This window comes from Pipistrellus kuhlii, unplaced genomic scaffold (assembly GCF_014108245.1).
Source record: "Pipistrellus kuhlii isolate mPipKuh1 unplaced genomic scaffold, mPipKuh1.p scaffold_m20_p_9, whole genome shotgun sequence".
NCBI classification, from domain to species: domain Eukaryota; kingdom Metazoa; phylum Chordata; class Mammalia; order Chiroptera; family Vespertilionidae; genus Pipistrellus; species Pipistrellus kuhlii.
Genome location: NW_023425595.1, coordinates 49,702,046 through 49,805,407, shown reverse-complemented (window position 1 = coordinate 49,805,407; position 103,362 = coordinate 49,702,046). Strand labels below are relative to the sequence as shown.

Sequence of the window (103,362 nt, the reverse complement as noted above, 5' to 3'; positions counted from 1 at the left end):
GAGCCACACTCAGGGGGCCAAAGAGCCGCATGTGGCTTGTGAGCCGCAGTTTGCCGACCATGGTCCCGTACAATAAAAACTATACATTATTTTTTTAAATTTCAAGTTTAGTTGAACATCCTGTTTTGTTTTTTAACCCAATGCTACTCATGTTGCTTATATCAAAATAATGGGAGGGAAGGGAGGATGAGATCAAACGTGGAGGTTGTGCAGTAGCCAAAGAGATGGAGAATATGTCCCTGTGTCAGGGCTGGGCTGGACTGCAGGTGAGACACGGTCTGAAGAAAGAATGAGCAGAACATGCACCCCACGTGGAGATGTGACCAAAAGCAGAGAAGTAGCCCAGGAGTCACAGAAACACAACTCACTCTATAGCTCGCCACTTAATCACCTAAGATACTCCCGGACTGTTTCCCCGTCACCAACTAGTAGAGTGTCCTGAGGAGTGAAGAGATTATGGAGATGCCCTGCAAATGCTACACAAACATGAGTTGTGACAGAAGGGCCCCGGACCTGTCCTTTTCCATATATTCCACCGCTGAAGCCAGTCCTCTTCCAAGACGACTTTGCCCAATTATTTGGGACACAAGGGTGAAATGTCACCTTGTTCCATCCCCCCCATACCGCTTGGATTTGTACAATTCCTCACTCTCTCGCATGGGCACTTTGAACTACTCAGTGTCCAACCTTTGGCAATCTCGGTGACCTTTCCTCTGCTTTTTAAACGAGCCATGGCTAAAAACGTTTGGGAGGGCAGAGCTGGGGACAGAGCCCCACAAGCCAGAAGCTTCGACTCTCCTGGCCATCAGTCCATGGGCCTCTGGGTTCCATCTAACTTACCTGGACCTACACCTGATTGCTCTGTGCTCTACCGGCAGGTGGAGACCTGCTCTGCAAGTGACATGAGGCAATGGGCTCTGGGTCAGCCTTCCTCCCCAGCTCTGCCACTTTCTAACTCTGTGGCTTGAGACAGATTGTTTGGCTTTTCCATCCAAAAATAAGCTTTCACTTTGCTAGTTGATGTCCTTTTTATTTTACTTGCTTTTCCTTTTCTTTGCTGCAGCTTTATGATGTGTTTACTGAAAGGAGAAACAATTCCTCTCTGGGTCACAATGATGGAGGCATGAGACGTTTCTCCCTTACCTGAATTATTTTTTTGTCACCGTGCCCCTGCCCTCAGGGAGCTCTGCCTTCCTACACACACACCCAGACAGCGGCTCCCACCCCGAAGCTGCACCTTTTCTAGGCCTCTGTTGCCACCTGCAGGATCATTTGGGCGAGTTCAAGGGCCCTGGGTGGCAGCTAATAGCAGTGACAAGTCCTTGCATTTCACAGGTTGTCAAGAGACTTCATGAGGCAGGACCTCATCACCTCCCTGGAGCCCAGACTCCAATATTTAATTGGCTGAGTGGCTTTGGGAGAGTCACTTCTTGGAGTTTGTTTCCTCATCTCTAAAACGGTACTCATACCCATAAGAGTGCCTTGATAGCGATGATGGATGGGCCATTCATTCATTTAGACGTTCATGAAGCACACCCCGTGTCTCATACAAAGACATGAAAACAATAAGAAGCTCTCCCAGCCGAAACCGGTTTGGCTCAGTGGATAGAGCATTGGCCTGCAGACTGAAGGGTCCCGGGTTCGATTCCGGTCAAGGGCATGTACCTGGGTTGCGGGCACGTCCCCGGTAGGGGGCGTGCAAGAGGCAGCTGATCGATGACTCTCATCGATGTTTCTAACTCTCTAGCTCTCTCTCCCTTCCTCTCTGTAAAAAATCAATAAAATATATTTTTAAAAAAGAAGAAGAAGAAGCAGCAGCAGCAGCAGCTCTCCCAGAGGAAATCACAACCTTACAGCGGGGCCACTCACATCCATAGGAAACTGTCAATTTTTTGTGACACTTGCTGCAACAGAGGGGTGAACAGAGTGTTATGTGAACTGAGTGGTGACTAACTCTGGTGCAAGCACAGAAGGCTTCCCAATAGAAGTGACATATTGGCTGAATTTAGAAAAAATGCACTGTAGTTCACCAGAATGAGGAAAGACACCCAGGAGTTGTTCACTGTATAGACAGGAGGGAAAGAACATTCCAGAGAGAGAAAGCAATGAGTCAAGTGCTCTGATCTAGCTCCGTGGTCGGCAAACTCCGGCTCATGAGCCACATGTAGTTCTTTGGCCACTTGAGCATGTCTTTTCCACAAAATACCACAGCCTGGGAGAGTCTATTTTGAAGAGAAGGCATTAGAAGTTTAAGTTTAAAAATCTAGCTCTCAAATTTCAATCGTTGTACTGTTGATATTTGACTAATGAGTTTGCTGACCACTGATCCAGCTGGCTCTATACAGTTCTCAAGAAGGGGCTGAACTTCCAGATCCTAAGGCATGCTTGGGAGGAGGGGAGTGTGAGAAGAGAATTTTGCCAACATCAAAGCAAGTGAGCAGCCACTCACTTTACTTACAGGAAGGCCCAGCCCTGGCAGCAGTGATTGGGAAAGAGGAGCTACAAGGTTGGAAAAAGAACATTCAAGTCAGGGTTAGGATGGCGGCTTCATGACCCAGGCTCTGCTACCCGCTCACCCTGTGACCTTGGCTCAGTTGATCACCCTCTCTAAGCTCCAGGTTCCTCATTTGCAGATGAGGAAAATAATACCCACCTCCGAGTGTTGCAAGATACAAGCAAAATCATCAATACAGTGCCTGACAGGCGTGCTCAGATATGTCAGCCACTGGTATTGCTATGAGATGGGCGCCATCAGGAAGTTACCTGACCTCACCAAGCCTGCTTTCCTCACCTGCAAAAATGAGAATGCTGCAGCAGTGTTTGCCCTGCGCGCACCAGGAATTAACTGTGAAGAGATCCTTGTTATGTAAGCTATAAAGTTCTTTTAAACCTGAGCTATAAATAAGAGAATGAGATCATCCCATCTACAGTTTTAAAAAATACTGAGTGTCTATTTCCTGACAACAAAGTTAGCTTAATAGATGTTCTCTGAGTAGGTTCTGTGCATGGGGCCATAAGCAAGAGAGGATCATGGGAGTTATGACTGAGCAGAGGGAACAGATGTGATGTGCATGTTGGGAGCCCCAGGCTCTGTCCCATTCACTCTCTCCAGGCTCATACGTATCCTGACAACCCCACATCTCTTACCGCCAGCTGAGCCCTCTCTAGACACAGGGTCACCCTGGTCTACCTCTCTCCTAGTTCTTCTCATAGAAGCCTCAGGTCCAAAGCTAAGCTCTCCTCTCCCTCTGCCCCACAGCCTTCCAGTCTTCGTCAGCAGCAGCTCCATCCTTCCATCCCACTTTCTCTCAGACCTCACAACTGAACAGGAATCTTTTTTATTCTCCTTGGGGAAAAAAAAAAAAATCCAGGATCTGACCGCTTCTCTCCACCTCCAGCACGGCGCCCGCCTGACAGCACACCCCCTCTCACCCGGATCACTACCCGGGCCTCCATTTCCCTCACCTCCCCAGCAGCAGCCGGTGTGGCCCCCAAGAAAGGCCATGCGCTGCCCACAACCCACCAATGGCTTCCCGCTTCTTTCACGTGAAGACCGAAGCCCATAAACGTCTGCAAAGCCCTGTACCATTGGTCCCCTTCCAACAGATATGATTTATTCTATCGCTTGATTATTGTCTGTCTGACTACAAGCTTGGCAAGGGGTCATTTACTGGCACATAGTGGGCACTTTATAAATATGTATTCAATGCCTAAAATGATAATACAATTGTTTAGCTGCATAGTGATAAGTGCTATGGACAAGATGTGCTACTGTTAACAGTAAATCCATAGAAAGAGAACTCTAGCTGGATCTTATAGCTTCAAACACAGAGCTTGTTCCAGTAAGATGGTGTGCAATGGAGTGCCTGGCACAGAGTAGGCGCTTTCATGTACTAACTGAACTGGGAACTGAGATGATATCAGAAAACTGGGAAAGCCTCCCTCATTCTTTCAGAGACTGCCCAGCGCTCCTGCGCTCTCGCTCTCTCTCTCTCTCTCTCTCTCTCTCTCTCTCTCTCTCTCTCTCTCTCTCTCTCTTTCTTTCTCTCTCTCTCTCTCTCCTTCACCTACCTCCACCCCCCACCAGCCTTGGGCCCTTGCACATATCCATCCCACACCCTGCTTCCAGGGCCTAAAGAATAAAAAGACAAGTCACCTGGACACAGCCAGTTCAAACTGGCTCTGCTAGAGGCAAGATGGGCTGGGACCCTCTCCCTTAAACCTCACTGCGGGACGGAGAGGCCAGACCCACTGTGTCCACTGGAGGACGCCAGCGTGGAGGAGGAAAAGGCAGCCTGGGAGGAAGGGGCTGTGAGCAGGGCAGTACCAGTCCCACCTCCCAGGTAGGCCGGCAGAGGAGACCAGCTAGGAGAACTTGGAAAGAGGTTGCCCTCTGCCGGTGAACCTGTAAAACTAGCTCACGGTGGAAGAGCGCGGGGATATTTGCGCAAAGAATTGTAACATCTTAGAGGCGGGGCATCCCAAAAAGAGGGGGGCGCGGGTCAAGGTAAGGTTGGGCCCCATTGGGCTCACGGAAGAGTCTCGGCACACTGAGCTGGGTCTGCAGACTGAGCCTGCCGCCGCCGCACGGCGCATTCACCCGCCTCCCCGCTCCGAGTTCACGGCCTCCCGGCACCTTCTCCTGCTCCGGCCCCCCACCCCCCCGGCCGGACTCCGGGCACAGGACGCACCCCCAGGCGGACGCCCAGGTGTGACCCCGGCAGCCTTTTCTCGGTGTGAATTATAAGTGACCCTCCCTGGCTAGCACCGCCCAGCCCTTCCCAGGCGGCCGGGGCAGACCCCGGGGTCTGCGGGGCGGACTGCGATCTTAGTGAAGAAAGACCCTTTCACACCCGCATCCTCTCCTTCTCCGAACCCGAGCCCCGAGAAGGGGCGCAGAGGCAGCAGACAGCCCCAAGCAGAGCCCTCGCGCACCAGCGCCCCGCTCCCACTGAGAGTCTCCCCGCAGCCCCCTCGCGGGGCTGGGCGTTGTCGAAGGAGCTGCGGGATAAATAGAATTATTTTCCTGCAACCGGAGCTGCAGGATCGCCAGCTTTCAGGACTGAGCCCCAGCTCAGGCTCCAGGGTCTGAAGAGGGTAGGAAGGGAGTCAAGTTTATCATTGGCGGGGGCCTGTGCGTCCCGGCTGGGGGTTTGGGGGTCCTGGCTGGGGCCTATGAGTTGAAGGCATCAGCATCTCCTTTCTGCGCCAGAGGAATCAGGCTGAGCACAGCCGCGGAGACCCCAGGGATGGTGTACTCGCCTGGCCGCCTCCCTGGGGACCTCGGGACTGGTTGCAACCACCCCACAGGCAGGGCAGGCGCAATCCAGTCCCAGAGGAGGAGCGGCTTTCTCCTCTACCGACCCCAGGGGAATGCAAACGGCCCCTGGTCATGTTCCCGCATTCCTGCCTGACTTTTAACAAAACTGTTGTTGGAGGTTGGCCATGGTGGGCTGGGCTGGAGTTCCCCTCAGGGGAGCAGACTGCCCACTCCCAGGCCAGCAGCCCAGGCAGCGCCTGGCCGGCCAGCCCTTCCCAAACAAAGCCCCTTTGTCCCCCAACCCTCCTCCCCCTGCACACACACACACACACACACACACACACACACACACACACCATACCATACCATGGGCCTTGTGCTGTCCCTCCATGCTCAGGGCTCCCTAGAGCCAAGGACAGCCTGGAGCCTCGCTGGCTGGAGGTCCGCCTGGAAGGAGACAGAGCGCCATTCCCAATCGCTGGGGAAGGGAACTTTCCTGGCCCTGAGCAGGTGCCGGCCCTTGAGCCTGCCTGACAGCTGGTTCAGAACAATCATTACCCGCAGGGAGGTGTGTGCCTTGTTAAGATTCCATGATTGGTAAATGGCAGAGGGGGACTCAAACCCAGCGCTGTTTCAGAGAAATGACAGATGCGTACGTACATAACATAGACACGTGAATATGTATATTCTCTCCATTGCCCGGGGTTGAGGATTACTGACCCTTTGACACGGTTCCTTTTCTAGACTATCCAAAACTCAGCTGGCATTTGCTTGACTCCAGTTTTTCCACATGCCCCAGTAAATCACATTTTCCCACACCCTCCGCCCACATCCTTGACTGCATGGTAACACTTAGGGCCACGGTATGACTGTTTAGGAGAGGGGCGGGGGGCTGACTTATGGGCCTTGCCTCATCTTTTGATTCAGAGTGGGCAGTGCCTTCTACTTGGGTGTGCCTCCAGAATATATCTCTCTCTCTTCCTCTCTCTCTCTCTCTCTCTCTCTCCCTTCCTTCCCCCCTCCCCCCCCCCCCCACACACATACACACACCAGGCTGGGCTCTGGCTTGCCAGCCCTCCCTCAATGCACTGCCAGGACCTGGAGGACATGTGCCCTCCCATCCGCTCTGCAGAAAGGCAGGGCCTCAGGGTGCAGTGGATAATGGTCACTCAGTCTCCTCCCTCCCTTTGGGAACTATTGGCAGCATCCATAGTTGTCCACACAGGCTAGAGCCAGTCCCAGACCAAGGATGATTGCCAAGTGCACAGTGTGGGGTCACTATGGGACCACAGACAGAAGTACAGACTGAATGACTCCTTGGGGGTACTGGTTATTTAGGGGATGGGGAGACAAAAGAGGTGCTTGCACTCACAGCTCCATACATTACAAAATTCTCTCACCCCTCCCCTTTCCTGCACTCCTCCTCTATTTGCATCGGCTGTGGCCAATTCTTCCTGCCAAAGACTCAATACAGGTGGGAAGTTTAATTTAATTGAGGGAGGCCTGTATGCTATTTAGGTATCAAGAATCATCAAATAAATGGAATTAATTAAACAAAAATAAAATGCCCAGGACTAGGGTAACTGATTCATGCAAAATTTACAATCTCTGATGGACCCTTAATATTTGGATCAACATATGACTCTCAGACCTGAGTGACCTTGAGGCAGGAAGGTCAGGTGAAAAGGGCAGGTTCCAGCCTGGCTTAGAATCCTGGTTCTTACACCAGCTGTTACTCAACCTCTCTGAACTTCAGATTCACCTTCCATAAACAGAAAAATAGTCACTATATCTTGACAGGGTTGTGTGAAGAGTAAATGAAATAACATATTTGAAAGTTCCTGGTGCATAAGAAGTATACTTAGTTTATTTCTTGCTGAAAATTGTATTAGAAATAAAGTGAAAAGTGATTCCTGTCATCACATGTCAATACCCCTGGAAAGACAGTCCATCAATGGTCCATGGGCACCTCCAGCAGAATCAGGAGATATTTAGACAGGAGAAAGGGAGATAGAATGAGGACTAAGCGTTCAGGGACTGGTATGCCTTTTGGTTTCTCAGTTTGGGTGCAGATGGAGGAAGCGCAGTGCTCTGGCCACATGAATATGTTTTAGTGACATTTAAAAAATTGTCCCCTAGGCCCTGACCAGGTAGATCAGTTGGCCAGAGGATCATTCTGTTACACCAAGGTTATAAGTTCCATCCCCAGTCAGGACACACACAAGGAGCAACCGATGAATGCATAAGTGGAACAACAAATCAATGCTTCTCTGTTTCTCTCTTTCTCTCTCATCCCTCTCTCTCATCTCTCTTTTCCTCTCATCTCTTTCTCCTGCTCCCTCTCAAAGTCAATTTTTAAAATGTCCCCTTTTCTAATAAATTTATCCAATTCTAGTCTCCTCCTTTCTCCCTTCACCCCTTCTTCTTCCCTCCCCTATGGGTTTCTTCCCATAGTTGTTATATCTCAATTAGTCCTTTTGAATCTCAAATTCATCATCTGAAAAGCTTATAATTGGAGTAATGTATAGGGTTGTGATAAGGATTAAGTGAGATAAACATATTCAATACATTAGTCCTATTTTCCTTACGTCATCTCATGTTTTCCTCTTCCCTGTTGACTTCCAATTCTCCCTGCTTCCCCTCCCTCCCGTTCTCCACGGAGACTGAAGGCGAGGCTGGATCAGGCCCAGACGTGTGGAACGGGTGTGGGAAATGGGCGGTTCCTCGATTCATTCCTCCCTCTTTGGACGCCACCCTTTGAAGATGACTGCCGTGATGATTGGCTCTTAACATCTTTCGGCTAATAATATCCTGCCACTGGCCTCTGTGAGTGACCAGCTCTTGAATTACTTACTTTAAGGAACTCCTCACTGGGTGTGTGATCACACTTTGGAATCCTACAGCAAATAAACTCAATACTGTAAGCTGATTCTATTTGAGGCCATGCCTATACTCAGCAACATTAAAAATGTACCAGCCTGAGCTGAGGGCTCCTTGGGCAGGTCATAGAGTGGACTCACAGTGTTCATCTGGCTCTTGGTTCGAGCTTAGAGATCTGGCTTCTCCTGAGGACTGCCTGGGAGTCAGGGCCCCACATAGTCTAGGATTCTATGGGAAAACCCCTCCTGGGCCAGAGCTAGGCTGGCTGCCTTGACACAGAAGCGATCCTTCTGGCTGCAATGCTGCCTCCCTTAACACTGACATCTGGATTGATTGCTTGATCCACTTGTTTATATGGCAACTATTTACTGTGATGCCTGCTGGGGCACAGGGTTTTGATAATAAAAGTCTAGACCCCTCCCCCCACTCAGGACAACTCTGAAGGGTTACTCCAGTTTCAAAGCTCTCATGCGCCTGCTGAGCTCTTTGTTCTGACTGTATCACAGCCCAGCCTCTGCTCTGCCTAGTGCTGTGTCTTTCACTTCCCCCACAGGTGCTGCCCCTGAGCCCTCCTTATTAATGTCCTTCATGTCAATCTCATCCCAGAGTCTGCTTCCTGAGCCTGTTCTACAGCATGGGACATAGACTGAGACATACATGTTGTAAAATCCTGGCTCTAGCAGGTAGTGGTTGAGTGAATTTGAGCAAGTTATTTAACCTAAGTTTCACTTTTCATGAAGGGAGGGGGGGGGAGACACGAAACAAAACATTATTGTGAGGATTAAATGGGTCTGTATACAATATAATGTATAACTACCTGGACCACTGAAACAGCTCAGCAAATGATAGTCATGCAGCAACAGAAACCAAAAACACTGCTTCCTGGGGTCATTGTGAACATTAAATCAGAGAGTGCATGCAAATTGATTGACATAGTGCTAGGTAAATATTACTACCTTTACAGAAAAGAATGAGCTAATTACTTGGGGAGATAAAACCTGGGTACAAATAACCCCAATACTACACAGGCATCACATGTCAGGCTCTTGTTACCTGTCAGGCTCTCTATAGGATCATAAAATCTCCAAGTAGAAAAGAATCTTGGAATTCTCCCAGTTCAACTTTTTACCCAGCGAGGACATTCCTTCTTGAATGTTTGTTTAACCCAACAATTATTTATTAACCCTGCTCTGTGCCAAGAAGTGTAGTGAATGGAAATGCTGACAGAGATGATTACAATGCAGTCCAGTGCCAGGGCAAACGCAGGGACAGTTTCTGCACAGCGTGATATCTTCAGAGGAGAGGGACACCTTTCCCCTGCATCGAATGAGGTGAGTTATTTCACTGCCGGCCAACTCTGGTGTGTATTTTCTGTGCACAGACTTGTATTTTAAGTAGCAGTCCTTGGGTTCTTTTCCTTCTTGTTCTATATTCTGCAGTCAGCTATCTACACATCCACTTACCCATCTCTGCTCAAGCTGCCTCTGCTCCAGAAAGGTGGGCTTCCCCTGGCACTTGAACCCCAGCCTGCAGGCTCTTTGAGGGCGACAGCCGGGTCTTATTCATCACCGGGCCCCCAGCAAACTAAAGAAGAAAACAACAACCCAAATATGCACCCCATTATGTGTGGGTTCAAAAAAAAAAAAAAGACAAACATGCCTTTAATTCAAATTTGTTGCAAACAATGGCAGCAGAGAAAATGACCAGCTTAAGCTTCCTCAAGCTTCACAAGCAACCCTGTGTTTTTAATAGGCTGGGTTTTTAATAAGTGGGTGAAACCAGTTTTTGAAAACCCCAGAAGAGTTCACTTTGAGTTCACTACAGCCCAGTAGTTCAGGAGCCAATGTATGAGCCATCCCTGTTTCTACACATAGCCATGTTGTGGCTTCTGGAGATTATCTTTAGAGATGGTTTGTATACCATGAGCTTCACACAAAGCTGGGGGTGGGGGGGAGAATTTTTATTTTAAATGGTAAGCGTAAGTTCTGTGTCACATTTGAGAAAGCACTTGGACTTCTACTCTTGAGAAACAGAAGGACAGGATGACCCACCAGAGACAGCACCGGCTTCCTGAGTGGGGCCCTTTTCTCCCAGCCTCACTCTCCTGCGGAGGAGCCAGGGCCATTCCCCACAGGTGTTGGGGGCAGGAGCAATTTGCACAAAGAAACCGAAGTTTGGTTCATTGCCGTATGTTTGCCTTTATTTTTTTTTCACTTTTTATTAAGGTATTATATATGTACATATCTTACCATTGCCCCCACCCACCCACCCATATATGCCCTCCCTCCCCAGAGTTTTGCCTCCATTAGTTACACTTATCTGCATGCATACAAGTCCTTCAACAAGTCCTCTTAGCTCCCCTATATCTCCCTATTATGTTTGCCTTTAACCATAAGTCAGATCCTTCTTCCTCATTCTCTTTCTCCTTATTTGAAAATGTTATCACTTATTCATCTGTATTGTTTCTCTGCATGACTGCAATTGTAGTTTCTATAAAACACAGTTAAGGTATCTTTTATTTAGCAATTTATCGTGTTTGTTGCTATAAGATATTCATACAGTGGGAAAGGGGAGGGACTCTGTTTAATCAGCTGTAAGGAGAGGGCTATGCAAATTCACCCAGGCTTTCCTCTGGAGGAAAATACAGGAAGTCAGAAGACAAAGAAAAATTGATGAGGAAAGGCAGAGCTTTACAACTGGCAAAGGGAGGAATGGTTCCAGGAACTTCAGAGGCAATGGGGACCTCTTCTTGGGGAAGTTGGGGAGCACTTGTCTACTCTTGGGACAGAGGGATAAGCTCTTTAGGATACTCACTCAAGAGAAAGAATATTTGTTTGATGAATGGTGGGAATAAAATAGTTTTCAGTGATAAGATCTGCTTACATTTTTCAGAATTTAAATAAATCAGCCCAGCCAGTGTGGCTCAGTCATTGAGCATCAATCCGTCAACTAAGAGGTCAGGGCACATGCCCAGATTGCTGGCTAAATCACTAGTAGGGAGCGTTTTGGAGGTATACGATCTATGTTCCTCTCTCATTGATGTTTCTATTGTATCTTTCTATTCCTTTCTCTTCCTCTTGCTTAAATAAGTAAATAAATACATACATACATACATACATAAATACATACATACCTAAATAAATAAATAAATACATAAATACCTACATACATAAATAAGTAAATAAATAAATAACATACTTTAAAAAAAATTGAAATAGATCCTGGAGTTTCTTTATTGACTGGCTGCATTTTTGTTATACTCAAAACACTTCCTCCCCCAGTAGGGATGGATGGATATAGTTTCATTATTGAACAGTTGATTTCTTTTTCTTTTTTTTTTCTCTTTTCATTGACTTGGTTAAAATCAACCACCTAACATTGATTTTTAGTCATCCTTCTTAAAAAAAAAAAAAAAAAAAAAAAGGCAATATCATGCCCTTACATAATGTTAGCATTTGGAGAAATGTCTACACCATGTCTAACTTCTCACAGTGAGTAATTCTGAGACTCGTTCCTCAGTTAAATGTGCTGGAGACAGATGTGTGTGAATGATCACATCACCTCCCCTACCTTCTTTGTCCAGCCCCACAGCTTGGAGGTGAAGCCCTGGGTAGAGCAGTGCCAACACTTCTCTGGGCAGGAACATGGCTCCAGGGGCTGTGGCATGTGAGCATTTGCAACAGCATCACACACACCCTCCTCCCAACAGCCCGCCAGGGGAGTCAGGAAGCAGGCAGGATGGCTCACAACACAGCTGCATAACAAAGGCGATTTTGGAAGCACGTCCTCTGTACCCGGCCATGGGCCACACGCTGTTCACCCATCTCCTTGTTCTTCACAACACAACAGTAACTGGTAATAAATGAAGAATTCTCCGGGGTCACATTGTTCTGGGACCGTGTAAGCTAACAAGCTAAGAGGCAAGGACACCTGATGAGCTGATGGATCAGAGAGTCAACTTGACCGTGAGTTCCTTGAGATTAGATTCTTCAGCTGAGTCAATTTTACCTCTGCAGGCCGATGCACTAGAAAACTAAATAGATAGTTTCTAGTCTGTGGCAAAATGGGCCTCAAGGTTGAAGGGAGCAAGAGAGATTGGGTTACTTATAGAGCAAGGAAAACTGCAAGGCACAAAATCACCCTTAAACAGTTGTGGTCATCAAGTTGCTGCTGACAGCATGATATCAGGTCTGAGGACAGAGGAGCTGATATCTAAGGGAGTTCGGATATTCAGACGCATTTGAGGCCTCCCCAGTGTGATAAGGCCTCCACATCAGGGCTCATCTGGCCTGAGCCCTTCTACATGCAATGTTCCCCCAGGCCTGTCACTGAGTGTCTCTGCAAAAGCTTACTGCTGGGCTCTTCCTGTCCTCAGCCTCCAACACAGGTCAGTCCATCACGGCCCAAGCTGGTATGGCTCGGGTGCCACTGTAGTCCCCGACTGGTGGTCTCAGGAACACCAGGCCTTCCCAGTGTGCAAACACATCTTCTTTTGCTCAGAAGCAGGAATAATTGTAGATAAAGAGAAGGGCCAGTGCTGTAAGCTTCAAGTGAAGCTGTTTTTTTCTCATGACTATAGATGGACTTGACAAACTTCAAAGGAAGCAGCCAGTTTAGCTCCAAGCTCCTCGCTGACTTGAATCCTCTTCCCTGGGTGTCATGCCAGCAGCCGGACAGCAGGTGCGGTGAGTTTGGGGCTGGTGTCTGCGATGCCCAGTGACCATCTGCACACTGATCACTACTCTTTTGCTGATCTGGATGAAGTTGCTCTCAAACATGGGAATGCACTTGAACTGATCACTCCCTGAACTATGAATATTTCCAATTCTAAAGGCTATATCACCTTCCCTGTAAAATGATTGAATCAGATTATTTTTAAGCTCAATGCTAATAAACCTCAGTTTACCTACCAACTCTTTTCCCAATCCCATTCTTCTATCCGGAGCTGCCTTCCTGTGTTGGTTTACCTCTATCTCGAGAGTACACGGAACATATAAATTTCAAACCTGCTTGACAATGCTTTATCACAGCAATTTATTTATTTTTTTTTTACCACCCTTGGCCTCGCCTCCCAGCTGGCCAATTGGCTCCGATCACAGTCGCCCAGCTGGACCCCACCCATGCAAGAATTCATGCACCAGACCTCTAGTGAAAGCATAAAATGGTATCAGTAGAGCCCAGAAGCAGCAAATTCTATTTTTTATATCTTTGCTTAATCCTCATATAAAGATATTTTTTCCATTGATTTTGTTTAAATGACAGTAACTAGATTTTTTTTTTTAAATGTTTTTATTTTATAGAGAGAGGACAGGAGAGGGAGAGAGGGATAGAAGCATCAATGAGAAAGAAACATCTACATTGCTTATTTGGCTCCTTCCAGCACACTGCCCCCCTACTGTGCACTGAGACTGCAACCTGGTCATGTGCCCTAACAGGAAATTGATCCAGTGACCTCTCCACATTGAACCACTGAACAACACCAGCTGGATCTTTTAGAGAGAGTGGAAGGGAGGGAGGGACATTGCAGGAAGGGGGATTGAGAAGGAGGGAAGAAATAGAGAGAGAGAGAAAGAGTGAGAGAGAGAGAGAGAGAGAGAACATCAAGATGAAAGAGACACATAAATTGGATGCCTTCCTCATGCACCCAGACCAGGGCCAGGGATTGAAATCGCAACCCAGGTACATGTCCTTGACTGGGAATTGAACCTGCAACCCTTTGGTGCACAGGCCAATGCTTTAACCACCAGCCAGGACAAGTTCCAATTTTAAAGAAACTGTCACCAGTGTATATAAAAGCTGCACACAAAGATACAGATATATACTTTAATCGGTTGTTAGCAATGGGACAAATTTTTCTTTTGGCAGTCTGAAAAAAAAAAAAAAAAAAAGGAGACTGCCTTTTGAAGGCAAACATTTTGGATTCATTTTGAGGACAATGTGAATGGGAATAAATGAAAGGAAAACAAACAGCAGAAATAGGACACTAGTGGGTGCAGCAGGTGATGAGACAGCAAAGGACAACTACGGTGTAACCTTCAGCAAGTGACTTAGTTTAAGTTTCATTATCACTGAAATACATTCATTCATTGAAGGCCTAATACCAACTCTTCTAGGTAATAAAGATAAAGCACTGAACATGGAGAACATGGAGTGGGAGCAGAGGCCCAGCAAATACAAGGATCTGAAGCAAAATAAATTTGTTTGAGGAATATTAGAAGGCCAGTAAAAATGCCAAGTAGTGAATGGGGGAAGGGAGTTGTTGTAGTAGATGAATGAGAGAACTAGGCAGAGACCAGATCATATGGGAACTTGCGGGCAATATGAAGAACTTTGACTTTTCTCCTAAGTCAAATGGACTTGATTGAAGAATTTCAAGCAGGTGAATGGCATGATCTAATTTACATTTTTGCAAGATTTCCCTGACTTCTGTGAGAACAAAAAATTGGTGGTGGAGAGTGACAACGGGGCAAACTGTTAGGAAGAATAACAGCAGTCCAGGCAATAAATACTGGTGATTTGGAATAAGATGGTAGTAGCACAGATGGTCAGATACAGGCTATGTATACATATATATGTATGTATGTTTGTTATCACAGCAAATTTTAACGAAGTAACTTGCTATTGTGTTTTGGTTTCCCATGTAGCTTAAGAACATAATGTATTAAGATACTAATAAGTGTTCAATATATACATCATTTTTATTTCTTAGTGTAAATTAATTAAACATCACTACGGTGTCACCCTTAACCGCTTAGGTGTCCTCGAGTAAATTCTTTTTTTTTTTTTCTAGATCGCATAACTTCTAGAAGCTTATCGGAGCCCATATCCATGCTTTCAAATCTGAGAAAATATCTCAGATTGTAGTGTCAAATCAACACAGAGAATTCTGCACATTCGTGGCTAACTTCCCCTGAAACACCACGGCCAAGTTTCTCTTCTCTCAAGACTCACCTCTTAGCTATGTAACCTCTGTGAATAAAAGTTGCCAAGCCTTCCTCTCTCCTGGGTGGGACTCATATGGCATGGTCAGTGTCTGCCTCACTGATTTTTCTTCCTCTGCCATACTATGGCTGATCACCCACCTCCTTTTCTGCTGGAAATATGTGTGTGTTTTTATATATAAATCTTACTGCATTCCAAGGGATTAGGAGGTTGTGTGATTAGAGGCACAAATTGTGTGCAGTGATGTCACACTGGCAGCTTAAAATCTGCCGTGGTGGGAGTATTTATACTAGAGAAATTGGCAAACACTACAAATCTGACCAAAGCTGGTTATTCAGTAACTAGCACACTGCTGGTTATGAGGGCAGCAGGCCCAACAGCCTTGTTACTTCTTGCAGGTGTGTATTTCTGCTTTGATCCATTACAGGCTGATCTATGGACACAGAGAGAGCAACATTTGGTGTTATTTCTTAAAGGGCACCTTGCTTTCTCTCCAGCCCTCACATTAAAGGGCTGGCCTGGCCAAGGCTCTGGCCCTCTGGGAAGCTCTGGTCTACTGCGGATACCCCTGGCCCTCAGCACGTTGCTTCCCACCAGGCCTCTCACCTGCCAAAGGTACTTACTATGTGTTCCAGCTCCCGGGAAGGATTTCGTAAGACCATTCATTCTAAGTTAATATTGACACAATGTGTAACTTGCCAATGTGTATTTGCATTTTCATAGGAAAGAGACACTTTAAAGGAAGAGAGCCCATGGATAAAAGTTCTAGCAACACTACAGACCTCTGGGGGAGTTATAATATTTGGGAGCAAGGAGCATTCGGATATTTCCTCAGTGTTCTTGGGTTACCTAAGGAAAGAGACACTTAAAGGAAGAGAGCCCATGGATAAGAGTTCTAGCAACACTACAGACCTCTGGGGGAGTTATAATATTTGGGAGCAAGGAGCATTCGGATATTTCCTCAATGTTCTCGGGTTACCTAAGGGTAACCCCACTAATTAATTTCGCAAGTCTGGGAAGGAGTGCTGATAATAATGATAATGATGATGATGATGATGATGGTTCACTGTCCTTCCTGATAGTATCCCAGAGGATGTCTCTGACTTTTGATAACCTTGCTCCTCAATGATAGAAAAGTATTTGTCCAAAAGCAACTATGTATTACCTGCAATTTGGCAAGATGCTAACAATGGTCCTGTTTTGCCAATATGCCAATGACGACATCCAGAAAAGGTGCAGTAACTCAAAGGAAGTAGACTCGTGTGTTCCGTGTCCCAGGTGCACCCTCCCCTTTGACCAGCCTGCTCATTCCTCACCTCTGAATGTCTACAGCCCTAGAAGTCTGATTCTAGATGCAGTGAACGGGATACACATGGATTTGCCCAATCAATAAATATCTTGAGGAAACACACACTCGAGAGAACATAATCTTAGGGGTTGCTGCCTGGTGTCCTTGGAGAAGGATGGCTCAGTGGCAGGTATGGGCTGGCTTCAGTTTGCAGGCTGCCAGGAGAGGTCTGGGGAACTTCTGCCAGTGCTGAGACATTCCCACCCCCCGTGACTTTTCACTTTCTGTCACCTGCTTCGTTTTTAGCTCTTATTCTTTTATGATTCATCTGGTGTCTCTTTTCAATGCCTAATATTTTAGGGATTTAGCCGACTCATACAGGAGGAAAACAAATGGGCATGAGGTGTTGCAGAGCAGTCTACTGAAGATACGATTTATTAAGTCTAAGAAAATAGGACTTGGGTGTGCTCTCCCTCTGGAGAGAACACGCACATTTCCTTCCCTCTCTTCTTCCCCACAGGCATGCATCTCCTAAACGCTAAGGGTCCCCATGAGACTTGCACCTAGGGGAGCAATGGGCAGCAGCAGCGCATCCCAGGCCAACCCCCTGAACCTATCTCCAAAGCACCCTTCCCTGACTTCCCAATGAGCTAAAGCAGCCCCACTTTGGCTCATTTCTTTCCTAAAACATTAAAAAATATATTTGTATTGATTTCAGAGAAGAAGGGAGAGGGAGAGAGAGAAACATCAATGATGAGAAAGAATCACCAAACGGCTGCCTCTAGAACATGCCCCGTCCCCTCCCCTCCCCCTTCCCCTACTGGGAATTGAGACTGCATCCTGAGCATGTGCCCTTGACTGGAATCGAACCTGGGATCCTTCAGTTTGCAGGCTGATGCTCTATCCACTGAGCCAAATCCGCTAGGGCTTTCCTATAACATTTTTAAAGAGACAAAGCAGACCAGCCTAGGCTCCCCTGTTATTTCTTCTATACTAAACCCTTTCTTGTTTCACTGTCCTCAGCTTTAAACGTTTTGTTTGCTTGCTTGCTTGTGTGTGTGTGGTTTTTTGTTTGTTTGTTTGTTTGTTTGTGTTGTTTTGTCTTACTGATTTTAGAGAGAAAGGAAGGGAGAGGGAGAGATTGAAATATGGATGAGAGAGAAACATCAACAGGCTACCTCCTGCATGCCCCTCTCTGGGAACTGAATCCACAAACCAGGCATGTGCCCTGATTGGGAATAGAACTGGTAACCTTTCCGTGCATGGGTCAACGCTCAATCATTGAGCCATATCAGCAGGGCCAGCAAGACTCTTTTAATGTTTTAATCGGGGTGATCCATTAAGTGGGTCAAGTCAGGACACATAGAATAGGTAGACCTCTTATTTCTTAATCATCAAAACCATCTTTCAATTCATCTGATTAGTATGGGTTCTTCATTGTAAAAGTAATCCCTTATTTTTTTAAAAAAAAAGTATTATGCAGCCTTCAGAGATAGCAGGCAGTTTTATATTATACTCACGTCTGTAAAGGCAAAATGTGTTGTCAGCATCTGCTTCGGATGTAGGTATTCCAGATCTGATGAGCTCATCCACAGATGGCACCGAGGACAGCAGGCAAGGCCTCTTGGAGACAGAACCTCGTGAGCATGTGGCAGGTGGCTCATCAGTCTAGTTCAGGGCCTAGGGGTCAACTATGGGTTCCAACAATTCTACCTGTCAACACTCAGAATCATTTGTCTTTGGGCACTAATCCGTATGCCTTAATTCATTAAAGGATGGAGAAAAAAGAAAAATGACTGTTTACAGCAGGGCCCATAATTCTTTTTCAGCAGCTAAAATGCATATACTTTATCTAGTTCACTCTTCCCAAGTAATAGGATTGTTGGGGAGCTGGATCTGTTATAAGGCTCTGAACTCAGCAAGGAAGAAACCTGGAGGGGAAAAGCTTCTCTATTTGAGAGGCTGGAAATGCTCATGCCTTCCTCCCTGAATGGTGCTGGAAAGGTTGAGGTCCTGTTCCCAGAGCCTCATTCTAGAGTCTAGGTCCAAACCCTCATCTGTTTCTTCAGTATGTTGACACCACTGATGGGGCGGTAGATTCCTTCATTTTCATTCATGACCTCAACACCCAGACTCTACCTTAACCCTGACCCTTCCAGATCTAATCTAGAAACATCCTGAGGTCCAAGGATGGCCAATTTCATCCAAGGTGTGTGGATATTATTACCAACAACAGCTACAGCAACAATAATTAACATTCACTGAACACTTACCATGTGACAAGCATGGCACTAAATGCTTTATCTTCATTAACTCATTGAATTCATATAACAGCCTTCTGAAGAAGGTGCCCATCATTAGTCCCATTTTACAAAGGAAGAAGTCAAGGCTTTGGGTGGTAACTTGCCCAAGTTAATAAGTTGCCCACTTGCCACACAGTTGTAACAGGGAAAGCCAGGATTCGAGCCTAAGTGCTTCAGGCTCCAGAGCCTGGGTCTTGAGCATTAAGCGATACTGCCTCCAGGAGATACTTTAACCCACCTCCTGAGAGCATCTCACTGTGGACTCAACACAAAAAACAATGACAAGTGGCCATGAGCACTCTGTTGAAATTTAAGCTTAAAAATACAGTTGACTCTTGAATAATGTGGGGGTTAAAGGCACTGACACCCTACCCCCCAAGCACTTGAAAATCTATATGTAACTTTTGACTCCCCCAAAACTTAAGTTGTCCCTTGGTATCCATAGGAGATTGATTCCAGAATTCCCTGCAAGTACTAAAATCTGCAGAAGTTCAAGTCCGCTGTATAAAACGATGTAGTCCTCCTCATCCTCGGATTCCTGACTGTGGACCATACACAGTACAGGTATTTATTGAAATAAATGGGCCCCCACAGTTCAAACCTGTGTTGTTCAAGGATCAACTGTCATTGGTTTGGACATAGTTGTTAGAAATCAAGCCATTACCTGGGGGGGAAATATCTACCCGTGTTTCCCCAAAAATAAGACATCCTCCGAAAATAAGACCTAGCGCATGGCAAAATAAGACATCCCCTGAAAATAAGATCTAGCGCATCTTTGGGAGCAAAAATTAATATAAGACACTGTCTTATTTTCGGGGAAACAGGGTACAAAAAGAAATCATGTGAAATCTGAGAACCCATTGTGACAGTCAAGGAGCCCACACTGTATTGCTCATCATGTAACTCTAAAAGCTGCCTGTTGTGTGGGGAGCTTGGGGGAAATACCGAACAGGACAGAAAAGCCTGCCCCATCACTGGAAAGGCAGCCAAAGAACTTCTGCCACCTCCACCCAGAGCAGGGCCTACCGAAGGCCACAGAGGGGACAGTGCCCCCTGCAGAGACTGTCCGTTATTTCTGACGCTGTGCGAGTTTCCTAATGAATAAACAAATAATTGTGTGTTTCTATCATGCCCCTTGTGATTCAGATCAGTGAAGCACTGCTTATTTATGAAGGAAGAATCACAAACACTCCATATCCCAAATAGCTTTCAGAAAAACAACACTGAAAAGCAGTTCTAAGCCTATTTCACTGATCTAACTAACCTTCTCTCTGTTTCCCCCTGTAGAATTGAAAAGAGGGGGCTGGGGGTGGGGTATGCAAAGCCAAATGTAAGTGGAAACTGCTTGAGTGGATCAAGAAATAAAAAAATAAAAATAAAAAAAAGTCGCAGATAATCCCCAAACCTCATTTCAACCATTAGAATTCTCCCCCTTCAGACATTTCACAAAATAGCTAATGAGTTATCAACAATTACTTTATTGAGCATTGCAAGGTACACAGCATTGCACATAGCTTGAAAATGTCAAATTGATGTCATTTGTCACACCCTCTCTAAAGGTGTCACGGATTTCCACGGTTCTATGGTTTTTTCTCCGGGGCTCCAGGGAGTGGCTGCCAGTACCTTTGCTGTAGCACTCCCGGTGGCCTCCCTACTCGATTTTTTATCTCCTCAAAGATGTGATCCATGTAGTGTTGATCTCTGCAACCTTGATGTTCTAATATATATTGGATCAATGGATAACTGGATGAATGATCAGTGCTTCACTCTAAATCCTCCTCCAAACTCCCTAGCCTGCATCTAGGTGGAAGTGTTAATGCCAATGAGAAGCCAACATTCAAAAGGCACAGTGAAAACGGAGTGTGGCTAGTCCACATGCTAGAAAATCAGCTCCCTCAGAACGAACAGGTGGCTGACTTCCCCAAGAGCCTGAGAACGTAACAGAGCCACGGAAAAACCTCCAAGCCAAAGGTGGGGGTGTATCAACCCCAACTCCCACCTCAAAACCCGAAGTAGCTGGTTGGATGCAGACCAGCAGTCCAGCCACGTGCTGGGTCCCTGTGCCCGTGAGCCAGAGGCACAGTCATCGCTTGTGTTCCAGTGCAAAGTCTCAGCCACCCAAACTTAAGAATATTTTTGCTTTGTTATTCCTTCACAAATTAAAAAAAACACAACAAAGCCCATGCAAGAATCAATAAATAAGACATTAAAGAAGCCATGAAACAAAAGACACTTCCAAATGGTTCTCAAGAAGCAGTTTGGATGCCCTGCTCCTTGCATGGGGCCAAGGGGCTCCAGCTGCCATGGATGCCCCCCGTGGGCCTTTCAGTGTGCAGATATGTACATATATATGTATATGTAATGTAACTCATTACACTCATGTTTCTCATCCACCAACACAGAACCTGTGGGAGGCAGTAAGCATGATGCTGCGTATGGATGGCCAATAGTGTCACCACATAGGCATGTCCAACTGGTTAGTCTGTTTGATGAATGATGGAGAAAACTCTGCCATAGTCCAGGGAGGCATCTGAAGAGTACCACACACACCACATAGCTGACATCCTAGCAGTGAAGGGACGTGTGCAAAAGATCATGGTTCCCGATATGCCACCAGGCAGGCATGAAACGGAAGTCAAGCCTTTTACCTCCCTGTGCCTCAGGCTCCTCGTCAAATCAAGGTTTAGCCAGACTATCTGGTCACGTCTAACATTCTCTTTCTTTCACGCGGCAGGATTCTTGACCCATCAGTATCCTCACCCTTCCCTGTGCCTTCACACTGCTGAGATGAAGAGCAGCACAATCATGGGTGCCAATGCTCACAAACAGACGTGTTGGTGAAGTACTGCTTAAGATTCTTAAGTGGAGCTCCTAGCTCCCTATCATGGACCAGACTGAGGTCATGCTCCCCAACCTTGGCATCACAGATTGATCAGGATGCCAGCTTGCTGGCTGCTCTTCTACTTTAGGTCCAATTCAATGATTTTTCTGCAAAATGTAACTCACTACACTCATGTTTCTCATCCACCAATCCGATACAAATAGTTGACCCATCCTTTTCTCCTTGTTGTCTTTCTGGACTCCAGGTTTTTGTATCTGACTTTCAGATGAATGGTGGCCCCCAAGACCAGTACATTACACTTGCCTTTTTTTTTTTTTTTACCTCACAACAATTCTTTAGAACACTTATAAAAATCCGGGCCATTCATTCTGAGCTGTGAAAGGCAGAGCAAAGTTTGGGGGATTCTGCTTCCTCTTCTTATCATTTTCAGTGCAATATTTAAAATAAGTGTTTGATCAAAACACTGGAGATTAGCGCTCAAATCAATTTACATTAATAGGAGAGTAATGTTTTCTAGCCTCAAACACACTATAAAAATAATTGTCTACGAGATAATTCTTAATCAGGTTTATACATATGTAAACTTTCCAGACGGCTAGAATAGATTTTGTTCAGTGGCTCTTTTCTATACATTTATACCAAAACAATCATATTAAGGATAGAAGTCAATGTGTTTTACTGTATTGGGTATTTGCTTGATGCATAAGAAAGACTGATCTGGTATGTTGCAGAATTTGAATTTTCATTTTAGCTTAACATGTAGGTCCTTGAGCTCCATCCTGTCAACCAGATATTGAATATATTTCAAATTAGTCCAAGCTTGGCTAGGAATGTCCTGGGACCTACAGCACTTACTCAGAGCTGGGGTCTGACTGATGTGCCCTCTTCTTTCTACCCAAGAAGACTGTCCTACAGTGTTCAAGGGGCAAATCATCTTTGCCCTTGCATTCAAAATTTATTATGCCGCTTTTGGCATAAAATGTTTATCATTACATAAAAGAAAAATTCAGCAAAATTCAACTCTGGAGGAAAAAAACATCTGAAAGGCCCTTGGAAGCCACAGAAAGCTAAGGGATATAACAGACTCTCTACCCTAAGGAAGCTATTTCACCAGGGAAGCATGTCTGCACCTCACCAAGATCAGCTGAGTTGAGGAGAAAGAGAAGTGAAAGACACATTGGCCAAGAATATTTATGCCAGTTTTGCCTTGAGTCTCAGAGAGTAATAGGAGGAACAAGATTTCTTTCTCATCGTCTCGGAAACTCTTTGGTTGAAAGTTGTCCTTTTTTTCACTTTCCCCTCCTGTAGAATTTTAATGAACACCAGAATGTCTCAGCTGGTTATCTGCATCAGAGTAAATAACTAAAGGTCATGGTTTAGAAGTTTGCTCATTTCATATCAGATGACCTATACATAGTCCTACCGTGACCATTTCTCTAGGGTCAAGTCTAAATTGCACCATCTTCCTTTGCAAAAACATACATTCATCCCCATGAAAGGCCAAAATTAATGATAGTGGATAGTGAACAAAGACTCATTGTACAAAGTATTCCAGCCTTTTCTATTAAAAAAAAAATCAAATTTACTGTGACTGGCCACTATTAGTTTTTTGAATTCTATAACTCCCCAGAATTTTCAAAAGTAACCTTATAGCCAATCCGCTTGAAAACACTAAAGACAACCTGAAATAGGCCACCCATGGTACCAAAAGCAGTGTCAAAGAGCAGAGAGATGGCGCCACCGAGGCCCACTGCGATGTCCTTGCACACGATAGGAATGGCGCCCATGGTGTACACAGGGAAAGAGGCCACATCCACGAGGACTCGGACAGGGATGCCCAGAATGCGGCAAACAACCTTCAGCAGACAACAGAGGATCCGGAGAATGGCCCTGATGATTTTGAGTATGACTTTGAGTACCTTCCAGGGAATGCTTGCCAACTCTTCCCCAATGGCCAAGAAGTAGGAGATAGTGGCTGAACCCAGGTGGTAAAGGCAACTTTCGATGCCATTAATCACCTGCTTGGCGGCATACCACAGGACGTACACAGTGTTCTTCAGGATGCCCACCACAAGGCAGCAAATTAGTTGGGAAAGCTTGATGAACGGGGTGGCGATGAAGCCTATGAGATTCCCCAGAAGGCTACTCCTTTCCTCGGGGGCCTCTGGAGGCTGCAGAGCAGACCTCTTGCTCCTTGTGCTGGGGACGGCGCTGGTGGTTTCTTTAGATTGCACCATCCGCTCTTCATCCTGGACTTGGTTCACCATTTCCAGGATTTTTTTCATTTTCTCCGTGTCCTGTTCTGTTTCGCCACAGTTGTTCTGGAACAACTGAGGGTTCGACGGAAGCAGTTTCTCCAGTTCTTTCACCATCACATCTTCTATGACATCACCGCCCGTGGTGTGCTTGACAAAGCCCATGGCCCAGCCTCCTCCGGGGACAGCACAGCAGGCTGCCAGCCAAACAAACTTAGGAATGGTCACCCTGTCTTTGACTTTGACGTCTGAGGGCACGGCGCCTGTGATGATATATAGGTGGTTCCCACCTCCACACTGTGGGGTCAGGGCCCGGTCCATGAGGCTGTTCAGATTCATGTACCACCGTTCCTGGAAGGTCTGGGTCATCGGAACTGCATTTGTGAGAGCGAATGTGGCCATGTGCAAGTCATTGCTGAGGGAGAACGGGTACAGCTGTCCTCTCTGATAATCAGAATCCAGGTAATCTGTAGTCAAGGCCTGCTTGCTTCCCAGACTGTCCACAGTGGTGATGGCGTCAGCCTCATTAATCACCTCCTCAAGGTTGCTGTTGGGATCATCGATCTGAAAGAGGAGAGGGTGTGTTCAGATGCATCAGTGGCCTTGAATCATTCTGCCAAGAACCTAACACAGGGGTGGGGAACCTTTATTCTGCCAAGGGCCATTTGGATATTTATAACATCACTAGAGGCCCGGTGCACAAATTTGTGCACAGGTGGAGTCCCTTGGCCTGGCCAGTGATCAGGGCTGATCAGGGTCTGGCCCAGTCTTAATTAGGTTGATCAGGGCCGGGGGGTGGGGGTAAGGGGTGGGGGGGGGTGGGGAAAGAGGTGGATCGTGGAAGGTTGACTGTGGGAGCGCACTGACCACCAGGGGGCAGCTCCTGCATTGATTTTCTACCCCCAGGTGATCAGTGTGCATCATAGCAACTACACTTCCTACATTTGGGTTTGGGAGGGCTTGGCTTCTGGTGCATGTACCCTTCATTCATTCTAACATCCCCTAATCCTGATCACCTTTAAAAGATGGTTTCCTATATTACTCTCTGTGTATCCTCCACTCCTACTCTGCAATAATACCCTCTCTCTCTCAATCTCTCTCTCTCTCTCTCTCTCTCTCTCTCTCTCTCTCTCTCTCTCTCTCTCTCACACACACACACACACACACACACACTCACACACACATACCCCATCATGATATGCTTTTTTAATCTGCTGTGGTTTGATGAATTTCATAGCTCTTTTCTGGAATATTTTTCCATGAGATTCAACTTGATTGTGAAAATGAAAGCAAGGGGAAAGTAGATTTTAATCAGCCCATAAAAATCAGAACTGCACTTCAGATAATCAGCCACCAATGTTGTCTGCAATGTAATGAACACCTCCTTAATGAATGTTTATATAGTTTGGGATATATAAAAAAAAAAAAATCAACTTTAATTACAGCATCTAAATCAAATGAACAAAAATATATAGCTTATCATCAGTTATTAGATATTTAGGCTAACCTAAAATTACAATTTGAATAACTGCTGTTTCAATTTAATCTCCCCATGACATTTACTGTTAACAATTACTTTTCAGTCTAGGTCAATCTAGATATGTACCAATAATCCTACTTTTGCCCCACACTGTGTGTGTGTGTGTGTGTGTGTGTGTGTGTGTAATCTTGGTTTTGTTTTTCTTTTTAAATTCAGCAGTATAATGTATGCTTTCACTTTACCAATCTACAAGGACAAAGGAAAGAGCTCAGGATTGACCCATGACTCCATTTTTACCTCTCAAACCGAATTGTCAATTCCTTGATGTCAGGGACCCTGTATATTCCCCATAGGATCCAAACAAGGACTGACACACATTAGAATCTCAAGGTACTAATTCTTCTCTGTGCCCTGAGATAGTCATCATGGCAGACAGGTATAATAGGAAGTTGAACAACCCACATTTTCAAAAAACAAAAAAGGTTAAGTAAACAATGTTATATCAGAGAAATATCTCAAAGCCTTTCAAAAGCATCTATAATTATGATGAATTTGTAATGATGGGGAAATATATGCTATAATATTGAAAGAAAAAGAATACAAAGTTTAATAAATGCAAAATTTTAAGTTTAAAAATAGGCGAGGAATACTGGAAGGAAACACAGGAAAATGTCCACAATGGTAATTTTCTTGTCTTTCTCCCTATACCTCTCCCACTGACATCAATCCACAAATTATTTATAGTACTAGAGGCCCGGTGCACAAGATTTGTGCATGGGAGGTGGGGTCCCTCAGCCCAACCTGCAGCCTCTCCAATCTGGGACCCCTAGGGGGGTGTCTGACAGCCTGCAGGGATGGGGTCTAAACTAACAGTCAGACATCTGTCTTGCAATCTGAGACTGCTGGCTCCTAACCTCTCGCCTGCTTGCCTGCCTGATCACCCCTAACCAATTTGCCTGCCTGACTGTTCCTCTGCCAGCCTGGTCCCCCCCTAACTGCCCCCCTGCCAGCCTGGTCCCCTCTTAACTGCTCCTCTGTTGACATGGTCCTCCCTTAACTACCCCCTGATGGCCTGGTCACCTCCTAACTGCCTCCTGCTGGCCTAGTTCCCCTCTGATTCTTCCTCTGCTGGCCTGGTCCCCCTCTAACTGCCCCCCTGCCGGCCTGGTCCCCCCAGCTGTCCCCTTCCTGGCCTAGTCACCCCCTAACTGTCAAGAAGGAAGTCAGATGTCTGGAAGATGTCCAGTCGACCGGGTCTAATCAGCAATATTACCCTTTTATTAGTATAGATGTGTTACTTTTGAAAGGAAGCAAACAAGAAATGAATTTAAATAAGTAAATTCTTGACCAGCTGGTGTGGCTCTGTGGTTGACTGTCGACCTATGAACCAGGAAGTCACAGTTCTATTTCTAGTCAGAGCACATGCTCGGGGTTTCAGGCTTGATCCTGGGTGGGGGCATGCAGAAGGCAGTTGAAGATTCTCTCTCATCACTGATGTTTCTCTCTCTCTCTCTCTCCCTCTCCCTTCCTCCCCAAAATCAATGAACATATATGTATTTTTAAAATAAGTAAATTCTTAATAACTGATTTCCTAGAGTTTGTGCTACTAAACCCATCACTATCCCAAGGGAATCAAGGCTATGTGAATTGTGTTGTACCTCTTGTCAGGAGGAAAACCAAACATGCATTTCTTCAATTCTACAATGGCAAATGTGGGCATATTCATGGGAGTATGTGTAGGGTTAGCAAGGGCAATGGATGAGCAAATTGATGTAAAAGCAGCAATATTCACTGACATCTAATAGATTACGCCACAGCCTCAGTCTTCCCCCAGTCCTAGAATCAGCAATGCTCCCCACTCCTACCAGACCCCCAGCGGACAGAGATAAACAGCTCATTCATTTGCACAGCTTCTGCTGCTGCTCTACTAGAGCTGAAAGATGTACCACTTGGACATATCAGCCTCATTCCTAAGTCATGAGATCAAGTTATGGCAGAGCCAAGATTGTGGAGTCTTGGGTGTAAGGTCAGGGATTTCCAGATGCATGTGTTGCCATGGTTACTAGGCATTCTGTCTGCATTTAGCCTACAACTTCTTGATCCTCTCAAGGGAAAGACTGGAGCTGGTTTTTTAATTGCTCCTGTGACAGAGCAGAGGCAGCGTGCAGATGTGTTGTCAGTCCAGGAGCCATCCAGGGATGAAACAGTGCCTGCAGGGTGGATGGCAGGCCTGGAACAGGAGCAGAGGAGAGAGGCTCTTGGATGAGAAAGGAGAGGGAACAAGAGAGAGAGAGAGAAAAGGGGAGGAATAAAAGGTAGGGGAAGTTAAGGAGGGAGGGAGGAAGGGAGGAAGGGAGAAAGATAACACAATATCCTCTTTTAGGCAGAAAAAGACTGTGGATTTTGACTTATTCCAAATGAGTTTAGAACATGGCCTTATAGCTTTAGAACAAGGTCAAAGAAGATTTAGCTGGTTGCTTCTGCATTCTCTCAGGCCAGTTGGGTTCATGGGGCTTCAAATTTCTGCTATGGTTGTGCACCTGGCAACCAGGTTAAGCCTTTTCTACTCTAACTTCATAGGGACAAAAGAAATGGGCCAGGATGGCACCAAGGTTGCTGAGAAGGCCAGGGCCTAATTAATGATACAATGGGCTCTGTGCACCTCCCTGCCCTGGGTCACCTAAGGCCAAGGAGTAACTAGATGCTGTGGATACACATACAGAAGAGAGCACATCTTTCCTCCCCCTTTCCTTGCTTTTGCAGAATCCCATATCTATGGTCACTATATTCTTATGATCTCCAAATTCGGTTTTATGGCTTGGTGACAAAATACAATATAATGTTTGAAATCAAGATAGAAGGCCTATATACTATACCTATATGGTGATGGGATGTGAGGGTCAGGGACTTATATGGTTTAGACTACTAAATAATTGTTTTCTTCATAGCACTATATGAAAGGCATTTTAAAAAATATATTTTTACTAGAGGCCCGATGCACAAAATTCATGCACTCGTGGGCAGGGATGAGGGGTGGGAGTGGGATCCCTCAGCCGAGATTGCGAGAGGGCACAGGCCAGGCCAAGGGACTCCACTGGTACATAATCGAGTCCGGGGAGGAACGTGGGAGGTTGGCCAGCCAGGGAGGGACCATGAGAGGTCTCCAGGGTGTGTCTGTCCCATCCCTATAGGCCAGACCTTAGCAGCAAGCTAATCTAACAGTTAGAGCGTCTTCCCCCCTGGTGGTCAGTGCACATCATAGCTACTGGTCGAGCAGCAAACCATCTGCCCCCTGGTGGTCAGTGCACATCATAGCAAGCAGTTGAGCGGCAGTAGCATATCACACTTTGATTGGTTGAGTGGCCGACCAGACACTTAGCATATTGGGCTTTTATAATATAGGATTGATTTTAGAGAGAAAAGGAGAGGGAAAGAGAGATATAAACCTCAATGATGAGCGAGAATCATTGATTGGCTGCCTCCTGCACACTGCCTTCCGAGGATTGAGCCCAAAATCCCAGCATGTGTCGTGAGCGGAAATTGAACTGTGACCTCCTAGTTCATAGGTTGATGCTCAAACAGTGAGCCACATGGGCCTGACTGGATGGTATTTTTACCTTATTTTATGGATGGGGAAATGAAAACACAGAAAGATGATGTAACGTTTCACAAAGTCACCCAATAATTAGCAGAAACAGGACTTGAATTGAGATCAGTAATTTTATACCTAAAGCTTATGTCCTTTATTACTAAATCATACTTTCCCCATCTTCATGGACATTGTTATCACAGTTTTCTCTGTCACCGAGTAGGAAAAAGTGCCACACTGTTTGCAATCTACTTTTCTCTCTGTGCCATAAAATAATTGAAGCTCCTCAAGGTTGCAGGGAAAGAAGCTGATATCTGAGCTCCCGGTGCTGCAGTCCTAGACTGAAGAGAGAATGGTAAGGGGAAGGTAAGAGGGCACATCTCCAGGCTGGCTTTCATGCCACCTTGTTGCCTTTGCCCACAGTCTAGTGTGGCAGCACAGGCAGAGGGCAGCTGGCCAGAGCAGTTTCCAGACTCCTATTACCCTTAGAAACTGGTCATTGGTCTGGCCCTCTATATTCCTATCAGCTCGTCATTTGGCCACTCCCCCGCCCAGCCTCACCCTCACTCTACACCAGTAAGGGTAGCCGAGAAACAGCAAGCATAGCAAACCTTCTTGGAGAAAAACTATAAAATCAGTCCCTCACCATAATCTCTTCTGCTCCCACTGCACAGAAAGAAGTTCAACAGTTAGGAAAGGGACTCTGTATAGCAAGCATGTCAAACCCGCGGCCCACAGACCACATACGGCCTACAACCAATATTTTTGCCACCCAGCCAAAATAATGGTATGTAAGAAACATCTTAAAAATTTCGTGACTTAATTTTTATAATATCCTGTTAGACATAATTATTAATAACGCACTACAACATTCACTAGTGACTGGTTATTATAACCATGTTGCATTCATTTCCCTTATGTGCCTTACACTCAGTCGCACCATTTCTCTCCACTAATACTAACAGCAAATATTTTAGCAGCCGACTGCCACATCATCAGTCTTGTACTGACTTGTTTTGGTGTGCACAACAGGAAATATTTCGTTTTCAGAGAACAAGGAAAAATAGGTTTATTTGTGTTACTCTTATTAATTTGTGCAGTTATCAGTGTCTGGTAAGTTAACATTCAAGAAAAAATATTAATTTTTATTAAAATGTTTTATTGTTTTATGTTAACGATGACTCATTTATTTTAGCCCTTTGTATTCAGCATGTCTCTATCAAAATAAACTACATTTCTATGAAAATCGAAGCTTTTGTTTTTTGATGCCCACATAAGCTTAAACCTTGTTTATTTGGCCTGTGTTAGCCTTTGAGTTTGACATGCTTGGGCTACAGTCACTGTCACCTGGGTAAACTGTATGGCTTAACTGAATCTGGACTATGTTTCTTAAGACTTTCTGTTTCCAATGAACAAAGACTTGTTTGTGTTGCCTCCTATACAGATGGTTCACTGGAAGGATAAAAATAATCTAGAAACCAAAAGAAGTTGAACCAACAGGCTCCGAAAGATCCAGAGTTGTGGCATAGCTTGGCCATGCTGGAACCAGAAATGGGTTCCAGACAGCTCTAGGGAATTGTGGCAGCAAGCGTCTGTAGCTGAGACTAATTCGGCGTTTTAATATTTGCCATCAATCAGCCACATTTGACCTATCAGACTTTTTCTATCTCCCCCTCCTGGCTTCTTCGTCTACTTCTTTCTGCATAGCTTTTTCTATACCGTGGCCCCTCCTAACGTATGGTCTCTGTTCAACTATCACTTGAGTTTGCACATGGATCATCACAGCCTCCCTGATGACGAAATATTTCCTGTTGCGCATACCAAACAAATCAGTACAAGACTAATGATGTGGCAATCGGCTGCTAAAATATTCGCTACTAGTATTAGTGGAGAGAAATGGTGCGACTGAGTGGAAGGCGCATAAGGGAAATGAATGCAACACGGTTATAATAATCAGTCATTAGTGAACATTGTAGTGCATTATTAATAATAAGATTTACCTTCAATCTTAGCTACTTCTGTTACTTAATCAGTTCCTACTTCAAAGGCTCAAGAGATAGAATCTGAGTGATTCAGCTCAATGTTTCCTATCAGGCCATGTCACGACAAGCCTCTAGAATAGCCATCCTTGAGTGAAATGCTCACCCCTGCCCAATCAGCTGTGGCCGGGTGCTGGAGAAGGACACCCTGGAAGTGTCAGGCATTCTAGGTGTGGCTTGTCTAGTCATAACTTTAGTTTGACACACTAATGTAGATAAATGAGTGTGAATAATACTAAACAAAATTAAAACAAGAAATAAGAAATAGATAAATGTCCCAAGGTTTACCTCATCCAGTATTAATCTCTGACAAAAATAACAAAGGGTGTCTTATAAGATGACATATGGACCTTCCATAAACCCTTTATTCTCTCCTTTGAGGATCTAACTAGATACGCCTCAAATCTTTGCGACTTACATCCTTTCTCACATTTTATGTCTCATTAACTCTCCATATTTTATTCTAGGTGAGTTCCTCTGATATATCTCCCAATTCACTAATTCTCTCTTTAGCTATATTTAGTCTACTTGTTTGTTAAGGTGTTTTTCTTTTTGCATCTTAATGACTCTGTTTTTCTTTTCTAACATTTCTATTTCAAATTTTTCTTGATTATTTTCTCTTGTAAAATTCTTTCTTATCTGTCAATAATTTGGACATACATATCTAAAATTCACAGTTTGATTCCTGGTCAGGACACATGCCCAGGTTGCGAGCTCCATACCCAGAGTGGGGCACACAGGAGGCAGCCGATCAATGATTCTCTCTCATCATTGATGTTTCTATCTCTTTCTCCCTCGCCCTTCCTCTCTGAAATCAATTTTTAAAAATTAAGATAAAAAGGCATATTCTAGGGTGAAGATCTTTTTAAAATTAGATATTACATTATGAAGTCACTTCACCATATCATTTGTAAATATATTAATTCCCAGGGCCTAATAATAGTCTGTTAACTGACTTCCACTGAGAGAAATGCCCCTTATAATTCCTACTTCTTATCTTAAAACTTTTTAACCTATGATGAGACTTTCTTCAGATCCCAAGATGTTTTATTACCATTTGTTAAAGAATTATCTGAAAATCTAAAAAAAAAATTCTCTATACCAGCTTCCTGTCACCACCATGCTTATTTACTCCACAACTGAGTGCATCTGGGTAGGCTCTCACTGTCTGAAGGAATGACAAAGTGTGTGTGTAACAAAATACCTAATGCATGTATGGGAAATTGTATGAAAGGTAGCACAAGTATGTGTTTTTTAAAATCTAAAATATTATTTGCTACAGTGTCATGTAAAGGACAGGTGTATTTTCCATGCTCTCTGCAGACATAGTTTAATGATCTGGTTATTGCAATTACAATAAATTACTGACAGCACCACTTCCTAAAGACAAAAATGCACCTATGATGTAAGAGGTAATTTCAGACTTCAGTTTCTGGGCTACACTGGTCCTTCTGTGTGCACCACCAATCTTACTCTTTGGTTTCCCAACAGAGTCTCTGAAGTAGGGGCAGGTACAAAGATCTCACTGTGTAATCCTCCTCCCTGCTGACCTAGTCCCCCTGGGCTGCCAGGGTAATTTGATACCGTTCCTGTGTTTCATGGAAACTTTTTCTTCCTAATCACAACATGTTAAGTAGGTTTTAGAAGAATGAGCTCCCCCCTCCACCAGCATCCTGCCCCATAAATAATCTTATAATAAATTCCTTTCAAATTTAGTAACAAGGAAAAATAGTTTCTCTCAACGTCTTGGTCAATTTCTTCCATTTGACATTAAAAGCTATTTCAACCATGGGACTTCTTTTTTGCTTTGGGTTTAAATAAAAGGATACTTTCAAATTTCCTGCTAGTATGCATGTAAAAAAACACACACAAAAAAAACAGACTAGTAGAAAATTGAAAAAGAGTACTGGAGGGGAAATATTCACCCATCAACAATATTTATTACTTTATTATAATTTATAACATTTATAAGCATAAAATTTTGTGACTAGTGATGGGAGGAAGCATCAGGATTAGTAATAATAATACCTAATAAAAGTGTAATATGCAAATTGACTGTCACTCCAACACACAAGATGGCTGCTCCCATGTGAACACAAATGGCCACAACAAGATGGCCAGCAGGGGAGGGCAGTTTGGAGAGACAAGGCCTGCAAGGGAGGGCAGTTGGGGGTGATCAATCCTGCAAGGGAGCGCAGTTAGGGATGACCAGGCCGGCAGAGAAGGGAAGTTGGGGGTGACTGAGCCTGTAGGTTAAGGGTAGTTGGGAGGACCCAGGCCTGTAGGGGAGAGCAGTTGGGGGGACCAGGACTGCAAGGGAGGGCAGTTAGGGGCAAACAGGCTGGCAAGGGAACAGTTAGGCATCAATCAGGCTGGCATGGGAATGGTTTAGGCCGCAGGCATCCTCAAACTTTTTAAAGTGGGGGCCAGATCACGGTCCCTCAGAGAGCTGGAGGGCCGGACTATATGAACTACTAATTCCTACTGTAACACCTCGGCTGTGCTCACTGCCCAAAAAACCTGGCGGGCCGGATCAGACTCCTCTGCGGGCTACATGTGGCCCGCGGGCCGTAGTTTGAAGACGCCTGGTTTAGGGAGTGATCAGGCTGGCAGGCAGAGGCAGTTAGGGACAATCAGGAAGGCAGACAGGCAAGCAGTTGGGAGCCAGCAGTCCTGGATTGTGAGAGGGATGTCTGACTGCCCATTTAGGGCAGTCGTACATCCTTTGAGGGGTCACAAGTGCAGACTGGGCTGAGAGACTCACATTCCCTTGCATGAATTTCATGCACTGGGCTTCTAGTCCTATATAATGAAGAGCTAATATGCTAATTAGACCGAAGAGCAGAATGACCATCTGGATGACCTTCTGGATGACCGTCTGAATGAAATTGGGGCTGTGAGGACCAAGCCCCTTGCATGAATTTTGTGCACTGGGCCTCTAGTAATATCAATAACAACAACATTTATTGAATACTTTATGCCAGGCATTCTGAGAACTTTATTTTTGTTGTTGTTGTTATTGTTAGTCCTCACCAGAGGATATTTTCCCAAAAATTTTTAGAGAGTGGAAAGGAGGAGGAGAGACAAATATCGATGTGAGAGAGACACACATTGATTAATTGCCTCCTGCACACACCTGACGAGGGCTAGGGACTGAGCCTGTTACCCAAGTACGTGCCCTTGACCAGAAACAAATTATTCAGTCGGCAGGTGATGCTCTATTCACTGAGCCAAACCGGCTAGGACCTGAGAATTTTATTGTACATGCATTCAATCAGTTAAGTGGCTGTGGTGTGTATTGACTCATTTAAACCCACACAACTAGGTACTATTCTTCTCACCTGTTGACAGATAAAGAAACTGAGTCACATCAAGATTAAGTAACTTGCTAAGGTCACACGGTTCGTGAGTAATAGTATCAGGGCATGAACTGAAGAGATCCAGCCCACAGCTACTGTCTTACATGCTTTGCAGGCCTCCAAATAGGCCTTCACATCAAGAAACTCACCATCTATTTAGGAAAACAAGATATAGATACAGAGTCATATTGGAAATCGAGGGAAAAAGAACAGTGTAATGCAGTTTATGTTAAATGGTGTAAAGAAAAAAGAAAAATCAAATTTTAGAGGAAGGAAGGGCAGCATGAGTGCAGCTGAGGAAGAATTCTTACAGAAGCTGAGATGGGATTAGGAGGATGTGCAAGACTTCGATAAATTTAGAGAAATGGAAGCTCAGTAAGGCTTAACAACACTTCTCTACAAAGGCTTGAGGCAGAGACAAGCAGCCTGTGAAGACAGGACTGAGTAAGGAAAGAGCAAGGTTTCCCTGGAAAGGATAGTAGGGGGCCGGCTTAAAGATGACCTGATATGCAGAGGACTAATCGTAGACTAATCATAACTACCACTTAGTGAGGACTCACTATGTTCCAGGATAACTGCTTTACATAAAGTATCTTCTTTAATCCTAACAGGGTCTCTACTACTTTCCTTTACAGAAGGAAAAACGAAGGCTCAGACACCGAGCAGGGTGCCCCGTGTGACACTGTTAGTGAGGGCCGGTGAGGTCACAAACCCACGTAGTCTGACTTCAGCAGCTATAACGCACTCCGCTCGCTGTACAGAGTGGAAACTCCCTGACGGTTTCTAAGAACCACTAGGGGTGTGTCCTTCGGTATCACTGGGGATGTGTCCTTCCAGGGGGCATTCACCCGGCTGATCTGGGCAGGAAAGCCTGGACCACAAAGGCAGGCGAGAGGATGGAAAAGGAAGGACACGTGCAAGATTCCGGAAGGAAGAAGCGCAAGCTGTGAGCGCTGATGTGGGAAGGTCCGGGGAAACTAAAAGACAATGTCAAGGGCCAGAGCTCAGGTCATTGGGAAATGAGGGGCAAGGGAGGAAAAGCAAACAGGCCGACCTTTCAATGAGACTAAACTGACAGGCAGAAATATCTTATAGAGGCCCGAGATCCAGAACTGGAGCTTGGGAGCAGAAATGAGGTTGGAACTACAGACGAGCAGTTAGCCAAGGAGGCATAGTAACATCAAAGAGTCAGCTTGTTCTCATACTTTCTGTGGTCAGGCACGGTGGGGGAGACTTACATAAGAGATGCGCACTCCAGTGCAGGTAGCCCTGTGGTACCCAGAATTATCGGAAGGATATAATACAGATGAGTGTTTTTATTTTAATTGTTGTCAATTTGTGTTTAATGGGCCCTAGGGAAATATGACCAGCATTTCATATACATGATTTTGTGGATATGATTATTTAGGACAAGACTAAATTGGTTTCCCAGGAAGTTGATTTAAAAACAGTAGAAAGGCCAATTTCAAATAAACAGCGATAAACGTGTACTCAGATACAGCAAAAGCCTGACAGAGCAGGTTTGCAAATGACTACAACAGCATTGCTGACTCCCACCTAACCCTACCAGGTATGCATTGTTCTCACCTTACACACAGGAAAATGAAAACTCAGACAAGTGACATGTGCAAGGTCATCTGATAAATGAGTGTCAGAGCCACAGCTTATGCTCAGCTTCTTAGACTTCAAAGCTCCCCACATGAGCCATCAGCAGCCCCTGCCCTGGATGAAAGAGGCCCGGAGCCACTCTGGAGGATGGGAGGAGGAGGAGAGAAGCTGGAAGACCAGGCGGAGCTGTGGGAGAATCAATAGTCTGGGGTCACATCAAAAAAGAGGAGAGAATGAGCCCAGCTGGCATGGCTCAGCATTTGAATGTTGGCCTACAAACCAAGAAGTCATGGTTCAATTCCTGGTCAGGGCACATGCCCAGATTGTGGGGTCGATCCCGGGGGATGGGTGAGGGGGCATGCAGGAGGCAGCTAATCGATGAGTCTCTTTCACCTTTGATGTTTCCATGGCTCCCTCTCCATTCCTCTCTGAAATCAAGAGAGAGAGAGAGAGAGAGAGAGAGCGCACGCAAGCTTTGGCTAGAGGAGAATCACCAGTGTGGCACCTGCCTCAAGAGAAAAGGAAAGATGCAGACAAAGACCAAGGCCTTCCATGATTAAAAAATCCTCAGTGAGACCTCAAAGGGCCATTTCCACTGTGGCCCAGTGAATTGTCACTGAGGAGGGAGGAGGAGCTGCTTGTTGGAGGTGACAATGATCTGTGGGACACAAGCATGGGGCTACAGCACCCGTCAGCTGTCTCCTGCCCACCCCGAACTCTCTCCTCTGCTCTACTTCTGACGGCCTCCCTCTCCCCTCTCAAATCCTCCAGGGACAGTCCCACTAAGGCACAAGCTTTCTGTGAACCAGATCAGAGGCATGGCAGGTGTGGGCGAGTCTCCTTAACTCCCTTCCCAGCACCAAGCCTGCACAAGTGTTTCCAGGTTACCCCCCACAGGCCCAGAAGAGTAGGAACTCAGTGAGGGTCCCCGCTAAGACCTCCAAGGCCAGTCAGGGGCCTGCACAGGGAGCCAGGGAGTGGGGCAGCCTTGAGCATGGGTGGAGGGTCACAGAATGTTCCAGAACACACGGGAGCAGAGGAGGCTTTACAGAGGGCTGGGATGACTGGGTGGGAAGGACAGTACCAGAAGCCAATTCCAGCATGTCAGCAGGGCTGAATCATTTAGAAATGGCTGAGGGCATTCCCTCAAACCTGAAAAGGATGCATAAATGATTGCTTGCTGCCAGACAGCTGAGGGCATTTCAATCTACATGTTATTGCCTCCTACTGGCCAAACACCTGAACAGCCATAGCAGTTTCTCCCAAATCCAACAATGCCTCTGTATACTAAACCTGGCCTTCGATGTGTATATCGTATTTACCTCACCTTAGGACAATTTGTGTTAATAAAAAGCAAGGAGTCCTGACAGACAGGAGAACATGGTTCCTTTAACTAAGTCTTCTCTGGCTCCCCAAAATGCCTTCCAAAATTATGTTTTGTCTCTGGACTCTTGATTAATCTACACGCAGCCACTTCTCCAGATTCCTGAACCCCTTCAAGATGCCAAGAAACACACACTGGCAGATAGGAATAGGGAGAAGCTTACCATTTGTTACCAAAGAGCAGTAACAGTGGACCCAACAGGGTTTAAAAGTCAAGAATAAAGAGTTACCAGGGGAACCTGTGTGTCAGAGAGTGGGTTCCTGTGCATTTGCTCCTTCCATTTTACAGACTGTGTGTTCCTCAAGCATTGGGATCATCTCTCTCTTTCTTTTTAATGTTCTTATTGATTTTAGAGAGAGAGAGAGAAAGGGAGAGGAAGAGGGAGAGAGAGAAACATCAATGATGAGAGAGAATCATTGATTGGCTGCCTCCTGCACGCCCCACACTAGGATGGAGCCACAACCCGGGCCTGTGCCCTGAGTGGGAATCAAACCATGACCTCCTTGTTCATAGGGTGAGGCTCAACTACTGGCTGGATCGCCTCTTGTACTTCTGTTTGCCTAAATCACATGTGGTAGGTTTTTGGTAGGTGTTTGCTGATTGCTAAGCGGTGACTGCAGTAGTAACAAAGGGGAGGGGGACCAGAAAAAGGAATGACACTGGGAGCATGTGGAGGAGAGTGGGCCTCTTCGGAGAAGGTCAGAGAGGGTGCATGGGGGACTCAGGGCAGCTTTGAGTCCTCAGGGACAGCGGTGGTCGGCTTCTCTGCCATAAGCGGGGACATAGTGGGCAGAGCATACGAAGAACAGGGACGGTGTGCCAGGGAATTCACAAGAAGAAAGAAAGGCCCCACAAAGGCCCAGCAGGACTAATGGGGAGGCCAGCTCTGCTGAGACCAGGGTTGCAGTTTGGTACTTAATTTACCCACAACAATGACCATTAGTCCCGGGACAGGTGCAAAGGACAAACTGACGTGCCTGACCTCAGCATCCAGCTGGGCAAGGGAAAGTGTTGCAGGTGACAGCTAATGGCACTGCTAGAGCAAAGAGACTGAGTGGATGCAAGTGCAGGTGAGAGGCGGGACAGGCTCAGGGGATGTGGGGAGGAGGAGGCTGAAGAGGAGTGGCAGGTCAGCAGCTGGCAGGTGGAGGGGCCAGCTGTGACCCTGTTGCTGATGGGGGGCTGAGTGTGGGACACCAAAGGCAGGCTGACCACCAAAGTGGGGAGAAGTCTGCCAGGCAGAGAAACTACATTTGTCCATCTGTCTGTCCCACAGAGTTGAAGGGTCGGATCGGGGCCAGTACCTATTATCTCTGCTCCCTACACCTGTTATGATGGCCTTCAACCAGGAGGTATTCGTTGAATAATCCCATTGGATGCCCACAACAATCTTCTGATGCGCATCTCATTTCCTCTGGTGTGCAGATGTGCACAGGCTCCAGAGAGAACGGGCTGGGCTGTCCTCGAGGCCTGCTCCAGGACCTGCCCCGGGAAAAGGTGGTCATCGAGGGAAACCATCGAAACGCTTCTGACACTGCGATGACTCAGGAAGGGCGGCATTTCCTTTCCCTGGGGAATCTCAGGCCGAGGCTAGACAGCCTATGCAGGATGATTCAGACCAGATCCTGAGATCAGGAGACACAACCTAGCGAGCTCCTGTAACCCTGTGGGAGAGAGAAGCTATGTCTTTTGGGGTCTGTTTTATTTTCAACAAAAGTTAAATAATCAGATGAGCTGAACAGTGGATGTTCCAATTTCGTTCCTGTTCACAGTTTTCCAAATGATCATCCACACGGGAACATTCCAGAGATGCTACCACCCACTGCCCATCAGCAAGTGGGTGGGAGGGACCCTCCTTACAAGAAACGGGGAGAGTAGCTGATAATCAGATCATCAGATCATCTTATCAGGGCTGGAGCTGGACAGTGCAAACAGGCTCCCTGCACAGATGCACACATTAGCATGCACTAGATCCGAGGCCTTGGGTGAGTCCTAAGAGAATCCACTCGCTACAGAAAACACCCCGCACCCAGGAAGAGCCGGAGGCCGCTGGGGCCACAGAGCGGGCGAAGGACGTTGAGAGGAATAAGCCAGGAGACCTTCCGGGGCTCTCAGAAAAGGAATAAGCAGAGTTCTGACCCACCCATTTAAGAAAAAAAATAATAAATCCTCCCTGCTTGGCATCCAAAATATTCCTTATCCTCTTGGGGATAGAAATGGCTTTAGAAGAATTAGAAGGATTTTTTTTTTTCTTTTTCTTTTTCTTTTCTTTTTTTTTTAAGGAGAGAAATGAAGGCTGTTTTCCTTTCCTGACCAGCTCTTCAGCACTCAGGGGGACTCCCCCGCTTCTCCCTGCCACCTTCACCCGGTGAATCAGCTTCCCTCCGAGGCCACTCGCATCTCCTGCCTTTGGGGGAACAGGCACTGCAGCTCTCCTTGGGATGTGCATGCCTTAAGTCACATGTGTCAAACACAAGGCCCGCGGGCCAAATCCGTCCCGCCAGGCCTTGCAATGTGGCCCACACCGCGCTGTCATCACTGCACTCCGCTGCGTTTCCATCACAATGACAGTTTATGACTGTTCAGTAAACCATTCGGCCCGCGATTTAGGCTGGATTTTAGATTTTGGCCCCTTCTCTGATTGAGTTCGACACCCCTACCTTAGGTCCTCAGCGAGTGCTGGGGGAATGGCAGAGATGCAAGGATGAATGGCTGAGTCCTAAGTTGGAAGATGATGGAACAGGAGAGAGAATGAAAGCCCATTTATTCCATTTCCATTTCAGACTGTTTTTTCTTAAAAAGTAAAAAATATATAAATAAAAGGTGGAGGGGTTTTTTAAAATGCACCAAACCTACACTAGCAATACACGCAGGCAAGGGAGGCCTGGGGGGAGGCGGGCAGGCGGCCTGAAGGCCAACACACTCCCATGGGACTCCTCAGACTGCTCCTCTCACACAAAGCTCCAAAGTTTCCAACTCCTGGGAGCCTTGGAGAGAGTGTGGACTCCTTTAAGACCTTTCCAGAACTGCGGTACCTTCTCAGGTTACATCATCCTTGGTCTTCTCTGGTTTCCTTCCTCATTACTCACTGAGGCCTCCACTTTCTTTTTCCACACTGGACGCTACTTTCTTTTCCAGAGCAATTATTCTCAGCCTTGAACTGCGTGGGGCAGAACTCAGAAAAGCCGGTTCAATGGAGCTGTCTCCATTTCTCATTTTTCCCCCTTCAGAGTTCAAGCTTAGAGGTTCTTCGACCTGGCTGGCCATCAGGACCACCTGGAATTAAAACAAAAATACCTCCAGGCCTTACCTCAGACCAGTTAAATCAGAACCTCTCAGGTAGGAGCAGGGCTGGGAATCAGGATGTTTTTAAAGTTCTCTAGATGATTCTAAATTAAGAACCGGCTGGGCTAGATCTTCATCACATTTTTATTTATCACTCTGTTAGAGTTCAACCCCTGCCTAGATAGCCACTAAAAGGAATCAGAAAAGTGTCCTTAAATTAATAGTTCTCAAAATTCAATTTGTATTAGAAGCACCTCTGTCCTTATCTTACTTAATAATAGACAAACATGTAAATTGACCATACCTCCACTATGCCCACAGCCAATCAGGAGTGAGTATGCAAATTTAACCAGTCAAAGATGGTGGGTTAATTTGCATATGCAGGCATGGAGCGGCCAGGTGGGATGCCTGCTATGGAAGGGGGGGGGGGGGGGTAAGCAAGAGGGAGCTACAGGAGTGGTGCTCCAGCCGCGAGTGAGGACTTGGTGACTCCTGGGTGGTCTGGAGGAAAGCCAGGGGAAGGAAGGCCTATTCTTGCACAAATCATGCAACGATCCTCTAGTTTTAAAATAAGGTCTATTCACTAGGTCTGGAGTGGGGTTCAGAAATGCGTTTTCGCCCTCTACCCACCTCTCCCCAACTTAAGTGATACTGATGCAGGAGTTCCAGGAACCCCACATTGAAAAACAAATGTGCAAATCATCTTTGATAGTGCCTCAGCTGGGCTTGGTCAGACTATTCATATTTTGTGAGAGGTATTATCCCCAAATTGCTAGAGCTATGATGATGATAATGGAGAGAACAAAATATAGAGCCATCTGAGTCCTCCATCTATCAGAGCAGCTAGTATTCTAATCATAAACATGTATAAACATGGATTTCCTGCCTCATTCTCAGGTGGTATAAAAAGTCTATTTTTTGCTATTTATAATCTTTTGACCATCCTCACTGCTATAACATCCTGGTTAATAAACAACTGGCATGTAAATTGGATCCCCCTGGAACTCCCCCAGCCTCTTCTCTCAAACATTCCTTCATCTTCAACAAAACAGGCCAATGCCGATCCCAACCGTGTCAGTTGCATGGCTGTAATGTAAATGCTCTCCTGCTTCTCTCTGTGCTGCAGCCCACACCATCAATGGCTGGCAATGCCTTCTCCATTCCTCTCTGCTGCTTGTATGGATGCCAAGGCTGGGCTTCAGCCTCACGCTCTTGTGCCTGGCAGTCTCCTTTGGCTCCCAGATCCAGTCTCCACTCCCTGCTCTCTAGGGACCACATTGTCTGAGCTCTCTTGCCCTCTGGCTTCCGCCTGGAATAGGCAACAGGAGGGTGGGAAGAGGAGGCCAGAGTACTTATTCCCTTGCTTCCTCCCCACTTGGTTGCTGCAGTTCCAGCTCTGGCTGAGTTTCTCTGTCGTCATGGTTCCCACCAGGCTTCCCCCTGACCCCACAGACCGGGGATAGTGACAGCTCCATGTGATGGCTAGGCCTGGGTGCTTCGCCATATCTTGCTGACTCCCTTAATTCTCTAGAAATCATTTCTTCATTCAATTCTGTTGGTTCAATTCTTTGCGAGTTCTACCCATGTCCTGCTAAGATATAGCTATGGTGAGATCTTTCCCAAGAACCCAACTCACCCAGTCCTGGGAGGTTACAGCCACCTCGGGGCATTGGTAACAAGGAGTACATGCATGGATGGTACACAGGACGGGTCCCTCAAGTAGTCTAATTTGGCTGTCCACTCTGGGCTCTCCCAGCCAACTGCCAGGTATACCAGCCCCTGTTAATCAATGTACCACAGTCAACTTTTACGGCTGACTTCACTGAGCAGTTCTGACACTACCTCTGAAAGAGCAGCACTTGTTACTGCATGACCCTTCCTAAGCACTTGCCTTGCCAGTGACAACCAAGGGACAGCCAATCCAGCCAGGGTTTTCTATTTAAGAAACTCAGCGACTGACAAGAGTCAGGGTGTGAGAGTTGCTAGATGCATTTTAGGGTTGACAGCCAGGATGGTCCATGAGAAAGCAGGTAGAAGTCAGAAGATGGTGCTCTCACCGGTGTGACTCAGTGGATAGAGTGTTGACCTGTGGACTCAAGGGTCCCGGGTTCAATTTCAGTTAAGGGCACATGCCCAGGTTGCAGGCTCGGTCCCCAGTAAAGGGGTGTGTGTGTGTGTGTAGGAGGCAGCCACTCGATTCCCTCTCATCACTGATGTGTCTCTCTCTCTCTTCCTTCCCTTCCTCTCTGAAATCAATAAAAAAAAATTTATTTTTTTTTTTAAAGACAGAGGATGGGAGAAGGACCCTGGAGACTAAAATTTGGTTTTGTAGACAATTCCTAGCTCTGGTTCCTTTGAGGCCTTTGTGTATCTATCTGTTCCTGTGCCTGTTCCTACAATAGCCCTGCCCTTCACCTAAATAAGGTTGGGTAAGCGTATGATTCATGCACCAACAAGCCTGAAACAACAGGAGTCCTGTTCTTATGAGAACTCACTAAGCCCACTGTGGAAATTGGGGCAGGGACCTTGTAGGCATGGAACCTTCTAGATACCTGGATTAAATCTAGGAACAAATGAAGGTACAAGGCTGCCCTGGTCCAAGAAGTCTGGGGACAGATCAGAGGGATGCCCCATGGGACAGAGAGAAAGAACTTCTGCCACATTCAGAGAATGTATCAGGAGAAAAAGTAACACAGAAAAAGTAACACAGAGAACAGAACATAGAGAAAAAGCTGAGACCAGCCACAGGGAAGGTGGCAATGGAGCAGGAAAGGGGATTTTTGTTGTTTTGACAAGGTTTTGTTAGAGAAAGCCAGGATCACAAAAGTCTTCAGAGTTGGCATTGGGGCCCTCCTTTTTGCTAAAGGTGGGCACAATATTGACAAAGCAATGGATGTACCGCATCTGTCGCTAGGTGAGGCCTGTATTTTTCTTCTCCTATTTGGCCACTTTGGGAGTTTGACCTCTCTCTTTCCCAGATGGACCAAGGACCCATTTCAGGAATAATACAGGGTCAGACCTAGACGCATGGTAAACTTCATTCTGGTGACCTCCAAGGCATAGCAAAGGTTACTTGTTTATTCAACATACTGAATGAATTTGTATTGAGTGCTCAGACACAATGCAGAGTGCCTCTTGCACACGCTGCCATACTGCATAGTCCTAACTCCTCTGCAGAATAGGGAAAACAGCTCCATGCCACACATGGGAAACTGAGCTCCATGGGATTCAGTAACATTTCCAAGGTCACACAGCTGGTAAGTGACAGAGCTGGGACAAAACCCCATGTTGTCCCTCGACAAAACCTATTTCTTAACCTCTCTGTTTCTGCCTTTGTCCCTTCAGAACTAATCGTCTAATGAGAGAGAGGTAAGTAAACCACTCCTGGTCATGATCTGCCTTCCCAACTAAGAAACAGGACATCTGCAGTCAGGGGCAGGGCCTTGCTCCAGGACCATGTCTTAGACCCGTGGAGGGCAAACTGCAGCTCGCAAGCCACATGTGGCTCTTTGGCCCCTTGAGTGTGGCTCTTTCACAAAATACCACGGCCTGGGCGAGTCTATTTTGAAGAAGTGGCGGTAAGCGAAATTTAAGTTTAAAAATTTTGGCTCTCAGAAGAAATTTCAGTCGTTGTACTGTTGATATTTGGCTCTGTTGACTAATGAGTTTGCTGACCACTGTCTTAGACCGTATTTCTTGGCTTAGTCCTGAGAACACAATAAATGGTTTTGCTACTGATTATAATGACAATACTAATAAAAGTATCAATCAGCAGCTAGATGTCTGACTACTCACCCTTTGCTATGCTCAACTTCTGGGCCTGCTGATCAGGAATGAATAAATGAATGCACATATAAGAAACAGGGGCAGCTTGTTCTTGTCGCTGAAGCTCCCTGTAATTCCATGTCTACCTCTTAAACCCAATTTATTCAGAGAAAAGAGAACAAATTTGTGATAAACTCTTCTCTCTGATCAGCTAAGACCACATTTATTATGTAAATGAAACACACAGGCACTGCTGTGACTGGACTGTTGGAACAGAATGGTACCCAATATTGGCAGCAGCAAAAGCAAAGCAGTAACAAGCCTAGTCAGTGAGCTACCTGGGCATGGAACTGCAGCCTGCAAGGCACCACTGTCATCTTGATTATGTTCTCACCTTCACCTAAAAACTGGGAAGGGCTCCTAGCCTGCCTCCACACAAGATTACAGCTATACAGACAGCCTTTTCAAAAAGGCTGTTGGCAAAAATTTACCCTTCACTATGAAGATCACTATGGGAGTGATTGGGGACACACACACACACACACACACACACACACACACATGTAATACTTTCAAAAATAAAGATTTTTTTTTTTAAATCACCTTAGAAGGGGACTTAGCCCTCATACCCTTTTCCACGGCATAATAACTCTCACTGTAGAAAATGGTTTCTTTACATCCAACCTAGTAAACCCTCCTTAAGTGCTAAAGTTTATATCTTCTTAAGCACAAAAGAAACAGCATCTGCTCCATGTCCTGTAATAAATACCATTTGAGGCTAGTAAGTCTGCCCCGAGACAAAATCATTTCCTTTTTTTTTTTTTTTTTACTTTTCTCCTGGGTGTTTGGAATGTGGCTTTTCTTCAAGTTCCTCTAAACATGAACTACACAACAGTGGGGCTTGGAATTAGAAACAGAACACCAGGTTAGAAATGAGGCACCTGTCAGCCCTGCCACTTACTGGCCTTGTGACTTCGGGCAGACAGTGGCTCCCTGGGCCTCTGTCTCCTAAACCTGTGCTCAGGAACATGGGAAGGGGAAAGAAGGCGGGACTATGCCAAGCCATCCATGAGCAATATGTGACATAAACTTGAAAGAAAAATGTGATGAACTAGACTTTGCATTGGAAATGCCTAGGTTTTCTATTTCTAAGTGAAATAAACTGTATTTGTCAAAAGAGCCCCTCCATTCTCTGACTCCAGGGAGTGTGTTGGTTGTTTCTGAGCTTGTTGTATGTGGCTTCAGAGTCCAAAGCATGTGCTGAAACTTGTGGACTAAATAAAGGGTATGAAAACATACATGAGTCTCTGAAAGATGGAAATTTCTGGAATGTTAGCGCACACATAGACACACACATTCACAAACTGTATATGTAAGAACTTAGATCTTGCCCTAACTGGTTTGGCTCAGTGATATAGAGTGTCGGCCTGCGGACTGAAAGGTCCCAGGTTCAATTCTGGTCAAGGACACGTACCTTGGTTGCGGGCACATCCCCAGTAGGAGGTGTGCAGGAGGCAGCTGGTCGATATTTCTAACTCTCTATCCCTCTCCCTTCCTCTCTGAAAAAAAAAAAAAAAAAAAAAAAAAAAAAAAAAAAAAAAAAAAAAATTAAAAAAAAAAATATATATATATATATATATATTTTAAAGAACTATATCTTTTTCTTTATATACTTCCAAAACATTCAAAAAATTTTATCATAAGCAGTATATTACTTGTATAATCCGAAAAACCCTAAATGTTATAAATAATGACAACCGCAACCACATTAAAAAGGTTAGTTGAAAATTATAGGTATAGATCTAGGGCTGCCATGCCATAATAGAAATAGGATTATACAGCCTTCAAATTCCACGGTCACTGTTCAACTCATATTTGCTGAGTACTCTGCACTCAACATTAACCACTTACTGAGTGATGGCACCATGTGAGACCAGGAGTGGCAAACCACAGCCAGTGAGCCAAATCCAGCCTGCCACCTGCTTCCACAGGGTTCCCTCGGAGCACACTCCCTCATTTATCTGCTGTCTGTGGCTGTTTCTGTGCTCAAACAGCCCAGCTGAACAGTTACAGCAGAGACTATGTGGCCTGCAAAGCCTAAAATATGTACTATTTGGCCCTTTAGAGAAAAAGTTTATTGGCCCCTGAGTTAGACAATGAAGATTCAATAGCCCTGGGCCCTGCCCTCATGGTCCTTAGACTCTAGTTGGGTGGGAGTCCATTAGTCATACAAATGAACGTATAATTGCAACACGCTAGCAACCAAAAGGTATGTTTGGTGCTGCTAGAGAGCATTCCCAGTGGTTGACCTAGTAAGGAATACCATGGAAGACAATAAACAAACAACAACAACAAAATTGTAGGTACAATGTCCTTATGATGGAAATTTAAACCAAAAAGAAAAATTATTTTAAAACAAACTCAGAAATAAGCCAAGTGGCTAGAGGTAAAAGCCTGACAAGGTCTGTGACACCAGATAAGGCAGGGAGGGGCCAGGAAGACAGAGCAGGAAGGACTCCGGAGGCCATGATAAGGGCTTATCTTTATCTAAAGGAAAGTGGGGAGTCCCCTAGCGTTTCTAGTGAGATGTTGGAGACATGATGAAATTAGTGCTTGGGGAGGATTTCTCTGGCTCCCAGTGGGGAAAGGCGAGGGGAGACTCCGTTGGCAGGGGCTAACCGGGCAGGAAGCTGTTTTGCAGAGGCTTGGACAAGGATGATGGAAGCTCAGACCTCAGAGTGCACATGGCAAGGTCTGCAGGGGTGAAGTCTGTCCAGCTGAGGTGCAGGACCAAGGTCATCCATCATCCCAAACGGACCCCTCAGACACGAAGGAGCTCTCCAGGTACCAGGGTCCAGGTGTGGCAGAGACAGCCAGGAATGAGGAAAGGCCTTTTATGATTCATCAACTCTACTTTCCTTCCCCCAAGTCTCCGTGTGTCCTGAGACCATGGTGGGTGCCCCATCTTTCAGAAACATACATAGTGGCCATTTCCTCACACGGTCCCTGTTCAATCATGGATCGTGGTCAGCTGGTCCAACGAAGTGATTTGGGTGGATCAACTTCTTCACTAAGAAGTTACAAACACTAAGATAATGGCCAGGAGGTTTCCTGAAACCAACATTGCCATCTCCCAAACATTGAACAAAGGCTCATTTACCACGATGGGTGGAAGCCAGGTAACCTGGAATGATGACAGATGTAGGTGTTGTAGGCAGACAGACAGACAGACAGGAGGAACAGAGCAAGAACATGGGTCCGGTACAGAAGGTCATCTGGGTGAAAACTTCCAGGTGCCTAGCCATGGACAATCAATTGTAGGGTGGGAACTCTCCCTGGAGTGACTTTTCCTCCCCTAGAGTATTGCTCATCATTCGGTTTGGACTCCCTCCCTGGCCTTTCCTCCCTAGAGATAATATCTAGGCCTCTGTGTCAGCTCCAGGCCCCGAGAAGCAACAAAACCTGCCACAGGAGACATCGGGACCAGCTGCATGGAATACTGACCCCCTGCCCTGCCACCTCCTGCGGAGACCACAACCCTGAAAGCACACACCTGGAAAACTACTGAATCTTCTATTGAGGTCTTCCCCCGGGACCGTCCCTAAGATCTACACCCTTAAACCCTTAGGACAGAGGACCAGTGAATTCTCCCTCCCAGCAGGAAGCTCCTGCCTTTCCCTTCCCTCCCCCTGGCCAAGCTACCATTAGCTTCCTCACTCCCAAGCTCCAACGGTCCTTCCTTTACCTCTTGAGTTTCTTTGCTACACCCATTTCTTCTAGGAATTACTTTTTCTACCTCTGTAATTTACCCAATAAATGTTCTCTTATGGTTTGGGTCTTGCTCTGAATTCTTTCCTAGCCAAAACCCAAGTACCAAGGTTCTCAGCCCAGGTTTGGTCTGACCCCACCGGTCAGACATCGGGTGCTGCCCCTGCTACAATACAGGGACTTACACAGGGGAGGGACTTCGGGTTACCACCAGTCATAAAGGGGAAGGGAGTTGCACACTTTCAGGAGGCCGGGTGGTCTAAGTTGGAGCTCCTCCCCACGGGCAGCTGGCATCTGGCCAAGAGCTGGGCTCACCTCAGGCCCAGGTACTGTACCCAACCCACCTCTAGCAGCACTAGGTGTACACCCTATTATTCCTGCCAGTTTTACTGACTCAGGGGAAATAACTTGTTGTTTGACAGAGATTTTAGATGATCCACTCCCCCGCAACCTGGTGCCTTATGGAGGATGTCTGAGAGCACAACCACCGTAGGAAGTGCTCAGCACAGGTGAGGACAGAGCAAAATGGCAGAAGGGGGCAATAGCACCCCCAGCCCATGCAGCACGAAAGTGCACCTGAGGCTGTGAGCATCTGGCTTTCCTTGGCATGAAGCTAGGATGCTCCATAAAATCCTAGAAAACGAATGTGTGACCTTTCAAAAGAGGAACCTCGTTCAGGAGAGCTAACGGGGAGTTCTGCTCATACATGAATGGGTTTGGTAACGAAGCACCTGCATATGTTCTCTGGTGTCTGGCAACTTGAGTTCAAACTCCAGGCCCAGCAGTTCCTAGCTCCACAGAAAATGAAATAATTCAACTTCTCTGTGCCTCCGTTTCCTCCTCTGCCTAAGGAGAATAATAATAATAGCACCTATGGAATTGGAGAACATTATGCTGAGTGAAATGAGCCAGTCAATGAAAGAAAAACACCACATGACCTCACTCATATATGGATAATAAGTAACATTATAAACTGATGAACAAAAAGATAGATACAGAGACAGTAAAGCAACAAGCAGACTGTCAAATTACAGCAGGGAGGGTAGGGAGATATGGGGGAGATAAGAGGTCAACCGAAGGACTTGTATACATGCATATAAGTATAACCAATGGATGAAAAACTCTGGGGAGGGAGGGCATGTATGGCAGTGGGGGGTTGGAATTGGTAGGTATGTATACATATAATACCTTAATTTAAAAAAAATGAGAAAAAAAATAATAGCACCTATTTCCTATGGTTGTTGTGAAGATTGAGATTACATGGGGAGGGGAAGGGGATGCCTAGGACAGTGCCCAGTATGTGGTAAGTACCCACGGAGCCCTACAAGCTCCACTGAACACCTGAAGGCATCTCACACTTAGCGCATCTCACACCAGCTTCCGCTTTAGGATCCTCAGCTTATTCATGGCTACGCCATTCTCCCAGCCGTCTGGCCAAAGTCTTTGAGTCATCTCTGACTCCTTCCTTTCTGCCATCCCAAAGACTCTTGGCTCTTTCTCCAAAATAAACCCAGAACTAGACTGCCACGAATGACCCTGGTTCAAGCCACCAATTGCCTCTTGCGAGATTACTGAAATCTCCAAACTGGTCTCTGCTTCTGTCCTGGAACCCTTGCAGTCTGTTCTCAAAGTGGCAAGCAAAATGTTATTAAAATGTTAGTCAGGTCACATCAAAACTCTCTGCTCAAAGCTGGCACAGTGGCTTTGTGTCTCACCCCGGGGTAAGAGCCAAATCTCCTACGTACAATCCAGAAGCCTTAACTGATCTACCACCTCCCGCCCCACCTGTCTGACCTCACCTCCTGCCACTCACCTCATTTATCCTCCTCCAGCTGCACTGGCCTCTTCCAACACGGAGGAGCCCTCAGGCCCCAGGGCCTTTGCACTTGCTGTTCCCTCTAACCAAACAACGTTCCCCCAGATACCTGCATGTCTGGTTTTGTCACTTTCTTTGGCTCTGTACACAGAGTCACTTTTTCCTTGGTAATTCATATCCTTCTACTGTCCTTTATTTTTCTCCTTCGTACTTTTCACTATTATTTATCGTATCACCTATGTCCTCTGTTAGATAGTAAGCTCCATGAAAGTAGGGATTTTTGTCTGAGTCACTGATCTATTCCCAGGGCCCAGAACAGTGCCTGGCACAGAGCAGGTCCTGGAATAAACATTTGTTGATGGATTAATCAATGGAGGCCCCAGGGCTTTGTGAAAGCATTAGGCAGTCCTGCCAGCTGAAGGTCAGGCAAAACTCAAGACCATAATCCTTACAATTAAGGAGCCAGTCAATGGGAACGTGTCATTTAGTTGACATTTCCAAACACTATTTCAGCTCTCTGTTTACTCAGCAAAACAAAATGTACCCTTATTTTCTTTCGGTTTTGATTGAAAATATAAAAATGCCCTCAGCTAGACTCTTTTGATCGAACCACACACTTCCATCAGGCACGGAAGTAAATGCAGGACCGGAATACGAAGGGGTGCTTCTATATTTGGTTCACCCTATGTGGTAGTTTCTTCTTTCTCCCCCCTTCCGTTCAGTGGCCGCAGTGGGTACATCAGCAGGCAACCAATTATCGCTGCCATAGATGCCAGGTCCTATGGAACAAAAGGGCACGTGACCACGCCGGAGACATGATATGCCACTTGAAGGAGAAAACATTCTTGAACGAACAGAAATTCTCGGAGCAAGAGCAGACCACTGGAAGTGACAGCTACTGGCAAGTGGGAGGACTTATTTTTTCCAATTTTCACTTGTCAAGCCTACAGTGGAAAAGGAAGAGAAATTTGAAAACCAAAGAACAAAATCTTTATGTCTGAAGGAAAGCACCATTCAGTCACCATGAGCTAATAACTGAGCTAACGACAGCCCGAAGGTGGGATTTTCAGAATGGTTATGTTAGAAGGAAAGCAGACAATCATCCAAAGAACTGGATTAATTCAGCCAAATAACAAATAAACTAACAAACATAGTCAGTCAACTCGGAAGCTGGAGAACACACTGGCATTGTGATCGGAAGACAGCAGGACAGAGCAGAAAGAGGGCTGAGAGCTTTGGGGCTGGGCAGCCATAGGCTTCAATCCAGGCTCTGCCATCTAGCAGCTGTGTGACCGTGGGTAAGTTATGTAACCACCCTGACGCTCAGTTCCCTAAACTATAAAACATGGAGCATCATAACCATAAAACGTGGAGTTGTATAAATGAATTAATTTGTGAAGACCTTTGCACCTCGTAAAGGATCAATAAGCAATAGTTCTGAGTGGGGGCATGAATGGGAGGTGGGGAGTAATGGGAGAATAAGGACACATATCTAATACCTTAATCAATAAATAAATAAAATAAATAAATAAATAAACAACAGTTCCTTTCCTGGACTGTCCAAATTTAAGTCTGAACTGAAAGAATGATGTACAGATCTGCCACACCTGGACTGTGGCAGGACAAAATGTCCTACAATGTTCTGCCAATATAGGGCAGATACCTTAACTTGCTCCTGAAAATAATTGCAAATCAAATGGAAACACTGAATTCAGAACTAAATAAAAAGTCAGAAAGGGAGAAAAATGCAATGAAGAACAGCCTGCGTGCCTCCTGGTTCTTGCTATTTGCACTACAGTGAAGAAGGAATTGTGTGCGACTGACAGAGGAATCCCTTCCAGCCAGGTGCTCAGCCTGACCCAGGCTCAGCAGAATAGATCGGAATGTAATTGCTCATTGCTTGTTTTGTAACAACACACCTCTCGGTTGATCCGGACAGGGAGGGTGGAGGTATTCCTGGCACCTGCTTTGTTTTTGTTTTTTTCAGTTACCTAAATCCATCCACTCAATCTTCCATCCCGTCAATCTCCACCTTGCACTTTCTGAGCACCTGTTATGCGAATCTGGGACACACGCCTTATATTTGAGAAGATATACAGATGGCTATTTAACATTGTAGGAAATATTTATAGAATTGCAGGAGCCACCTATTTCAACATCCATTTGTGTGTGTGTGTGTGTGTGTGTGTGTGTGTGTGTGTAACACCTTTTAGAGTAAGACCTTAAAAAAGTATGCATATGAATATTTACTAAGACCATATCATCTTCCAGGTACTATGCTGCATGCTTATGTGTTGTCTTGTTTATTTGTCACAACCACTTTATGAAATTGACATTTGTTATTACCTTCAATGAGTAGGTCAGAAAAATAGGACTGGAAGAATTTAAGGTCACGTGGCCTGTAAAAGCAGGGCAGGGATCTGAACTTGAGTTTCTTAAATAAGAAGAACCAGAATCGTCCCATTTGCTGCATCCCCTACACAGAAAATTAAGTGTATGGTGTCTTCTATCTGTTTGTTCCTGAGAAGAGGCCTGGTGTTGGAATAAATCAGATAGTGTGTCTAACAGTTTCAGGGTGTGTAAGCAAGAAGCCACTGGTGGAAATGAAAGGTCAAGAACTTAAGGTTCTAAACTGTGACAGCCGTTCACATAACATTTACTAAGATCTGAAATGAACTCACTGGGCCTCATCTCTACTCTGAAGAAAATGATATCTACCTCACAGTATTTGTATAAGTTGAAATAATTGTAAGTGGAATATAAAACCAGATACTTCTAGTATTCATGTTCATAAAATGATGGTCTTATATGATGGCATGAACTGACAATGTACTTTAGAAAGGCGTCACGGGCACCTCATCTACAAAGTCTCCCACTAAACGGGAAGGACTTGAGAAACTGAATGGTTTGAGGCTCCTTGTACTGAGAACCCAAGTCTCAGGTCTCCGGAGTCTTAGAGTCTTGACTGGAAACCTCCACACTATTGGCACCAGGATAACAGGAACACATTTTCTCTTCTCATCTCTCCTCTTCCTCTCTCTCACCTTCTCCCCATTCTCAATTTAAAGGTGACCACATTCCACATAAAACCTAAGGCAGCTGTTTTCTCAGATTTTTAAAAATCTGCTTCATTTTAAATATATATACTACAGGCTCAGTGCACAAAATTCATGCACAGGGGTCCCTCAGCTCAACCTGCACCCTCTACAATCCAGGAGCTCTCAGGGGATGTCCAACTGATGGCTCAGGCCCACCCCCATGGTTCTCAGCTCTCTGCAGGGCCTGGAGATCTTGCTGCAGCCATGGAGATGAAGCCCCCAAGCCCTGCTGTCTGCTCTCTGCCTACCTCACCATGTGCCATGTGAAGGAAGCCCAAATGCCCTGCAGTGTGCTCTGTCTGCCAGGCCTGGGGGCTTCGCCGACACTGACACACTAAGGAAGCCCCTATCCCCTGCTGTCCTGGCTGTTTGCAGGGCCTGGGGGTGTTCCCGCCACCACCTTACTAAGGAAGCACCCAAGCCCTGCTGTCCGGGCTTTGTCTGCTGTGTCTGGGGGCAGATCCAGCTTGTTGCTTGGTCTGTGAGAACCCCTGAGGGGCTGAGGGGCCCAACCACTGCAACACTGGTGAAGCGGGAAGGCTGGATCCGCTCCCTGGGGCGAACAGGCCCAGACACTCTAGCAGCAGAGCTAAGGGGACTGGGCACCGCCATCTTGTGGCTATGGGGGCTGCCATTTTTGTTGCAGAGTGATGATTAATTTGCATATTACTCTTTTATTAGGTAGGATTTTTAAAAATTTATTTCAGAGAGGGAGAGGGAGAGGGAGAGAGATAGAAACATCAATGATAAGAGAATCATTGATCGGCCGCCTCCTGCACGCTCCCCCCCCTCACCCCCACACTGGGGATCAAGCCTGCAACCTGAACCATGTGCCCTTGACTGGAATCAAACCTGGGACCCTTCAGACTGCAAACCAATGCTCGGTCCACTAAGCCAAACTGGCTAGGGCTCTCTGCTTCATTTCAAAGTTCTCATTCTGTTCCTCAGAAATCCCATTTAAATTCCTGCAGTGTGGGCAGACACGGACTCCTGTGTCTGACACTAAAGAGCTGCCATCCAGAGCAGAAACCCAGATCATCTGGGGTAGCGCTAGGAATGATGGGTAGACAGAGGAAGGTTCCAGCGCCGCACATGGAACGTGTTTGTAACAGCGGCTGCTGGCCAGTGACAGGACAGGCTTCTGAGGCAGTAAGCTCCCCCCAAGAAAGCTCCAGCTGAACCTCTCACCCACTGCCTGACTGACCCTAATATCAAATTATGTTATTCAATAGTCACTGAGTGCTTTGTACATGGTAGGCACTTGGAATACAAGTGTGAATAAAAAGCAGTCCTCAGAAGCTCGCACTGGAGAGACAAACACATAAGCAGGTAATTCTAAAACAATGTGGTAAGTGCAACAATAGAGAAATTATAGGAGCACGGAGTGGTGGACCTAACTCAGGCGGGCCATTCTTTCTGGAAGAGGTGACACCTTGGCAGTTTTAAAGGATGGAGCAGGGGAGGGAGAAGTGAGAAGCAAGATGAGGGCAGTGCAGAAAGGGCATTTGGGGCAAAAGGAATAATGACCATGAGCAAAGAAACCGATGCAGTAAACAATATGGTTTATGAGAGGCGCTCAAGGCAGCTGGACAATGCTAGGACCTGGCAAGTGAGAAGGGGGTGGAGTCAGAAACAAGCCTGGGGCTGGAGGCAGGACAGGGGGGCTGGTGAACATTGTCCTGTCGGTGTGGGGCAGCCAATACTTTAAAGGTTTTAAGCACACGTGTGACTCAATTTTCGACTTAGGACTTGTTCTTTCAGAGGGAAACTGCAGGACAGACGTGAAGAGCTCCCGGATTGGGCTCGAGGAGCCCCAGGGCCAGGGCAGCCCTGCCTGGCTCATCGCCAATGGCCAGCCTACAGCTCCTCGGGGCTCTACCTCTTCCTCGCCAGTCTGCTCGGCCTCTCCGTGATGCTAACCTCATTAAAAGGTGATGTGGGCACAGGTGACTCAGTATTCAAACAGCGAGGAAGCAGCCAGAGGTCACACGGAGCCCTGGACACCCTTCTGCAGTGGGGAGAGGCAGGCCTGGGGAGCCGGCCGCAGGCAGGGCGGTCAGGTTTGCTGCAGTGAGCTCCAGTGCTGCCCGCATCTCATCTCCCAGCTCCTTCCCTCCCCCCCCTCCTGACTTCCGTGGACCTGCAGTTGTAGCAGGAAAAGAGGGAAGGAGGACAAAGCCCAGCTTGCAGGGGGAGGTATCAGATTTGTGACCATTCAGACCTCCCTAGCTAAGAACTCTGGCTCCTGCACTTCTCCAAACCACTGGATGGCTCACCTCCAGAGCCGCCGCTTTAACTACTTCTCCTTTCCCAATCTCCTTTACCTCCTTAGTCCCGTTCCTCATCACCCACCCCCACCCCCAAAGGCCCAGGCTGAGGTGGGGCTCTGTCCACTTCCTCTCTGCTCACCCTTGTTCCTTTGTGACTCCTTCAATAACTGAGCTCTCCTTGATGACTCCTTCACACCGGACCCCTCCCTCCCATGACTCCCCTTCCTTCTGAACACAGGAATAGACTGTAATCCACTCCCTTTACAGCTGCCCCAACCACTCCCCACGCCCCTCACTAATCCCTGAATCTGCTCTGGAATGCTTCCTGCTGCAGTCTCCCTTCTGGATCCCGCTCCATCCTGTGAAGCCCACAGCGCCAACGTCATCCTGACCCCAGGGCTTTCCCTATCACCTCCGAGGGTAGATTAAACAGAATCGGACTTCGTTTACCTTTATTGCATTATGGGGCTTGCTTATGTCATAATAACCTAGAATCAGGTGCCAGCGCCTCTCCGAGGACATTGCATATAGTCACTCATTTAGTTCTCAGAACCACCCTGTAATTACTGCCATGTTTACAGCTACCCATGGAAAGACTAACCCACGCCATCGCTCCACCCAGCATGCTTCACCTGAAGGCCAGCAAGCCTCTGAGTTCAAGAGCAACACGCTATTCTCGCGGTACCCTCAGTGCCTGGCGCACAGTAGGTGATTGCAAACTGTATTCCCGTGCCTCCCCGTCATGTATGTCCTATCTTCCCGAGGTGTCCATGAGATAGATTCTCGAGGAGTAAAGTCCAGATCATCGTCTCTTTTCTTCACGGGCCCACCCTCACAATGCCCAGTGAGCTGGAGGATATGGAGAGCGCACAGGGGGTGCCGTGGGGGGCAAGCTAACTTTAGATACCGTATGTCCTACGTGTGCCCACTTTACAAAGGCGTTTGCACATGCCTGATCTCAGAGGCTCTGACATGGGCAGGGGAGAAAGGTGGGATGGAGGTGGAGAAGGTAAGGAGACTGAGGTGCAGATTGCTTGGCAAACTCTCAGAGCTAGAAATATCTGACGGTGATGACAGAGATTACGCTCCAGGGCTCTGAATGAAGTGCCTGAAATCAGGTCTCCGGTTCACCCACGTGGTCCTGCAGAGGTGAGGCCATCGTGAATGGGCGGGCTGAGTGGCTCAATTCCTCAGTCATCTGAGTGGCCTTGGCAGCTGGGGCAGGCGCAGAGGTAGGTGAGAGGCTGGTGAGAGGCGGAGAACTGGCCAAAGGGGAAGCTGGCTAGCCCGGCCAGTGTGGCTCAGTGGTTGAGGGTCAACATATGAACCAGGTAACAGTTCAGTTCCCAGTCAGGGCACACCCGGTGCAGGAAGACGTGCAGGAGGCAGCTGATCAATGATACTCTCTCATCATTGATGTTTCTATTTCTTGCTCCCTCTCTCTTCTCTGAAATCAATAAAAAAATATATTGAGGGGTGGCGGGAGGAGGCTGGCTGAGCTGAGGTGGGCATGCACATGCTGTCAGGTTCAGCAGGGCCTCTGGGGGCCTGTTGGAGTGTTTGGTTACTCTCCCCAAACATGACTTCCAAGTAACATAGACATAAAGAGTCAGGAAAAACTGGTTTGTCCTTTGCATTAACCGCAGGTAGTCAATGTTTCCATGTTATTTGTAATTCTCCCATTGCATTCCTAAGAGCCTATACCTTTATCTTATTGTCCCAACTCAACACAACTGTAGACAGAATGTACTGGCTGTCTGGGCATAAGGGAAGGGCCTCAGGTTCAGGCGGCCTCTGCAGAAGTCAGCTTTCCCTCGTAGGAAGGGCAGTGAACTTCCAGCCAAGAGACCTGGCCCAGCTTCCCAGCCAGGCGGTCCTCCCTTCCCCAGGCCTCTTCCTCCTGAGCCTCCATCTCCCCTTTTGCAAAATGGGCATGAACATGCCCACCCCCTGCCTAAAAACTGTGACCATGACCAGTCCCAAGGCCTGTGAGCTCCCAGCCTGGGGTTCCCGCTCATCTGCAGGATGGCCACGGCCTTGCTCTCACGCCCCTCTCTCCACTCAGGAAATGAATGAAGCCCTGCAGACGTCTATGCGAAACGTAGAGAGCACCACCTCCGGCCCCTGCGGCTTAGGCGAAGGCTCGGATGTCGCCGAGCTCCTGCCTGCGGTGGCGGTGGTGTCGACAGGGGCCAGATAGGCTGTGCCTACAGGGGCGCAGTGGGTGGGTCCGAAACCCGGGCTTCCTGACCCTGGCACCGAGGGCGTGGGGGCTGCTTTTCCCGGTCCTGCGTTGGGACTGCTTTTCCCAGTCCTACCCCGGGGGGGCACCCCCGGCGCGGGGCCGGGGACCCACCTCCCTTACCTGCGGCTCCACCAGCCAGTGCGGCTCTTTGCCGGCGGGCGCGGGGCGAGGGTCGCGGAAGGCGGAGAACACGGGGCCGCGGTCCGCGGGGCTGTACAGGGTGGCGAAGCGCGCGGCGCCCGCGGAGCGCTGGCAGATCTTCACGTGGCCCTCGGCCGCCAGCCCTGCGGGCGGGGTCCCGGCGTAGAAGAACCGGTCACACTCGCCGAAGCCGGCGTCCCCCTCGCCCACCAGCCGGCCTTCCAGCCGCGCGCCCAGGGCGAGGAGGCTGCCCAGCGCCAGCCAGCGCGCGGGGCCCATGGCGGCCTCTGCGGGCGCGGCGGGCGGGCGGCGCGGGCTCTCCGGTGGCCGGCGGGGCGCGGGGCGCAGCGGGGAGCGGGGCGCGGGGCGCGGGGCGCGAGCCGGGCTGGAGGGGAAGTCGGAACCGGGTGAGGCGCGGCCGGGCGATCGCACTGCGGGGCCGGGCTGGGCGGCCCCGGCGGCGGGGGCGGGTCCGCATCCCGAGGCCGCGCCTCCCGCGCACCCGCCCTTCCTCCCTCCCTGGCGGTGATGGAGGCTGCAGAGGCCTGCAGCCGCGGCTGGGGATGCGGGCAGCGGCCCTGGGCTGCACCCAGGCTCCGAGACGCAGGCACCTGCCGCCGCTCCGACTCGCCTCCGCAGACTGCGGGGACCGAGCTCCCGGGGGCGTGAGATCCGAGCAGTCGGACTCACCGGAGGGGCTGGGAAGGGATGGTCCCCTGGGCTGGGCGCCGAGTACAATCCGGAGCCTATGCCCACAGGGATCCCATGCCCGCAGGGACCCCTGGGGAGGCGAAGGGCCCTGTGAGATGATCAAAGAACTGTAGCTCTCATGGGAGCAGGTGGGCAGAGTCCCCTCTAAAATCCGATGGAAATTAGCCTACCCCTCCCAGCGAATGCTCAACCGCCTGCACCGGAACACCACGTTTATGTTATCCTTAGCAGATCAGAAGCCTGGAGTTCTAAGAAGTTCCTAAAATGGCAGCCAATACAGAACCTTGCAGTTTATCTAAGTGCAAAGCTTAGAAACAAAACCAATAACCAAGAAAACAAGGAGGCCAGGCAAGAGCAGGGGTTGATAGGTTGGTGGATTCATTGCTTCATTCATCGCACGGAGCGCCTGCGTGCTGGCCTCGGTCAGGTGTCAGGGACAGGAGTGAGGAGGACAGCCTAGCAGCAAAGCCTTTCATTCATCACAGAATCATTCTATTAACGGAATAATTAGACACCGACCATGGGGTGTGCCTGAAGAAGTGGAGTCTGAGCTGAGACCTTGTAGATGACATTAATTGGACTAAAACAGCCTGTGTTGGTGGGATTTAAAAAAGGCTGGTGTGGGCCTAGAGCAGAGAACTGGGAGAGTAGGAGAAATGAGAGTAAAGAAGGAGGCAGGGTCATATACTTTAGTGTATCATTGGCCAGAGGCCTTCAAACATTTTTGACAGGACTCATAATAAGAAAACAACTTTCATGTAATAATACTTATGCTCGTCATTGCAAGCTGGTATTTCTATTCTGATCTATTTTATGTGTGTGTGTTTTTTCATGCCATTGGTGATCCACAAAATTGTTTCTATGAACCACTAATGGCTCATGAGCTACAGTTTGGAAAAAAATATTATAAATCATATTGATGATTTTCATCTTTCAACTAGAGGCCTGGTACACAACATTTGTGCACTGGGCAGGATGGGGGAGGGTCCCTCAGCCCAGCCTCTGCCCTTTGGCAATCCAGGACCTCTCAGGGGATGTACAACTGCCGGCTTAGGCCCACTGGGAATCGGGCCTAAGCGGGCAGTGGGACATCCCCCAAGGGGTCCTTAGTACTGCCATGGAGGTGGGAAAGGCTCTGCTTTTGCCAGCAGTGAGCCCAGCTTCTGGCTAAGTGCTCCCCCTGTGGGAGCACACTGACCACCAAAGGGCAGCTCCACCAGGGGCAGCTCCTATGTGGTCAGTACCCCCTAGTGGTCAATGCAGGTCATAGCGACCAGTCATTCCACCTTTTGGTCTATTTGAATGTTAGGGTTTTATTATAATATATAAGATTATATAGGATATGGTATTACAATCACTTTTGCTATCTCAGAAGAAATGAGCAGATCAGAGTGGTCCAGAATGAACGAAGAAAAACATTTGCAATAATTCAGGTGAACGACAGTAGCTCAGATGGTGGTGGTGGTAGAGATAGAGCCAGAGAACCTACTCAGAGCCACGTGCCCTTACGTCCATCTTATTTAATCTTATTTCCCCAGCGTGCCACCTGGGGGACTGAGGACTAGAGTATGCCGGTGCTTGTCTAAGATGGCATAGCCAGCGAGTCCTGAGCCAGATCTGAACCAGATTTGTCTGGTTCCCAAGCCTGGCCTTTCCTCTCAGTCACAGAAAATCTATAAGGTGAACCTAGGAAGTAGGAAACGAATTGTCAGAAGAACATATTTTAGGGCTTAAGAACAAATTTATTCAGGCTTCAATTCCTGAAAATGTTGACTAAAACGAAACCTAAACTTGTGTCTTGATTTTTATTAAGAAAAAACAAACAGCCCTAGCTGGTTTGGCTCAGTGTATAGAGCCTCGGCCTTCAGACTGAAGAGTCCCCGGTTCGAGTCTGATCAAGGGCACATACCTTGGTAGCAGGCTCAATCCCCGGCCCTGATCAGGGCATGCAGAAGGGGCAACCAGTCAATGTGTTTCTCTCACATTGATGTTTCTCTCTTTCTTTCCCCCTCCCTTCCACTCTCTCTAAAAATTCATGGAAAAAATATTCTTGGGAGAGGATTAACAAAAACAAAACAATAGCAAAAACAAACAAACAAACAAAAAAACAGGCAAGTTTAATATGCTGTCACAAAAAAAGGCTAAACTTAGAGTCCCTTTTGACCTGGGATTGCTGATGTTGATCATCTAGTACTTATATCTTAGCCAAGTTATATCTCACCTTGGCAGGCCTCAGTCACATCTGCTCTTGGGTATGGTGCCTCTCCTGGGAAGCTGTGAGGATTCTAGATTTTATAGGATTGTTTATATTTATTGATATATTAATATATGGGGATGTACATATTCCCCAATGTTAATCCATGTTGACAACTATTAGGAACTGTATAAGCAACTATAAGTCAATCCCTCTTCACCCTGCGTTCTTTGTAAGTGCTCCTATTATCATGCCTATAATGTTAAAATATAAGTAACTCTTGTGTCTTGTCTTCTCTACTAGATCAGTGGTCGGCAAACTGCGGCTCTTGAGCCACATGTGGTTGAGTGTGGCTCTTCCACAAAATACTATGGCTTGAGCGAGTCTATTTTGAAGAAGTGGTGCTAGAAGACGTTTAAGTTTAAAAAATTTGGCGTTCAAAAGAAATTTCAATTGTTGTACTGTTGATATTTGGCTCTGGTGACTAATGAGTTTGCCGACCACTGTACTAGATCATGTAATCCTGAGGACAGAGTGATGTCTTCCTAGTCTCCAGATCCCGGGGGCTACCTCAGAGACTGGAGTAATAGATGTCAAATGTGATGCTTATGTTATATTTTAACAAACGCAGAAAATACAATGAAATAAAGTCTTGGTCTTTATAACCAAAGTATTGTATTTATATGACTTTAATTCACTGTTTCTCAAACTTTCTGGCTCCCTCTCCTCTTGGATAAGCATAATGTCTCTGCCACTCATCCCCAATCCCCAGATAGATTCCAGTTTTCCTCCAGGCCCCTGACACATAGACACAGAACATTTGCACATCCCACAGCCTGGATGATTTTGTCTGCATCTTCTCCTTTCATTTATAGCACAAAACAATGGAGGCCGTTTTTGTTTGCTTGCCTTCCAAATATAAAGTGATTGCAATACTGAACATACTTTTGCAAGTTACAAATTCCTCACCCCAAGGTCCTAGAACACACTACAGGAATGGAGAGCCTTGATCTAATTTTAGTTTTTGCTGACTGCTCATTCCAGGCGAAGACTGTCTTTAGCTGCATCTTTATGCATAACGCACAGTCCACCAAGAGTTCGCTGCTACCTCTTGCTTCTAGTCCCTTTTCCTTTCCACTCATTGTTCCCACAGGGGAGAAGGTTTCAAACCAGAGCCTCTTGGGCCTCAGCACTCACATCCATGCTGATCAATGTCAATAGCCTTCAGCGAAGGCCCGAAGAGGAAAAGAAGTGGCTGATGTGGAATAAAATGGCATCTTACTTGTACTTTTGTGGTTTGGCTGTTTCTTTCTCAAGCTGTTTGAAAACAAGCAGATACTTCTCCAGCCCCACCCCCTCACTGCCTCAGTGCTCTGGTGACCCTTGCGTCCCCACCATCATCACCTCAGACTAAGCCATCCTCATCTCTCGTACCCACGTTTTATCCTTTTATCTCCCTCCAATCCATTTGCCAGCTGGGGTGACTTCCTAAAATAAATCTGATGATGTCATCCTACTTTTACATCCTTCCCACTACTCTCCAGTCATTTCAGGATGAAGCTACTCTCCACCTGACCCCTAAGCCACTGAAATCTGGTCCTTCCCTCTCGGGCCTCATCTCCTTCCACTCCTACCTGGCCCTTTGTGCTCTTATAGTTTCTTTTTAAAATATTTTTATTGTTTTTAGAGAGGAAGAGAGAGGGAAAGAGAAACATCAATGATGAGAGACAATCATTGATTGGCTGCCTCCTGTATGCCCCCTATTGGGGATGGAGCCTGCAACCCAGACATGTTCCCTGACCAAGAATCGAACTGTAGCCTCCTGTTCATAGGTCTATGCTCAACCACTGAGCCACGCCAGCCGGGCTCTTGTAGTTTCTTGAATGTACAGTACTCTGCACCTTAAACTACTTCCCGCGGCCTGGAATTCTCACCACACACTTTCATCCCCTCACCTCTTTCATTTACTGTTAGGTTTTTCTTTTTCCTTTTTACACAGTCAAGATAAACATTAGCTCCTCAGGTCATCCACCTTCCTGATAAGTGTGCCCTCACTCCTCACCCCCTTCTGTTAAATGCCTCTTCTAATTGTGTTAAGTAAGCCATCATTTCCCTTGTATCCAATCGCTACCTTCTCCCTTAGACATAAGTATACAGTAAGTGAGTAAATGAATGAATAGAAGAAGAAAGCTCTTCTCTATATAACTTCATTTGGAGTCTCATGCTTTAATTCATTTATTTTCAAAATGTTTTTAAAGTATGTTTTTATTCATTTCAGAGAGGGAGGGAGAGAATCTTTGGCTGCTTCCTGCATGCCCCCTGCTGGAGACAAAGCCCAAAACCTGGGCATGTACTCTGATCGGGAATCCAACGATAACTTCCTGGTTCATAGGTCAATGTTCAACCATTGAGCCACACTGGCCAGGCTTTCAAGATGATTTTTTTTTTTAATCTTCTTTGAGCTAGCCATTATGCTGGGTGCTGGTTACTCCAGGGGAGCAAAGTGAAACCTGGTCGCTGCTCTCATGGCCCCTGTGGGTAATCTCTGTGAACTGCTCACTTAGACCAGCAAAGGGCAATGCTGCGAACTTTCATGCAGCCAGTGAGTTCCGTAGCATTGACTTCATGCTGTATCCAGCTCTTTCCCCTGCAAAACTGGCACAGACCTTTGCACCACAGAATGTAAAGTAGGGAGGGAAGACAGACAAACAATTACAATCCAGTATGAAAAGTGCTCTTTAGGGAAGTGCTATGTATGAGGAGGGCAGAGAAGGGTCCACTAAGCTAATCTGGGGAGAAGTAACTCTGGAAAGACAAAGGGAATAGTAGAAAGTCACACTTAGTGATAAGATACTTGAAACAATGGCTCATAAACTAGAATAAAAATTTCTAAGCACCTGAAGCTAATTCTGTGGCTCTCCTCTCATAAACTGTCTAGCACTTATTTGAAATTGACCAATAATAATAAGGAAGTTAACCCCATTTGGATTATTAGGAGATGGGGGGGGAGGGGAGGCTGAGAAGTAGATCCTATTTGGGTTAGAATCCTGATTTACACTGAATGGCCAGATTATTATGATCTCTGAATGCATAATAATCTGGCCACTCACTCAGTGTGTATCCTATATAATAAAAGGTTAATATGCAAATTGTTGCCTCTACCAGGAGTTCGACCAGCAAGCAGGTCGGCCAACTGCCCATATCCCCTCTCCCTGGCCAGTCTGGCCAGATCTCACCCATGCATGACTTCATGCACCGGGCCTCTCATATATATATATATATATATATATATATATATATATATATATATATATATATATATACACACACACACACACATACACTGAGTGGCCAGAAAGAATATTTTGCATTCATAGATCGTAATAATCTGGCCACTCAGTGTATTTGCCTAATAATGACTAAACCTAAGAAAACATGCCTGGCTCACATCCTCTAGTGAAAGACTGAAGGCCTCTGAGTCAAAAGGCCTCTGAGTCAACAGACAGCCAAGCCCACCGGAGGCTGAGTCATGTTCAACTGAAATTGAGGGCAGAGCTATCTTCTTTCTAGCAAAGCTACACTTTTTAGTTTTTTGGGGTTTTTTTTGTAAACCTCACCCGAGGATATTTTTTTCCATTGTTTTTTTTAGAGAGAATGGAAGGGAGGGGAGAAACAGAGAGAAAGATCGATGTGAGTGAGTCACATTGACTGGTTTCCTTCTGCACATGCCCAGATCCAAGCTGTGGAATTGGGCCTGCAACTGAGGTAAGTGCCCTTGACTGGAATCGAACCTGAGACCCTTTGGTGTGCAGGTCGATGCTCTAACCACTGAGCAATCATCTAAGATAAAACCTATACTCTAATACTACTCTAGAGTAGTAGTATAGAACTTCAGTTCCCCTAGAAGCACACATGTGTACACATGCACACTTTCCTGGTTAGCTTGCACTAACACAGACACCTGGCTCATAGAACTACAGGGCACTTCAGGTGTTCAACTGTCTTTGCATATTTGTCCAAATGTTAGGGGATTACTTCAGGCAGGAATAACTTTGAATCCCTTCATGTAGAGGTATATTTAAAATAATTTTTCTGATGTATGTCAATAAAAAACAAATTGATAAATTAGAAATTAAAAATATTTTTCTGAAGCTCCCCTCCCCCCCCCCCCCCCCCCCCCCGCATATGCTAAGGAGAAGAGTGTGGTGGTTATGAGCTTGAACTTTGAAGTTAGAATGTCTGGGTTCCCATGCCAGCCGCTCTTACTGGCTGTGTGATCCTGAACAAGTTGTTGGCTACTCAAGAGATTTTACCCCCTTCCCCAATTAGATAATCAAAGTATTATTTTCTAATCATATACAGCACTCTCCCTAAGAGAAGTTTCAATAAATATATTTATTAAAATATCCTTCCAGTAATGCTTTGGTGAACCTTGGAAACTGGTGCTATGAGCGACTCCCAAGCGTCTTTCCACCAACCTTACTTCAGCTCCACTCTGGGCCCCCAAAGGAGTTTATTCAGGTAACAGACACACAGACAGGTGCGGATGTTGTGTATTTAGAAAGGGGATCAAGCTGAAACCGGTTTGGCTCAATGGATAGAGCATCGGCTTGGGGACTGAAAGGTCCCGGGTTCGATTCCGGTCAAGGGCATGTATGTACCTTGGTTGCGGGCATATCCCCAGTAGGGGGTGTGCAAGAGGCAGCTGATCGATGACTCTCTCTCATCGATGTTTGTAACTCTGTATCTCTCTCCCTTCCTCTCTGTATAAAATCAATAAAATATATTAAAAAAAAAAAAAGAAAAAGAAAAGAAAGGGGATCAAAACGAGCTTCCCAGTTATTTGCCTTGCTTATTGCATGTTCCCTTTTAAAACATTAACGTGAGAAGGCAGAACATTCTGTTTTAAACTTTCATATTTTTAATTTTCTTTATTTTGAATAATTTTAATCTGTATATTTTTATTTATCTAGAATGTATGTTGCCTTTGTATTAAGAAAGTTAAAAAAAAAAAATAAAAACTTCCCAGGAGGTAAAAACTGAAATGCTATTAACATGTTTGTAATAGAAAGAAAATTGGAAAAGCAGAATAAAAAATTGTATGCCTGGTACGATCACATTCTGTGAATATACCCAAAGGATAATGAAAGACTAAGAGTTCAATAACTCTCTTTGCATAATAAGATAAGAAATTGTCTTATTCTATTTTCATATATTTAAATTTTTATATAAAGAAACTCTCTTACAAAAGAAAAAAACAAAATTATTTTTAAAATTTTTATTGTTGAGTATATTATAGATGCCCCTCCTTTTTTCTCCTCTTGCCCTTTACCCTCCCACCCCTCACCCCCCAGTTCTCCCTCCTTCCCCTGGGCCTTCACCACTCTATTGTCTGTGTTCATGGGCTATGCATATATGAATAGAAGGTCCTTGGCTAATCTCCTCCTGCCAAAATACTTTTTCAAGCAAATAATATTAAATCCAGGTCAAGTTTAGAAACCACTAAATACAAATTTTAGGAAAATTCTCAGGAAGATTTCATTTTTACTAGTTGTTCACAGGTCACTAAGATATTTAGTCATTCTTCCTTATAACACGAACATGAAATGGAGGTTCTAATTAAGTAAAATGACCAAAATCTACCTTCTCTAGGCATGGGTAAACCGCTTGGCTTGGCTTTCTTGTCTAACCCCTATTAATATTGTTTAGTATTTGCCATGGTCCTTTCAGGCTAAAGCAAAATGTCGTAGACTGAGTGGCTTATAAACAACAAGCATTTCTTTCTCACAGACCTGGGAAAGCTAAGATCAAAGTGCCGGCTGAATCAGTGTCTGGGGAAAGCCCACCAGGCTCACAGATACCTTTTTCCAGCGTATAAGATGACCCCCTAATTTTACAGTTAAAACATAGGTTTAGGCCTATATTCGCTGTATAAGACTACTCCCCACTTCAAAGAAAAGACTTACTTTGCAGTTAAGATCTGCAGGTAATTTTTGTGCAATTTTGGTCTTTTGCCCCCGATTTTCGGTTGACTTTTTTTCGTTTCAAAGGTCGTCTTATACGCCGGAAAATACGGGTACATGTCCCCACAGGGCAGAAGTAGCAAGCAAGCTCTCTGGGCCTCTTTATAAGGCTCCATTCCCTGAGGGCTCCGCTCTCTGACCTAACCACCTCCCAAAGGCGCTGCTTCTAAACACCTTAGTCACACACTGGCTTTCAGTGAGTGAGCTTTGGGAGTCACACACATTCAGTCTAGGCCAGTACTATTGAAGACAACACTGCTCAGCGCATGAAGGAGGTCCATTTAAATAGATGTTCTCTTTCTTCCAAATACTGTGTGGATAGAAGAGAAACATATTCATTCATTCATTCAACAATGGTGAGTGACTCTCTGGGCCAGACTCGGGGCTATTTGCTGGGGACACAGAGCGAATAAAATAAGGCCTCAGCTGTCCTGGAACTCACAGGCCAAGCTACCAGGTTATTTCTGTTTTCAACAGAGAACTTTAAACATTTATTCGGAAGTTCACCTGCCCAAGTATTCATTTCATTGTAATTACTTATGAATTTAAAACAATCTCTGTTTATTTTTATCACTAGAAAAATTTTAAGGCAAACAGTTCTATCTCAGTATGTGTGTGTCTGTCTTATGAGCTTGTAACAGCATCTGGGAATTGTATAAAAGCTCCAAAAGTGCAGATAAATGGAAAAAGCCAAGGTTTGAGTATCAGGAAACTTGGGCTTAAACCTGAGCTCTGCCACTTGTGAGATGCTTGAGCTCTTTGAGCCTTAAATTCCTCATCTGCAAAATGGGGACAATGACACTTCTTCTTTTTTTTAAATACATTTTATTGATTTTTAACAGAGAGGAAGAGAGAGGGAGAGAGAGTTAGAAACACCGATGAGAGAGAATCATCGATCAGCTGCCTCTTGCACATCTCCTATTGGGGATGTGCCCACAACCAAAGTACATGCCCTTGATGGGAATCGAACCTGGGATCTTTCAGTCTGCAGGCTGATGCTCTATCCACTGAGCCAAACCGGTTTCGGCATGACACTTCTATTCCAAGTCAAGATAGGACCTTCAGATCACAGAACCTTTTCAGCACAACCTCCGGAGACCAGAAGGCCCTGATTCGTTGACTTGCATCACTGTGGGCAGAAAGTGCTCATTATGACATCTGTTAGAACATGGCACGTGTAGGAAGCAACAGAGTCAGACACGTGAAATTCTTCAGGATTCAGGCAACAAAATAAAAATTTGAGAGGGAACACACATAGATATTTAGAAACAAAGTATCTTGCAGAAGTGAGTCGAGAGCATTCCAAAAATGAAAGAGGGGCTAAGTCTCAGGGGTTCACACTAAAACCCAAGAGGTTAGTGGTATGTAACCACCCTATTCTAATTTGTCTAAAAAAGGGCTTTGCTGAGAAGAATGGAAAGGACCAGAAAGAGCCATGACGTTAGCCACATTCATTGAACTATCTACTGTCTCGCTAGACTTGCTATCAGGTTCTTCTGGGTCCTAATTTTAGTCACCAGTGGTGTCTTAAAGACTTGTCATTTTCATCACAGACCTTGGTATTACTGTTTGTCTCCACGAGAAGATGCCATATCTTGATGTTTCAGTCCCCTGCCGGCTTCCCCCTAGAGCTCTCCCTACATTTCCAAGGTTACCTAGACTGTGGGCTCAGTTCCTGCGTCTCTCACGGGCCTGTCGCTGTCACCGTGCCTAACACAGTGGGAGCCCCCTGCCCCTTGCAGCAAGTCTGTTATTAAAGTCACTGGGCATTTGCAGGCCTTGTCTTTGCTTTATTTATCTGCTCCTCATGTACCCAGGACCCAACAGTCAGGGCATCTGCTGCAAGTCTAATATTAGCAACAAACAAGCCACATCATCTTGTATAAAGAGAGCATTGAGCGAGAAACACTCGGTCACTAGGACAGATGTGGCAGAGGGAACAAGGAGTTCTGTCAATGCTGGGCTGTCTGTTTTTTTTTTGGGGGGGGGGCGGGGGGTTGGTGCAGAGGGAGGAATAAAGACGGAGAAGACTGAAAGTATAAATCCTTCCTTCGTTTCCTCTGATCTGCTGTCCTGGGGAAATACGACAGACTCTGCACGACTCCTACGATATCTGGCCCAGGTTAGGCAGAGGTCCAGAGTCAGAAACAGCCATGCTTAGGCCAATGCAAAGGTAAGGTGTGCTTTCGGCAAAGGGTCTACCTAACCAGCAAGCTACTTGAACTACAAACCTTTGGCGGCATGACTTAGGACTCAAGATGTCTCGCCTTCTTGACAAGTTTCAGATGTACAGCAAGATCATTTAGGTTAGCTGCCGTGGACTCATGGAACCTTTGCAATCCAGATGATGAAGTTAACAATCAGGGGGCATGTCTCTGAGGTGAATGAGCCAACTCTGGTCTCTGGAAATATTTTATTTAGCCAACAGGGCTTTATAAAAATTTGTTTTTATTTTAGTTGTTGTTAATTCTCACCTGAGGATTATTTTTTCCATTGCTTTTCAGAGAGAGTGGAAGAGGAGATGAAAGGAAGAGAGAAAGAGAGAAAGAGAGAGAGAGAGAAACATCGATGTGAGAGAGACACATCTACTGGTTGCTTCTCACATGTGCCCCGACCTGAGGTAAGTGCTCTTGAGCAGGAATCAAATCCACCACCCTTCTGTATGCAGGCCGATGCTCTAACCACGAAGAAACACCAAACGGAGCTTTCAACTTTTTTAAACTAGCTGCCAACATTTTAAGATTTGATGTTTGTTTGTTTCATAAAATTTCAAGTTTTCAACTTCTCTTGAAGATCCAGGAACTGACAACTCCCTTTCTCTCATTCCCACAAAATAGTAGGCAGCCCTGGAGAGAGTCCTTGACCTCCCGATGGGGCATGAGACATCATCCTGACAGCAATGCTCCCTTAGATATTGCTGGGAATGTGAATTTCCCCCAAGGGTCAAAGGGCACACAGGAGAGATGAGGTCTCTGGATGTGTTTCCTCCAACCAAGCAGCCTCTGGGTGCAGTGAGCAGTGGGCAGTGGGCAGGGGTTGAAGGAAGGAGAAAGACCCCAGTTCAAGAAACCACAAACTCCCACCGCAGAAAAGCCCAGCCCCATCTGCGCAGCAGTGAGTGGGGGGAATAGTGCCAGCCCAGCACAGCCTGGACACTGTGACCCCAAACAAAGAGAAACAGTGACAGCCAAGAAGTTTCAGACTTGTCCCAGCGCCTGGAATGAAGACGACGGGGGGTGATGGGGGCGGGGGGAAAAAAGAATGTGTCCTCTCCTTGTCCCTGTGAACTGGGCCTGGGGAGAAAGAAAAACACACACAGAACTCTCATTGGCTGTTGCTGGGGAAACTAAACTCCCATCCGCCCCTGCAGCCTCCCTCCCATGGACCAGATGCTAGATGGGCGGTTCTCAACTTGACTGCACAGGGCCTCGCCCAGGGAGCTGTTAGCGTTCTGGCCTCCAGGCAATTAAAATGGAAATGTGGAGGCAAAGGGCAGTGGGTGTCCAGCCATCCGCATGTTTCAAATGTGACTCCAGTGGGCTGAGAACCGCTGTTCTGCAACAGTGCTTTCCACCTTAGCCTTGCCCATGACCCTCCTGGGAGCTCGTTAATATGCAGATTCTGAGTCACAGGTCTGGGCTGGAGTCTGAGCCTCTGCATCTTCTCCTAGATGAAAGGTGATGTCTATGCTTCACATCCCGACTGTGCTTTGAATGACAAGAAGCTACAGCCCTTTTCCTTCACCATTTTCTTTTCAAGTAGTTTCGCAGGAAAGATTGCAGGTCTGTCACCTCTAAGTAACTTCAAAAGTAATAATAGTAATTAAAATAAGAAAAATAACACTAATAATATTATTAAAATAATATTAAGAATATTATTAAGTAACTAGAGGCCCGTTGCATGAAGATTCGTGCAATAGGCCCTCCTTCCCCTGGCTGCCAGCACCGGTTTTCCTCCGGCAGCAGGGACCCAGGTCTTAGCTCTGCCCCAAGCCTTCAGTCTTAGATCCAGCCAGAGTGCTGCTCCTGTAGTTCCCTCCGCCTCTCACCCTCACAGCAGGCGTCCCGCCACGTCCAGCCACTCCACCCCTGCATGCGTGCTGCCCAGAGGCCTAGAGCAGTTGGGGGGGCAGGGCTGCTGCCATCTTTGTTGGGTTAATTTGCATACCCACTCCTGATTGGCAGATGGATGTCATCATGTGACAGTCAATTTGCATTTTCTCTTTTATTGGTGTAGATCATAAGAATATAAAAATAACTAAATGGGTGTGTGTTTCTTGCCAAAGACTATGCTGAAGTTAATTTAAAATATATGTATTCAAACCTGGCTGTTGTGGCTCAGTGGTTGAACATCAACCTATATACCAGGAGGTCATGTTTCAGTTCCCTGTCAGGGCACATGCCAGGGTTGCGGGCTCCATCCCCAGTGAGGTGCATGCATGTAGCAGATCAATGATTCTCTCTCATCATTGATGTCTCTATTTCTCTCTTCCCTTTCTCTCTGAAATAAATTTTTAAAATATTCAATAAGGTGGGGAAAAAAATAGTTTGTTATTCCATCAAGCTAGTTACTGCTTGAAGTGTCTTAAATGAACATATTTAACTTTCACCACCACCCTGTTGCTGTGGGTGCTGTTATGACCATTTTCATCTTAGGGAAAAGGAAGAAGAAGCACACCGATGAAGTACATAGTGTAGAGCTGGGTTTGAGCGCAGGTGTGTGCGGTGACCACTCAGCTCCATCTCAGCTCTCTCCCCTGACCTTTCACCTGGTGGCTGTTTCTTCGGAGCATTCCTATTACAGACTCCCCGGGAGCCAAGGGTCTCTTTCCTTAAGACCAGCTTCATGTCCGTCTGCCTTATTCAAAATGGGCCTCTGCAAAATTCCAAAACAGGGACTGCAGGCCATCGACCTGAGGTGGCTTATAAATCATTGAGGTGGCTGTGGCCCACTTAGTGAGTGCCAGGGCCCTGCTATGTCTGCCAGAGTCCTATCGAATCCAACACAAGTCCGAAGCGCCTGCTGAGTCAGGCACCTGCCTTGCTCGTTGATGCCACAGGGAACCCAAACAGAGAGAGCCCCTGCTCTCAGGACTGGCATCTGCCAGGAAGGACAGAGCCATTCTCCGGCATGGCTGTGGATGATAAATGCTCTCCAAGGCTCTGTGGTCCCTGGATCTCTCCATCCCAGCTAACCTACAGCACCGACTGCTCCCACCTCTTAGTGGTTTTCCGGAGGTGTGTGCACGCACTGAGGTCAGAAGCTTTGTGCCCATCCCCCAACTCCCAGTTTCTCTGGGAACAGGCAAGTTCTCTGGCCCAGTTCCCAGTCCCTCCTTCCTGCACTTCACTGGCTTTGCTAATCTTTAAGCACATTAAGGATGTGCCCACATCGGAGCATTTGCATGTGTTGTCCCTCTGCCTTAAATGATGTCCACCTGCCCATGTTCATGTGGTACACGCAAAGACCACATCCCCAAGAGGGCTTCTCAGGCAAAGACCACATCCCCCAAAGCTCTGCCCTATCAAATAGCCTGACATGCTATGTGTCGCTCTGTATAATGCCCCAGGGAAGTTGAAACTTGGTCTTTTTCACTGTTGTACCCCCAGTCAGAGGAACGGTGCCTGATCCACAGTAGGTGCTCAGTAAACATGTGCTGAAAGAAGGAATGGGCCTGGAATGCATAGGCACCATGTGAATCCTCTGAGAAAAGGCTCTGAAAGATAGGACAAGAAAAATGCTCTCTGAGGTCTACAGGCCTCGATGCATCCTTTTGGAGGAGGGTGAGAAGGATGAACAACTAGGGCACAAGGGTACCGGATGGGTGCCAGCACACTAGAGGTGAGATAAGAAAATGCAGAAACTGCCTTAGCCAGTTTGGTTTAGTGGATAGAGCGTTGGCCCACGAACTCAAGGGCCCTGGGTTTGATTCCGGTCAAAGAACCTTACCTTGGTTGCAGGTTCCCTGGCCCTGGTTGGGGGGAGGGGGGTTGGTGTATGAGGCAACCAATCAATGTGTCTCTTTTACATTGATGTTCTCAGTCTCTCCCTCTTCCTTCCACTCTCTCTAAAAATCAATGGAGCCGAAACCAATTTGGCTCAGTGGATAGAGCGTCGGCCTGTGGACTGAAGGTCCCACGTTGATTCCGGTCAAGGGCATGTACCTTGGTTGCGGGCACATCCCCAATAGGGGGTGTGCAAGAGGCAGCTGATCGATGATTCTCTCTCATCGATGTTTCTAACTCTCTATTCCTCTCTATAAAAAAATCAATAAAATAAATTTAAAAAATAAAATAAAAAGCAATGGAAAAATATCCTCAGGTGAGGAAGAAGAAGAAGAAGAAGAAGAAGAAGAAGAAGAAGAAGAAGAAGAAGAAGAAGAAGAAGAAGAAGAAATGCAAAAACCCAGCAATACATTTTTTTTTGGTAGGGTGGCACTTCCAACAATGAACCCTCCCCCACAGCGCTCAGTTCTGTGCCTCTTAGGTTCTCCCTGAAATGAATTATCTCTAAAAGATCCACCAAAACAATGCTAGAATAGTAACAGAGAGTCTCACTGTTGGACCGCAGTTACTGAAAGTCAGAGGCGAGGAGGGGCAACAGGAGCACGTGAGGAATTTCAGTTTGAGAGGCCGGTGCACAGGGCGGGAAGGGGCAAGGCAGCTGGCGTGGGGGGCAGTTCCTCCCCAGGGCTTTGATCCACGCAGATCGGTTTTCTTTCCACTTATCTCTGCAGCCAACTTGTAGCAACTGTTCGTGGTTTCCTATTTAAAGCGATGAAAGGTAACACCAACATTGGGGGCGGAGGGGGAGGGGGCAGAAAAACAACTTTGAATCCATATATAACCACAAATAAATATCACACGAGGTTATTTTTAAATACCTGAAAAGGACTCCTTACACACATAGGAACGGAGTTGATGTGTTCGTTGATCTTTATGAATGACTCAGTGTGGTCAGACAAATCCATAACTAAAACTGTTTATAAATCTTATAGGAGTCCCAAGACCCAAACACTGACTCTCCAAATTGAATTCAAGTACAACGTCTAACATCCCTCTTATGAGTTTGGCTTATAAGTAACGAGGATAATAGCTAATATTAGCACAACTTACGTTGGCCCTGGTCTGAACTTGTGGGCAAACTCCAGCACAGGTGCAGTCCGGCTAAGGGCTTCCTTTGACTAAATGGGGAAGCGAAGATAAGAGGAAAGAGCCGATTGATTGAAAGATGACTCAAGTCAGTGTAGGAGTCTGAACAGAGGTTGGGTCCTCTGGCTCCTGACTGTTCATGAAATCTTGACCTTACGTTGGTAACATTGCAACCCGGCCAAACACAACAAGGAGTGGAATTTGATAATAAGCAAATGTGACCTTTTGTACAAAAACTGTGTGGTAGATCATGAGAAAAAATAACAGTTTTGTACCAGTAAAAATAATGGGTGGGAGGCAGTCTGGCATTTTCTTACGGAACTAAATATAGTCTTACCATAGGACACAGCAAGTGCACTCCTTGGTATTTACCCAAATTAGTTAAAAAGTTACTTCCACACAAAAACCTGCACGTGACTATTTATAACAGTTTTATTCATAATTGCCGAAACTTGGGAACAACCAAATGTCCTTCAGTAGGTGAATGGATAAGCTGTGGTACATCCAAGCAACAGAATGTTATTCAGCAAGATAAAGAAATGAGCTGTACAGCCACAAGACATGGAAGAAACTTAAAAGCATTTTACTACTAACTGGAATAAGTCAATCTGGAAAGACAAGATACTGTATGATTCCCATTATATGATATTTTGGGGGGGAAACATCATTATGGGACCAGTAAAAGGATCAGTAATGGCCTGGGGTTTGGGAGGGAAATAATAGGCAGAGGATTTTTAGGTAACAAAACTATTATGTATGGTAGTGTCAGGGCAGATACATGCCATTGTACAATTGTCAACCCCGGAGAATGTGTAACACCAAGAACGAACCCTAATGTAAACTATGGACTTTAGTTGATGCTGTAAAGGTCCATGTCCTCTGTGTGCCAGGCGACACTCCACAGGCCTGCTCCAGTAGGAACTGAATGGTTCCCAGTCTTTTTTATCATATAAGGCATCATCGATTTAAACAAACAAACAAACAAACAAACAAAAACAACTTGGTTGTATAAAGGTTTCTTCAAATATTTTCACTCCAAGTCCTCAAAATCTTAGGTGCCTGGGTCAGATACTTGCAGCTTTCCTCCCAAACTGATGGGGCTATTTTCTATAAACACTCTCCCCCTCCACCCGCCACCTGCTGGACAGAGTGGCCATTACAACGCTATCGACTGTGGGTTTTGAGTTTCTTGGCTGGGCCTAGGCTGTCTATGGATTCCACGCAAGCATTATATTTTTGAAATATATTATTTTTTTCACAACGGGATGAAATGTCATTATTTTAAATCTTAGTGTCTAGATGCCGTGTTCCTCCGATGCTATGGTTTTAAATTAATAAGCATCCAACTCCCCAAACCCCAGTTTGTTCTGAATGCAGTTAAGGTTGCTAAAGAACTGCATGAAGCGACTATTATCGAACACATAAACATTAACCACTACAACAAAATAACATCTCACACATGTCACACAGCACCAACAATTCGAACTTGAACTCTTTAAGCAACTACAATGATAAAAATGTCTCCCAGCTGGCCAATTCACTCAGAAACTAAATCCAAGATTCAGCAGTTTCTTGCACAAAACAAATGGGATGTTTCCATTGATAGTTCAGTAAAAAATGTTAGTATGATAGATGTGAATGAAAAAATAATTTTATTCAGTCAGATCCAATGTAATTGATCAACCACATGCTCCAAAAAAAGTTTTTTCCTCTGCTAGTAAACCTTGTTTTATCATCTCACTAAATATTTTTTTGAAACCTGAATATGAAAATACACAAAAACCCATAAATGCATCAATAATGGAAAATTGGACCAAATAAAATAAATCACCAAAACAAAAGGTAAAGATTTAAACATTTTAGACTCCACTTTAAATGAAAATAGACTTACTTTAATCACTTTTGAACATGTTTTTTGCCAATCCTTAATTATTTTTTAAAAATTATTATTTACTGTTGAAAATATTACATATGTCCTCTTTTGTCTCCCATTAATCCCCTCCAGACTGTCTCCTGCCCCATATATGCATAGCCTCATCTTTGTCCTTGGGCCATGCGTATATGCATACAAGGTCCTGGTTGGTTACTCCTACCCACCCTCCCCCTCTTTCCTCTGAGATTCTGCACTGTGTTCCATGCTTCCATGTCTCTGGGTCCACTATGTTCATCAGTTTATTTTGTTACTTAAATTGCACATATGAGTGAGATCATGTAATACTTGTCTTTCTCTGACTGGCTTATTTCACTTCACATGATACTCTCCAGGTCCCTCCATGTTATCTCAAAGGATAAAAGATTCTTTTTTTTTATTGCTGCATAATATTCCATGGTATAAATTTTTTTTAATGGAGGAATAAAAAGACAATTTTCCAATAACATGAAATCTCAATTTTACATGAACATTTTCCAAGATCCAAAAATATGCTTTCCCTTTGAACTCAACTTCAAAATGAAACTGCACAGATTGATGGTCTGGCTCTATGTGTCTCGTCAAAAACTGAATTCAGCCGAAACCGGTTTGGCTCAGTGGATAGAGTGTCAGCCTGCGGATTGAGGGGTCCCGGGTTGATTCCGGTCAAGGGCATGTACCTTTGTTTCGGACAGCTGATCGATGACTCTCTCTCATCAATGTTTCTAACCTTCTATCCCTCTCTCTTCCTCTCTGTAAAAAAATCAATAAAATATATATTTTTAAAAACTGAATTCACTCAGCACCTCTAACTAATATGTGAACATCCTCCAAAACCATTTATGTCCAACTCCTGTCTATTCCTTCACTTTCCCATAAAATGTAAAGATTTCCCATAAAATGTCAAGTAGCTCAGTTGGTTAGAGCGTCATTCTGATACACCAAGGTTTCAGGTTCAATTTCTGGTCAGGGCACATACAAAAGGCAACCTATGAATGCATCAATAAGTGGAACAACAAATCTCTCTCTCTCTCTCTCTCTCTCTCTCTCTCTCTCTCTCTCTCTCTCTCTCTCTCTTTCTCTCTCCCCAACCCCTTTCTGTCTCTCTAATGTCAACAAACAAAAATTTAAAAACATCTTTCTTTAAAACTTTCAACATGACAACATAGCAAAACTATAGCTGAAGATATAGGTGTATATGTATATGTGTATATATATTCATTTTAATAATATAAATACATATATTCAATTTTAATTTAGGAGAAATGAAAACTCCATCTATCACAATTTTTTTTAATTTTAATTCTTTTTTTCTCTTTTTTTTTTATTAAGGTATTATATGTATACATACCCACCAATCCCCACCCCACCCCATCTACTGCAATTTCTGAAGTAAAAGTAAAAAATGTTCCCACAACTAAAAACTAAATGCTTTAAACTTTTAACAGAGGAAGTTCTCTCTTTCTATCAATTTCACATTTAACAAGAAAAAAAAAGAATGGAATAGTACATAGCCTGCCTTCCACTAATTTGAATGTGCTTTCTCACTTGGAGCCATCCTGCAAGGGAATAGGCTAGTAGGCCAATAATATTTTAATCCAGTCAGGCATATCCTAATCCAATCTCATGGCTCCTCATTGTGACTCAAGATAGAACTAAAACTAAACTTAAAACTAAAAGCCACAAGATAAGGATCCAGAGTTATTTTCAGTCAGGAAAGAGAAAAATGAGAAACTCCAGCTAGATAATTTCACTTAATCATTTATTTAAATAAATATGAAATATGGCTCAGTGATTGAGCATTGATCTATGAATCAGGAGGCCATGGTTTGATTCCTGGTCAGGGCACATGCCCGGATTGTGGGTTCAATCCCCCATGTGGGGCATGCAGGAGGCAGGCAATCAATGATTCTCTCTCATCATAGATGTTTCTCTCTTTCTTCCTCTCCTTTCCTCTCTGAAATCAATGAAAATATATTTTTTTAAAAAATATGAATTGAGTGACTATAATGCTTAAGGTTCAATACAGAATTTTAAAAAATCAAGACTTAACTTTTTTGGGGGAAAAAATCTTTATTTTCATGAGGAAGATAAGACAAGTACAGAAATAACATTAATTGACAAGTTGGATTTGAATACTGACTCCAATATTTACTAAGTGGTGACAGTATTCCTCCTTATTCATGGGGCTCTAAGACCTTCAGTGGATGCCCAAATCATGAATAGGTACACTTTGTATTTTTCTAGACATACCCATAATAAAGTTTATTTATAAATTAGGCACAGGAAGAGATTAACAATAATAACTAACAATTAATAACTATTTTAATTACTTGAAGAAATTACTCAAATATTTCACCCTTTTTAAAAATATTTTTAATTGATTTCAGAGAGGGAGAGAGAAATGGAAACATCCATGATCAGAGAGTATCATTGATCAGCTGCCTCCTGCATGCTCCCTACTAAACACTGAGCCAGTTGACCCTTCAGTCCACAGGCCAATGCTCTATCCACTGAGCCAAACCAGCTAGGGCTCAAATATTTCACTCTTAAGTAAAATGCTGGCTTTGGGGCTAAAATAGCTAATTATATAAAGAGAGAAAATATTTTCATTTTAAGGAAGTATCCATTGGATCTTATGTGGGGATGTGTTTAAAATAAGACTGTTGAATATTGTCAAATACCTATCCAAATCTGAAAGTTATGGATAAGTTATGTTACTGATTTCCTTATTTTAAAGTATCATTGCCTTCCTGGAATAAATCTATTTAGTCATTAGAGTTAGATTGTATTAGCTGATTATTCATAAATAACTTAATTTTTCTCACTATGCAATTCTTCAATCTTTTTTCTATCAACATTGTGTTTACTTAAAATTTTGAATTTTTTTTTTCTTTTCCAATGCCAAATGGATTTGGAAAAATCTGCTTTTCAAGGATTTCATACATATCCTTCTGGCATCGTCTGTGTACTGGTGGTTTTGAAAAGGCAGATATTTTTATGTCTTTTGATATTTCTTACACAGAAGTTTTTAACTTCTGAAATCAGGTTTAGTTCATTTTTTCTAGAAAAGTGTCTATATTTTTTGAGCTTTGTAAAATTTCCCAGTTATGTTATTTTATAATTTATCTAACTCATTAATTTCTGGATATGTTTTTATTAATTTCTTCCTGCTACGCTAGGTAAGTTTGTTTTTTTCCTGATTTTATGAGACAGAAGCTTAATCCAGTTAATTTCATTGATAAGGTTGAAATTTTTCCTCGATCCTATTTTAACTGATCACATTTATTGCTATATGTATTTCATCCATTTTGAAATCTAAAAACATTTCCATAATTCTTATTATGTTTTAGACATCCATTTTAGCGCTTTACAAATATTAACTCATAGAACTGTCATACTAATCTTATGAGGTAGATGTGATTACTATACCCATTTTACAGTTGAGGAAAGTGAGTCACCATGAACTTAAGTAATTTGCTAAGGTCACAAACTGATACAAGTTAAACTGGAATTCAAAACCAGGCAGTATGGCTCCAGAGTTCATAGAGTTAACAAATATTCTGGTTCCCTGGTTCCTACAAATTAGAAGGACATCTGTTCCTGTAATCTACAAGTCAGTCCGTTGAAAATGTTTAACTTCCCAAAAAGAAAGACTTCCATAGTTTCTGATATTTAACATGAACGCCTACTTTTATTGCATGAAAATTAAGAAGCCTGATTTTTTTTTTTTTTCTGCTTTGGGATTTATGAGTGTTTTCTCTTCAGCCTAATATACTATTAATTTTGTGATTGATCATTGGCACTTTACAAAAGGGAGCATTCTATTACCAGGTACATAAATTCTACCCTATTGTTCATGTTGTTTAAGCTTTCTGTATCCAGATTTTATATGATGTTGTTTCTTGTCTTGCACGGCATGAAGTAAAAGGGGCTCTGAACACCCAGTTCCGAGGTGTGGTCAAGGTTCGCACCAACAATGCTCAGGGCACCAGCAGGTTGTCCCACAGTTTGACTCAGCTCTGATACTATATCCCTGGAGACAGCGTCCGCTCTCACAACTACAGGGCTCAGTCCTACAAAATTGCCATCGGCCCCACCCGACCACTGCCTTCAGCTGCCAGTCACAAGCCCAGGAACTTCTGACCCACTGGCTATAAACCAAAGGTTCCTGGCCACCTCCTTGGGTTTTATTAATTTGTTAAGAGTATCTCACAGAATTCAGAAAACATTTCACTTACCATATTGACCGGTTTATCATAAAAAGTTATTGTGATGGTCACCAGAAGGAGGAATGCACAAAGCCAAAAGGAGTAAAGGATTTTTTTAGGTCAGATAGGCTGAGCCCCCAAATGGAGCCAACACCTAGGGATGCGGAGTCAGATATTTTATTTTATTTTTTTAAATATATTTTATTGATTTTTTACAGAAAGGAAGGGAGAGAGATAAAGAGCTAGAAACGTCGATGAGAGAGAAACACCGACCAGTTGCCTCTTGCACACCCCCTACCGGGGATATGCCCGCAACCAAGGTACATACCCTTGACCGGAATCGAACCTGGGACCCTTCAGTCCGCAGACCGACGCTCTACCACTGAGCCAAACCGGTTTTGGTGGGAGACAGATATTTTAAAGTACTCTTGGGGGTGGGGGGGGCCTTTTCTGAGTGGAGCGTTCTCTGGGTGGGTCCTGAGGGTCTTGACTGTGGAGCCACGCTGGTCAGCACTCTTTGTGCCCAGATTGTTGCTTGGCTGGGTGGTGCTTTGGTTCCCAGGGTTGAGGGTCAGATACAGCCATATTTGGCTAAATCTTCATCAGTGATGGGCTCAAAGATGGAAGACCACCCATTGGCAGGGAGCGTGTCCCAGGACCCCAGAGAGGCAGCTGCCTCTAGCTTTAGCTCCAGGGAGTCACAGTCAGGAGTCCAGGAGATTTTGCTATAAGAGTGGTCCATCCTTACAACGTCAGTGACACAGCAAGGAGTTGGTGGGACAATGTCAGAAAAAGTGACTGGAATCCTGTCCATAGAGAGGAGGCACGGGCCAGGGTGCATGGGTTCATCGGGATCCAATGGGGGCCCCAAGGGTTGAAGGTCAGGGGCACAACAGCACCCTGAAGCCCACACAGGATGCTGGCTGTCCATGGAAGGTTTGTCCTCAGGCACAGGCTGGACTTGGGGATCCGGCGCTGTGCGCACAGCGTCCCCCAGGCGGCGCCTCTTAGCCGGGGCCTGAACAATCGACACTTGAGTCCCTTGTTCCCTAGGACGAAAACGATGATGACCTGGACCTCGACCTAGACCACGACCACGTGTGCCAGTTGGCTGGAGATCCTGGGCAGATGGGCTGGATGTTGGCTGTGAGGATGATGGGTCGGGCTTCACGGAGCAGAAGGCTGCGTGCTGGGCAGTGGAGGCAGAACCCGGGGCTGGCCAGGGGCCCAGGGATGGCTGGTGCAAAGGGGTGCGGCCACAATGGGACCCAAGACCCCTGTGCACTAATCGAGGGGTGTGCATGGCCCGAAGGGGCTTCAGATACATCAGGCCCAGCGCTGACCTGCAGGCCGCCCGGCTCTCCCTCAAGGCGCTCAGCTCCTGGCTGCCCGGCGCCCTGGCCTCCACGTGGTCCACGCCAGCGCGGTCCTCCCCGCGCTTCCACAGCTCATAGCGCTCGGGCTGCAGGATGCGCACAAACACGTCCATGGAGAAGCTCACCCGGGCCTCCCCGCAGCTGCACTGAGAGGCCACCTTGCCGTAGTCCACCCAGCGCGGGGTGGCAAAGTTGATAGCCTCCGCGCAGTTGAAGCCGTGGTTGAAGCCGGCGTGGTAGCCATAGGGAAACGTCACCATGAACTCGCCAGCCTCCTGGGTGATGCGACTGAACGGGACCCCGTTCTCCCTGAGGACAGTGGGCGAGATGAGGGCCACCTTGTGCCGCAGGAAGGCCTCGCAGCTCCGGGAGCTGCCCGGGAACAGCTCCCTGGCCAGGCGCTCCAGCCGCTGGCCATGCTCGGGGGGCACCGCGTACCACGTCTTGGGCTCCCCGAAGTGCAGGTAGTTGATGCTGTAAAGGTCCATGTCCTCCGTGTGCCAGGCGAACGTGGTCTTCCACATGCCAAAGTACAGGTAGGGCGTGTTCACGCCTTCGATCACGAGCCCGCACTCCTGCTCCAGCAGGTCCTGGATGGTTCCCAGGTGGCCAAGGTTCCACTGCTTAGTGCTGGCATCAAAGAGGGACCCGTTGATGTCAGCGCCGTAGATGGGCGAATCGTACAGGCGCGTTTTCCAGTATTTCCGCTCCAGATCCTCGAAATCCACGTGTGGTGGGGTCTGATACTGTCCACTGTTGGCCAGCAGGCGGTATTCCCCCACTGTCATGGCCCTCTTCTTCTTGTGGTATTGGATGAACACGCCTGCTCGCCCCGACGCCACCTGCTGGAGGGGGGTGGCTATTACCATGTCATTGACATCATCATAGGTCTGTCTGGCTTTCCATTCCTTGGGTGGAACGACCTTAGCCAGGCCAGTTCGGTGTGCACCTTGGGATTCCATGTAACCAATATATTTGTTGAAATCTTTAAATTCTTCCATGGTTGGGTGGAAGGTCATGATTTTCACCTTTGGCTCATTAGACATCATGGCTGCAACGAAAGGGGTGGAGTCCCAGGTCCTTGTGGATGTTTTAGATAGCTGAGGATGAGGGAGTAATGTCTTCTCTCTTTTATTTTTTATTTTTTAGGTTTTGGTTTTAGTTTCGGTGTGTCTGTTTCGCAGTCACTCAGAATGAATGTTTGAAAAATGAGTCTTTTCCAGGCTTTTGGCCTTACCAGTGGGAACCACGATGATCAGTGCTTTTTGTGCCTGAAGGACATGGGCCAGTTCCCAGGGAGCAGGCACTGGGGGCTGCCAGGCTCAGCCTGCAGCTCTGGGGGCTCCCCTGTGGGGGTGCTGGAGTCTCTGAGGCTTCTCCTGAGTCACAGCTTCAGTGTCCGGATGGCTCCTCACTCCAAATAGTGGAGAGTCTCCTCAAGGATGTTGAAAATCTAAACCGGAAGACAAGAACACAGAATATTGGTAAATAATCACACACACACACACACACCCCTAACACCTAATAGAAATTACTCTAAAACCTGGTTCTTAGGAAAGAACATTAGAAGTGAAAAGACATAAGCGTGAAAAGTACAAATAGGCACTGAATGACAAAATAGGGGACACAAGTAAAAACGCACCAGGGAAAGTTTTTTAAAAAAATGAAAGATTAATCTTATGAACACATTGTTGCTAGTATTTTTGAAAATAAAAATAGAACATTTTCTCAAAAGCACATAGGCGGCCCGGGTAGTGTGCCTCTGTGGTTAAGCATCAACCTATGAATCAATAGATCATGGTTCTACTCCCACTCAGGGCACATGGCTGGGTTGTGGGCAATCCCCAGTGTTGGGCCTGCAGGAGGCAGCCCATCAGTGATCCTCCCTCATCATTGCTGTTTCTCTCTCTCCCTCTCCCTTCCTCTCTGAAAATCAAGAAAATATATATTTTAAAAAAACACAACAGCTGAAGTTGAAGGAAATAATAACTGTCAGCACATAAAACAAACAAACAAACAAACAAACAAAAACCCCTCTAATTTTACCTCACATATTTTCCAAGTCCCTGCCAACTGATTCACTCTTTAAGCAGATCTAGAAGCACGCTTATTAAACCAGCTCCCTAAATGCCAGGCTGCTCCCTTTGTGGTATCTACCAAAAATATCTCAAGAAAAACACGTAACCCAAAGTCTAAAAATTAAGTTTACTTGTATTTTTTTTTTAAGTCCATTTTTAAAGATTTCAGAGAAGAATGGAGAGGGAAAGAGAGAGAGGAACATCAATGATGAGAGAGAATTCTGGATCTGCTGCCTCCTGCAGGCCACACACTGGGGATTGAGCCCCAAATCTGGGCATCCAGAGCCTACTCCCTAGTTCATGGGTTCACATTCAACCACTGAGAGACTTTGGCTGAGCACAAGTTTTTATTTTGAAAGTGTTTTCCAACCTGGTGGTTTTGACTCAGGGGTTGAGATTCATCCATGAACCAAGATAAACTCTCAGTTAGGATACATGCCCAGATTGTGGGCTTAATCCCCATTAAGGGGCTGTTGATCTGTTTTACTCTCATTGGAGTTTCCACCTCTCTCTACCTCTCGCTTCATCTCTCTCTCAAAATAAATAGATAAATTTATTAATTAATTAACTTTAAAGAAAACTAAAACATACTTTAAAAATAAAATAAAATCTTTAACTAAAGGGAAGAGAGCCTAATACATACATCTCAACCATAAATAATGTAAGACTATAGTCAATTCTTTAAACTTGTAATAGGAAAATAGCTCTTTGGGTCATAAGCACAAATAGTAGAAATCAAGTGACCTTCCTTCCACCAGCAAAATCCCAATTCCAGGTGAAGGTACTGCAGGATCCAGAGAGACCATGTCTGCTTGAGAGCTGGCCGCCAGATGCAGCCCCAAATCCTCATGGACCTGGCTTTACACCTGGACTATAGTAATCTCCTCACTGCCAATCAGATGAGATCTCAGGGGGAGGGGCCTAGTTAGTCATCTCACTTTGTCCAGGTCCCAGTTGCAAAACAAAATCTAGCCCTAAGGTCATTTTCCGTAGTGTAGTGGTTATCACGTTCGCCTAACAAAATCTAGCCCTAGCCACTTTGGCTCAGTGGAAGGGTCCTGGGTTCCATTCTGGTCCCTTGAACAAGCCCAAGTTGGGGACTTGATCCCCAGTGTGGGGCCTACAGGGGGCAGCCAATCCGTGATTCTCATTCATCAGTGATGTTTCTCTCTCTCTCCTCTCCCTTCGTCTTTGAAACCAATTTAAAAACTAAGTCATACAAGGCCCTAAAGGAGAAGTCAAGAAATGAAATACACATAATATTTGTACTTTGCATCAATCAATGATACCTTACCAGGAAAAAGTTGCTTTCTGATATAACATGTCATTGTTTTCTACAGTGTTATGCTTTCAAGAAAAAAACAACAACCAAAAAGTGCTTGCCTTCTGCTATTGTAAAATTTTGATCCCAAATTATGATACAATAGGACCCAGAAAAGGATTTTCTTTACAGATTCAGCCTCCGAATGAAACATGCTGTACCGGAGGTAAGGAAAAATCATGTCCATCTCAACTCTAATTCATCCAGCACCTTCCCCATTCTAATGCCCCATATCTAATTTAAAACTTTGATTTTATCTCACATCTTTTCCACTCCCTTCCAATTGATTGACTCTTTAACCCGATCTAGAAACCCATTTATTGGTCATCGGCTCCCTAAATGTGAGGCTTTTTGCTGAAAATCTTTGTGATTTTTACCAAGAAAATATTAAGAAACAAAGTAACCCCACAAGTCTGAAAAAGTTTTTTTTGTGTGTGTGTTGTTTTTTTAACTATATTTGTATTGATTTCAAGGAGGAGGGAGAAGAGGAGAGAGAGAGAATCCTGGATCACCTGCTTTCTGGAGATAGAACTCGAAATATGAGCTTCCAATGGGGATTTTTCTGGTTCATGGGGCAGTGCTCAGCCACTGAGGACATTGGCTGGGCACAAGTTTTTGTTTTTAAACCTGATTTTTTAGCCTGGCGAGTGCTGCTCAATGGTTGAGCATCATCCATAAACCTTGAGGTCCCCAGATGAATTCTGGGAGTGTGGTCTCCATCCTCTGTAAGGGGCATGCAGGGGGCTGCTGAGGTTTCTATCTCTCTATCCCTCCCCCTGACTCTCTCTCTCTCTCTAAAAAATCAATACGTACTTTAAAAAATAAAAACAAAAACTGGCTTTAACTCAAGGGAATGATATCCAGATACATATTTCTCAGTCATAAGTAATATAAAACTATAGTCAGTTCTTCACACATTTGCAATAGGAACAAAAGCTCTTTTGGTTACAAGCACAAATAGCAGAAATCAACTGACCTACTTCCCACCAGCGAAATCCCAATTCCAGGCGAAGGCACTGCTGGATCCAGAGAGACGGTATCCTCTTGAGAGCTGGCTCCAAATGCAGCCCACATCTTCTTGGGCCTGGCTTTATACCGGGGCCATAATCTCTTCATTGCCCTTCCACGGTATCGGCTTAGTTAATCTCTCTACTTTGTCTAGGCCACGTCTTAAAGAAAAACTAAAAAAGGGATCTCCAGTCTTTAAGCATACTAAGAGATTAAAAATACAGAATTAAGTGAGCCGGGATCCGTTTGGCTTAGTGGATAGAGCATTGGCTTGGGGACTGACGGGTCCTGGGATCGATTCCAGTCAAGGGCATGTACCCTGGCTGCGGGCACATCACGAATCCGGATTGTGCAGGAGGCACTGATCAATGTTTCTCTCTCATCTATGTTTCTGGCTCTCTACTCCTCTTCCTTTCTCTCTGTAAAAAAACAATAAAGTATATATTTTTTAAAATATAATAAAATTTAAAAATAGGAGCAAGGAAGTCAAACCGCACAAATAATAAACTGAAAAGAAAACCCACCCTACTCGTAGCAGCAATTAATACCATCCTCTCAGAACCTGATAATCAACTAGAGAGGAAAATTAAATGCTATGAAAGTTTGAACAACTAACACCTTTGATCACGTAACCTGCAACCACATAACAAATGGAAAGTGCTTTTCAATACCTATGAAACATTTGAATAATGTTATCAATTGAAGACCACAAACTAAAGATCAATAAAAATGCCACAGAATTAACATACTGAGAACCCTCTTGGTCACAGTCTAATAAAATGGGAAGTCACCAATAAAAACCCTCCCTCAAGCCACATCCAGACCACCTGGGTAAGTCACCGCTTTCCCAGCTTCTAATCTCATTATTTTTTGCTCCTGACAAATTTTAGGTGCATTTTTGGAACCTGGCTTCTTTGGCAAAGATCACTCGTGTTGATGGCCTGTGGTTAATTTTGAATGCCTTTGTGTTTTCCACCTCAAACTTTAGTAGTTAAAAAAACAAACAAACAAAAATAAAAACACAGCAATTAATAAAGAAGAACTACTTGATGCTTCAAAAGTCATTGTTGGTCCTGGTTTGCAGTGTGAAGAAACTTCTGTTTGTGATTGGGGGGTTAAGGGGGAGAAGATAACAATAAAGATACACTTAATTGAAAAAGGAAAAAAACTTCTGCTCAAGTTCGGTGATGTGTGGGATTTCCTAGGTTTGGGCAATTTTCGGTTGCCATTATTTACTTTTTCTCTTTACTTAGGGAATTCTTGTTGGGGTGATAATCTTTGAGTCTTTAAAAAAAAACAACAACATTTTATTGATTTTTCACAGAGAGGAAAAGAGGGGGATAGAGAGTTAGAAACATCAATGAGAGAGAGACATTGATCAGCTTCCTCCTGTGCACTCCCTACCGGGGATGTGCCTGCAACCAAGGTGCATGCCCTTGACCAAAATCGAACCTGGGACCTTTCAGTCCGCAGACCAACATTCTATCCACTGAGCCAAATCGATTCTAGCAATCCTTGGATCTTGAAAGGACTCCCTGTCTGGCTTTCAGACAGGCTGGACCTATGCCATTTCCTCAGATTTTCTTTTTGTCAGGTAGGAAATTACAGATGAGAGCAGAGGAGAGAGAGAGAGAGAGAGAGAGAGAGAGAGAGAGAGAGAGTGCTCAATTGAATTTCTGATCTGGTATCTTCTTGTTTAAAAGACGTTTTTAAAGAGAAAATGAGAAAGTCAATAATAAAAACTGAACCAACCATATTTATTTGAAAATTAATATCCACATCACATCTATAGTAATATATATGAGTATATCTAAAACTCAATTGTTATTTATTTTTAGTTCAAGCATTTAATAATAAACACACACACACACACACACACACACAGGGAATTGCTCAAAAGAAAAGATAAGATGAAATGATAAAAATGGAAACAAAGTTGGCCATTGTGGCTCTATGGTTGAGGGGAGACCCATGAACCGAGAGATTGCAAGTTCTAGCCTGGGCAGGACACATGCCTGGATTTTGGGCTCGTTGACCAGTGGGGGCTGTGCAGGAGGCAGCCAACCTATGTCACTCGTATGACGCTACCTGGGCGAGAGCTCGCCTCTACGTCTCTACTCTCACTCGCGATCTCCTCTATCCGCTCGCTCCCTCTCTGTTGTCGTGGCTTCTGTCCATCGCTACCTCCCTCGCGTCTGTCTCTGTTATCTCTCTTCCATCCTCCTCCTCTCTCTCTCTTCCCTCCTCCTCTCGTCTCTCTCTCTCTCTCCTTCTCCTCTCTCCTCTCTCTCTCCTCTCTCCTCGCTCCTCTCCTCTCTCCTCGTTCTCATCTCTCCTATCTCCTCTCGTCATCGCTCCTCTCTCCGCTCTCTCGCCTCTCTCTCTCTCTCTCTCTCTCAAAGTCATCTTTAACTCTGGCCTGCTAGCCCCAGCCTGTGGGCCTCCCGGGAGGGCCCCGGGGGACTGGGACAGTGACATCGGAAAGGCTGTGTGCCCACTGGGCCAGGTGAGCTGGACCTGGAGCAGATAGAGAACAATCAGCCATGCTGAGGGAGGTCTCTGGGAAACAGGAAATAGGTCCCAGTTGTTTTGAATGTTAGGGGTCATTATGATCAGTCTTTCTTAAAGGGATATTTTGCATTATTCTGGCTTTTACAGTTCTGGAGAAAGGTCTCTATTTTGAAATGCATTTTCGGAGGGCATTCTGTTACCCGGGTTCTGGGTACATGCCCCAGGGCAGGCTGGTTCCTGGTAAAAGCCTGCGGTGAAGGGCGCTGTGTGTCCTGTAGCTACGAAGCCTGGCACCAGAGGTCCCGGATTCATCCACCACCGTTTAAGGCGGGACCCACGCTCTGCGGCCTGCGCTCCTGGCCCAGCGTGGAGACAGGGTCCTGGGCACCTGGTCTGTGACTTCAATAAAAGATGTTTGCTTTGCAAAAAATAAATAAATAAAAATCAACTTTAAATAACATTTTAAACAAAAAGAAAATTGCCGAAACCGGTTTGGCTCAGCGGTAGAACGACGGTTTGCGGACTGAAGGTCCCAGGTTCGATTCTGGTCAAGGGCATGTACCTTGGTTGCAGCTGGTCGATGTTTGTCTCTCATCGACTTTTCTAGCTCTCTATCTCTCTCCCTTCCTCTCTGTAAAAAATCAATAAAAATACATTTTAAAAAGAAGAAAAAAAAGAAAATCATCGGACAAATTTTAATAGATGGGCATCCTACAATACACCTGAGCAATACTTCCCCAAATTGTCAAGTTTCTACATAAACATTTTGTCAGACACAAGTCTGAGAATCTATTACAGCCGAGAGAAACCAAATGTACTGTGGGATCTTGGATGTGATCTTGGAACATAAAATGAACTTGGGTAAACACTGAGGAAATCTGAATAACAGATCTATTGAGTAACATACAGGCATAGGTTCATTCACTGTAACAATGCACCACAGTAATGTAAGGTGTTAGTAATGGGGCAAAAGGGTGAATTTGAAGTGGAAAATCTGTGCAGTTCTCACATCTTAAGAATTTCCAAGGATTCTAGGAGCTCTGTGCCAGAAACAGGGATGAAGCCCCTATATATATACTTATAAATCACAATATTACATAAATTATCCTATTTTTTGAAAGAATGAATGTTTGTTGCTTCTGTATAATGGATTAAAGAGTTTTAAAATCAGTGACAATCTCATTGATGATAAAAAAAATTAATTTGGATAAGTTATCATATTTCTTGGTAAATAGTCTGCGTATTGTTTTCTTTAAAACTGTTTTATCTTGGCGTAATTCTTCAGTATACCCAGGAAAAGCTATAGTGGCACACACACACTGACTACTTTTCCTGAAGATATTCAAAGAGCACAAAGAGGAAGAGTCTTGATCAATGGTTTCTCATTTGATGAGTCATCAAAATATATACACACCAATCCCTCTGTCAAAAGTTCAAATCCAATCCATCCATGCTGCTCTCATCTTCTTCAAACTATTTAACAACTGGCACTGCACATGGCCTTGTGTCCAGCAGTCTCTTTAGAAACTGTGGGAAAGAAAGTGGGCACTGACTAACAGACTTTCAATGATCACTTTGGAAGAACTGCAATGTGGCACCATACTTTCCCATAAATGTGGCCTGATCACCTGCATTCAGCACCTGGTGGAGCAAAAGGTTGTCACCAGGAAAATACTGCATATCAGTGGTGACTTTCTATGGTTTCAAACACCCAAGTCAAAAAGCAGCATACATTATTTACAGGATATTTACAAGGCACACTGCACCCTTCTGAATTGTCTCCACTAACCCCACCTGTCCCAGCCCTCTAGAGTTTAGTAAGGACAACTGGCTCCCCACACCATTGTCCCCTAAGGACAGACGCCTGCATGCAAGGACCGTGGATCAGTTAAGCACCCCGAAAAGTGTCCAGCCCACATGTAGTTCTGCTTAATCACAGAGAGTACAGGAGTCAGACCTGGTGAGATGAATATGCCAGGATGACAATCACACTTGATATCAGAGGGCAGACAGGTAGGTCTGGCTCAGAGATGCTATCACATTGGGAGAGTGAAGGGTTGGTGAGAGCAGAGGCAGTTGGAGACTAGAAAGCAGATCCAAAGGATAAGATGCCACAGTGCATCTGGCCCTGCACCAGCCAGGAAGCCAGGTGCCTCCCTAGGGAGGGGAAAGCTGATGATGCATCCCAAAGCTATTCCTTGACCTTGTCTGACCTTCAGCCTGGTTCAGTAGAGCAGAGACTGACTCAGAAGTTCCGTCTTAGAGTTGGAACCACAACTTTGGGTTGCCATAGCTCATATAGTGGTGTTGGGACTTTACAGAAACAACCTAAAATTTTCTGAATTTTCATTGTTTGTCTAAGTGAGGACAAACATAATCTATCTCTCCTTCTCGTGCTATATTTTTTATAAACATGTTGTCACTGTGTACTCAAAGAACAAAGGGTTATTTAAAAATAAGTCTCACAAAAAAAAGTATCCTTTATTCATTCAAAGAGAGTATATTTATTTAATTCTAGATAGAAAACAACTGCTTTCATCATGATCTGTAGCCAGGCATTCTGGGATAGTGACAGCTTGTACCCCTTTCAGAATATCCATATCTATCCCAGAGTTAGGGCCCTCTGACAGAGGCCCCTTAAACATAGGAAGCCCCTCTTGCCTCTAAATGGAGAAAGGAAGAAAAAGCTCTAAGAGAGAGGGGATGACAGATCACAATCACATCACTCTTGCCACCAACAGGAGCTCTTCCCTGGAATTATAAACTTGCAACTCCTTTTTTAATATTTTGTTTTATTAATTTTGTTGTTGTTGTTGAAAATGTTATATATGTCCCCCTCCCTCACCTTGACCTCTTCTAGGCCACCTTGCCACCTACCACAGGCTTCTATCACCATATTGTCTGTGTCCATGGGCTATGCATGTATGCATACAAGTTCTGTGGTTGATTTCTGCAAACCCACCTATCCTCCCCTGCCTTCCCTCTGAGATTTCACAGACTGTTCCATGTTTCTATGTCTCTGGATCTATTTTGTTCATCAGTTTATTTCATTCATTAGATTCCACATAAGAGTGAGATCATATGATACTTGTCTTTCTTTGACTGGCTTATTTCCTTATGGTAATATTCTTCAGGTTACTCCAGGCTGTCTCAAGGGATATAGATTTACCCTTATTTTTTATTGCTGCATTATATTCCGTGGTGTAAATGTACCACAGTTCATTTTATCTTATATTTTATTCATTCATCTACTAATGGCCACTTGGGCTTTTTCTAGATCTTAGCTATTGTAAACTGTGCTGCTTTGAACATAGGGGTGCATACATTTTTCTGATTGGTTTTTCAGGTTTCTTAAGATATATTCCCAGAAGTGGGATCATTGGATCAGCTGGCAGTGTCATATTTAATTTTTTAAGGAAATAGCATACTGGTTTCCATAATTACTATGGCTTCTTCTAATATTTTTAGAAACTTACATTTATAATTTTGAATTTATTCTTATGTGTGGTGTATTTTAGTGGTCTAGTTTTATTTTTTACTTTTGCATATATCTGTCCAATTTTCCCAATATCATTTATTCAAGAGATTGTTTTGACTCCATTGTATGTTCTTGCCTCCTTTGTCAAGTATCAATAGAGTTTAATGGCTTGGGTCAATTTCTGGGTTTTCTGTTCTGTTCTATTGATCTAGAAAGATACTTGTTCTTGTGTCAGTACCAGTCTATTTAGTATACAGTGACTAACTTGATATCTGGTATTGTGATTCCTTCGATTTTGTTCTTCTTTATCAAGATTGCTGCAGCTATTCAGGGTCTTTTATTGTTCATATAAATTGTTGGAAATATCCTATTTTTAATCTGTTTGTTTCTTTTAACCTGTTTTATTTTCTATAATTTATCCTTACCAGTGTTGCATGGGTATTCAATGATGGACATATGTTCATGGTGAAACTTGCCTTTGAGCCTCCATTCTAACTTGTCTGATTTTAGCCCCATAACTCCTGCTTTCTGTTTGTATTTGCACCATAGCATTTTGCTTGTCCATTTTCTTGTAACTTTTCTGAATCACTTTGTGTTACATTCTTAAAAGATAAACTGAGGTCATTTAAAAGTGGAAGGATTCAATCAGGCAGCACTCAGTGGAGCAGGTGGGAAGCAGCTCCCGGGAGCTGTGCAAAAGGAAAGGCCTTTACAGGCAGAAAGGGGCAGGGGCAGGAAGTCACAAGAGGCAAACACCTGGGTGGATTATTGCAAGGTTACCCTCCTTAGGGAATGGAGGCCATGAGGCAGATGACCTGACTGATGCTCACCAGGTGAGTCCTGGTTGGTTGCCTGGGGTTCCATCTCTGGGAGAGAGTCATTAAGGTCAGTGTGGTTTGGTGAGGTGCTGCCTAGCGTGAGCGACTCCGATATGGCCCTGTTTTCTTGTTTTTAACTAGCTACGTCTCTTTTATATCATTCTGAATTTTGAAAAAGCATGTGAAGGATTCTGCCTTTCTTTATTTGCCAAATACACACTGGGGACAACAACTTTAATAAAATGTAAGTAGGAGATGGTCCCCCGCAAAGCCGAGGATGCGGATCCTGAGGTCTCCCACCCTCCTCCTGCTGCTCCTGGGGGCGCAGGTCCTGACCCCCACCTGGGGCGGTCCCCACTCCCTGAGGTTTGTCTACAGTACATGTGTCAAACACAAGGCCCGCGGGCCAAATCTGTCCCGCCAGGCCTTGCAATGTGGCCCGCACCGCGCTGTCATCACTGCACTCCGCTGCGTTTCCATCACAATGACAGTTTATGACTGTTCAGTAAACCATTCCGCCCGCGATTTAGGCTGGATTTTAGATTTTGGCCCCTTCTCTGATTGAGTTCGACACCCCTAGTCTACAGCACCATCATGTCCCCTCCTGGCTGGGGAGCCCGGGAACCTCGCGGTTGGCTGCTTGGACTACACTCAGTCAGTTCGTGCTGATGGACAGCTACGCGGGGAGCCCGAGGGCGGAGCCCCTGGCACAGGGCATGCTGCAGCCCTGGGTGGAGGGGAGCACCCTCCGCACCGGACATAGAAACGGGGAGGTGCAAGGGACCCGCACAGTGTTACCCAGGGAGCCTGAGCATCCTGCGCGGCTCCTAAGACCAGAGGGAGGGCGGGTCTCACACCATCCGGGTCATGTAAGGCTGCAACACGGAACCCGATGGTCGCCTCCTCCGCGGGTGCGGACAGTCCGCCTACGAGGGCGCCGACTGCATCGCCCTGAACACGGACCTGACCTCCTGCACCGCGGCCCACCTGGCGGCTCAGATCACCAGGCGCAAGTGTGTGTGTTTTAATTCTTGGTGCTTCCATTTATTTCCTCTCAGAAAATATTTAATTAAAGGATCTCCTTTAATTAACCATCACAGTTAGTGGCAAGAATTTAAAAAAAAAACAGGTTAACCTACAGTCTCATTTCAGTTCAGGAGCAAGAAGTTGTCGCTCAGAGCACCAGGGAGGAAAGGCAGGGATGGGGAGGGTACAGTCAAGACAATCAGAGGGTCTTGAGCCAGGAAGTGAGAGTGTGGACACATCTCCCATCACTCAATCCCCACAAGGTAGCTGCCTCAGACTTTGGAAGCCCAAAGAGACATATCAGAGCCCTGGGCATAGCTTCCTCCTTTCCCACTGGGCCCCTCCCCTCCTCCCCCCATCACAGCTCCAGCCACAGCTCTGAGCAGAACCAGGCCCCAGCGATGCCCATGATGATGAAAAAGGTCTGAGAAGGCGGCTCCCCTCTCAGGCTCAGGGGCTCGGGCAGCCCCTTGGGCTGCAGGTGGCACGTGTATCTCTGCTCCTCTCCAGGGGACACCCCAAGGCCGCCCCGCTTCTGGAAGGTCCCATCCCCCGCAGGCCTGGTCTGCACAAGCTTCATGTCCTGGGTCTGGTCCTCCCAGTCACACTGCCAGGTCAGGGTGAGGTCCGCAGGGTAGAAGCCCAGCGCCCAGCCCCTCGCCCAGCCCCCCAGTGTGACCTCAAGGTCAAAGATGGGCTGGTGTGTCACCTGGCCTTTGGAGGGTCTGTGGGCTGCAGGGCATCCTTCCCTTTTCCAGGTAAACACGGAAGTAAAATTACAAATATTCTGCTCGGCCATGTAGCTCAGTGGTTGAGTGTTGGCCCATGAACCAAGAGGTCCCAGGTCCATTCCCAGTCAAGGCCCATGTCTGGAGCGTGGGCTCCATCCCCCATGGGATCATGTAGCCGATCTACGTTTCTCTCTAATGGACGTTTCTATCACTCTATCCCTCTCTCTTTCTCTCTCTAAAATCAAAGAAAACGTATCTTTTATTTCTTTTTTATTGTTTTAGTATGTTTTCATTCATTTCAGAGAGGAAGGGAGACGGAAAGAGAGATAGAAACATCAATGATGAGAGAGAATCATTGAATGGCTGCTTCCTGCATGCCCCTTCCTGCGGATCAAGCATTGAACCCAGGCATGTGCCCTGACTGGGAATTGAACCACCACTTCCTAGCTCAGGGGTAGAAGCTCATACACTGAGCTATGTGAACAGGGCAATAAACATATTTGTTTTTAAATTACAAACATAACTAAGGCAGTGCTGGCTGACAGACTCATTGGGTAAACGGTCTAGTTTCAGCCTGAGCAGAGGCCTGAGCAGGGGCCTGGGAGAAGGTGTGTCAGAGCCGCAGGAGAGAGAGAGGCTCCTGGGTTCAGTGTGGCTGTTGCGTGTTCAGTGACTTACAGGCTCGTATGTGACCCAGCTAGGTTCTCAGAATCACCTAATGTTGCCCCCAAATAACTATGGACCCTAGAGGCTGATCAACAAAACAAACACAAAATGTCACTGCCACAGCTGAAAACCTTTTTTGTAAGTAAGGTTTTATTAAGCAAAATGCTTCCCAAAAGCAAGTCCAATCTTGAGGCATAGACTAGTCTACAGCAGCACGGGAGAAAAGACAACATGCCCATCCATTGTCCCAGAGCTTTACAAGCTTATTATACAACAAATGGGGGGGGGGGGTGTTATAAAGAGTTAATATACAAGAAATTTATATGGTGCTGGGCTGTCCATGGAAGGTTTGTCCTCAGGCACAGGCTGGACTTGGGGATCCGGCGCTGTGCGCACAGCGTCCCCCAGGCGGCGCCTCTTAGCCGGGGCCTGAACAATCGACACTTGAGTCCCTTGTTCCCTAGGACGAAGACGATGATGACCTGGACCTCGACCTCGACCACGACCACGTGTGCCAGTTGGCTGGAGATCCTGGGCAGATGGGCTGGATGTTGGCTGTGAGGATGATGGGTCGGGCTTCACGGAGCAGAAGGCTGCGGGCTGGGCGGTGGAGGCAGAACCCGGGGCTGGCCAGGGGCCCAGGGATGGCTGGAGCACAGGGGCCCGGCTGCCGCGTTGGCGGCGGGACCCACGGCCCGTGCCCACTGATCGAGGGGTGAGCATGGCCCGCCGCGGAGGCAGGTGCCTCAGGCCCAGCGCTGACCTGCAGGCCGCCCGGCTCTCCCTCAAGGCGCTCAGCTCCTGGCTGCCCGGCGCCCTGGCCTCCACGTGGTCCACGCCAGCGCGGTCCTCCCCGCGCTTCCACAGCTCATAGCGCTCGGGCTGCAGGATGCGCACAAACACGTCCATGGAGAAGCTCACCCGGGCCTCCCCGCAGCTGCACTGAGAGGCCACCTTGCCATAGTCCACCCAGCGCGGGGTGGCAAAGTTGATGGCCTCCGCGCAGTTGAAGCCGTGGTTGAAGCCGGCGTGGTAGCCATAGGGAAACGTCACCATGAACTCGCCAGCCTCCTGGGTGATGCGGCTGAACGGGACCCCGTTCTCCCTGAGGACAGTGGGCGAGATGAGGGCCACCTTGTGCCGCAGGAAGGCCTCGCAGCTCCGGGAGCTGCCCGGGAACAGCTCCCTGGCCAGGCGCTCCAGCCGCTGGCCGTGCTCGGGGGGCACCGCGTACCACGTCTTGGGCTCCCCAAAGTGCAGGTAGTTGATGCTGTAAAGGTCCATGTCCTCCGTGTGCCAGGCGAACGTGGTCTTCCACATGCCAAAGTACAGGTAGGGCGTGTTCACGCCTTCGATCACGAGCCCGCACTCCTGCTCCAGCAGGTCCTGGATGGTTCCCAGGTGGCCAAGGTTCCACTGCTTAGTGTTGGCATCAAACAAGGACCCGTTGATGTCAGCGCCGTAGATGGGCGAATCGTACAGGCGCGTTTTCCAGTATTTCCGCTCCAGATCCTCGAAATCCACGTGTGGTGGGGTCTGATACTGTCCACTGTTGGCCAGCAGGCGGTATTCCCCCACTGTCATGGCCCTCTTCTTCTTGTGGTATTGGATGAACACGCCTGCTCGCCCCGACGCCACCTGCTGGAGGGGGGTGGCTATTACCATGTCATTGACATCATCATAGGTCTGTCTGGCTTTCCATTCCTTGGGTGGAACGACCTTAGCCAGGCCAGTTCGGTGTGCACCTTGGGATTCCATGTAACCAATATATTTGTTGAAATCTTTAAATTCTTCCATGGTTGGGTGGAAGGTCATGATTTTCACCTTTGGCTCATTAGACATCATGGCTGCAACGAAAGGGGTGGAGTCCCAGGTCCTTATGGATGTTTTAGATAGCTGAGGATGAGGGAGTAATGTCTTCTCTCTTTTTTTTTTATTTTTTAGGTTTTGGTTTTAGTTTCGGTGTGTCTGTTTCACAGTCACTCAGAGTGAATGTTTGAAAAATGAGTCTTTTCCAGGCTTTTGACCTCACTAGTGGGAACCACGATGATCAGTGCTTTTTGTGCCTGAAGGACATGGGCCAGTTCTGAGGAAGCAGACACTAGGGGCTGCCAGGCTCAGCCTGCAGCTCTGGGGGCTCCCCTGTGGGGGTGCTGGAGTCTCTGAGGCTTCTCCTGAGTCACAGCTTCAGTGTCCGGATGGCTCCTCACTCCAAATAGTGGAGAGTCTCCTCAAGGATGTTGAAAAGCTAAACCGGAAGACAAGAACACAGAATATTGGTAAATAATCACACACACACACCCCTAACACCTAATAGAAATTACTCTAAAACCTGGTTCTTAGGAAAGAACATTAGAAGTGAAAAGACATAAGCGTGAAATGTACAAATAGGCACTGAATGACAAAATAGGGGACACAAGTAAAAATGCACCAGGGAAAGTTTTAAAAAACTAAAGATTAATCTTATGAACACATTGTTGCTAGTATTTTCGAAAATAAAAATAGAACATTTTCTCAAAAGCACATAGGCGGCCCGGGTAGTGTGCCTCCGTGGTTAAGCATCAACCTATGAATCAGTAGATCATGGTTCCGACTCCCACTCAGGGCACATGCCTGGTTTATGGACAATCTCCAGTGTGGGGCCTGCAGGAGGCAGCCCATCAGTAATTCTCCCTCATCATTGCTGTCTTAAAAAATAAGTCACACAGGGGCCTAAAGAAGTAAAAAAAAATGAAATACACATAATATTTGTACTTTGCATCAATCAATGATACCTTACCAGGAAAAAGTTGCTTTCTGATCTAACATGTCACTGTTTTCTACAGTTTTATGCTTTCAAGGTAAAACAACAGCCAGAAAGTGCTTGCCTTCTGCTATTGTAAAATCTTGATTCCAAATTATGATACAATAGGACCCAGAAACGGATTTTCTTTACAGATTCAGCCTCCGAATGAAACATGCTGTACCGGAGGTCAGGCAAAATCATGTCCCATCTCAACTCTAATTCACCCAGCACCTTCCCCATTCTAATGCCCCATATCTAATTAAAAACCTCCATTTTGGTCATCGGCTCCCTAAATATGAGGCTTTTTGCTGAAAATCTTTGTGATTTTTACCAAGAAAATATTAAGAAACAAAGTAACCCCACAAGTCTGAAAAAGTTTTTGTGTTTTTTAAATATGTTTGTATTGATTTCAAAGAGGAGGGAGAAGAGGAGAGAGAGAGAGACTGGATCATGAAAGAGAGAGAATCCTGGATCACCTGCCTTCTGGAGATAGAACCAGAAATATGAGCTTCCAATGGGGATTTTTCTGGTTCATGGGGCAGTGCTCAACTACTGAGGACACTGCCTGGGCACAAGTTCTTCTTTTTAATCTCGTCTTTTAGCCTGGCAAGAGTTGCTCAATGGTTGAGGGTCGATCCATAAACCTTGAGGTCCCCAGATGAATTCTGGGAGTGTAGGCTCCATCCCCTGTAAGGGGCATACAGGGGGCTGCTGAGGTTTCTCTCTATTCCTCCCCCTTACTCTCTCTCTCTCAAAAAATCTATTGATACATACTTTAAAAAATAAAATAAAAACTGGCTTTAACTCAAGGGAATGATATCCAGATACATATTTCTCAGTCATAAGTAATATAAAACTATAGTCAGTTCTTCACACATTTGCAATAGGAACAAAAGCTCTTTTGGTTACAAGCACAAATAGCAGAAATCAACTGACCTACTTCCCACCAGCGAAATCCCAATTCCAGGCGAAGGCACTGGAGGATCCAGAGAGACGGTATCCCCTTGAGAGCTGGCTCCAAATGCAGCCCACATCTTCTTGGGCCTGGCTTTATACCGGGGCCATAATCTCTTCATTGCCCTTCCAGGGTGATCTCTGGATTATCGGTTTAGTTAATCCCTTTACTTTCTCTAGGCCACGTTTTAAAGAAAAAATAAAAAGTGAACTCCAGTCTTTAAGCATACTAAGAGATTAAAAATAAAGGAGTGAGCCCTAACTGGGTTTGGCTTAGTGGATAGAGCGTCAGCCTGCAGACTGAAGGGTCCTGGGTTCGACTCCAGTCAAGGGCATGTACCCTGGCTGCAGGACATCTCTATTCGGGGGTGTGCAGGAGGCAGCTGATAAATGTTTCTCTCTCATCTATGTTTCTGGCTCTCTACCCCTCTCCCTTTCTCTCAGTAAAAAATCAATTAAATATATATATATATATATATATATATATATATATATATATATATATATATATATATATTAAACAAAATAAAATAAAAAATGAAGGAGCAAGGAAGTCAAACCGCACAAATATTAAACAGGAAAGAAAATCCACCCTGGTCTAGCAGCAATTAATATCATCTTCTCAGAACCCGATAATCAACTAGAGAGGAAAATTAAATGCTATGAAAGTTTGAACAACTAACAACTTTGATCCCGTAACCTGCAACCACATAACAAGTGGAAAGTGCTTTTCAATACCTATGAAACATTTGAATAATGTTATCAATTGAAGACCACAAACTAAAGATCAATAAAAATGCCACAGAATTAACATACTGAGAACCCTCTTGGTCACAGTCTAATAAAATGGGAAGTCACCAATAAAAACCCTCCCTCCCGCCCCATCCAGACCACCTGACTAAGTCACCACTTTCCCAGCTTCTAATCTCATTATTTTTTGCTCAGCACAAAAGTTAGGTGCATTTTTGGAACCTGGCTTGTTTAGCAAAATACACTCATGTTGATGGCCTGTGGTTAATTCTGAATGCCTTTGTGTTTTCCACCTCAAACTTTATTAGGTAAAAAACAAACAAACAGAAAAAAAAACAAACAGCAATTAACAAAGAAGAACTACTTGATGCTTCAAAAGTCATTGTTGGTCCTGGTTTGCAGTGTGAAGAAACCTCTGTTTGTGATTGGGGGGTTGCAGGGAGAAGATAACAATAAAGATACACTTAATTGAAAAAGGAAAAAAACTTGTGCTCAAGTTCGGTGATGTGTGGGATTTCCTAGGTTTGGGCAATTTTCGGTTGCCGTTATTTACTTTTTCTCTTCACTTAGGGAATTCTTATCGGGGTGATAATCCTTGGGTCTTTTTTTTTTTTTTTAACATATTTTATTGATTTTTCACAGAGAGGAAAAGAGAGGGATAAAGAGTTAGAAACATCGATGAGAGAGAGACATTGATCAGCTGCCTCCTGCGCACTCCCTACTGGGGATGTGCCCTTGACCAAAATCGAACCTGGGGCCTTTCATTCCGAAGACCAACGCTCTATCTACTGAGGGAAACTGGTTCTAGCAATCCTTGGGTCTTGAAAGGACTCCCTGTCTGGCTTTCAGACAGGCTGGACTTAAGACATTTCCTCAGATTTTCTTTTTGTCAGGTAGGAAATTACAGATGAGAGCGGAGAAAGGAGAGAGAGAGAGATGTCAGTTGAATTTCTCATCTGGTACCTTCTTGTTTAATATACGTTTTTAAAGAGAAAATAAGAAACTCAGCAATAAAAACTGAACCAACCATATTTATTTGAAAATTAATATCCACATCACATCTATACTAATATATATGAGTATATCTAAAACTCAATTGTTATTTATTTTTAGCTCAAGCATTTAGTAATAATAAAACACACACACACATAGGGAATTACTCAAAAGAAAAGATAAGATGAAATGATAAAAGGGAAACAAGGTCGGCCATTGGGGCTCTATGGTTGAGTGTAGATCCATGAACCAAGAGATTGCAAGTTCTAGTCCTGGGCAGGGCACATGCCTGGATTTTGGGTTCAATGCCCAGTGGGGGCCGTGCAGGAGGCAGCCAATCTATGTTCCACTCTTCTCTCTTTCTCTCTCTCTCTCTCTCTCTCTCTCTCTCTCTCTCTCTCTCTCTCTCTCTCCCTCTCTTTTTCTCTCTCAAAATCAACTTTAACTCTGGCCTGCTAGCCCCAGTCTGTGGGCCTCCAGGGAGGGCCGGAGCGGTGGGGCCCCGGGGGACTGGGACAGTGACATCAGGGAGGCTGTGTGCCCACTGGGCCAGGTGAGCTGGACCTGGAGCAGATAGAGAACAACCAGCCATGCTGAGGGAGGTCTCGGGGAGACAGGAAGCGGGTCCCAGTTGTTTTGAATGTTAAAGGTCATTTTGATCAGTCTTTCCTAAAGGGATATTTTGCATTATTTTGGCTTTTACAATTCTGGAGAAAGGTCTCTATTTCGAAATGCATTTTCAGAGGGCATTCTGTTACCTGGGTTCTGGGTACATGCCCCAGGGCCGGCTGCTTCCTGGTAAAAGCCTGCGGTGAAGGGCACTGTGTCCTGTAGCTAGGAAGCCTGGCACCATAGGTCTGGGATTCATCCACCATCGCTTAAGGCGGGACCCACGCTCTGCGGCCTGCGCTCCTGGCCCAGCGTGGAGACAGGGTCCTGGGCACCTGGTCTGTGACTTCAATAAAAGATGTTTGCTTTGCAAAAAATAAATAAATAAAAATCAACTTTAAATGATATTTTAAACAAAAAGAAAATCACCGAAACCAGTTTGGTTCAGCGGTAGAGCGTCGGTCTGCGAACCGAAAGGTCCCAGGTTTGATTCCAGTCAAGGGCATGTAAGTTGGTTGTGAGCATATGCCCAGTAGGAGGTGTGCAAGAGGCAGCTCGTCAATATTTCTCTCTCATCGACGTTTCTAGCTCTCTATCTCTCTCCCTTCCTCTCTGTAAAAAATCAATAAAAATACATTTTAAAAAGAAGAAAAATAAGAAAATCATTAGACAAATTTTAATAGATGTGCATCCTACAACACCTGAGCAATACTTCCCCAAATTGTCAAGTTTCTACATAAACATTTTGTCAGGCACAAGTCTGAGAGTCTATTACAGCCGAGAGAAACCAAATGTACTGTGGGATCTTGGATGTGATCTTGGAACATAAAATGAACTTGGGTAAACACTGAGGAAATCTGAATAACAGATCTATTGAGTAACATACAGGCATAGGTTCATTCACTGTAACAATGCACCACAGTAATGTAAGGTGTTAGTAATGGGGCAAAAGGGTGAATTTGAAGTGGAAAATCTGTGCAGTTCTCACATCTTAAGAATTTCCAAGGATTTTAGGAGCTCTGTGCCAGAAACAGGGATGAAGCCCCTATATATACTTATAAATCACAATATTACATAAATTATCCTATTTTTTGAAAGAATGAATGTTTATTGCTTCTGTATAATGGATTAAAGAGTTTTAAAATCAGTGACAATCTCATTGATGATATAAAATTAATTCAGATAAGTTATCATATTTCTTGGTAAATAGTCTGCTTATTGTTTTCTTTGAAACTATTTTATCTTGGCGTAATACTTCAGTATACCCAGGAAAAGCTATAGTTGCACACACACACTGACTACTTTTCCTGAAGATATTCAGAGAGCACAAAGAGGAAGAGTCTTGATCAATGGTTTCTCATTTGGTGAGTCATCAAAATATTTACACACCAATCCCTCTGTCAAAGGTTCAAATCCAATCCATCCATGGTGCTCTCATCTTCTTCTTCAAACTATTTAACAACTGGCACTGCACATGGCCTTGTGTCCAGCAGTCTCTTTAGAAACTGTGGGAAAGAAAGTGGGCACTGACTAACAGACTTTCAATGATCACTATGGAAGAACTACGATGTTGCACCATACTTTCGCATAAACATGGCCTGATCACCTGCATTCAGCACTTGGTGGAGCAAAAGGTTGTCACCAGGAAAACACTGCATATCAGTGGTGACTTTCTATGGTTTCAGACACCCAAGTCAAAAAGCAGCACACATTATTTACAGGATATGTGTAGGGGCTATTAGAAGGCACACTGCACCCTTCTGAATTGTCTCCACTAACCCCACCTGTCCCAGCCCTCTAGAGTTTAGTAAGGACAACTGGCTCCCCACACCATTGTCCCCTAAGGACAGACGCCTGCATGCAAGGACCGTGGATCAGTTAAGCACCCCGAAGAGTGTCCAGCCCACATGTAGTTCTGCTTAATCACAGAGAGTACAGGAGTCAGATTTGGTGAGATGAATATGCCAGGATGACAATCACACTTGATATCAGAGGGCAGATAGGTAGGTCTGGCTCAGAGATGCTATCACATTGGGAGAGTGAAGGGTTGGTGAGAGCAGAGGCAGTTGGAGACTAGGATAAGATGCCACAGTGCATCTGGCCCTGCACCAGCCGGGAAGCCAGGTGCCTCCCTAGGGAAAAACTGATGATGCATCCCAAAGCTATTCCTTGACCTTGTCTGACCTTCAGCCTGGTTCAGTAGAGCAGAGACTGACTCAGAAGTTCCGTCTTAGAGTTGGAACCACAACTTTGGGTTGCCATAGCTCATATAGTGGTTTTGGGACTTTACAGAAGCAACCTAAAATTTTCTGAATTTTCATTGTTTGTCTAAGAGAGGACAAACATGATCTATGTCTCCTCCTCATGCTATATTTTTTATAAACATGTTTTCACTGTGTACTCAAAGAACAAAGGGTTATTTAAAAATAAGTCTCACAAAAA

The 103,362-nt window shown here is 45.5% G+C and overlaps 3 protein-coding genes, 2 long non-coding RNA genes and 1 pseudogene across 6 annotated transcripts; 2 read left to right on the top strand and 4 right to left on the bottom strand.

Moving 5' to 3' along the window:
* The first annotated feature begins 7,622 nt into the window (after positions 1-7,622).
* On the top strand, positions 7,623-29,648 carry LOC123651903. Its single transcript, XR_006740888.1, has 3 exons — positions 7,623-9,471; positions 29,122-29,205; positions 29,514-29,648. It is a non-coding gene; the product is annotated as an uncharacterized LOC123651903 (long non-coding RNA).
* LOC118713178 lies at positions 11,344-16,944 on the bottom strand. Its single transcript, XR_004986225.2, has 3 exons — positions 16,934-16,944; positions 15,461-15,463; positions 11,344-12,462 (listed from the first exon to the last, which is right to left on the bottom strand). It is a non-coding gene; the product is annotated as an uncharacterized LOC118713178 (long non-coding RNA).
* Positions 21,744-58,133, bottom strand: ENDOD1 (endonuclease domain containing 1). 2 transcript variants are annotated; one of them, XM_045577897.1, is made up of 4 exons: positions 57,995-58,133; positions 57,597-57,963; positions 55,492-55,590; positions 21,744-24,334 (listed from the first exon to the last, which is right to left on the bottom strand). In XM_045577897.1, exons 1-4 carry the CDS (start codon positions 58,093-58,095, stop codon positions 23,132-23,134), a joined length of 1,770 nt encoding a protein of 589 aa, XP_045433853.1. In that variant the 5' UTR covers positions 58,096-58,133; the 3' UTR covers positions 21,744-23,131. The 2 variants fall into 2 exon arrangements, with proteins under 2 accessions (XP_045433853.1, XP_036283465.2); XM_036427572.2 differs by lacking the exon at positions 55,492-55,590 and having other exon boundaries at positions 57,995-58,129.
* Positions 58,134-80,387: 22,254 nt separating this feature from the next.
* LOC118713771 (lysine-specific demethylase 4D-like) lies at positions 80,388-82,263 on the bottom strand. The gene has a single exon (XM_036428661.2). The coding sequence runs from the start codon at positions 82,239-82,241 to the stop codon at positions 80,388-80,390; it is 1,854 nt and encodes a 617-aa protein (XP_036284554.1). The 5' UTR covers positions 82,242-82,263.
* Positions 82,264-92,663: 10,400 nt separating this feature from the next.
* On the top strand, positions 92,664-93,435 carry LOC118713770 (annotated as a pseudogene).
* A 1,697-nt stretch (positions 93,436-95,132) lies between these two features.
* Positions 95,133-96,645, bottom strand: LOC118713769 (lysine-specific demethylase 4D-like). The gene has a single exon (XM_036428659.2). The coding sequence runs from the start codon at positions 96,642-96,644 to the stop codon at positions 95,133-95,135; it is 1,512 nt and encodes a 503-aa protein (XP_036284552.2). The 5' UTR covers position 96,645.
* Positions 96,646-103,362: the final 6,717 nt, after the last annotated feature.

Bases quoted from the DNA above. Each gene is read 5' to 3' on its own strand.
- ENDOD1 (XM_045577897.1), bottom strand. From the start codon at position 58,095: ATGCGGACCCGCCCCCGCCGCCGGGGCCGCCCAGCCCGGCCCCGCAGT. The intron at 57,964-57,994 runs GCGCCCCGCGCC...CCGCTCCCCGCT, and splicing joins CTTCCCCTCCAGCCCGGCTC to GCGCCCCGCGCCCCGCCGGC. The intron at 55,591-57,596 runs GTAAGGGAGGTG...TGGGCTTCACAG, and splicing joins ACTGGCTGGTGGAGCCGCAG to GATGGAGCGGGATCCAGAAG.
- LOC118713771 (XM_036428661.2), bottom strand. From the start codon at position 82,241: ATGATGTCTAATGAGCCAAAGGTGAAAATCATGACCTTCCACCCAACC.
- LOC118713769 (XM_036428659.2), bottom strand. From the start codon at position 96,644: ATGACCTTCCACCCAACCATGGAAGAATTTAAAGATTTCAACAAATAT.